This window comes from Hemicordylus capensis, chromosome 4, assembly GCF_027244095.1.
Source record: "Hemicordylus capensis ecotype Gifberg chromosome 4, rHemCap1.1.pri, whole genome shotgun sequence".
NCBI lineage: Eukaryota > Metazoa > Chordata > Lepidosauria > Squamata > Cordylidae > Hemicordylus > Hemicordylus capensis.
Window position 1 is genome coordinate 200,080,076 of NC_069660.1, and position 144,179 is coordinate 200,224,254.

General features: G+C 44.4%; 4 long non-coding RNA genes across 7 annotated transcripts; 2 read left to right on the plus strand and 2 right to left on the minus strand.

The window, feature by feature from the left end:
* Window positions 1–41,203: 41,203 nt before the first annotated feature.
* On the minus strand, window positions 41,204–50,193 carry LOC128324843 (uncharacterized). Its single transcript, XR_008307129.1, has 3 exons — window positions 49,894–50,193; window positions 46,583–46,671; window positions 41,204–42,084 (listed from the first exon to the last, which is right to left on the minus strand). It is a non-coding gene; the product is annotated as an uncharacterized LOC128324843 (long non-coding RNA).
* Window positions 50,194–68,747: 18,554 nt separating this feature from the next.
* LOC128324841 (uncharacterized) lies at window positions 68,748–70,350 on the minus strand. The gene is made up of 2 exons (XR_008307127.1): window positions 69,357–70,350; window positions 68,748–68,956 (listed from the first exon to the last, which is right to left on the minus strand). It is a non-coding gene; the product is annotated as an uncharacterized LOC128324841 (long non-coding RNA).
* A 2,880-nt stretch (window positions 70,351–73,230) lies between these two features.
* Window positions 73,231–90,052, plus strand: LOC128324842 (uncharacterized). The gene is made up of 5 exons (XR_008307128.1): window positions 73,231–73,342; window positions 75,881–75,986; window positions 86,431–86,504; window positions 89,606–89,694; window positions 90,018–90,052. It is a non-coding gene; the product is annotated as an uncharacterized LOC128324842 (long non-coding RNA).
* A 1,704-nt stretch (window positions 90,053–91,756) lies between these two features.
* On the plus strand, window positions 91,757–101,783 carry LOC128324840 (uncharacterized). 4 transcript variants are annotated; one of them, XR_008307124.1, is made up of 11 exons: window positions 91,757–94,621; window positions 95,356–95,431; window positions 96,032–96,123; window positions 96,655–96,724; window positions 96,880–97,023; window positions 97,828–97,950; window positions 98,274–98,411; window positions 98,818–99,361; window positions 100,013–100,166; window positions 100,436–100,498; window positions 100,766–101,783. It is a non-coding gene; the product is annotated as an uncharacterized LOC128324840 (long non-coding RNA). The 4 variants fall into 4 exon arrangements; XR_008307123.1 differs by having other exon boundaries at window positions 100,013–100,498; XR_008307125.1 differs by having other exon boundaries at window positions 99,212–99,361; window positions 100,013–100,498.
* Window positions 101,784–144,179: the final 42,396 nt, after the last annotated feature.

Genomic DNA, 144,179 nt, shown 5'->3' on the forward strand with positions numbered 1-144,179 from the left:
AACAAGTGTGCCCTCCATGGTGTTAAAAATATTATAATAACCCAAGCAGGGTTTTGTTGCTCTTCAATGGCATTTCACCTCCTTTTCCTGCTTTGATTTCCCTTTTTCTCCCTCTAATAACAAGACTGGATGAAAGATCACAAGAAAGAGCTCTGGAGGAGGAGAAACAGATAAAATGTTGCTCCCAAGCACTGTAATTACAAATGCAGTCTCGTAGGAGGAACGTGCCTGAGCTGAGATTTCATGGATGGTGAGATTTTCCCATAGGAGGTGATGGGAATGAATGTGCTGGCATGTCCTGAAAGGTCTCTTCAGCAGAACATGGACTTTGTCCCAGAATGTGCCAAAGGGACTGGGTGGGAGGGGGACCACCTCACCCCTTTGAAGATTCTCTTGGTTTCTATTTTGAACCACTAAAGATTGTTTGTCTTGCAGGATATAACACAATCATGATTATATGTGAAAGCCGACTGAAAAAGGCTAACCACAGGGAAGCATAAAGGGCCATCCATCCTTTGGTGTCTCTCAAATTTGTATTTTCATTCTTAATTCAAAGACTTTTACTAAATTTCTTTACTCTAATGGAGAAGATCCTGATTCACAGATATTAAAGTCTTCAGCTGGGGGGACCCTTCCCTTGACTTATATTGGCTGTATATCAAAACTAATGTTTTGGAAAAATAGAATGGCTCCTTCAAAATGTGGTAATTAATTCTTCTTGGGTTTTTCTGCCTAGGCTTTCAGTGGGAAGATTTTCTATAATTCCAATAAGTTATGCCAGCCCCTGTAAAGAAGATTGGGTTCTGAGGTTCAGCACTGCATACAAGCCAAATTGCTATGAATGCTGTGTACTGAAAAATATATGTCAAAATTCTACGCCATCCTATCTCAAAGACTCTGACAAGAAAAGCTGGATCCTGAAACCTGTGTATATTATGCTAATTGAGCAAATGTATATAATGTGTTAGATTAAGCAAATGTGTATTTTAACTCTTTTTGCATAATTCTGCCTCTTCTAGTAATGGAGCGGACAAAAGACTTCTATAGGACCCTTGAAGCTCTGCCTTCTGAGCACTGGAGTCCTAATTTAGCAACTCTTCAGGATCTTATTATCAGGCATTGCTTGTACACTTTCAAGCATATCTTCACAAAGATAAGGACTGGAACTTTGTCCCCACACCCCAGCCCCAAGAAGACACAGGCAACATTATAATGGGTATAAGGGCCACAACTTTATTAATCAAATTGACTCAAATTAGCAGACTGTAGGAGGGTAAGCACTCCATTCCACCCCCACCCCCGCCCGACAGTGCAGACCTAACAAAGACCAGGTTCAGACTTCATAGTCCTTCCCCGCGCCTTAAGAACATAACATAAGAACAACCCTGCTGGATCAGGCCCAAGGCCCATCTAGTCCAGCATCCTGTTTCGCACAGTGGCCCACCAGATACCGCTGGAAGCCACAGGCAGGAGTTGAGGGTATGCCCTCTCTCCTGCTGTTACTCCCCTGCAACTGGTACTTAGAGGCATCCTGCCTTTGAGGCTGGAGGTGGCCCACAGCTCTCCGAATAGTAGCCATTGATAGACCTCTCCTCCATGAAGTTATCCAAACCCTTCTTAAAGCCATCCAGGTTGTTGGCTGTCACCACATCTTGTGGCAGAGAATTCCACAAGTGGATTATGCATTGTGTGAAAGATTTCCTGGCAATCAATTTCATGGGATGACCCCTGGTTCTAGTCAGTCACCGACAGCTCGGATCCCATCAGCTTATACTTGAAGTTGGGGTTTTTCATCCCAATGTGCATCACTTTACATTTGCCAACATTGAACTGCATTTGCCATTTTGTCGCCCACTCCCCCAGTTTGGAGAGCTCCCTTTGTAGCTCCTCACAATCCGTTTTGGATTTCACTAGCCTTGCGTGGGCGACACCCTGACTCCAGAAAGAAGTAGGTAAAACCAGCTCCTTTCCATTCGTAGTCAATCTGGAGAGACCACCTTACTCCTTTACTGATGGAGCTACAATGGCTGCCAAAAGGTTACCGGACAAAATACAAAGTGCTAGTTATAACTTATAAAGCCCTAAATGGTTTAGGCCCTGGGTATTTAAGAGAGCGTCTTCTTCTCTATGAGCCCCACCGCCCATTGAGGTCATCTGAGTAGGTCCGTCTCCAGTTACCGCCAACTTGTTTGATGGCTACATAGAGACGGGACTTCTCGGTCGTTGCACCGAGACTGTGAAATGCGCTCCCTTCTGAGATATGATCCTCCCCATCTCTGGCAATTTTCAAAAAACACTTGAAAACCCATCTTCTCGCCCAAGCTTTCTCAGCTTCCCAAACTTTTTAGGTTTTAATTTCTGGTTTATTTTTAAATTGTTAAATTGTTTTTAGTTTTTGTATATGTTTTTAACTTGTTCTATGCTATTGTTAACTGCCCAAGGTTTGGGGCGGTTTACAAATTTGATATAATAATAATAATAATAATAATAATAATAATAATAATAATAATAATATAAGAATAATAAAAAAATAGGGGCCACAGAAATCACCATCAGCCAATTACAAAAAGCAACTTTACTGGGAACAGACTATATTCTGCGACGATGTATATAATAACAGCAACAACATTGATAATAAAATTCAGCCATCCCAGGTCCTTGGGAAGGATTCGATGTCTGGATAAAACAAACCAGTCAATAACACCTGTCTGACTGTGTAAACAAGAAATAATAATATAACCCCCGAAGGGGCCTGGACAACTTCTAAGTTTTCACACACCCCAGGCCATGCAGACCTAAGATTTGTGAAGCCCTGAAGCAGGTTTCATGGCAAATCAGCATCCCTTGGCCACAAAAACCAGAAGGGACTGACTGACCAATCTATCCTTTTAACTGTCCAAGGGTGCTCACCGATGTTACATCCCTACTCACTTACCACCCAGCCTGCACTGTCCCTGCCACCCAGGGAGGTTAGCTGAGCTTGACCTTCCTGCCCCACTGCTCTCCAAGACCGCAGCAAGCCCCCACCTCATGTTTTTCAGATATAGACCACACCCTTCCACAGACAGATGAACCCCATCAGGCCGAAATAAGAGAGGCTGGGCATGGGTTAAACCTGGCTGAGCTATCACTGCCCCCCCCCCCCGAGGTGATCACAATCTTCCCAATTGAAGCCACACCTACTCTACACCCCTTAAACTTTGCAACCCTTGCTACACTCGGCGCTGCAGCCGTTCGGCCCAGACTATGCACACACCTGGCATCCAACACTGCAAAAAAGGAAAATCGGAGGAGGCCTGCTGAATAATTGCGAGCCCCATCCTCTTTCCTAAATCATTTCCCCCCAAATGACTAACTAGGATGTTGGGGAGGGCCCTTCTAACTAAATAATCCCCAACGGCCGGGAGCAACTGACTCCACAGCATCCCACGCATCCCCAGCCCGTACACACTGGCACACTTCCCCATACCAAGTTGGGTACTGAACTGGACAGTGCTGGCACGCTTGGAAGCCCAGAAGACCAGGGAACGGCCACAGGTTAAGATTTGTACAGTAGCTGCTGCTCTGCCAGCACCTGCCAAGAAAACAACACAGATGAAACTCCCAGCAACGGCTGGTAAGAACAATGCTTAGTGCATGTAGCGCAAAAACACTTTGGACCTCCAGCATTCAATCCTCTTGACTTCGTCGTCCTGTAAACCCAGGTGACTGGCAGATGTTGCAGCACCTATACGAAAGGAAGGTAAAATAAATCGCTGTGCTGATTCCCCTAACAAGCAAGCACCTTCCTCAGGACTGACCAAAGCTGATACTGGATCAACGGGTCCCTGTCTTCGTGTACAGACAGGCAATCACTAGCAATAGGCTGCAGTGCTACATACTGCCACAGCACAGTAACAGGCCATGCTCGGGATTCTTTGGCCGAAGCCAAGTGGATGAGATGCCCCTTCCCCTTCTGGTCATTCTTGGAGGAATGTAAAAACAACTGTGCCCCCCACCCACAAAAGAAAGATCAGTAAATTGTAGACACTGGTACCTAGGTGCTTGCCTACTACGGAGAAGAATCTCACTCGTCCAAAAGGCCCCAAAGAAGGAAACCAAGGATGCTGCTTGGAACAAAACCACCTTTCACTGGGAACTGCTTGATGACTGAAATTACCCTCCTAAGGCAGTGACGAGCTGTAAAGTCATTGGCCACCTCTGATCCTGACACCTCAGAAGTTTCCTGGGCCAACACTCCAGCATCTGCCACACCCGGCAATCCCCAGTAGTGTCCCCGAAGCTTGTGCTTCAAAAGACAGTGCAGCCACATATCCACTCAGAGTAGTTACAGCCCTACCAGCGGTATGCAAGGACACCAAGAATTGCATCAGGTTGCGACAGGGACTGGCTGATTCCCAGGAAGGCCCTCACCCCTCCTAAAAGCAGCAAAGGCGGCTACCTTAGCAAAATAGCTAGCCCTGGTACTGGGCTCCAGTGAAGCCTCAATGGCCCTCGGGGCCTCTACTTGCCAAGCTGCCACAGGACCTCCGGCATGGTCTCTGGATCCAATATGGCCTCGGGTGCTAACTCCCTGAATCTGTCCATCTGAAAGTGAGATAGGGCATCATCAATGTCATTCTGCAGCCCCGGAACATGCCAGGTCACTAACAGGAGGTTAGAGCTCAGGCATCGAAGAACGAGAGCCTGAGGGTCAAGCCCATGACCCGTGGAGAGCGAGACATCTGGGAGTTGACCACCTGGACATGGTTAACACATGTCACACCAAAATTGGACTGTGAAGTCAGCAAACTCCCCAGCCTAGCAATGCACCGCCATCACGATGGGAAATATTTCCAGGAAGGTAAGATCCCCAGTGATACCCTTGCCCTTTACCTGCATGCCCTAAAGACCTGATAAGTCCCAGTAACACTGCCAATTTCTCTCATGGCAAGTGAGAACAGCCCGCTGCCATGTACAATTCAGCCCTAAAAATGAGAACTTGGTGGTGGGCCCTTCTGTCTTCCCTTGTGCTAGTGGTATGCCCAGCTCACTGATCAACCCGATAAAACACTGCAACAACTGGTGGCATTCAGGGGAATTCCTTGATATGGCAAAAAGAAAATCATCTAAGAAATGTGCTGTGGAAACCTGCCCTCCTCCTCAAAGCCCATTCCAAAAACATGCTAAAGGCCTCAAATGCCACACAAGAGACAGAACAACCCATAGGGAAAGCTCTGTCAAAGTAAAATTTGATACCAGTCCCTCGTCTGCAAGGGGCACTCCCTGCCCACCCCAGGGGACTCAAGCAGGCCCTCTCCCAGCTGGGCAGACACCCACCCAACAAAACACTGCCACCTCGGGCCTCCCAGGCCCATGTGCAACCGGGCTGAAGCTTGCCAAACCGGAGCGCCGATGCACTGCTACTCATGCTGGCCGACCCTCCAGCCAAAGTTCCCTGCCACCGCTTCACCCTGATGGGCCACTCCTCCCGTAGGCCCCCCAAACCCCCCAAACGCTGAGCCAAAGGCAGCACCGGTGTTGGAGGAGCTGCAAGAGCAAGCTCCTCCTTCGTCAAACCAAAACGCCACACTGAAGTTTGGGGTGGGGAGCTGCCTGAGCATCCGTCTTAACCCCACCCCCGTTAAGCCCCTGCCCAATCCCTATCTTGGGGCTGCATGCGAGGGCTGAGCTGGGCCAAATCACCCTCTCTGCAGTACAAGGCCTTGGGAGGGGCATTTTTTAAAAAATGAAAGTTGCATATTTTGGGAAGCTGTATTATGTGGCTTTTCTGTGTCTTGTGGAATCACTCTCTACCCTCAGACCAACATTTATGGAGCATTAATTTCATGCAAAGTCTGTATCCCAAAGAGCTTTAAAATGCATGTATGTCCTACCTATGGCCCACATCAGTTCTAACTATACTGTGAATTCTATGGACCAAGGAATTAACAAGGTGCAGATAAATCAGTGAGTCTGAAGCAATCAAGTGGTCATCTACTCACCAACCTTGCACAGAGCATCTCTGTTCAGTCCTGAAAACAGTTTTCTTATAGAGCAATAACTTCAGATAGCTCATGTGAGTGAGCCCAAGCACATGCTGTAGGGGATGGCAAATCCCCCATCCCCACTACTAGTCTGTCAAACCAGGCCAAAAGAATTCTTTTCCACCCTAAACATATTGCTTTGAATGATGTGTTACAGGGGCAGCTCAAGACTTCTAAGCACATAAGACAGAGCACCAAATGCTTCCCCTCTTATGTGCATCCTCCTCCTCTTCTTACCCCCATTTTTTAAAAAGCAGGAGGCAGAAGGTCCTCTTGCCACCTTGCTGGTGCCCCAATAATCTGCTGCCTGAGGCGACTGCCTCATGGATGGGCCACCCTGTTAAATACAGTGGAGGTAAATCTCATGCAATAGCAGCAATACTAGTGCCATAACTGTCACAACGGTGAACTGTCATTGCTACAGCTCCTAGTAGGTGTAGTAGACAGGTGTAGTAACTGTCATTACTACACCACCTAGAGATGTATATATCAGGTGGTATAAAATATGATACATACATACTTATATACATTCATGTAGATTCCAGATACACAGCCAAAGAATGCCAGTCCAGATTCATATGCTCTGGGATGCCAAGGCGCGATGTTGAACTGTCAAATTCTTCTCATTGAAATGGTACAAAATTTTGAACATTTTTCTGGGAACAAGACTGACAGCAGTGAAACATGATGCATCTGGAAAGACACATAGCCGTGAAGGAGGTATCACTGATATGAAAGATTATAATTGTATAAGAGATGGCTTCCACAGTTTTATTTAATTCTGCTCTTCCCCTTGCCAAAGTCTACTGGCCCCAAACAGGAACCTAGAAAACGATCAGTTATGCAGTTGTCTTTGATTGAAAGCCTGTGTACGGTCTTCTACCATGTCCCATCACAAGTCTATCAATCACAGCCTGCAGCATAAAGCAAAGTTGTAAAGAAAGGAGTGAGAGGTCTCATGCAATACCCCAGGACTGCTCTTTAAAATCTCCCTTAAAATCTTTACTGCAAGGTTTAGAGCTCTATAAGAGAAGGGCAGCGACAGATCACTAGATGAGATATAAGTAGTTGAACCACTGTGGCCTTGTGCCAGGGGATGGCTGCAGTTACCATTGGTGTTACTGAGATGATGCTTCTTCCATTTTCCTTCTGTGACACAAAAGCATTTGTATTACCTTACATAAGAACATAAGAACAGCCCTGCTGGATCAGACCCAAGGCCCATCTAGTCCAACATCCTGTTTCACACAATGGCCCAGCAAATGCTGCTGGAAGCCACAGGCAGGAGTTGAGGGCATGCCCTCTCTCCTGCTGTTAATCCCCTGCAACTGGTACTCAGAGGCATCCTGCCTTTGAGGCTGGAGGTGGCCTATAGCCCTCCCACTAGTAGCCCTTGATAGACCTCTCCTCCATGAAGTTATCCAAACCCCTCTTAAAGTCATCCAGGTTGTTGGCTGTCACCACATCCTGTGGTAGAGAATTCCACAAGCTGATTATGCATTGTGTGAAAAAGTTCTTCCATTTATTGGTCCTAGATTTCCTGGCAATCAATTTCATGGGATGACCCCTGGTTCTAGTTTTATGTGAGAGGGAGAAGAATTTCTCTCTATCCACTTTCTCCACACCGTGCATGATTTTATAGACCTCTATCATGTCTCCCTGCAGTTGTCTTTTACTCTTTTTTCTAAACTAAAAAGCCCCAGATGTTGTAGCCTTGCCTCATAAGAAAGGTGCTCTAGGCCCCTGATCATCTTGGTTGCCCTCTTCTGCACCTTTTCCAGTTCTACAATGTCCTTTTTTAGATGTGGTGACCTGAATTGTACGCAGTACTCCAGGTGTGGCCGCAGCATCGTTTTGTATAAGGGTATTATGATATTAGCAGTTTTATTATCAATCACATTCCTAATGATCCCTAGCATGGAATTGGCTCTATTCACAGCTGCCACACATTGAGTTGACACTTTCAATGAGCTGTCCACCACGACACCAAGTTCCCTCTCCTTGTCAGTCACCGACAGCTCAGATCCCATCAGCATATAGTTGAAGTTGGGGGTTTTCGTCCAAATGTGCATTACTTTACACTTGCCAACACTGAACCATATTTGCCATTTTGTCACCCACTCACCCAGTTCAGAGAGATGCTTTTGGAGCTCCTCACAATCCATTTTGGATTTCACTACCCGAAAGAGTTTGGTATCATCTGAAAATCTGGCCACCTCACTGCTAACCCCAACTTCTAGATCATTTATGAATAAATTAAAAAGCACCAGTCCCAGTACAGATCCGTAGGGGGCCTCACTTCTTGCTTCCCTCCATTGTGAAAACTCTCCATTTATACCTACCCTCTGTTTCCTGTCCTTCAACTAGTTAGCAATCCACACATGTACTTGTCCCCTTATCCCATGACTGCTAAATTTCCTCAGGAGTCTTTGATGAGGAACTTTGTCAAAAGCTTTTTGGAAGTCCAGGTATACTATGTCAACTGGATCACCTTGATCCACATACTTGTTGACACTCTCAAAGAACTCCAAAAGGTTTGTGAGGCAAGATTTACCCTTGCAGAAGCCATGCTGGTTCTCTCCCAGCAGGGCCTGTTCTTCTATGTGCTTTACAATTTTATCCTTGAGGATGCTTTCCATCAATTTGCCTGGAACAGATGTTAAGCTAACCGGCCTGTAATTTCCTTGATCGCCCCTGGATCCCTTTTTGAAAAATGGTGTTATGTTTGTTACTTTCCAGTCCTCTAGTACAGAGCCTGATTGCAGGGATAAGTTATATATTTTAGCAAGGAAGTTGGCAATTCCACATTTGAGTTATTTGAGGACTCTTGGATGGATGCCATCCGGCCCTGGAGATTTGCTAATTTTCAGTTTTTCCAGACAGTTTAGACCATCATCTCTTGTCACTTCTATCTGACTCAGTTCTTTAGCCTCCATCCCTGAAAAGCCTGGTTCAGGGACAGGTATATGCTCAGTATCCTCTGCCATGAAGATGGACACAAAGAACCCATTTAGCTTCTCTGCAACCTCCATTTCCTCCTTAATAATCCCTTTCACTCCCTGATTGTCTAATGGTCCAACTGCCTCCCTGGAGCTTTCTCGCTTCTGATGTATTTAAATAAGTTTTTGTCATTCCCCTTGATGCTTTTAGCTAAATGTTCCTCAAACTCTCTTTTCACCTCTCTTATTGTCACCTTGCATTTCTTTTGGCATAGTTTGTGTCCATGTCTGTTCTCTTTATTTTTATACAGGCCCTCCAGTTTTGGAAGGAAGTTTTCTTCCCTTTTATGGCTTCCTTGACATTACCTGCTAGCCATGTTGGCATCCTCCTGGACTCCTTGGAAGGAATGAAGCAAGCAGAGTTCTCCCAAGTTTCCATGTGTATCATCTTTGGGTCTACTGGGGCACGAGAGGCTGTTGTGACCTTGTGGCAACTTCTGTGGCAGCTCCATACAATGACCAGGTGGGGTAGTTGCTGGGATCCAAGACAGGAAAATAATCCATATCCCCAGCAGCCTTACCAATTAAGTATGTTGCCCAGAGCACCCAAGAAGTTTAGAAGTTGTCTATGTCTATAAATATCCTAACTGACACACAGAGAAAAATATGTGCAGATCTTTTCCTGGACCCTTTAGAAGTAGTGATAGAAGCAGGAAAATAGAATAGTGCCCTTTTCTATGAAGTGAATGGCCAGCTCATATGTTGTTAAGAGCTCTGAATATGCATCAGGGTCCCAGGCATCCGAGCCCAAGCCTAGGGCTGTCTGTCTGAAATAGATTGCCAAGGTACTGAATGACACTACACAGACTTCTCCTTGTGCTTTACACATAGGCCAGAACACATGCCATTGTGTCTGAATAAATCAGGAAGAATGATGTACCAGACATGTGTTTTGAAATTGGCAGTCACCGCCTAAAAGCTTTAAAAGCAAGGTTTTAAACATGAAAGTGAGGGCTGAAAATGGAAATGCAGCTTGTGGTATTACTAGGATTAAAATAACGATTAGCTCTTGATTTTTCCATGTGTGTAAAAGGTGCATAGCAATGTGGGCTATGTTACCAATATTCCAAATAGCTGAAAAATCATGAGAATCACTCATATCTGGTAAGAGATTCTGTTTAGTCTCCAAGAAGCATTTTTCACATTAAATGCTCAGATATTTGACATGAATAAGTGTGTCTTGTGGAAAATGTATTAATATTATTATTTTAGGAACACTGAAAGTGAAATGCTCACGTATTCCAAAACACTTGCCAATGTCATGTCTAGGATGAAGGGATGTTGGATCTTGCGGAAGAGATGTGGGGATTGCTTGTCATGTTCACCACTAATTTTTCCAGCCTTTAAACACAATTATCCAAGCTAAGGCAAGTACATCAGACTGCACCTGTCTTTATCTGTGAGTCTGTGCATCCAGCTAAAGACAAACTTTTTCCAGCCAGTGCATGACATCCTGATGAATGAAGTGTGTGCACTTCAAAGGACTGTGGGGACACACAACTTCCTCTCACACTGTTGACTAGGGCGCTTACAGCAGGGTTGCACAATTCTGGTCCTCCAGCTGTTTTTGGACTACAGCTCCCATCATCCCTAGCCATAGTGGCCAATAGTTAGGGATTATAGGAGTTGTAGACCAACATCAGCAGGAGGGCAAAGTTATGCAGCCCTGCCTTAGAGTCTAGAGCACTCTCTGCTCCATGAAGGGCAATGAAAGATTGAAAAGATGTTTCTAACCCTTAGCAAAATGTTTCCAGTCTTACAGAACCCTTCCTGAATATGGACAGCACTCTGGACTCTAAGAGCTCTGGCACAACAGAGTGCCATCGGGGGAAAGGGGGAGGAGTGTGTGTGTGAGAGAGCGAGAGCTCCCAGCATGCCCCTGCGGTCCCTTGCAGTGGGCATACTTCATTATTCAGGATGTCAGCCAGTGCTGTTTATAGAATTTGCACAGGGACTAGATAATGTGCAGTTGTCTCTGAACTTTTCTGGGCCAATGGCTAGACGTCCAAACTCTTGTGCAAGCAAAGAGAATAAGGGGAAAGGGTTTTCAGGAGGTAAAATGCACACATGCATTCAGAAACTTTGTGGATATTTTCAGAACTCTAGTTTTTCCACAGATATCAACCATGGGGTGGGACAGAAGGAAACTCCAGGGAAATGAGGGGCCAGGTTCAGCACTTCCCTACTGTCAAATAAGTGTGCACTGGATTTCAAATTTTATCCCTGCTGTTGCTGAATACATCTTCTTATGCATGACTGCACAATATTTATATTGGAAAAGATCCTATGAGCCTCAAGCTCTATTGATACAGGAACTAAGCACGCTTTAACCATTTATTTCTTTGAGTTTTTGCGTTTGCTAAATGAATAAAAATTGATTTCTACCAGGCTTGCTCATGAATGTACACATTTGACACTGTGGTCTTAATCTGACTTTTAGAAGGGGGAAATAGACATAAGAGCCCGGAAGGCCTTTTATGTTTTTTTGTAGATTTATTTACACTGAACATTAGCTAAATACTTTTAAAATGACAGACAGTGGATAGTCCCCCCACTCCAAGGGCACTTTAATTCCAAAGAGACTATAATGGGTCTAAAGAGGTCTGGGTAATCCATTACTGTGCTAAAATGAGCCTAAAGGATAATGCTCATCTGGAACAAAGCAAACAAATCACTCCATTAATCTTAGCCACTATTAATTACTATTATTTCATTATTGATTTCCCCATAAGACTACATCTTAAAGATATGCATTATTAAAGCAATAGAGATCAGCCTGTTTAGATTCTTTTGAATCCCTATGAGGATTCATTATATGCCTTTGTTTGTTCTGTTCATTTTGACTAACATTGGACAGGGCCAACTGTCAACTGCCATGTGTCAACTATACCCCCCACACACACACACTGGGGTACTCAGGGTTTTTTTTAAGGTATTTTTGAAGTGTTTAGATTCTTTGGTGTCTTTATTACACACCTTCATTTCTTCTGTTCATTTTGACCCCTCTGCTTTGCAGGTGGGGGTGGAGAATTAGTGGCATCCCATGTTCCAATTACCCCGCAACCAACAAGCCACTGGGTACTCAGTTTATATTTTAGGAATTTTTGAGGTGATTAGACTCTTTGGTGTGTAATGAATCCTCATAAGGATTCATTATGAGGAAAGGTTATTAAACACCAAAGAGCCTAAACACTTGAAAAAAATCCTAGAACATAAACTGTGTAGTACTCCACTGCCTTGCGGGTGGGATTGTAGTGTAGTGTAGATAGCACATGGCAGTTGACAGCTGGCACTGTCAATAAGACAGTCAAAATGAATAGAAGAAATGAAGGTGTGTAATGAATCCTCATAGGGATTCATTGAGGGAAAGTTATTATACACCAAAGAATCCAAACACTTGAAAAATAGTGACCACACATTTTGCTCCATAACTCCACTTCTACAATAACTAGAGCTTAGCTCCCCCCCCCTTTTTTTAAATGAAAGCTGGGGAACTGGGGGAATTAATAGGAGGTATCTGAATCTCAAATCAAGCACGATTCTATTTTTACCCGAATCTAGCCAATGGACCACAGGGGTGATTTGTTTTGTCTCTAAATCACCCAAATCAGCTAGATTCAGGTACAAATGAATTTATACCCAAATCAGTTTGCACATCCCTGTTTTGTATACATTGCTTAGACTGTGCTAGAATCTTATCCACATTCATAATAACCATGAGATTAGATGAAAGAAAGTACCCAAGGCAGCTGGGCAAAGGCAAGATCACAGCTAGGCAGGGATTTGAACTGGGCCTTCCCGGGGCCAAATTCCACTCCGTGTACAAAGCTACATATTATCTTAATTCTCTAGGAGGCCTTCTAGCTCACAGCACTGAGCTTGTACCACCAGGCCTTTCAGACCAAGGCAACAGATTGCTGGAAAATAGTGAGTTGGCTGTCTATTCCTCCTACAGCAAATGCTGTGTCAGTAGTGCTGAAGTCTTTGTTTCCTTCCACTTGTTAGATAACTTAAGCTGCCTTGTAAAGGAAAACAAGAAAATGCAATCTATTTATACTTGCCATTGATAAATCTTCCAAGCATAATAGATTATTCAATTACTAATGGGCCTGCTTTAGACATCTTAGTGAGATAATTAAAGCACGCTGACACATAATCAATTCATTGATTAATCATCACACCCCTTTTTTCTGAAGGTAATAATTTAATTTACATCCTTCTAGAGATTCTTAAATGCAATTTCCTTTTCTTTCTGCCCCTCCTCTCCTTCTCTGACTTCCTGCCTCTTCCTACCTGGCAAACAAACAGGAAGAAAAGATTATATTTTCAAATGGAATTGGCTAAGCTTCCAGAATGTAGAAGGTGCAAGCAGTATAGAAATAGAATGAACTGGCGAGCCTATTTAGAGTAGTAGAAGGAAATGACAATGAAATTGACAAGCTTTTCTTTCTTCTTTGAGGTATTCATTGAACAATACTGTAATATATGGGTAGGCTGAGCATGGGCAGCAAGCTGACTTTGTACTTATTTCAAGTTGACTGCAACATTCATGGGTTTGTAGTGACCCGTATATGCCTTAGTTTAAAAAGTAAAATAAAGCTTGGAATTCTGAAGTATGTAAAGGCTGTGGAGGGGCTGTACTGGATATTTGTCCACTTAATTTTTTTGATATATTCACCAGTAAAAATCTTGCTTAGTGTTCCCTTATTTTCTTGAGCTTTTGCTGCTGCTGCTTTGGCATATCCCCCCACCGCCCCTTAGTTACTGATTTGTTCTCTTTCCTGGCTGGGAGCAATAGTAAATGTGTAAATCCTAGCCAAACAGGGATCACATAGAGGAATATTATGATGTTGTGACACTACATAGCCAATCAATTTTCATTGAAGCAAACAGTCAATTCAGAATGAGTGCAGTGCTTTCTGTCATACTGCGACATACGCAATCAGATATGACAGTCTGCAAACATGAATGAGGGTAAATAAAATCAATCTGAGAGCATGTAAAAGCAATGAAAGTGAACAGAACATTTTCAAAACAATAGCTAAGTAATAATCCATAGAAGGGATTATTTTTGCCACCACTGAAAATGATCCCCACAATAGTGTAATATGTAATTTTACATATGTAAAAGATATGTAATATTTTTTATAATAATATATCATTATTATCCTATATCATAAAGGGCTAGAGTGTGCGGCCGTGCTGCCCGTGTCTTTTTCGGCAGTTCTGAGCATGCGCTCTGCGCATGCTCAGAACTGCCAAAAAAGATACAGCTGCCCAGACACAGGTGGCCATGTTGCCCAAAACCGCCCCAAACCACCATTCCCGCTCCCCCCCATTATTAAGGGCCAAATTGGCCCATGAAATTGCCTCCGCGGCTGCCGCCGCCGCCCGCCCGCCCTCCCAGATGCTCCCCCCCCACATTATTAAGGGCAAAAATGGCCCATGAAATTGCCTCCACGGCTGCCACTGCCGCCCGCCCGCCCACCCATCCTCCCAGATGCCCGAGTCCTCCTCCATTCCCACTCCCCCCCACTGCCACCGCCAACCACCCACCCGCCCTCCCAGATGCTCCTCCCCCCACATTATTAAGGGCCAAATAGGCCCATGAAAATGCCTCTGCAGCTGCCGCCGCCGCCCACCCACCTGCCCTCCCAGATCCCCGAGTCCTCCTAACCCGGAAAAATGCAGAATCAGAGAAGAAGAGAGGAGCTCGCGAACAGAGCTCCTCTCTGTGCAAAGCCTCTGCCCATACTGCCGCTATGGACGCAAAGGACGCAATAGGCGTCCTTTGCGCCCAAAGCGCCAGTTTGGGAAGAGGCTTTGCAGAGAGAGGAGCTCTGCTACCGAGCTCCTCTCTCCTGCTCTGAATCAGCATTATCCCGGCGAAAAGAGGACTCGGGGATCTGGGAGGTCGGGCGGGTGGTTGGTGGCGGCGGCAGCCGCAGAGGCACTTTCATGGGTCTATTTGGCCCTTAATAATGTGGGGGGGGGGACAGGAATCGAGGAGGACTCGGGCATCTGGGAGGGCAGTCGGTCGGCGGGGTCTGTCACCCGTGTCTGGGCCAAAACAAACAAACAAAAAAACCAGTTACACAAGCACTTTATTAATCCCCTGTCAGCACAACCCATGCAGCAGAAAGCAGCCACCATCCCTTCTCCCTCTCCCCAGACAACCAATCACTGTGTCGGAAAGAACGCATAAAGGGGGGGGGAAAGGCTAGCGCCCGTTATTATAACGGGCTTAAACATACTAGTTGTATAATAATATACAATAATGTAATATAACATACTACAACAGCTCCAGGGGCCATAGAAACCACTTCATATATTATCCTATATTGCGTTTTCTATATTTGTTTAAGATTAATTTCCCCTCTATTGGAAAACCTCCTTGGATGTCCTGATGACTTTTATTTAAATTTGCAGAATGGCTAGTTTAGTTTAGTTATAAGTTTATTCGGTCATTGATCAGCAAACATTTACAATAAACCAGTACGTATTTTACAAATAATATAACAAAACCTGGCCATAACAGAAATAATATAAGTGTCCTCATTAGTTAAAAGATAATTTAAATAAAATTCATCAGACCGGCCAGGCAAATTGTCTAACAAAGGAGATAAAAGTCTTAAACAGGGTTCCCTATAAAAATCACAATAAAGAATAACGTGCGAAGTGGATTCTATAACCCCTTTGCCACATGGGCAAAGTCGTAAAAATAGCGGAACTCCCTTAAACCTGCCATCCAATACTGCTGTAGGAAGAACATTTAAACGTGCTAAAGTGAGGGCTCATCTAAATTTAGGGACAAGCACCACATCAAAGTATTTAGCTGGTTTAAGATTAATAGCTTGACTCCCTAAGCCAGAATGGCTAAGTTTTGTTATTTTGTCTGTAAAATCCATTCTAAGTCTGTGTAACTGTACTCTTTTACTGGTCAATGACTGAAATAAAATGTATCTATCTACTATAAAAGTAGTAAGTAATTTTGATTCTTTGCTAATATGTATGCAATACAGCATTCTGAAGTGTAATTATCTTTATTTTTCCTTTGTTCTGCTATTAACAGAGATAACGTTTGTGACATTTGTTTTTGTTCTGCCTCAAAGAAAGTTTCTACTATATGCTTGAAAAAAATAAGTTTAATGGGTTACTCAGATATGGATTAGATTAATTTTGAATTGTTTATCAGCTGCTGAAATGGTAGTTGCAGAGTATTGGAAATGACCTAAGTTCCCAGAAGTCCACCAGTAGATTTTGAAACTCTGGGATTTGGCCAGGAAGTATCAATTAATTACACTAATTAATTTAATGGCAAGTATTAGAGAAGAAAGAGGAAATGCAGTTAATAAATGAAGTGTCTGCAGGAAATGTTGACATTTTTGTAAGGATAATTCTGTTATTGGAACAAGAAATTATATAAAGCATAGATGGTTGCTTGCTCCTAGATGAAAGGTTTGGCATCCTGAGCCTATACAGTGATGATTTCACCACACATTCTGCCACAAATCTATATTTGATCTGTGATAAAATCTTACTTACCATTTGTCAGGGTGATATTTATTAGGGTTCTGCGTTTTCTTTTATTTTCTGTTTTGTTTTTGGCCCGAATCTGAAACACCCCCATTTTGTTCTTTGTTCAAAATCGGCCAATCTGAAACACCCCAATTTTGTTCTTTGTTCAAAATTGCAAAATCTGAATCCGAAACATTTTGGATTTTAAAAAATGGCCCCAGGGAAAAACTAGTGGGTGGGGTTGGTAGTGCCCAATGGGTGGAAGCTACCACCCAAATTTCAGAGGAATTGGGCAAAGGGCTGATTTTTGGTGAATTTTTGAAGTTTAAGATTTTAACCATAGGGAATAATGGAGGTTTCGGCAAAAGTATAGCTTCACGTCAGGGGGAAAGGGCGTAGCCCAGAGCAGAGTAGGGTGGGTGGTAGTGCCCAGTGGAGGCAAGGAAGCTGCCAAAATTATTTCAAAGGAATTGGGCAAAGGGCTGATCTTAAAAATTTTAATGGAGTTTACGCATCTTTAAGTTTCTTCCCCATACGGAATGGTGGAGGTTTCAGCAGCTCCATAACTGCACTTGCAGGGGCACCAGGATGGCCCAGAGCAAGTGGTGGTGTAGAGCACATAGGGTGCCAACCACCCCCATGGGTTGCTAACCCATGGGGTACTGGGTTCTGTTGTTTCTGAGATGTTTTGAGTGGAGATTCTCTGGTAGCATATGAGAGTGGATTCATGGTTTGTCGTTGAAAATCTCATATGCTATCAGAGAATCTACAGGCTGGGCTCAGGCTGGCAACAAGGCAAGCATAGGAAATGGCATGACATCTCTCAGGGAGATGAAAAAAATTCTTCTGGAACAAAAAAGCAATGCAGCAGATAAATCCATTCCCAGGCTGGCATGCAGTAGCCATAGCAGGCTGGCCGGACTCAGGCTGGCAACAAGGCAGGCAGGCATAGGCAATGGCATGGCATCATCATGGCAACTTGAGGCATGCCATGCAATGCAAACTAGTTCTCTCTCTCTCTCTCAATTCAATGAGACAGAAATGAGTAACTAACTTCTTGAATGAATTGAAAATCCCTCCTTGAACTCCCCCCACCCTTGCCCCTTCTTCGACCCTTCCCCTGGCCAATATGGGGTCCGTAAAGAGTGGAAAGAGGCAAAAGAGCCAATGGGGAATAAGGAGGGAATTGTCAGCAGGTCAGCCCATGCTTTAGGTCACTGATCAGAAGGCTGGAAGGGTGGAAAATTCAAAGAGATGTCAAACACAAAATGGAGACTGACTCAGAGATCACCACAAAATGGAGGTCCGAAGCAACAAAACATTTTCTGGCCGAAACAGGGATGTTTTGTTTTGTGTACAAAACTTTTGGATTTGGAAAATGGGTGTTTTGTTTTGTCTACAAAACATCCAAAACAGCCCGTTTCGAGTACAAAACATATTGTACCCCCAGCATAGTACCTCCAGTGACTGTTGCTGGTGTCTATCTTATGTTTCTTTTAGACTGTGAGCCCTTTGGGGACAGGGAGCCATCTTATTTATTTGTTATTTCTCTGTGTAAACCGCCCTGAGCCATTTTTGGAAGGGTAGTATAGAAATCGAATAAATAATGATAATAAATAAACACCTGAAACATTTCGCACATCCCTAATATTTATGAATATCTTTAAGAGAGGTTCTGTTTTGTCTGGTCACACCTGGTAAGGCACAGCTCATGATCATGCTGAACAGGGCTTTCTCCATGGTGGCCTTCACACTGTGGAACATCTTTCACAGTAAAATGTGTGTTATCACTTCTCTCCACTTATTTTTGCATTAGATTGGGGGAATCAGGAAATGAGGATTCGAAAGGTGAAACTTCTGCAGATTGGATAGCTCTTTATTTTGCATAGATTGTTATATGACCCTCATAAAGGTACTTGAAAAAATTGGTCTCTCTTCTTTGTGTAGTTGTTAATTTGTATTATGTTAAGGAAATATTTGTTTACTTTTGTAAAGGATTGTATATACCTTGGTACTACTAAGAAACAATGATATGGATCTCCCAAGCCAGCTCAACCACCAATAACCAACCAATGGAATCCATTAAAAACCTTCAGCAAAATCTTTGTGAAGAGATGGCCAATGGACAATTATTAACTGGGGGTGGGTATATGAATAACAAAAAGAGCCCTCCAAAATCTGATTATTTTTATTAGTCTGTTTCCTATTAATGGAAGGATTCTAAATTTAATCATGCCTCTGCTTAGCTGATGATTTATTCTATCCACTATGATCCAAGTGAAACATCTACAAGGGAGTGTAGGGGACTTTAAATGGCTTTGAAATCTATGTATATAGCTGTCAGGACCATTAATGTCAGTTGAATGTGATCACCAAGAACAGACACTTAGGTACGCAATTTTGTAGTCTCATTGTAGTTGCAAATGTAATTAACATGAAATGGGCACTCTGGGTGTTGAGATACTGCTGTGGTTTAATGCATTTTTCTTTCACTCCAGGAGCCCAGCTGAGTTCAGTCTGCATTACTTTACTTTTTTCAGTAAACAAAATTAGTGCACTGACATTAATTCTCCATTTATTCACACAGAAGGCTTGTTTACTAGGGACTGGGATATATTATGAGGTGGTCTTTGTCGTTAATCCAGAAGCTTTAACCCAGAAAGCCCAGTATGTGTTCATCATATTCTTTTGCTCACTGTTTTGGGGTTTTTTCCTCTGGCATAGTTGGAATGAAAGTACACAAAATTTCAGAATCTGGTGGCTTACATACAACACAGTACCCTGCCAATCCAAGAGCAGGGTATACACACTTATTCTGTGTCTCTGCACATCATGCCATGCAGCTAACAAGCAAGAAGGCGGCTTCTTAAAGATGGTGCCATTGCTCTAGCAAAAAGCATCCCATTGGGGAAAATGGGAGGCTTGTCACTGCAGTGATGATGTAATTCTCAGTTGCTACAGAGTTGCTCTGAGCTCATTAACAACATGGGTGTGGTTTTTGAGAGGCATGGAATTAACATGTGCACCCTGCTTTTTGATTGGTGGGGCACTAAACTCTATGTAAGCTTGCATACAATTGGCTTTTCCAATTCTGGAAACTAAATTTGGCATTTAGAACCTGAAAGGTGATTGTTTTTATTCTTCTTCTTTTTTTTTTTGGCGGGGGGGGGGCATTGTTTGAATGAATGAATGAGGGTGACAGAAAATCTAAGACAAATATTCCCTGCTACGTGTTTGATACTGCCCAATGCTGACTGCTTCAGTGTGCCAACTGCCAGAAACTGTCAGATACTGATTGATTTCTGTATGTCAGATCCTGCAAATAGCTGACTGCTGTTGCATGTCAGACTTGAAATAACAACAAATGTTGATTCAGATCTCTTCAAAATCTTCAGATATCAAATGGCGATGTCCAACAGCAAATGTGCTCACTGGCCCTGAACATTTAGGCTTCAGCTATTTTTTCAAGTCATTGAAGTCATTCACACAATCAAAAACTGTTTTCTACCCAGGTTTGAGAGCTGTGTGTGCTCACAATTTTTGGTTGTGTGGAAGCAAGGCAGGAGGAAAACATGGGTAGCTTTTCCTCCTACCTTGCTTCCACACAATCACTTCTACCCAGGTTTTCCTCTTACTTTGCTTTCACACAACCAAAAATTGGGATCACTCACAGATCCCAAACCCAGGAAGAACACAATTTTTGACTGTGTGAATGACCTCATTGTGTGGTTGCAGAAAATTCAGATTCAAAACACAGAAAATTCAAACACATCCAGGAATGACCATTCTTCTGCTTATACCATCGTTCACTCCATGATGAAATACAGCAAATTCAACACTGCTAAATATCAAAAGCTAATTTCAGGAAGAGAGCACTCTTGAACTGAAACAGAATCCTTAATCTGGAGCAAGCACTCCTATTTTCAGATTCGAGACTTCTGTTCCAGGATGGCTGTGGATGCTCCCCAATGATGACTAGGAAATCAGAAGGTTCCCTGGGGTAGCAAATTCCTCATTTACTTGGTTTTTGTCATGCTCACCCAGCAGTGAATTCTCTTCACATGGCAGAAAGAGGATTCTCAGATGGATGTATTTGGCTACATTGGATACAAATGAAGAAAAGGATCAAGAACAAATGTAACTCACTAGAAGTGCATAAACAGGGCAGCTCCAATTAAATCAAACAGTAATGGAAACAAGTTAGAATTACCAATCCCTGAAGCTATCCTGTATCCTGTCTATGTATTTGTCCATAAACCAGTCCCTTGAGACTAGGAATGGGAAGATTGTCCCTAGTCTGAAATAGTTCTGAAACAGGAATTGACATATGCTCGGTATGCTTTGCCATTGTGGAGCTTTGCTGCTTCATTAAACAGATGTAGGATGCAGGGCTGAAGTGCTCACTTTGCTGGGGATTGCATTGGAAAGGGGAATTAGGCAAAAACACTTGAATTCTTCAGTTAAACAATTCTTCAGTTAAACAATGTTATTCCCTACAGGCAAGAAGGGCAAGGATGAAGGTTGCATGTAGAAGGATACAAGAGAGTAGGGATGTGCAAAAAATTTCGGGCACAGAACGATCTGTGCCCAAAACGAACAATTTCGGGTGATTCGGGGCCAAACCGAATCACCCCCGATGTCCCCCGAATTTTTTCGGGCACGAGCCGAATCACCCGAATTTCGGGCACAAAAAATTCGGGTGATTTGGTTCATGGTTGATTTTTGGTGATTTTTTTAAAGTTTTAGTGACTTTGGGGCAGTTCGGGGGCATAGCATGGGATCTGGGCAAAAGGAGTGGGGTGGGGTGGTAGTGCCTAATGGGTGCAGGCTACTACCCCAATTTCAGGGGGTTTGGACAAAGGGGTGATTTTTTGAGAATTTTTGAAGTTTGGGTGTCTTTGGGGCAGATTGGGGGCAGAAAGTGGATCTGCCCCAAAGGAGTGGGGTGGGCTGGTAGATAGTGTCTAATGGGTGGAGGCTACCACCCATCCCCAATTTAAGAGTGATTGGGCAGGGGGTGAATTTTGGTGAATTTATTTTTATGAGGTTTGTCTTCATAAGGTGAAGTGTGCTAAATTGATTACTTCCTCATATTATTCATAGTAAAGGAAAGTGTGAAAAAGTGAAAGTGGGGTCATGAGAGTTGTTTAATTGAAAAAAATCTCATTTGCTATGATAGAATGAGAATTCACACCTCAGAAGTTTTTTCACCCATTAGGCACTACCACCCCACCCCACTCCTTTTGCCCAAATCCCATGCTATGCCCCCGAACTGCCCCAAAGTCACTAAAACTTTAAAAATTCACAAAAAATCAGGACTTTGCCCAATCCCCCTGAAATTGGGGTGGTAGACTCTACCCATTGGGCACTACCACCCCACCCCAAAATTTTGCCCCTGGGCCCCTTTTTACCCCCCAAATCAATTCGGATTCAGATTCAGATTAAATCCAAATCCGAACCGAATCAAGGGTGATTCGGGTGACCCAGATTCGGGCACAAAACAGAACGGGGGTGATTCGGCTCGGGTCCAAACCGAATCACCCGAAAACCCGAATTGCACACCCCTACAAGAGAGCAAGAACAGAGGTGTGAACTTTTCTTGTGGTGCTCTCCTCTACGAGATGAAAGGGTTGCTCCACTATTTCTTTTGGTTTCTCATAACAGGTGCCCACTGATCTGACATATCCCTGCAAAACTCTGGGAGTACGTAAATACAAGCTCCCAATTCTCCAGCCTGGCTGCTTCAATCACCTTCTGACCTTCTCACTATGTGTGCACGCAGACATACAAAAGGGAGCTGTAGCTTCACAGCCAAAAAGAAGATAACTTCACTGTATCATGGAATGTATTCCTTCTTAAGTCCAAAAGTGGGTGGAAATGGTTTACCTCCAGCCCCGCTGCCCCACACACTCCCCAGATGATCAAAATCCCAGTCTGGGAACTGGCAACAGGGGCAGGACTGGCTTTGTGGGCTTCCTCCATGCCTGGAAGGACAGCCCACACAATCCAATAGGCCACAGTCCAGGGGAGGAGCTTCCTCCCTTAATTATGTTAATTCAGAATCCAGATGTCACAATGGTCAGAACGGACCCTCGATTTGGGTGAGTGAAGCTGACTATAAGCTGAGGGTTCATTCCCAGGTTTCAGGGCAAAATCAGAACCGCAGTTGGGTCCAGGAACCATGGTTCTGATAATTCAGATGACAGGGGGGCTGAACCAGAGGTGAGAAGGTGGCCTCTGTCCCATGGCCAAACCAGTTCTAACAATAAGGTAGCCTGGCACCTTTCTGGGTGGCTGGCACCAAAACTGTGGTGTCACCACTAAAGAAGCCCCATCACATATATATGGTGGAAACAAGCAACCTACAATCTCCCAGCATATCTTAGTGATAAGGAGGTTCATACAATGTCTCCAAAACTCTCGAAGACAATAATTATGTATTTACTACATTTATGTCCTGCCTTATAACTATGGTGGAACCGAAGATGGCCATTTTGGCCCAGCTGGACACTTATAATTAATGTGGATGTTCCCATTTACAGCATTATTTCTCTCCATTACTATTCTTCATCTGTGTCCATCTTTATCCCATTTTTAATACTATCATGACCTCTAATTGATTCTCTACCCCTTCCAATTCTCTACACCATTTCTGTTTCATTAGTTTTCATTTTGTCAATATGTCCTTGGCTGAATATATCAGTGCTGATAATGGGGTCTGCTTTTATTCAATATATCCTCTTTTCAGGGATCATTTCTTGACTGTCCTTCTCATTTGGGCCTCATGGATTATATGAGTTTCTTAAACTCTGTAAAACTAAAACTGTAGCTTGACAAAGAAGAAAGATTTGGCAGGGGCTTATTTTTAGCATACCAGTGATACACACCTTTATAAATAGCTTAATAATGAGCTGTATGTTCTTGACAAACAAAAAGTTCAAGAAAAAAAGATACTAAGGATTTCTATGCATTACTTCTTTTCAACATGATAAGAACTTCTGAAAAGTTAGATTATTTCCTTTTAATGTGGACTTATCTGCAGGAAACAGAACAAGCAAGGCACTAGAGATAGGAAGTAAAAAATATTTAACATACAAATAATGCCTGACATCCGACATGCCAGGGTTTTTTTTTTTTGTTTTTTTTTTTTTTTGCATGAGGGGAATGTGTCATGCCCTCATCCATAGAGAGTGAAGAGGAGGGGGAAGCTGACAACCCTCCAGCAGATGAAGAGGCACCCGAAGGGGAGAGCTTGACGGTAGGGCTGCAGGAGGCAGCTGAGACAGGCCAAGACGAAGCTTCACCTCCAGAAGCACCATAAATGATCCAGAAGACAACGTCCAAGCTGCTGGAAAGCAACGCGTAGCTTGGGCTTGTTGCAGACCAGTCTTCAGCTGCTCGGATTTCCCAACTCCTTGTTCGGACCCTTGAGACCCTGACTCCTGCTGCTTTAGACCTGGTTCCTGAGCCAGACATCAGGCTGCTTCACCTCACCTTGAGACCTCACTTGGTGACGTCGTGGACTTGTTCTCTGGACTCTTGGAATCTGGTGAGCGACTTAGGTATGGGGGAGACAGGGTGAACTTGATACTTGATAGTGATCTGTTTCTCTTGTGCTTTCTTTCAGACATAGGAGGATCCCTGAGCTACCGGCTTCTCCAATGGTGACCTTGGACCAAGCCTCGGATGGACGACCTCGTGACAGAGTGTTCAATTCTTGGTGATCCCTGCTTACTTCTGTAGCCACATGTTCCTTCCCAAACATATCAGGGATATCATTTGGGAAGGCAAAGGCAAAGGGTGGCCAAATATCACACACATACACCCTTTTGCAACAGAACACCATGACATTCTATCTATCTATCTCATTTATTACATTTATAAACTGCACCATCCAGAGGCTCTTGGCGGTGTACAACAACTTTTAAAAAGACATAAAAACACACAATTCAAAACACAGTGCTAAAAACAATAAAAAATATTCAAAACACAGTGCTAAAAACAATATTAAAACAATTCAAAAACGATTAAAACCATTTAAAACCAATTAAAATAGTTTTAAAAAACAACCACACTTTACAAGCCTTGGAAGGCCAGGCCAAACAAGTAAGTTTTTAGGGCTCTCTAAAAGGCCAACAGTGAGCCTAAACTGTGGATATCTGCCAGGAGTGCATTCCATAGACCAGGAGCAGCTAAAGAAAAGGCCCGGTTCCGAGTCACCACCAGACGGTAACTGGAGACAGACCTCTCCAGATGACCTCAATGAGCAATGGGGATCATACCGAAGAAGGCGCTCTCTAAGGTAGCCTGGACCCAAGTGTCGTGAACTGCTATCCCGGCTATCCCTACAGGATTTACAACCCCCGGAGAGAGAGTAAACAGAAAGCAGCAACGAAACTGGATGAGGGAAAATAAAAGGCTCGCAAAGAAAACAATAAATGAATTAAGTCCCCTGAACTGAAACTAGGTACCCCACTCTAACAATAACTGAGTAATAAGTGGAAGAAAAGACAAAACAAGGAATGAAACAAGCGAAGGACACAGAACAAGGAATTAAGGGAACAATACAGGGAAGTACAGACAAGACAAACTGGAACACGGAAAAGATATAATTCCAAGAGCACAATATCTTCTGCCAGTGAAGTTGCAAACAGCAACTCAGCCATGAGAGACTGTTGAATATATATGGCTCAACAGAACCAGGAACCAATCAGGCTTCCCTGAGTCAGCAGTTTGGCTTTCTTCCCTGTTATCTCCTGCACCTGCGTGAGTCCCTCTGAGCCTGCCTCTTGATACGTGGTCTCACTATAAGTGGAATCCCAGGCTCTTCCACATCAGAATTCAAGTCTGACAGCTGCTGAGAATCCTCAGGTCCCAAGTCTGGTTTCTCTGCCAAATATTGCTGCTGTGGCTCACTAGCAGGCGAGTCTTCCTGCTCTGTGTCTTCTGATTCTGAAGTCTGAGCCATGACACCAAGCCGTTCAGAGCTTTAAAGGTAATAAGAAGCACTTTGTATTTCATCCGGAAGCATATCAGCAGCCAGTGCAGCTGTTTTAAGACATGCATAATATGTCTTATAATAGACTGTTGCTCTTCAAAATCTGAGCTTAAGTATGGTATTCCTCAAGGCTCCGTACTTTCTCCAATGCTTTTTAACATCTACATGAAACCGCTGGGAGAAATCATCAGGGGATTTGGAGCTGGGTGTTACCAGTATGCTGATGACACCCAGATCTACTCTTGCATGTCAGCTTCTTTAGGAGCTGGCATATCCTCCCTAAATGCCTGCCTGGAAGCAGTAATGGGCTGGATGAGGGAGAATAAACTGAAGCTGAATCCAGATAAGATGGAAATACTTATTGTGCGGGGTCAGAACTCTAGAGACAATTTTGATCTGCCTGTTCTAGATGGGGTCACACTTCCCCAAAAGGAACAGGTTTGCAGTCTGGGAGTACTTCTGGATTCACACCTCTCCCTGGTTACTCAGGCTGAGGCGGTAGCCGGGGTGCTTTCTATCAGCTTCGGCTGATACGCCAGCTACGCCAGCTGCGCCTGTTTCTCAAGATCAATGACCTAAAAACTGTGGTACATCTGTTGGTAACCTCCAGACTTGACTTTTGTAATGGGCTCTATGTGGGGCTACCTTTGTACGTAGTCCAGAAACTTCAGTTGGTTCAGAACGTGGCAGCCAGTTTGGTCTCTGGGTCATCTTGGAGAGACCATGTTACTCCTTTACTGATGGAGTTAAACTGGCTGCCAATAGGTTTCCGGAAAAAATACAAAGTGCTAGTTATAACTTATAAAGCCCTAAACGGCTTAGGCCCTGGGTATCTAAGAGAGCATCTTCTTCATTATGAGCCCCACCGCCCATTGAGGTCATCTGAAGGGGTCTGTCTCCAGTTACCGCTGACCTGTTTGGTGGCTACACAGAGATGGGCCTTCTCGGTCACTGCCCCAAAATTGTGGAATGCGCTCCCTGCTGAGATACAATCCTCTGCATCTGTGGCAATTTTCAAAAAACACCTGAAAACCCATCATTTCACCCAAGCTTTCTCAGCTTACTAAATTATGGGGTTTTTAATATCTGGTCTATTTTAAAATTCAAAACCCGATTTCGGGGTTTTTAATCACTTTAATTGTTTAATTGTTGTTTTTAAATGTTTTTAAATTGTTAATTGTTGTATTTTTAAAAAATTTGTTTTAGCTCTTTACTGTTTTAGTGGTTTGTTTTAATTGTAAACCGCCCTGAGCCTTTTTGGAAATGCAGTATATAAATCAAATAAATAAATAAATAAATAAATAAATAACACATGGACGATCTGAAGTTGTATGGAAAGTCCCAGTTAGAAATCGAATCACTGCTAAACACTGTCCATATATTCAGTAGCGATATAGCAATGGAGTTTGGACCAGACAGGTGTGCTGCATTAATAATGAACAGAGGGAAAATAACAAAAACAGAAGGAATAGAACTGCCCAATGGAAGCAACATCAAGAACCTGGAAGAGAAAGAACATTACAAATACTTGGGCATTCTCCAGGCTGATAACATCGCACACACTGAAGTTAAAAGAAAAATTGGAAGTGAATACATCAGGAGAGTTAGAAAAATCCTCAAGTCCAAACTCAATGGCGGTAACACCATACAAGCCATAAACAGCTGGGCTATACCTGTTATCAGATACACTGCAGGAATAATAGACTGGACTCAGGCAGAGCTAGAGACGCTAGATCGTAAGACCAGGAAAATCATGACCATCAATCATGCTCTGCACCCCCGCAGTGATGTCGATAGGCTATTTCTCCCTCGCAGCTCAGGTGGAAGAGGAATGCTGCAAGTCCATCAAACAGCAGAGGAGGAGAAAAGAGGCCTTGAAGAATATATCAAGGACAGTGAAGAAGATGCACTTCAAATGGTCAATAATGAGAAACTATTCAACACCAATGAAACAAAGCAGGCCTACAAGAAAGAACAAGTCAAGAACCAAGCAGAAAAATGGAAAAATAAGCCACTGCATGGTCAATATTGGCACAATATAAGTGGAAAATCAGACATCACCAAGACCTGGCAATGGCTTAAGAATGGCAACTTGAAGAAAGAAACAGAGGGTTTCATACTGGCTGCATAAGAACAGGCACTAAGAACAAATGCAATAAGAGCAAAAATCAAAAAATCAACCACAAACAGCAAGTGCCGCCTTTGTAAAGAAGCAGATGAAACTGTGGACCACCTAATCAGCTGTTGTAAAAAGATCGCACAGACTGACTACAAACAAAGGCATGACAAAGTAGCAGAGATGATACACTGGAACATCTGCAAAAAATACTAGCTACCTGTAGCCAAAAATTGGTGGGACAATTAAATTGAAAAAGTTGAAGACAATGAAGATGTAAAAATATTATGGGACTTCCGACTACAAACAGACAAACATCTGCCACACAATACACCAGATATAACTGTAGTCGAGAAGAAAGAAAAACAAGTTAAAATAATCGACATAGCAATACCAGGGGATAGCAGAATAGAAGAAAAAGAAATAGAAAAAATCACCAAAGACAAAGATCTACAAATTGAAAGGCTGTGGCAGAAGAAGACCAAAATAATCCCAGTGGTAACTGGCGCCCTGGGTGCAGTTCCAAAAGACCTTGAAGAGCACCTCAACACCATAGGGGCCACAGAAATCACCATCAGCCAATTACAAAAAGCAGCTTTACTGGGAACAGCCTATATTCTGCGACGATATCTATAACAACAGCAACAACATTGACAATAAGATTCAGCCATCCCAGGTGCTTGGAAAGGACTCGATGTCTGGATAAAACAAACCAGTAAATAACACCTGTCTGACTGTTTAAATAAATAAATAAATAAATAAATAAATAAATAAAGTCTCTCAGGGTTACCCCAGAGACCAATCTGGCTGCCACATTTTGAACTAACTGAAGGCAACCCAACGTAGAGCGTATTACTGTAGTGGAGCCTGGAGGTTACCAGCTGATGCACCACTGTTTTGAGGTCATTCTCTTCAAGGAATGGACACTGCTGTCAAATCAGCTGAAGCTGATAGAAAGCACTCCTGGCCATGGCCTCCACCTGAGATACCATGGTGAGGCTTGGATCCAAGAGCACTCCCATGCTGCTTACCTGTTCCTTCTGGGGGAGTATAACCCCATGCAACACAGGAAGATCTAACTCATCCCTTAACTTCCGATCCCCCACAATGAGCACCTCCGTCTTGCTTGGATTTAGCTTCAATTTGTTATCCCTCATCCAGCCAATTACTTCCTGTAGGCAGGCATTTAGGGAGTGAATGCCATTTTCTGATGATGATGAGGAGGAGGAGGAGAAGGAGGAGGAGGAGGAGGAAGAGGATGAGGAGGAGAAACAGATTTGGGTGTCATCAGCATACTGATAACACCCTGCCCCAAATCTCCTGATGACCTCACCCAGCGGTTTCATTTATATAATAAAAAGCATTGATTACAGAATGGAGCCCTGAGGGACTCCATATAATAGCTCCCATTTTTAAAAGGAACTGTCACCAAGCTCCACCATCTGGAATCTGCCTGAGATATAGGAGCAGAACCATTGCAAAGCTGTGCTTTCTATCCCTAATTCCCCCAGGTGATCCAGAAGGATACCATGGTCGATGATAACGAACGCGGCCGAGAGATCCAAAAGAACCAACAGAGTTACACTCCCTCTGTCGATTCCCCGGTAAAGGTCATCCATCAGGCCAACCAAGGCAGATTCAACCCCATAGCCTGCTCTAAAGCCATTTTGAAATGGGTCTAGATAACTGGTTTCCTCCAAAACCTCCTGGAGCTGGTTAGCCTCCACTCTCTCAATCACCTTGCCCAACCATGGGAGATTGGCAACCGGCCTATAACTGTCTATCACTGAGGGATCTAGGGAAGGCTTCTTAAGAAGTGGTCTAATCATTGCTTCCTTCAAACAAGGAGGCATCCTAACCTCCCTCAGTGATGAGTTAATGATATTAACTAATCCATCCCCAACAATCTTCCTGCTAGATAGAAGCAGCCAAGTCAGGCAAGGATCCAGAGAACAAGTGGTAGGCCGCACCACCCCATGTAGCTTGTCCACGTCATCAGGCATCACAGATGGAAACTGATCCAATTTAATACTGCAAGAGGGATTGCTGGACACCGCTTTTCTAGACTCTGCAGAAACAGTGGAGTCCAAGTCAGCCCAAATACAGGAGATTTTATCTGCAAAGAACTCATTAAAAGCATCACAGCAGAACACATAAACCTTCAAATGGGCTCTATGGTGTGTCCTGTCACATTCAAGCTGAGTTCTCCTCCACTTGCACTCCAGTCTCCTACCTTGCTGCTTCAGACCCCATAGCACCTCTGTATACCAAGGGGCCACTTTTAAAGCAGACTGGAAGGGACGCTTAGGAGCAATCGTGTCTACTGCCCTGGTGAGTTCCCTATTCCAGGTTCCCACCAGGGCATCAACAGAATCACTGGCAGGACCAACATCAACACCCTCCAAGGCTTTTTGGAATCCTACTGGATCCAACAGCCACCTTGGGCGGACCATCTTTGGTAGGTCTGAATGTCGGCCAATGTTTTTAAAATACATTTCAAATAGCCACAAAATAATACTGGATGCAATGCAATGCTGTGTTAACAAGGCTGGTGCAAGAGCTCCATCCTTGCAAGGAGTCAGTAAACTAGTCAGTAAACTACTAGCAAGGAGCCAGTAAACTTCTCCCCCTTCCCCACAAAAACCCTTTACTTTGACAGGAATGTATCTCTGAGGTTGCACAGACCTCAGGGACATATTCCTGGCAGAGAAAAGGACACTGCCCCCACACCCACTGCTGCAAGTAAGACACAGGACACAAATAGCTTGGGTAAAAGGGCCACAACCTATAATCAAATTGGCAAACTGAGAGTGTTAACAACCCCACGCCCGAACACTGTGGGTTTGAGAGACCTTACCCGAGCCTGGCATGGATCAGATACTGCAGGGATGCCTGCAGTATCACTTTTATTTGGGAACCCTACCTTCCAATACTTCAAAAAGGCCCCACCACAGGTTGGCCAAATAAATGTCTCACCCCTCCTCAGACAGGTAAAAACCATCAGCCTGATAAAGGCTGGGCAAGGAGTGAAGGATCCCTAGCTGTGAAAGGACCTTTCCGCACATCACAACCACTTGCTTACCCATAGACGCATTAACCTTCTTCCTGGCTTTTTCTACTCCCCACAAATTGTGCACCCCCCGTCCATACTCACCTAGGAAGCCAATCTGCCCACATAATGACTACCCTGGGGATCCAGGAGCGAATTGTTGCAAAATCAGCAACGGCCTGTTGAAGCAGAGAAACCCCAGTTTGCCTACCCAAGTTGTTTTTGCCCAAATGAACAATCAAAATATCGGGTGCGGGACCAGAAGCTAAATAACCCTGTAAAGCTGGAAGCATCTGGCTCCACAGCATACCCCGTCTACCCAATCAACGGACTCTGGCAAGCCACCACAATCCAAGTTGGGTGCCCATCTGCAAGGTGCTGGCTCTCTTGAAGGCCCAAAACATAATGGAGGGGCCACATATCAGCACATGCAGTGGAGCTGCTGCTCTGCCAGCACCTGCCAAAAGAACAAGAAAAGTTGAACACCTAGCAACAGGCCAGGGGAAATAGAACCAATCAATGCACATAACGCCGAAACACCTCGGACTTCCATCATCCTATGCACTTAGTCAGCATCGGAAAGATGTTAGAGGTTGTTGATTTTTACCCACAATAAGTAAAACAGCAGAGCACTAAGGAATGAGCACACACTCCAGTTACAGAGTAGGTAGCAGAGGATGGTTTGGATATTGCCGCTATTTAGAGAAAACACATGGAGATCCTTGTATGACTAAACACTAAACATTTATTGGTTAAATACACTTAGACAGGAAAGACCTATATCTAATCTAAAGGACTACATAGTGGATAGGTAAGGAGAGAGAGATATGTTTCCATCTGCTCTCTAGGAGGAAAGGAAGGATTGTGACTCAGCACAGGAAGTGCTGCAGAGTCAGTTCAGGGGTCATAGAGTAGGGACACGTAAAGGAGACCCTGACTGACTGTCTCTACTCCCAATGCCCCTAGTGGTCATTAGGACAGTTGGTGCAAAAGGTCGATGCACTGGAAGTTCATCTCCAACCAAAGACCCATATACTAGGCAGCAGTCACAGCTCCTATGTGAAAGGAGTGTAAGCTAAGCAGGTGGACAGGCTCGCCAAGTCTCACAAGCGCCTTGCACAGCACAGCCCGATGCTGATACTGCATCAGTGGTGTGCCGTAAAAAGAGGCACCACCCAGCAGCAGGCTGCAACCCCTCATAATGCCACAAGGCCTGAACTGCGCACAACTCACTGCCACCTGCTGCTGATAGAGAGATCTCCTGACCCTTACCCCTCTGGACTTGAGAATGATCAGCTGGAACCCCAACTCTGTGAAGGAGAGGTCATTCAACTATAAACACCCTACCTGGGAGGCCTGGCCACTACGGGGAAGGACCTCAGCTGGTCTAAAGGCCCCAAAGAAGGAAACTGTCACTGATTCCTGAAAGAGAGCTATTTCCTAGGGCAAGCTACACAGGGCTTGGAACTGGGAGCCAAGGATGCATCAGTGGCCTGCCAAAACTCTATACGCCAAGCCTCCATAAGGCCTCCAGTATTGCTTCCAGCTTGAGAGTGGCCTCTGGGGCTAACTCCCTGAACCTCACTATCTGGAAACGAGACAAGGCATCTGCTATGTGATTCTGAAGCCTGGGACACGATGTGCTATAAAAAGGATGTTGAATTGTAGGCAGCAAAGGATAAAGGGGTGCAAAAGCCCCATGACCCTGCTGGAACGGGAGGTCTGAGAATTCAGCACCTGCACCACTGCCTGACTGTCACACCAGAAGTGGACCGAGGAGTCATGAAACTCGTCAGCCCACGGGTGATGGCACCACAGGAATAGGTTCTGCCGGGATTTGTGCAGGCTCGTCCCTATTCTTCTAAAGTGATGCTAACCTGTCAGATACAGATTTTATTAACTTGGCTTTGGCAGCCCCCCCGCCCCATGTCTGTTTCCTGTCTTTGGGCAGGACCCCAGACAGACCTGCACCCTTCTGCGGTTCGGCCTTCTTTGCTGTCTCGAGGGCCTCCATCCTCTGGAGCAAAGCTTGAATCATGCTCATGTTGTCATCGTCACTGGAAGATGACTGAGGGCCAGGCCTCCTTGAATTTTTGATGGGGCAACCTTCTTTCTTGCCAGTGGCTTTTTTTAGGAGGCATGGTTACAGTCTTAAGCCACACAGAGACACAGACACACACTCCAAGGCCCCAGCAGGATCACCCAATGAGCATGTATGCAAGGCCATGCCAGGCTGCCCTATGCCCCCCAACCGTGTGAACACCCAAGGGCCCTCAGAAAAAAGGGGCCTCAGGCAGTAAGTCCACGCCACCCTATTAGAGATGCTGCCAGCAATTAAACATTAGACCTGCCGCACTCACAAGCGCTTCTCTGCCACCCAACATAAAAGCCTTGGCCAGAAGGAGTCCCCTCAAGGGAAAACCAAGGGATAAGGCCAGAATGTGTGTGTGAGGAGGCCTAGGGCCCCGTCGCCAACCCCTCCCTCTGATAAGGGCAACGTGCTATTGAACCTGTAGCCACAGGAAATGAGAGAAGGCTGCTCCTGGCCACCAAGAAACACAAGCACAAACCCCGACAAGACATGAGGCAACAGCCTCTGGGATCCCGGCCACCCCCACCCAGCTGGCACCGATAAACCCCCACTACCCTCTGGGCCCAATGCCCGCCAAACCAAGCAGCGATGTTGCTTGCCGCTCCCAGCCTGAATTCTGTCCGTGCCATGCGTCGCTGCTCTGCCACTCTGAGCCTGACAATGCCATGGCCTCTGCTCTGCACCCAACAGTCCTCCACAAGCTTTGGCCTCACCCATGAGGCAGGGAAGGAGCTGACCAACAGAGCTCCTTCCATGAAGCAAAAAGAGAAAAATTGAGGAGGGGAGGCAAGGCAGAAGCAAACAGCCATGGCCTCAGCCCCCGAAAGCCCTGCCCAATCAGGGCAAACCTGCAGCAGTGGTGAGAGGGTGGGACAAATTCACACAACTTGCAAGCATTTAAAGTTACTGGGCTCATGTACCCTTGTGAGGTATGTCAGCCAATAGGGCTAATATTTCCTCCATCCCCCAGCACGAGGCTGCTGGATAGGGCATTTGTGAAGACGGAAGGGAAGCAAAAACTACTTTATCCTGTACTGGGCTGCAATCCAAGTCTCATGCACAACTCATTTACTGGCACCTTGTGGGGACAGAACTCTTGCACCAACCTCGTAATGTTGCATAAACACTGATTAAATACAATTCAAACTATTTATATAGAGTTTCAAAATCTCAAGCTGGCTGAACAAGAGCCAATGGAGTTACCAGGCTCGATGGACAGCTAATCACTTGATCCATTTCTTCAAGAGCCTACTGGCATGACAAGCTTCAGCAATTTGTAACATAATTGAACATTAGAGGTACTGCAGTTTCCCAGGACTGGCTGAACTGAATGACATTTCAGAGGTTAACAAAAGGCATTCTGTAATATTGAAAAATATTAGCCTTATTGGCTGACATACCTCACAAGGGTACATGAGCCCAGTAACTTTAAACGCTTGCAAGTTGTGTGAATTGCACAGATGCCATTACACAGAGTACACCTCTTGGAAATAATGGGCTTACTGCTGTGTAACATCAGCTGCACAATCTGTACTACTTGCATGCATGCAAAATTACTGGGCTGAGCTACCTTGGTGTAGTATGTCAGCCATTATGCTCAACACATGTACAATCTGTGCAGGCGCGTAACAATGATAGGGCAAGGGGAGACAGTTGTCTGGGGGCCCCACTGCCTGGAGGGGCACCCCAGAGGCACCTCATGTGACTCCCCATTGTCCCCTGCCCAGCCCCATAGCCTCTCAGCCACTTGCCCTCTTCGCCGTCTCTCCTGCTTGTTCTGCTGGCCCGCAATCGAAGCAGCAGGCAAGCTGCAAAGAGCTCCTTTTCTCCCGCCTCTCAGCTGATCGGCGGGTGGGCGGGGCTTCCACGGAGGCCTCCGTGTAGGCCGCAGTGAAGCCTGAACTCGAGTAGGGCCCAAGCCAGCCAGGAAGGAGGAGGCAGCCAGAGTGTTCTCTGCAGCAGAAGACCCCTTGCTGCCCTGCTTAACCCAGACCAGCATTTGCCAGGTAGAGTGTGAACTCCTTTTTGTGGTTACCTTTCCCGCCCCCCCCCCATATATAGGGATCTGCTTGCCATAGGGCTTGGATATGGTGGGGGGGGGAGGGACCGAGAAGTCTCTGAATATTTATTTTGAAACAGCTTGGAAAATTTGCTGACTTAAAAAAAACTATCTAAAAAGTCCTATAAGTGGCTTGTTTCATGGCAGAAAATTGCAAAAACTTCTGGAACAGTATTTTATTAATTTTATTTATTCATTCATTCATTTATAAATGCACTTATGTTCAAGTTGTTTTGCAACCCAGAAGGTCTGAGTGAGAACTGTGACGCATGTGTGGTGCTTTTATTTTATTTTTCTTGTGTGTGAACTGCTCCCCAATAACTTGCAGGGACTTCAGGGTCAATCTGGCCAACATGTGAATGCAGCACCTCCATTCCAGAGGAGATGTGTCTTAAAGGGCTTTAAAAGCCTCCTGTGAAAAACCTCCTGCAATCAAACTTGACTGAATTTGTTCAGAATTCTGAGAAAACAAACATAGGTTCACCCTGCATGGTTGAAAGTCTCCTTTGCTAATCTGCAGCGAGGGGCCCATTTTAATAATTCATCTTTCTAGTGTGTTCTAGGCATTAAAAGTAATACAAATGTATAGTACTCAATGTATATCACTATATATTGTGACGTGTGTGTGTGTATTCAGTGAAATGTATTTGCAGGCAGCATACTTATTTTGGAATATCAGACTTAAATCCTTGGGGGCCTGGGGTGTGCGGAGGCCCTGGACTTTGGGGGAGGGGGGCATTTTAAAATCTTGTCTCTGGGCCCACTCCAACCTTGCTACGCCCCTGAATCTGTGTATAGTGTACACATACAATTCTGTATATACAGACAGTTATTTAAACATCATGTTCAACACACTATGTTATTCTTCATTTGAGGCAGTCTGCACACTCAGTTCTAGTTTTAAAATGAATTCATATTCAGCCATCCACACAAAAACAAGTACATTATATACATGTACAACTAATCTGAATAGGGATAGAATGTAAAGCCAATCCAGAAGTTAGAAAAGCTCATTGTGCCTACATACATATAGATATATAATTTTAGAAAACTATGATTAAAAGTTTTTTAAAACCTCTAAGCCATATAATGAAAAGCTTCCCCAGGAGGCACTCTACACACATTCACATGTAAATGCTTCTGTAATATTATAAAGCCAGAATACGAATGGGCACAAAGCCCTTCTAAAAAGGGATTTACATTTAAATACAATATATGGGTTATCAGTGATTGAGAAGTTGTACAAAACCTTGAGAACCACAGTGCTTGGTTTCTGCACTCTAGCTGCAGGTGATCGACAGTACATTTAAAATAGCATAAGGGATGGGCTTTAGGAATACAAAAAGATCTACTGAAGAAGAATCTACTTATTCACATTTATAGTGCATCTTGATGAATACTAGAATACTCTTCATTGTTGGGGGGGGGACTGCTGAGTTCTACTTCACCTGCCCTTTCTCCAGGTGCTCCCATCATCTGAGGTGGCGGGAGGGTCTCTTCAGTGGTGGACAGCTCTGGTTGCAGATGCCAAGGTACTACCAGATACTTAAGGTTACTATCTCCCCCAATTTCTGGGTATTTACCAGATTTTAAGCATGTCCCCTGGTTATCCCATTAGCTTGCCCGGCTTTCCAGGTTGATTTTTTTTAAAATAAAAAGCTAAGCTCTAGCCCTTGTAGAAGCAGAGTTAAGGAAAAAAATGTGAGGTCACTGTTCTGCTCAACTGCTGAAGTTAGAGAAAAGCAGGTGAAGCACAGGAGGCTGTCAAGAGACTTTACACATATGGCTTTTACTTCGAATCTCCTCTGGAATGGCGTTTGCCAGTCCACATATTAGCTGTATTTCCCCCAAAGTCCCTGTGGGCTATCAGGGACCAGTACAGACATGACTCTGTTTGCCCCCGAATCAAGCCTGCACATTCTGGTTTAGCGTGAATTACGTCCGGCTTTTAAAAATCCTCTATTTTGGTGGCGTTCTAAAAAAAACCCCGAGGCTTCTGTTTTGCCCCGCTGCTTCTCCCTTGATGTGTGTAGTGGCCATTGGCAGTAATTCAGAGTTTTAAAAAACTCAATGGAGGGTAGTTTGACAGCTATGTTTGGTATAGTCTGCTCTGAGAATCTGTAATTGCAAGCTCTGGGAGGGGGAAGGGATTTAGCAGATTGGTGAAATTCTGTGGAGGAAGTCCAGAAGGGGAGGTGGAGGATAAATTCCTGAGTTAAAACACAAGCACAAACTGCAAAATGTGGGTCTTAACATAGGCTTTCGATATGCAGAATGAGGACTACAACTTGATGGAACCTAAGACTTTTTTGTCTGAGCTGATTCGTCTGCATTTTTCTTCATGACAAAGAAAGCAATGATGTCTACTTTGAACTTCCCCGCCTCAGATAGTCTGGGGTGGGGTGGGGGAACATGAACTGATGAAAGCATTCACTCACAAAGGCAAGTTCATTATAAAAATTGGCAAAGATTTCGGTCAGATTCGGCAGGCTGGGGTTAAGCATTCTGCTGTTTGATCTTACTGCTTCGCAACTTATCATGCCGTTCTTCCATTCTTAGCTTTCAAGCTAACAACAAAAAAGCTCTCTTGCCTCCTCTACCTCTCTTATATGATTTGTGATTGGTTGGAGGAAAAACCCGGAGCAAGCTGGTGGGAACACATGGGGAAAAGATCAGCCAGGGATTGCAGAGCGGCGCCGACCCTATGTGAACTGTCCATTTAATCCCCCGAATTTAACATCTTGTGAATCTGCTGCTAAACAGATTTGTTCTTCAGACACCCCGCGGCATGAAGGCATGTGTGAAAAGCCTCCTGGGAGAGGTTCACTGTAAGTAATCCCCCTAAGGAATGTTGCCTTTGGTTTTTGTCAGCCGGGGATCTCTATTAGGGCAGTTGAGAGGATAGCTTGATTTTGATGTAGAATAGCTTGATTTTGATGCCTACCTGTGTATTGTAATGTTTAAGGTTTTTGGCTTTATAGTGCAATCCATTCTATGCATGCTTACTTGGAACAAAGTATCATTGGTTTCAATCAGATTTTCTCCTGAGTAAGTGTGCATAGGATTGCAGCCTTAACTGAAAAGTTCTGTGTATTTTTTGTTCTAGTGCTGCTATTAATATCACAAACTTAGTGTATACTTCATTTATTTTCTATAGATATTTGTTTGTGTGTGTTCTTAAATTTTGCTTTAAGCTACCATGAATTATCTTTGCCCCCTGCTCTTTTTCAGCCTATAATCATTTTGGTGTTACATTTTATGTACTTATCTCAGGATGTAAATGGTGACCATTACAAGGCTCAAGCATGAAAGCCTTAATCCCTAGTTCCAATTTTTGTAGAGGCAATTGTAGAATTTAGTGGTGATGAAAATGCACTGAGGCTGCTCCTTTTGATTTGGTATCTTCACCAATCTTATCTGGTATCTTCACCTTCACCAATAAACAGCAGATTTTAATTAGCATATTTAAACCAATAAATAGCATATTTACCAATAAACAGCTTATTCGGGTATTGGGAAATTGGGTGGGGAACTGAAAAAGTCTGCAGTTGGTGAGGAATCCATGAGAGCACTACACACAGCTAATTATAAAAGGTTAAAAACTGAGCTTGTATATTAGAAAGTGTTAGGACATAAACATGTCCTAAAACTAGGAAGCTGCCATATACTGAGTCAGACCATTGGTCCATCTAGCTCAGTATTGTCTGCACAGACTGGCAGAGGCTTCCCAAGGTTGCAGGAAGGAATCTCTCTCAGCCCTATCTTGGAGATGCTAGGGGGGGAACTTGGAACCTTCTGTTCAACCCAGAGTGGCTCCATCCCCTGAGGGGAATATGTTACAGTGCTCACACAACATATCTCCCATTCATATACAACCAGGGCAGACCCTGCTTAGCTAAGGAGACAAGTCATGCTTGCTACCACAGGACCAGCTCTCCTCTCCTCCTAAAGTCTGGGTGTGTGATGCTCAGGTAAATGGTTAAGTAAAGAGAGCCTCCCCAACTATTGCTGGTAGACATCCAGAGCAAATGCAAATCAATTGGATATCTACTGACAACAGATCTCAGTTAATTTGCATGATATGAAAATGATTTGCATATTTGCCTAATATGCACATTATTTGCAGGCTAATTTGCAAATTAGGGTGCCCAGATTTGGAGAGCTTGAATATGGCAACCTAGATACCCTGAGGAGGAGACCCGATAAGCAAGCAAATTAGTAAGCAGATGACAGCAGCTCATCCTCCTTTTCATCCACTCACTGCCACCCCCTGGGTCAAAGAGCAAACTAGCAGGTGACAATAGTCTTTGGTCCTGGGCCCCCTGGAGGCTGAGGGCCTCAATTGGTGTCCAACCATACCAAACCTTGATACCAACTCTGGTAGTGGAGTGCCACTTGTGGAATTCTCTCCTCAAAGGAGAGAAATTGTTGCATAGTAGTAGTGCACATGCTTTGCATGAAGAAGGTCCCCAGGTTCAATCTCTGGCAGGAACAATGTTCCGTACCCTAAAAATTCAGTGAGTATCCGCATACTGCAGCTGGGGAGCTGAGCAAGAGCAAGAGCCACTTGCCTAAGGCCACCAAAGTAATGCATGGCACGGCAGAGCAGAGAGTTGAACTGGGAGGTCCTGCTTCACAACTCAGTCCCTTTGCCAGTACACTACACCAGCTGTCTGGCAGGGTTGGGGAAAACCTTTATCTAAAACTTTGGAGAGCTGCTGCCACCTTCATATGTCTATTCATCTTTGAGCTTTTTTATTTACCATGGTCATTTCACCTTTTTAATCTGTTGATTTTGATTAGCTTACATATGGCACGGTGTGCCAGCCATGGAAAAGTGGGACACATGTGCTGGCTCTGTGTGAGACCATCTGCATCCTCACTTCTCCTGAGCTCTCATAGCCTCTGTGGCTCCTAAGGATTGTGTCATCACCGCAGCAAAAAGTCTCCCATTGGGAATAATGGAGCACTCATCTCTTCAATGATGGTGCACTTGTTAATAGAGATGTTAATAGGGAAATGATTTGTGCACCTCCCAGGGAGAGGGGAGCAGTGCTTTTAAAAGGAGGCAGGCAGGTCCTACCTGCTCCTTTGGTGAGCTGCTGCTGCACCCGCCACCCCATCGCAGCACTCTCATGCTTAAAACTGAACTGAAACGCAGCAGCTGTGCTGCTCTCCTCTTTAAAATGCCGTGCTGATGGGATGGTGCTCCCAGCAGCCCGTGTGTGGAGTCGGCATGCAAATGGCATGTGACAACACTATGTGCATAAGCAGCAACACCACGCTGACCATGCAAATGGCATTGGCGTATGCATAAATGCCTTTTGCATGACGCCGCCATGTGAGGGCCGCTGGGAGCAGCATCCCATCGGCACAACGTGGCACTTTTTAAAAAAGGACAGCAGCATGGCTGCTGTTTTTAAGATAATTTTTGAGCACGACAGCACCGCGAGGGGGCAGTGGGGGCAAGTGGGGGCTCACCGGAGGAGCAGGTAGGTCCTGCCTGCCTCCTTTTAAAGGTACCCCTCATCCCACGCCAAAACATTTAGGCTGCAGGAACCCAAATAGTTTCAGCGCTACTCCAAAGAAGCATCAAAATGATTCGTGCACATCCTTACTTGTTAATAGAGACTGAGCCTTTCCAAGTTTGGTAGGACATGTTCACACGGAGCCAATGTGCATGCCCTGCTCTTCCATGGGTAGTGTGCTGCTCTGTATTTAAGCCAGTAAAAGCTGATGTGATTCCTCTCAATCTTCCCCCTTATTCTGCTGCTGCTTTTAGGTTGCATTGTCATTTGTTTTATTTTTGTTTTGCTTTGCTTTCATTCCAAAATTATAAGCCACCCTGGGAGTTTTAACTGTATTGAAAAGTGGGATCTGAAATTTGTAAATAAAATAAGTGACCATATTCAGTCTTTTCATTCAACCTCTATGGATGATTGGTTTTCACTGTATCGGTCCTCTCTGTGTAACAATATATGTTCCAATTAAACTGCTTTCTCCAGTGAACAGAATATGGAAAGGTTTGGATCCAAATAAGTCACCAATTATGGCTGGATTAAGGTGAAATGCTACCCTGAACTAGCCACACAAAACATATGACTTTGAGCATCCTTTAATGTCTTTATAACCATATTTCACTGGTACAAGTAAACATGGTTGATAAAATAAGATAAAATTGCAAATATGTCACCAAACTCAATTCTCTTACCCTGCCCCTCAAAGGAACAAGAGCAGAAAGGAACATATGTTGTTGTTGTTTTCCACTAACATTAAGCAGTTTTTTAAAGAAAAGGTTTGGGTGCAAGTGACAATGTCAGCAGCAAATAAAGAAGAAATCTTTGACTCGGCTGACATCCAATTTATTTAACATTAGATCAACTTGGAAAGTGTTCAAAGACTTAAAAAAAAAATCCTAACCATGCAACAATATGTAAGTGTCAAAGTATATTATCCTATTCCCAGGGTACTTGTTAACAGAACTCTAATGTCAGAATGCCAACAAGGCAGTGCTTAACAACTGGAATTACATAATATGAGAACTCAGAGTATTTTGGAAGTTAGATTGTTCTAAAATAGACGATGCCTCACTGTTGTCATTCTCTCATCGCCATGTTCTGTAGGGATACCAGTTCCCAAAAGCTTTATAATTGGTTTGGAATTCAGACAGATGAAGTCAATTTGCTGTACACAGCTTTATTGGAATAATCATTAAAATTCATTATTTGTTTTCCCCACCGAGTAAGGCCATTATTTATTTAAGAACCATCTTATGGAATAGCTCAAATTGCCTGCTATCCACTGTAATTCAGTGTTCAGTGAGACCCTGGTTATTTTTTTCCTTCCAAAAAGCAGATTCATTGAAGAATTAACCATGATCGCTAACATCCACCTGTAGGAAGATCAATATCATATATATGACTGCATATAATGGAGATAATAATGCAGCCACACTTTTTGGTCAATTCTTAATGCACTAAGGCTGCAATCCTATGTACATTCAAGGGTAACTCCCATTGAACACACTGGAAATTAATTCCAATTAAACAGACGTATGATCAAGCTGAACATGTAACAAGGGAAAGATACATGCTATTTTTCAGTTTTCATTCGTGGGCAAGCTGCCTCGCTTCTTCTTGGGGGAAAAACATGCTGGTTTAAAAACTAGTTCAGTCTGTCAGGTTGTGTGTACGTCTGAGTCTGCTTATTCCTTCACCACCTGCACTTCTGCAAATAAACATACATTATAAAAAAAATGAAAATCATAGGTCTCTCTTTTCTCAAGGAAACTAGGCTGCTAAAAAAATTATCTATAAAACTGCCTATCACACAAGAAAATGGAGAGTATGCAAATACACAGAAACACACACACAATATCTTTGGGGCAATTTCCTGCATGGTCATTTTGAACCACCCTAATAATAAGGTTAAATAACACTGAATAGAAAAATAGAACAAATTGACAGTGCATATATGTCGGATGTTGTAGACAGATCTGTGCAGGATATTCTCCAGTTCTGACTTTTTCGAGTAAAAAAAGCACAGCTGCCCACCTACAGAGGAATCAACAAAGGGTTCTGTTTTTACTTTGTCCCGCTCTGTGAACATCTACTGCCATATTCCAGGCCATTACCACTACCAGGAGGCCAGTGTCTGTCATGGCCCAGTCTCAACCAGCCCTGTGTACTTAAGTTTCACTGCTGCCAATGAATGTATTATTTATTCGATTTTTATACTGCCCTTCCAAAATGGCTCAGGGCAGTTTACAATTAAAACAAAACCATTAAAATCAGTTAACAATTAAAACAAAAATTATAAAACAGTATAAAACAATTAACAAAACATCATAAAACTGTAATTAAACAATCATAACATTAAAAAACCCCTGAAAAACCAGTTACAACATTAAAACCAGTTACAACTATTTAAAAACCCTGGAAGGCCAGGCCAAACAGATAGGTTTTAAGGGCTCTCCTGAAGGCCAGTAAAGAATTAAAATTGCGGATTTCTGCTGGGAGTGCATTTCTGCTGGGAGTCCACAGCCCAGGAGCAGCTACAGAGAAGGCCCGCCTCTGTCACCACCAGACGAACCGGTGGTAACTGGAGACGGACCTCCTCAGGTGACCTTAATGTGCAGTGGGGGTCATGCAGAATGTTTTTCTGGCTGTGTCTATTAAAACAGCCTTCCAAACTTCTGTTTCCTTCAAAGCTAGGGTGGAAAGGCTTCTATTGGGGGGTGGGGGGTGGGGGGACAGACAGAGGCTACAGTTTGTTAAATTAAAAAGAGAGAGAAAAACCTTACTTTAAAATAGTTCAATTCTAAACAGGTGTTCTTTGGGAAGTTTTAATACAAAGAAACAGCAGCCAAACAAGCATAAGGAGCAAATAAAATAGAAGAAAAATGCATCCCAACTAACCTGCACCTAATACTGGGCCCTCACTCAGAGTGCTTAGCAAGAATCCTCTTGCAATCCCTCCTGGTCAGCTTCTGCAGCAAGTGAGGCTCATCCCTTGCTCAGCCTAAGGTCCTGCTCTTCCTTCCCAGTTCTGGGGGTTCAATCGCAGACTATTCCTTCAGCTGCTCTGGGAGTGATTCAGTCCTCCAGAGAATTACAACTCTACCAGTGATTTCTCAGCTCTCTTTCCAGCAGCTCTTCTCAGTTCTTCTTTCAAACTCCAGCTCTGATTCTCTCTGACTCTGCTTCTAACTCTGACAGCAACTTGCCTTAAAACTCTGCTGAAAGCAGCCTCCTTAAATGCTACCTTTCCCTTCCCAACTTTTTTCAGACAAACCAATCAAAACAACTCAAGTCACCTCCATTATTTTAAAACATACCCAGTCAAAACATACCCAGTCAAAAACAAACCTTCTCCCTCCCAAACCAACTGTGAACTTTTGACCCCATGCACAGCTTTTTAAACACAGAACATAGGGAGAAAGGAAATACATATGCAAGACAGAATTCTTTAACACGAATAGAGGAGGTTAAGACCTCTTTCCTGCATAGCTTCTCATACCCCCAACTAGACTGCTTTCTTTTCTGGGGGAAGGGGAAGCAGGACTCTGGTAAGCCATGCTGAATCCATATGCCTTTAGTTTGTGCAAGCATTCACCTTTTAAACAATCCTCTTCGGCACTATTTTTACACGTACACACAGCTATTGCAGCTTTGGCACCATATTTCTTCCTTCTGGATGAACCCCATGGGGATGACACACAATGATCACACAATGAGGCTATTCAGCCTGGTCTCGGCTGCCATATGCACCACTGGGATCAAGCCCAATCCTGACACTGCCTCGGCCCCAAGCCCAGGAATTTACTCCAGGCTTTAACCTGGGTTTAAGGTTCAGGTTTGTGTGTGTGTAGGGGCTGCAGGTGGCCCACACACACAGAGGTGGGCAGCAAGATTGCCCAGTTGAGGGTGGATCCCTCAATGCCCCACACTCCTGGCACTCCGTCCTCCTCCGGCTCCCTGCTCTGCTGCTTGCTGTGGCACTGATAGTGTGTCGGGCAAGCAGCGGAGCCTCTAAGCAAAGCACAATTGTGTGCAGGGAGGCAGCCCTTCACATCACGAGTTATGTTGGTCATGTGTGTGACCTTAATGAATGGGATGACATCACACTGGCACACAGCTAAGCAGATTTGGTTTTGTGTTGACATCACTGTAGGCAAGCGAGAGCAATGAATAAGCATTTTTCAGGGAGTGCTGAAAAACTGGGAGGCATTTTGCAATACTGATGGATTTTTTCCTGAAGAACTCTGAGCAGTTTCAACCCTGATATGGTTGTAGATACCGTACTTCATAGAAAAATAGAGGTTAGGAAGAAAGGGAGTTACTTGAAAATGAATATGATCCATGTTATCCTTTTAATGGAAGCTAAAGTAATGAAATATTGCCTTTTTATTCTTAATGCTATGTGAGATGTTGTTTAGTGAATTTTGGATTAAGAAAAAGGGGGAAAGAGTCGACAAGGAAATGGCACAGACCTACTCTACCATAGTACAAAGAATCAATTCATGAGTCTTGCTCAGTTTGGGTAGCCATTTTTAAATGAGCCATTTTCCTGACCCCACATTTTGTGTGAAAAATTAACCTTGAGTACTAGTTTCTTAGCAAATGACCCTCTTCTCCACATTCATACATTACTGTCTCTATACATCAACAGGGCACTCATGAAATGGCAAAATTGTAGTGAAGAGAATTGCATAATGAAATTGAAACACTGGGCAGTATCCAGACTAGTTAGTCATGACTAAGCATCATTGGTCAAAACGCATGACATAGTCACGTTAGTGAAAGTAAGTCCCATTAATTTCAATGGCCAACATCCTAACTAACAAAGTGCAATTGCAACAGGGGAAGCACCAGCGCTTCTGGAGAATTCCAGACTAATACTGTGTGTGTGCACGCGGGCGGGGAGACTTCAGTTATCTTTCCTTCCCCTGGAAGCCCACGGTGTCACCCAGAAATATGTCCCTGAGGGCTGAGCAACACTTAGGGACATATTTTTTAGTAGCAGAGTGCTTCCTGGGAGTTTACTCCCACTGCTGAGGCAACAGTGGAACTGAGTTAGTGAACTTTTCAGAGGCACTGGTGCTTTATTGGTCAGGATGTCAACCATTGGGACTTAGTCATGACTGACTTAATCTAAATGAGCCCGCTGGCAGGAGCTGAGTGTCCTGATCCAGCTGTAGTCCACTGAGGTAAAATATGCTTTCCTTCTCTATTTTTGGAGGAGATGATAGTTGTTATAATCTCTATTATTATCTGTTAATGGGTGCAGAAAGAGGGAAAGCTTGAGGAGCAACTCGTTTCATTTTTTTTCAGAGAGGAAGGAAATATACTTTTGTGGGGGAGAAAAATATGCTTTGGAAATAGAAGATATATTAGATTTGGTGGAAGGAGTTCAGTAAAATGAGATGGGGAACTCCTCAAATGCTTAGTGAAGGGGGTCTGTACCTCTGGTCTGTAAAGTGCATATGTTTGATTAATATGACACAGGCATTCTAATCATTACCAGACATGGTCATACAGGGGGGGGAAGGAAATGTTATCTTTTTCTGTTCTTAATATAGTGTTTATGTTATATTTTTAGTGTATTTTATGAACTTTTACTATATTTATGGATTTGTTGTTAGTTGCCTTGTATCATTTTGGTGGGATACATATCCATTAAATAGATGAAAATTCATAAATAAAAATCATATGGAAGATGGATTCTTCTTCCACATGCATATCTAGTACCTGGTGACTAGCAGGAAGACACAGAATTGCCATAAAAGACATATTTTTATCTAGACTTTTCACCTTTACAGTTCTGTCTTACATTAAAATTTAAGTGTTTGGATGATTTTTAACTGGTATAGAAAGCTAGTGAGTGGGTAGCATTATCCCAAGCAACATTTTACCTTGGAAAAGTCAGCATCTGGATGGAAACTCTCATTAGTGGTACTGGAGTCCCCACCTTGTATTTTTATTATACAGGAAGAAATGATAAGTAGGCTGTAATTACAACCTGCTCATAGGAAGGAAGTCAAATAGTAAGGTCAAAATCCTCATTTTCTCCTGCTGAGGACATCCTCAGGGTAAACAACAGACGGAATTCTGATCACTGTCAGTTTTCTTGCTGCTGAATTACCAATAACCCAGCACTTGGTGTGTCACTACAGTCTGCTGCTTTTGAAGCACACATCATAACAACAAATTAAAATAACACTTACCGCCTCCTCTGTTTTGCTATAGCCCAGGTATTTTTCAGTACAGTACTGTTCAAGTCAATCTCCTCCTCTCTGATAGCAGGAGTTTCTTCCTAGTTTAGGGGACAGATATTGGCCTTGAGAATAAGAGCCAGCGCATACATTAGAGCAGTGAAAGATTGGGGCTATCAGGTCATAAGTCTCCACAACATTTCATTGGCACCACTCTGAGGTATTGGGACTCTCAAACTGACAGCCAAACCTAAGTGTCTTGCTTGTTAATGCTATGCCATCACAGAAGCCTGCAAGAAAAGGGAGCTGTTCCACTTGTACCTGGGCACCACCAATGTAGCTGTTCAGAAGGAAGTATTGTGGCTAACTCCAGTGTAAGTTAATATAAGGGGTGAATGAGGTTTCCCTGGCTCTATAAAACCTCACTCTGGATTGGGCCTTCAATTAAAGTAGCTGTCTCTTGTCTTGACCAAGCTAACAGACCTGTCTGAGTTGCTTAATGCCTGCTTTGATTTGTCTCTCTCCTGACATGTCTATTTAGTTTAAAATGGCCTTCTGTCTGACTTGGGTGCAACATTCCCTGCCCTGACAGTGATGTTGAGTATTCTGACCCACCTCTTCAGTTAATAAGGGGCTGGTTCATAGGATACCGGCTCCAGCTCATGTGAAGGAGGGGTGTGCCAAGAGTGTGCCTGGTGGGACTGGTATCATTGGAACTGGCCCAAGGTCAACTGTTGTTTGATCAAAAAGAGGATCTAATGACACAGTTCTCTCATCACTCTGCACTAACTTAGAATGCACATATGGAGGAGAGGGTTACACTGAAGCATCCCCATGCCATAATCTCCTCCAATGAAGAAAGCTAGAATATCAGAGGGATGGTTTCTCCTCATGAAACAGTTCTTAGCAGTTATGGAGTGGTGGCGGTGCAATACTATTCTTCTTTACTTGCCTCTTTGTTTAAGAATTATAGAGGCATCTGGAAGGTGTTGCACATCATCTTTTTGTTCTACAGTTTGCAAATGTTCTGCATAATAGATCTTTGGAAGGTGACATTGAACCATGGTTGACTGCGCAGTATACCACTAAATGCTAATTTAAAAACAAATTTTGGAAAGGGGGATTTAAAAAAAAGGAGAACAAATAGCAGTAGTGACAGGAAGATAAAATGATGAAGACAGGCCCATGTATTAAACTGCAAAGAATCAAGTGTGTGTGTGTGTGTGTGTGTGTGTGTGTGTGTGTATGTCATGGACAAGGATCAAGTTTCCATAAGAAGTACAGTAAATAGCATGCAGCATCACCCTGTTAGTTCTTTCATTCCAGAGCTCAGTCAAGGCCTTCCGTTAATGTTAAATGGCTAAGAACGTAAGGACAGCCCTGCTGGATCAGGCCCAAGGCCCATCTAGTCCAGCATCCTGTTTCACACAGTGGTCCACCAGGTGCTGCTGAAAGCCTATAGGCAGGAGTTGAGGGCATGACCTCTCTTCTGCTATTACTCCCCTGCAACTGGTACTCAGAGGCATCCTGCTTTGAGGCTGAAGGTGGCCTATAACCCTCCGACTAGTAGCTGATGATAGACCTCTCCTCCATGAAGTTATCCAAAGCCCTCTTAAAGCCATCCAGGTTGTTGGCTGTCACCCCATCTTGTGGCAGAGAATTCCACAAGTTGATAATGCGTTTTGTGAAAAAGTACTTCCATTTGTTGGTCCTAGATTTCCTGACAATCAATTTCATGGGATGACCTCTGGTTCTAGTGTTATGTGAGAAGGAGAAGGCTCAGGGGGCCGCATAACTAGGACAGGATCCCCTCTGGAACCAAGGCCAATAATGATCCAGAAATGCCATTCCCAAGGCCAATAATGATCCAGAAATGCCATTCTCAAGGCCAATAATGATCCAGAAATGCCATTTTTAATTGTAAACTGCCCTGAGCCATTTTGGAAGGGCAGTATACAAATCAAATCAAATCAAATCAAATCAGTAAATAAATTCCAATATCATAGAACAGAATGCCATTCCAATATCATCCTGATACTCAATCAGGCTGTTCTCATGAGCAGCCTAACTCAAGCTAAGGCAGCCCAGAATGGGTTAGGCTCCTCATGTGGAGCACTGGGATCAACACTGACTTTTAAACCAGGACTTTAGCAAGGGTTAAGGGCATGAGCACGCCTTTTACCCTGGCTGCAGGCAGCCCATGCACACACAAAGCTGGGTGACAAGATTGCATGGCTGAGGGAGGATCCTTCAATGCACTATGCTCCTGGTGTGGTGCCCTGAGGGATGCCAGAGGACTTCCTCCTTCCTATTCTGCCGCTCACTGCAGCTTACCAATTGCATGTTAAGTAATAGCAGAGCCTGGAAGGGTAAGGAAACTGTGTGCCGGGAAGCAGGCAGCAGCCCTCTGCCCTGCCAGCATTTTTGATCATGTGTATGATCTTACTATGTTGCATTGATGTTGCTAGTATTTGCCTGCAATACTAGCATAGCATTGCTGCAAATAGAGTTCCAGAATACATTCTGGAATGCCTGAATCGAGAGTGTAGATCTGGGTGGTTTGTTCTTTGGACTCTTTTTGGAGCCTGGGTAAAGTGAGTGAATTCCCTAATGCTCAAAATGGATTGGGTCTTGTTGAAGCCTCTGCATCCCTGTGTGCACTACATGGTGCCATTGGACATGCAATAGGTCCTAGAAGATAATTTATAATTAATTCAATAAAAGATGGATTTATTTATGGATGTCCAGACAATTCATCCAGTTTGAAAAAAATGTTATATATCAGACTACAAAGTGGGTGGTCTAGTTGTCACTAGATGGAATGATGATATTTCCAATTGTTGAAAACCAGTGTATTGCAGTGGTTAGAATGTTGAACTAGAATAGGGCAACCCAAGTTCAAATTCCTGTTCAGCCATACAACTCACTGGGTGACTCTGGGTCAATCACCTTTCTCTCATCCTAACCCATCTTACTCCTTGGAGGATAAAAATGTAAAAATAAAGTTTTTGTTTTGTGGTTCTTTTATGACATAGCATTCTATACTCCTATACCTTGTATACTAGTATAAGAAGTCCCTAAGGCAGACCATGAGTTTAACCACCAGTGTGGGTGCCAGAATTTGCTGAAGATGTGAAGTTTGGACTAAATAAGAGACATAAGTTTGGGGCAGCATATCAATCAATCAATCAATCAATCAGGGACCAAGCCAACACTATTGCTAAACTGAAATATACCTGCTCTCTGATTTCACTGACCGATTTGCAGATAGTGAAGTTGGGTGATCATTTCAGGGATTTTAGGGAGCAAAATCTGGAACTTACCTAGTACTCCTCCCAGCAGGTGCTAGTGGCTTCCATTTATTTATTTTTACCCATGAGTCCTTCATGACCATATGTAGTGATAATAAGGCTTTAGGGGTGGGCTAGGCCTCACTTAGAGTAACTGCTTGGAAGTTGGTCATTTCCTAATAAGGAAGAAAGGCCAGGAAAATCAAAATTAAATGACCAATTGAAGGGGCAGGGTTTACTGGACAATAGCCTATATATAAAGAAGTTGGAAGAGTTTCTGTTCTGGATGGAGTCAGTTCTTCCCTGGAGGCCTCTCAGAGAGCAGCAGATTCAGAAGCTGTTGAGGGGAAAGGGAGTCCAACAGCCTTGGCTGGGAATCAGTTGGGAGTTCCTTACCTAGGAGTAAGTAGGAAGGATAGGAACCAGTTTGGCCAGATGCGTCAGGGATTATGTTATGCTTGGATCTGTGTTGTAGCTTTATTGTAACCAGAAGGAGGCCGGGTTTGCTGAAGCCTTCTGTATTTTTCGTTACCATTTATTTCTTTAATAAATCATTATTGTTGTTGTTGCCACTCCTCATTGCGTCCTACCTACTCACATGTCCTTGAAGGCATAAGACTACTCAGTCTTGCTTGTAAAGGAGGAATTTTCCACTTTACTCTCCTATGATATCCCCTTAGAAGGGTGAATCTTCCAGCCTGTAAAAGTGGATGGTGGCAGCATACCTGAGAACTCTCTGCAGCTAAGGGAGAGATTTGCCCCTTGTTCACCACACCATGTTATGTCATCATAGTGGCAGTAGCATTGAAAAAAAGGTATTACTCCTTGACTTTTAAATTGCAAGCCAAACACTATTCAGAACTCATATGCAAAATAATGCCAACTATAATTTGATTAATCAGTCAACAACAAAAAAATCACATGATGAATTTGCTAAGATTTTTGTTTAATTGGGTGAGAGGTCTATTTGCTAGATATAGGACCATAAGATCTTACTTGCATCATATATTTTATTTATTCATTTGCAATGGAGTGCTCAAGGTGATACACATAAAATACAAACATGCTGATTTACTTCTATAATCTTAGTCACACATTTATAGCCCATCTTTCCTGACAATCAAGCTCAAGAAAGGATTGATCATGACAGAATTATGACCTTAATAACAAGGGGGTTGGGGTACAAAAATATGTTTAAGAGCAGCAACAGCAAACTAATTATAATCCAATTTTTATGTTTAAAAATCAGCAATTTTCTTTGAGAAAGTACTAGAATATGAAACCAAAAAGATCTTCACTCTCCATCGCAAAACAAATAGTAAAAGAGACCAGGAAGATTTACTGGAGTGGACACATGGTCAAACAGGTACCCTTAGAGGATATGGGGAGAGTTTTTAAAAAAATAGAAAGTAGTGAAATCAGAACTGGAGAAAAAAGTGGTTTTTAAAAGAGACAGAAGAATAAAATAAAATGTTTTTTAAAGGACAAAACTGGTTGGTGAGGGGAGGAAATTTTGAGTGAAAAAAAGATGGCAATGAGATCAAACTTGAAAATTTGGAAATGTTGGAATCCTTTCTGTTAATATAATTCAAATACAATAGAAATGCACCTGAAAATAGGCAAAATGATTTATTCAGTCCCTTTGTTAGGAAACACACAGAAATAATAATAATTTTTCCTTGTATGCATATTTTATGGCACAGTATAAGATGATATGCAGTGCAACGAGCTAAAAAGACATTTTGAAAACTTGTTCAGAAAGTGCCTTCCAGGATGAAATACCATATGTTATATTCCTGTTCAGTGTACTTTCAGATGAGTTATAATTATAATTCCCTGAAAAACAGGGTTCATCATGAAAATGCTGACAGTTAACATAATGAAATGACACTTGCAATGAAATAATGAAAATGCTGCTGCAGAAACACGTAAAAATAAGACAGGTGGATGAAAATCCATCACTGCCTGCATCTCATGATAAAAAATGAGCACAGTCCAAGATATGGCCACCTGAAGCAAGCAAATAATACATTACTCAGTTCTCCACATCAGGTGGCCAGAAGGAAAACAGAAGTGGCAGGGAAGCTGCAAACTATTCTTTTAAATATGCATAGTCCACAGTATTTTTAATAGATATTCATTCCAGTGAGGAAAAACATACGGTTTAGTCCCCCCATTTTTAAGTTACTCCTAATGTTAAAATATACTGGCACTGAGAAGGAACTTTAATAGTTGTCCAGTGTCCACCAGAAAACTGAGCTGTTTAATCAGCAAAGTCATGAGATGCAGTCATGAGATCTTTGGACTATACCACTTCAGAATGTAGGTGGAGAAATGTCATGTTTGAATGCCGCTCTGTACCTCAGAGCAAACAAACAAACAAACGTCTCCCTGCTACCAGAAACTAGTCTTTCCTGTTATGGCCTTGGCTAGGATGGCTCACCACAGGGAAGCCATTTGAAGCAAAATCCTCATTACAGCATAGTGTATATTCTACTTCTAAAGTGTCTGAGAATAGCAATCACCTTCTGCTTGGGAGGAGGGAAAGGTATGGGGTAGATGCTGGTGTTCCAGCCAGCACTGGTTTTGTGAAATGTAGTGTTGCTTAGGAGTCTTCCCTCTAGACTGTTAGTAGTCTAACTTACTTGGATTGTTGAGCATGCCCAGTGGGCATGTCTGGTGGGCTGAGCATGCTCCGTGTGTTTCTCTCTTCAGTACAGTTTGTGAGCCACAAGATGGATGCTGCCTGAAGTGTACTTGTGAACTCCTTTTTAAATAAAAGACAACACAGTTTGGACCAGACGCGGTTCCTGTATATTACACTACACAGTTGACTGTTCATCCAGAGCAGCAGTTTCACTTAGGAAGGCAGCACTAAGAACACTACTACCCCCACCCCAATGCTCTGGTGCTTGGTCAAGGTTTTTGACGCCTTGCAGCAATGGTTGCACCCTCACAGCAGCAGAAAGAAACAAATTTCCACACACTGGTCAGTGTAACTGATGGGGACAATTCCTTCTCTCTTCCCTTTTAGAAAAGTCCTCATGAACAGTGGCTGACATTTTCCTCAGCCCTCCATTGATGGGAGGAGAGCTGCAGGCCCCTGAGCTGAAAGCTTCTTATGCAGCTGACCAGGCATAGAAGGGGTGGAAGGAGTGATTTTTGAGTCTCTTCCCTCCCTCCAAAAATCCTGTCCACTTGTATAAATACATTCGGGGGGGAGGGGGACGGGCGCCCCAGGAACATATTTATAAAAGTGTGAAAGGCTTTTGGAGGAAGAGAAGAGACTCAAAAATCATTCCCTCTCCACATCCACTTCTCATTTTGGGTGATGGATCAGTGGTAACACATTCACACATGCAAATGTACACAGGAAGCTGCCTTTTACTAGGTCAGACCATTGATCTATCTGGCCCTGTTGTCTACTAGCAGCAGTTCTCCGTGGTTTCAGGCAGGAGTCTTTCCCAGCTCTACCTAGATTTGCCAGGCATTGAAACTGGGACCTTCTGCATGCAAAGCAGGTCGGTGCTCTACCACTGAGCAATGGCCCCTTAATGATGGGTCAATAATACATTATAACCCACTCGAGTAGCATATTAATTTCAGTTCTACAAATTACTCCTTCCCCATGTCTTTCCTTTGCCTACCAGCATGTTTTTACAGTATCATATACTCAGGGGAAATGTGGGCCTGAGCAGTTTTAACATAAGTTTGCTGACCTGTGTGATGAACTGGAAACTGTTTTTAAATTATTATTTTTTAAAAAAATTCAGCTAACATGGATACCTGAGCAATCTCCAGGAAAATGCAGCATATGAGCTATATGCCTTTGCAATGCTGAGATGCACCTGCCAAGCAATACCTGCAGCTGAACTGGATGCTTATGATTAATGGAAGCAACTTGGAGTGCTTTCAGTAGGCTGGTCCTGCAGGGCTATGTGACCATTTGGAATTTATTTACTCTCAGTGTTGTGACAGTACAGTGTAAACTAGAATTATTACTAAAATGCCAGTGCTTTAGAACAGATATTAAAGCATCCCCCTTCTCACTTCTTCCCTGTTCTTCAAAGTACCAAAATAGTTAAGAAATTTAGGATTATATTATGGCACTCTAAAAAAAATCCCATGTTGAAATGATTTCTAAAACCTCTGCGAAAATATATCCCATTGCTGGTTACCCCCGCCGCCCCATCATTTTTGAGTGGAACTGTTGGGATGGATATCTCCATATGGGCACAGTGAGAGATTAAAATTTTAAATTAATCCCTTTTGGGTTGACAAGTCAATTTAATTTCTCATTAAATAACGATGAATTCTTGTTTCCTTGCATGCAATTTCTACAGCTTTTTGTTAATCATTACTCCAGTCCTTGAACCTTTTTGAATCTTAAATCTTGTGTGTCTGTAGGGAATACCTTGTTCTGCAAGATAAGTACTATTGATTAATATAGTTATTCGAGGGGTGGGGAGAAGAGATGTTGTCTTGAAAAGAAGAATTTAGTAGAAAAATAATGGCCAAAGCCTAAAATGTATCTTGCATACCAATAGACACTGAATGTTGGTCTGAGGAGGCCATAGTAAGCTATTAAGAACACCATGCGGCTAAATCCATGTTAACCTCTCTGCTTGAGCAGCTTTGTCATTCTCGTGTGTTCTGTATTTAGGGTTTGCCACATGTCCAGAATTGATCTGGACAGCTTAGGAGTCGGATGTCCTGTCCAGAATGTAGTAAAAGTGTCATCTGGGATATGAAATATCCAGGAATTTGCTCTAAGGGTCAGCAATAAATTCCAGGTCTTACAGAGTACTTCCAGAGTTCAAGCAGCGCTTCAAACTCAAGGCTCTGGTACAACAGCATGTGTGCAGGAGAACTGAGGGAGTTGTGAAAAGGCTTCTGGCACATCCCTGCAGCCCCTCAAAGTGTGTGCTCCATTACTAAGGATATCAGCCACTATTTATATCCTGCCAGGGGTGTATCTGGGTGAGAGGGGGCCCGTGTTCGCCCCCTCTCACCATCAAGGGTTGTCATCATTGGACAACTGCTCAGAGCCTTCAGAAAGGCCGACTGTTGATCCCTGAGATGACCTCTGTGCCCATATCCAGGCCCTCTTAGAGTCCAAAGAGGCACAGGTGACTTCCAGCTTTTGAGGGCCCCAGCCATAATAACAATTAAAAATGACACGAGATGCACCAAGAACAAACAAACAACAACAAAGTGTCTAAATTCAAGGCTCCCTTTGAGCTTGAGGCTCAGGCCAAATGGTGCTGCTGGACCCCCTCTGATAGCCCCTGCTCATATCCTTCTTGTAGCAGAGTGACTTCTTCGGGCTCACTGAGGTGGGGTGTGTGTGGAAGGCAGTTTGCTGAGGGCCACCTGGAACCTGGAGTCAGCCCTGCTCTTTATCCTCTCAACAGCCCTGTGATGTAGGTTAGACTGAGAGAGATTGACTGGCCTAAGGCCACCCATTCATTGAGCAGAGATCTGAATGCAGGTCTCTCTGATCCATGTCAAAAACCAGTAACCAGTTACTTAGCGCATGCCAGCTCTAAGTAACTCAGCAGGAGGTTTGCCCAAAGAACCATAAAATGGGCTATAAATCCGCTTTTTATTATCCCTCTCATGTTCATGCAAACACATTCAGAGTTTCAGGCTACACAAGCAACAGTGAATGGTCATTAATACTACAAAGGCAGAGGTTCCTTCCAGTATGTATAAGATGACAGAGTCTCCCACATGCATATTCTAAACTGTTCTTGACATTTCAGTTTAGATGTTTTATTAGGTAGACAGCACGAGTCATATCCGTCAGGTTTTCAGCAGAGCTCTACAAATTCTTGCCACAGCCTTTTGTGACTGATCTAGAGATTTGCCCTTCAGGGAACGAAAGATCTGTCTCAGCATTTTGATTTTTTAAGATAAATTTGTATCATAAATCTCATCATGCTTGGGGATAAAAGGCAAACTCTTATTTGAAAGCTTTAAACAAAAGAGACACCAAGATATGACAAATGACCCACTGAAGTTATGCCAGTTTACACCCTTCCTATAACTTGCAAATTAGAAATTAAAGAAAGCTGAACACCTGTCTGTAAACCTGGATTGCATCCAAATTCTAATGGCTGGACTGAATACACTGTATTTTGGAAACATTTTCATCAGTGTGAAGAAGTGTTTTGTCCCAAAGACGTTTTCCTTGGGGAAATATTTGCTTTTTCATTTACATTGCTCTCTCTTGTTCTCATTGCTTTCTCTCTAGCTTTGACTATTCTCAGTGACATCATCACAGAAACAAATCTGATTGGCTATGAGGCCTCATTACACCATTATGTGTTCCTCAGTTAGCTGGAATCACCCATTTGACTGATTCAGGAAGCAATCTCTCTCCATTGGTTTCATTTGCCAAATCTAGTTATTTACACAGGGATCAAATAACCAGATTACTATGTGTTCCCTGATTGGCACAAATTCCCTATGTGAATAAGCCAAGAGGTGGGGAGGGGAGAGGGATAAAATAAAAGAACAGGAAAAGAAAGGAAAAAGAAAAAGGCAATGAAGCAGCAGGAGATTGCGGGGGGGGGGGGACAATGAGCAAGGCTGTAAAAATATTCTCACTATTATAGGATTTGTTTAACTTTTTGACATAATTAGAAGGAATTTTCTGTGATCCACCGTCATTTCCTTTTTTTGTTAGTTTTTCCTTGTGATGGCCAGCAACCTGCATACCTTAAAAAAAAACACAAAAAAACACACACACATACCAAAAGGCTTGATTCTTACATCATAGAGATTGGGCTGTATCATATGCACTCTTCCTCCTTCTGTATCAGAGAAAAACTGTTGAAAAATATCTTCTTCCTCCCATTCAGTTAAAAGGACATTGTTGGAATCCTGAAGCTTGAAAAACTGTGTAGGGGGCTCCCTTTTTCATATCAAACGACTTATTGAAGGGTAAGCCCTGTTGTCCAATACACCATCTTCAAGAAAAGCCTAGAAACCTGGAAAGAAACTAGGGCCAAACTAAAAAGGCCTCCTGTCTTTTCACAGGTGAAAATTGGAGAGAAGATTTCAACAGTTTTTGAGGGGGGCAAGGAATACAAAACTGGGGATGAGAACTCATTAGCAGTATTCTGCCTAACAGCCACTGGCTTGTGACCACCATTTCCCCTCTAACCCAGAATGATGCTACACCATAACATAATGTCCCAGGAGCATTCTGGGATAAAAATGGCAACTGCCAACCATAGGGAAAGCACTACAATGCAGATAGTAAGTCAGGGTTACTGGCCATCCTTTCACCCCTGACCTCCCCAAATTTGGAGCCAAATGTTCCAGTCTGAAAATGCTGCCTCGGTCCTAAAGGCTACCCACAAGAGCAAAATTCAAATTCTGAATAATAATAATAATAATAATAATAATAATAATAATTCAATTTCTATACCGCCCTTCCAAAAATGGCTCAGGGTGGTTTACAAAGAGAAATAACAAATAAGATGGCTCCCTGTCCCCAAAGGGCTCACATTCTAAAAAGAAACATAAGACAGACACCAGCAACAGTCACTGGAAGTACTGTGCTGGGGGTGGATAGGGCCAGTTACTCTCCCCCTGCTAAATAAAGAGAATCACCACGGTAAAAGGTGCCTTTTTGCCCAGTTAGCAGGGGTACTGTATGAAAGAAGAATTCACGAAAGGTGCTGAAAACATGAGAAATTTCATATTAATCCAAGACCATCATATTTGGTTTAGATTTAAGAGGTTAGAAAACCCAAGGGTTCTTAAAAATATTTCATCCAGGCTCTGTACTATTTCAGTAATGAAGCATCTCTTTTGGATGCTTATTAAAAAACAATTTTGCTAAATGGAGATGTGCTGTTGTGAATGGCACCTTGATGAAAATCTGTGGTTTAAAACATGAGACTTGCTAGGCATATATACACATTTGAAGACAAAAATCAAGACAAAATATTATATGAATATATTCATGTTCATTGATCCATTACTCACTGTCAATGAATGGAATTTTCCTTAACCAGAGATGCTTTAGTCTTTTATCTTAATGGCTGCCATCAACACATGGATGTCTCCTCCCTTTCCTGAGAGCAACCCTTTTAATGAAACATTGTTCCCAATTAACAACTTAACCACATCGGTCATGCCTTCCTTTGGCAGATGTGAGATAGATGATGTATTTATTTATTGCATTGATATCCTTCTTTTACTTCAGGAAGGTCAGGGCACTATATAGGGAGCTCCTTCATTTTATCCTCACAACCACCCTGTGAGGTAGGTGAGGTTGAAAAATAATGATTGGACTAAAAATCACCAAGTAGCTTCATTGATTCCAGGCCTTGTCAGTTGTCTTTATCAACTATGCCCAACCAGTGACGGCATAGTATATATGAGTTGAATTGCATGCTGGATGATGTTTAAAAAAAAAAAAAAAAAAATCACATGACTTTTGTACTATGTGTGAGCTGGAAGGTTCATCCCACCGAGCTGCAACTGGTGGAGTACATTAAACATCCACATGTTCTGCCATGCATGAGCTGAAAGGTCCCCCTAAGAATACTACCCCACTAGGCTGCAGTGTTGAGGGGCATTTTCTCTCTTTGAGAGGGAAATGCAAATCGGATAAAATTTGCACACCAAGTACTCCCTCCACTGTTCTTGACTTTTTTTTTAAAGTCATTTCTCTTCCTCTTCAGATAAGATGCATTGCTTCCTATCTGCCATCTATCTTGTGTTTATCTTCATTCCAATGAGAGTAAGGGCATTATTAGGAAGCAATGCTTCCTAGCTGAAGAAGATAGAGAACTGGCAAGATCTTCAAAAAATTACAGCCAGAAGTCTACAAATTGGCAGTGGCAGCACTAAAAAATATGAGTGGAGATGGCATAAATTTATGAAATCTTTCATCCCCTCCCGGCCATCCAGATTCAAGCCAAAGGAGTTTTGATAACTTTTAGCTCACATTCAATATGCAATCCTTTGCATAGACTTTCAACCCATATTTTCAGCACATCTATTTGATCATAAGGTGGCCCTTGCTACAGCTTGAACTTATTAATGGCATGTAAACTTCTTTAAATTTGGCAACTAGCTGTTTGGAAAGTTGCCCTACCACACTCTTGTATAAGTAGTTGAAGGATGTTTTTTGTAAAAATAAAACTGATGCAACATACAATTAAAAAGCTTATTAAGGTAATGATCCAGAGACAGAGCTACTTTAGGCTCATTTAGGAGGTGCATGCACACGTTATGTTCAGCACTTATACAACAAGTTTTCAGTGTACACAGATACAGTCATTCACATATTATGCTGAACGCAGATACAGAAGTATGCTTCCCATCTGTACCATGCATTTGAAGGGCTTGTATCCAGGTTCACTTTTAAAATGAACACAAGAATAGTCATTCACACAAACATGTGTACAAGTGTACAGACATCTGTACACTTATACAGTATAATGTCTGAATCAGGCTAGGGTGTTCTACAGATCCATTGTGGCTTTTCACTTTTTTTCCTTAGCAGGGGTGGGGATCAGCCAGGTCCATCTAAGAGCTCACCTGGCTAACTATTGAAGAAGGAGGTGGACCATCCACTGCTTCCACTGTTGCTCAGTCGCTGCAATCCATCACCACCTAGTAAGCCTCCTTCAACACATAGCAGCATTTTGATTGCTCAGATGCCTTGGTTCCCTGACACAATAAACAGGGGGTAGAAGAATCTGAAGAATCAAAAGGGCCTCTCAGACTGAAGGAGGCAGGCATTCTCTGCTGCCATTGCTGCCCATCATTGCTCAGTAAATTTGCCAGTAGGCAGAATCCAAATGGAGAGAGTTACCAAGTGGCAGTGAGTAGCAGCAGCAGCAGATGTCCTTCTCCTTCAGTACTGTCACTCTGGCAGTGGTACTGATGGAAGCAGACTTCCATCTGCCCTGGCACTGGATGCCATGGGGCAGGGGACATGTCTGCTAGTTTCTTGCTCAGTCAAAGATTTTTGCTTAGCAAAAATGTCTTTTGATATTCTCCTTCAGGATTTTGTTTTGCTTTTTATGTTAGAAGTAACATCAGTTAACACCTGTGCTGCCAATTTATTTTTTCCCTGCACTTGCTAGAACTGAAATGAATCTTCCTTTTCTTTATGCAAACTTTCAAGTTGTGAAAATATGGTTTTAAAACTGAAAGAACCCATCAAGAGCCAAAAGGAAAGGTGCAGTATTTGGAATAATAATACACCTCCCTCCCCCCCCCTCTCTCTCTCATAGATTGACTAGTTCCCAACTTGACAGCATCCCTTTAAATATATTTCATTGTCTGGATATTTGCTGCCTCAGGTCTCAGATGCTCCAGAAGCCGTTGCAATGTGACACTATAACATGTCTCTTTTGAATGCTAATAGCTTCCTTCCAGCTGTTCCGAGATCATCTGCCACACGCAACACACACAAAGTAACACCAAGGGCACAGCCCTTCTCATTACCTTCTGCTTGAGGATCCATCTCCCTCCAGGGCAAAGAAGATTCATTCTTTAGGCCCCTACAGAGTCTAAGCGTGAACAGGAGATATTTAGTTAGCATTAAAATGTACACTTCAGAAACAACATGGTGACATATGCCACACACTAGATGATCCTTGCAGCAATGAGGAAAGGGGAGACATAATTTGATTTATTTAGATTAATACAGTGAAGGCAAAGGTGCTATGCAGTCCTGTCATGTACTGTGGAGAAGCTGCACGATTACAAAAGTACACGTAATTGCAACAGCCTCCACAATAATTTAATTCAAGGCCTATTCAAGCCAATGGGAGTAGCTTCTTCAGACCATGTCTGTAACTCAAGAGAGCTCATGTGAGCCGGATAACAAAACAGCATAGCATGCCCTCAAATAGAAGAATTCTGGAAAATTATGTTTATGATAATCAATGAAATGACAGTCTATTTGACACCACAACACTCCAAATTAGTATTGTTATATGCCATTGGAGCTCATCTGGAGCTAGTGATAAACCTATTCATAGCTGCTAAGATGTGCATAGCAACTAAATGGGGAGGGGGGAACCCAAACCAATGGCTCCTTCCGTCTAAGAGTGGAACTTTAGAAACTGCACTATTGTCTTTATGACAAAACTGTACTTCTTATCAAAGAAATCTCAAGACATGAGCACAAACAATTAAGTGTATAGGAATGTGGACCTCTATTTGTCTTGTTCAGAAATAGAAAGCTGCAGAACAATATCTGTCCATATATCTTTTTCTCTTTGCTGTAGATATTCTATGATTGTATAATTCCTGATATGTATGGGGTTTTTTTCATGTTTCTAACACTGCAGCGATCACACAATAAGAGAAAAATCATTGTACCACCTGCAATCATGTCAACGCAAAAGAAATGTCCACACTAATCAGAGTAATTTAACTGATTTATTTTGGTGTATGTTTCACCTATTCCAAAGGCTCCGGATCACTTTATAATATTTTAACATTGTCCCTCCTCAGAATATGCTCAGTCATTCTTAGCCATTCCTCACCTACTGTATCTCTTCAAGTCCCTTGATAGTTTTTTTTTAAAGCACTAAAAACAAATGACCAGTCAACCTCACCTCCGAGCTCTTCCCAAGACCATCCCTTCCTTGCTGGTGTTAAATTGGTGTTAAATTGGGGGTATGGGGAGCTCCTTCCCAGCTGTCTGGCTCCTTTCCCAACATGATCCCTAAAACCAATTCAAGAATACAAGGCAATGGGTAACGGCAATAGTCCCATGCTTCACCAGTGACATGGCAGCCTCTTGAATCATTGTTCTGTTAGCACAGTGTGTGCAGCCATAAAGAGGCAGAGTGAAAGCATGCCTGGCAGTCACATCTTCTCCCTCTGTGGGCCTTCCCCTGAACATCACATCAAAACAACATTTCAATACTTCACAGAGATATGGGGAATACTTACTAGATGTAATTCAAGGGAAGTAAAGCTCATAATGTTCATCTGACTAATTTTGACATGAGATTTCATGGAAGCATTGTCAACAGAACCAGGCTAATCAGGCACCAGGAATTTGGGGATGAACATCTAAACCTAACCCTCCTCCCTATAAAAATCTACCACGCCCTGAGGAATGGGCATTCACACAAGGCTCTCTGTGCATTTTAGTCAATATTTAATGCATCATAGCTTTCTTCAGCCCAGGTTGTTTTGAGGGTCAGCATGAAAGCCGTGTAATTCCATCCAAATGATATTGTTCTTTTCAATAACAAACCCCTGCTAACTATGTAAAAAGACAATGGTGGCTATCTCATATTAAGCAGAGGGAGAGTAACTGTCCCTATTTGACAGGAGCATAATATAGCTTCAGTGGGAACCATCAGCTGCTTATTATCCTTTGTTCTACGTACACTGCTTTGGGAACATTTTTGTTAAAAAGTGGCATAATACCTAGTCAGCTCATTATCACCACTAGCAACTGGAGGACATCATGTACATGCGGAACAGCAGTGCCCATGCATCTCCCATAATGCATAGTTTGGACATGACATCACCACTGCATTGGCCACAGATGTGTGGCAGAAACTTAGGTACTAGTGAATATTACTTTCCTCCATTTCTTTCCTCTCTTCTTCCTGGGCAGTACAACATATAAATTGAGATTCTTTCTGTACCTAGCACCAAGTCATAAACCTCTAGTGAATCTGAGTATGTTTTTATTGTTGCCTTCTCTTTTAAGTTTTTATATTCAGATTTATCTATATAACCATATGGGATAGAAAAAATTCATTTTGGGGAGGGAAAAAACTTGGATTCCTTGGTTTTAATTAGCATTTGTACATCTCATAGTAATTCATGCACTCTTCAGGCTAGAGCATTAATCCAACAAAGGTCCATGAGCTGTGACACACACACAGTGACCTAACTCTCCAAAGGTTTCCTGAATTATTTAAACTAAGACAGCAGATCTATATTATCAGGTTTGGGGGTCCAGAGGTGAACCAGGAAGCAGCGAGTCCATCAGAGACTGGCAGCATAAGGTGCTCAGACAGACTGAGGAACCAGACTAGCACTGTATAGGACAAGGTGGAACCCTATTGGTCCCTTTTGTCACCTGACCCCATTGAGCAGGTACTGGTTGACAACTGTGCATGTTGTTGGCAGAACCATAGGAGCTGCTGTGTGCTCTTAACAGCAGCATCAAGAGCAGCATTCAAGAGCACTGTTGCACAAATTTTATTTTATTTTTATTATTATCTATCTATCTATCTATCTATCTATCTATCTATCTATCTATCTATCTATCTATTTCTATTAAAACATCTTTATACCAGAACTGCCAGAACATTTTATACCAGAATGCCAGAACTGTGCAAATGCAGTTGTGTGATGGTAAAGTTGTGCCATGGAGTCGGTATCAAAACCTAGCAACCACAGAGCCATGTGGTTTTCTTTGGTAGAATACAGGAGGGGTTATAGCAATTATTTCCAGTGACCATAGTGTCGTGCAACCACACCTATGCAATTCCAGCATTTGCACAACAGCACTCTGGTACAACTGTATAAATGCTTTTGTTAAATGCATGCAACAGTTCCCACAGTGCTGACAGCTCCCCGAGTAGTCTCTGCAGTATGTCAGCCAATGGTAATACCATTCTCTGGCTGTCTGCAAAGATGGCACTGAAGTACAGCAGAAACCAAATCAGCAGCAGAAACCTCCACTATTAAGCCACTACAGCAGCACAGAAAGAAAATGTGGGTCCTGCTGCTAGAGCCCTTGTTTCTGACACATATATACTTATTTGCATATACAGCTCTATTACTCCATCACAAACTCACTGACTAGCCTGCTTGCACAAGTATTTCCTGTGCTTATGGAAATGCATGTGGAGTTCTGGATGGGGGTGGGTGGGCAATGTATCCCACTTACTGTCCAATAAGTGCATCATTCATAGGACCTGATCCTACCCAGGGGGCAGTAGATCTAAAAGAATTTAGGCTTTCCCCCGACTAAAGCATAAGGCAACTGTACAAGAAACAATATCACTTTAAGATGCCTCTGCCTCTTACCTCGAAACATTTAAATGTATTATAGATTTATTTATACAGGGTAGCAGCTCAGGTCAAGTTGGCTGAGCTTTTTTGTTCTGTTTTAATTAGAGTATAGGATTCTTTCAGGGTATAGTTTTACTAATGCTCTCAGCTCCATCTTATGTAGGATGAGGTGTTGCTTATTGTACATAACTGTCAAGATGTCAAATTGTTATCTTCTGAAATTAGTGACCACCAATTTCTTCTCCTGAGTGTTAGCATTTATACTAATTAAACTAAAATGTTTAACCACTTCCTCCTAACTATAACGAGACCTACATTCATCCCTTGCCACCCTTTCCTCTTCTTCCAGTCTATAGTTTTAAAGTTTAAAGTTTTAGAGTTTTTATCTGTATTTTAAACTATTTTAATTGTGTTAATGTTTCAATTGTGTTTTTAGATTGTGAACTGCCCAGGGACTTGTGTATGGGGTGGTATAGAAATGTGTTAAAATCATCATCATCATCATCATCATCATCATCATCATCATATGTTGTTTCCCAAACTATCTATCTATCTATCTATCTATCTATCTATCTATCTATCTATCTATCTGATTTGATTTTTATACCACCCTTCCGAAATGTCTCAGGGCGGTTTACAATTTGCTTAGGTTTCCAGCAATGCTCTTCAAAATGTTTGGATATTTGCCAAAGAATTGCATTTATACTTTAAGCTCATTGGGGATGTGGACCTCCTAGGGAACAGAGAATGTTCCCTAGGAGAAATTCCCCCCGCCCCCCTAAACAATTTTATCATGTTTCTGTGGCCTTGCTAGGTCAGGGAAGAACAATGCTTTGTGTGGATGGGGGGTAGTCATTCACCTCAGCACTGGCCCAGATTGCGGGTCCCATGACAGCATTTTGTTTGGAGAGAGAGCTGGCTGATACTAGGCCTGTGCAAATTTGGATTTGAAAATTCAGATTTTATCTGAAATTGTCCAAAATCTGTAAAATCCTAATCCAGTTGTTGTTGTTGTTGTTTAACTGGATCAGTAAAGTTGGAATTAATTCCAAAATATCAAAATTAACTTTGGAAATTCTTCAGAATTTTAGAATTAGCAAAATGGAAGAGGTCTTGTGACAGCAAGCATGACTTGTCCCCTTTGCTAAGCAGAGTCCACCCTGGTTGCATATGAATGGGAGACTATGAAGCTCTTCTCACGATTGGTGAGAAGAGCTTCCGGTGGGTCTGCGGGGAGAGCTCCTCACAGAGCAACGCTGAGCCATCCCCGGGTGGCCAATTGGCTGCCCACACAATTAACTGCTCTGTCATGGAGCTAGTTGGGGCAATGGGGATTGGGTGGCACCTGGCCCCCAGAAGTCACAGGATGCCCTGTGCGAGTGTGTGGGACATCTTGGGGAGACCCCCAGTACTGGGAGGCTTGTTTGAGCCTCCTGATGGGGGGTCTCGTGTTGCCGTGGCACGGAGCCATGCCACAGTGGCACACAATCAGAAAACCCAGGTTAGCTGAGTGCTCGCTCCGCTAACCTGGATTAAGGGGAGGGCTACTTTGGTGGGCTAGCCACCAGAGAACCACCGGGAAAATGGGCACACCTCTTTTGTTCCCCCTTTTATATCTCCTGTGGATGGGTGGCATCTTTCAAGCCAGAACTTTACATAAAGCTCAGGATCTGAGCCCTCTCCTTCGACCATCATTCTACCCCCATGAGGAGGAAAACAGGACATTCCGTTGATTTTTAAAATTAATTTTTGTCTTTCCTATTGCAGAAGTACACAGTCAGTAAGTGAAAGTACTTTGAATGTTTCTGTTTTTTGAGGTTAGAAAGAATTTATCACCTTCCCTTCTAGCCATTAAGGGATTAAAAGATGTGAAGTCTTTTCAATCCCTTTTAGTCTGCCTGTTCCTACAATGAAGAACAAAAATTTAATATAAAATCAAAGGGATGTCCTTTTTCCTCCACATAGGGGTGGAATCGTAATCCAAGGAGGGGCTTCAGATCCAAAATCCTCTGTAAAGTTCTAGCTTGAAACAAGCCAGATTTCACCATTTTTAGCCTTTTTAAAAATATCACTAAATCATAGCTTTGAAAAAAAGTACACAGAGTTCTTCCAATGTGGATGCATGCTTTTACCCCTTTTCATGATGGAAAAGGTCAGCCCCCCCCCCCACATGCTGGTGGAATGATGCTCCTAGGAGGGTTTCCAGTTTCAGAGGTTTTTGTCAATTTCTGGCTTGAAACAAGCCAGATTTCACCTTTATTTTTTTAAACAAATATTTCAGAAAATCACCAAAACTCACAACAGGGGCCTTTGTCATCCTTTCCCACATGTGTGGCAAGTTTCAAGGCTCTAGGACCAACCAGTGATTTTTACTGATTTAAATTTCCCCTATGGGGAGAAATCAAATTTAAGACAGATTCAGATTCCGAATCTGATCTGATATCTGACATCAGCAGAACCCATAGAATCTAAATCTGATATTGTCAAATTCAGATCTGGTTGAATCTGAATCTGAGTTTTCTGAATGCACGCAGTCCTAGCTGTTACTAGGGAAGTTCACAAAATGAGATCTGTGCACAGATTTAAAGCTGAACCAGTCTGTGGGGCTGCCAAACTGATTTGTCTGGTGGAGGGTGGTGCTGGGGGAGGGGGCAAGTGGCACTTGTAAAAGTGAGGACAGCAGGTCCTTACCTGCTCCTCTGCCACCCCACACAGTGTCCTGCTGTGTCGACCGACCCCCCCATGCACTGATGGCACTCCCCACAGCAGTCCTCATGTGGCGGCGCAGTGGTGGGATGCACATGGCCTCCATGCATGCATGCTTCTGGGGGCCATGGCAGTGGCATATGTGGGGCTGCCTTTGTACCTAGTCTGGAAACTACAGTTGGTCCAGAATGCGGCAGCCAGGCTGGCCTCTGGGTCTTCTCGGGGAGACCATATAACTCCTGTATTGAAAGAGCTACACTAGCTGCTGATATGTTTCTGGGCAAAATACAAGGTGTTGGTTATAACCTATAAAGACCTAAACAGCTTGGGCCCTGGGTATTTAAGAGAACGTCTTCTTCGTTATGAACCCCACCGCCCATTGAGATCATCAGGAGAGGTCGGTCTGCATTTGCCACCGGCTCGTCTCCGTTGCTGCCCCGAGGCTTTGGAATGTACTCCCTAGTGAAATAAGAGCCTCCCCATCTCTGACCATTTTTAAAAAGTCTTTAAAGACACATCGGTTCACCCAGGCTTTTAACTGATATTGTTTTGATTGTTTTAATGTTCTTAGAATATTGTTTTTAAAAAATTTAAATTGTGGTTTTTTGAATTTCTTGTTTTGTTTTTAACTAATGTTTTACCTTTGTTTTTATCTTCTTGTAAACTGCCCAGAGACGAAAGGTTTGGGCGGTATTAAAATATGTCAAATAAATAAATAAATAAATTACAGGAAGCTGCGTGGAGTGGTAGAGGAGCAGGTAAGGACCTGCTGTTATCACTTTTTAAAGTGCCACTAGCTGCCCCCCCCCCCGCCACCAGTCAAATTGATTCAGCAGCCCCACAAACCAGTTTTGGCTTCAAATCTGGGCATGAGTCTCGATTTGTGCACATATCTAGCTGTTACTAAGCATGCTGTGTTAAAACATATATAACATAACATGTCACTTGGCCCTAAGAGTTACAACTGGGAACTCTTAGATGCGTGCTCTGCTTCCTCTGTGGTGAGACACTCAGAACTGTAGAGTAAATGGTTTCCAGGACTATGCTGTCCTCCCGTATTATTATCCACACCCGCACCCAGGCATTCCATTGGTCTTCCCTGACCTGGCAAGGCCAAAGAAACTTCCAGGTCAGGTACGGGCTTTACGTGGGAACCAGTCATCTTTGCTTGCCTGCCTGCTATCCCACTTCTTGGCCCTCATCTGTTCCCCTGAATGCTGGACTTATGCCTCTTCCTCACTCACCCACCCACCCACACTCTAGGCCTTCAGCTCAGAAGCATGACACATGAGGCAGTTCACTCATTCAGCTTTGCCCGGCCTTGGCCTGCCCTACCTGGGTAGAGCTGTTCGTGTGAAGCACCAGGATCAAAGCCAGTCCCTGCACTGCCTCCCTGGGTAGTCTGGGATTTGTACTCGCCCTTTTACGCAGGTACAGGGTCATGTGTATGCAAGCAGCCTGAGCAGACACAGAGCCAGGTACCTAGAGGGAAACCCTGGAGGCCAGGTTTCATACCTGCTTTCATACCTGCAGGTCAGGTTTCATTTTCCTGGCCTCAAGATATCTGTGCTGTTCAGAGCAGCACAGATCATGTGGGCGTGCAAGGTGTACACCACAAAAGATGACAATCATCTAAGGCGAAGATATGTTCAACCCTACCTTCCCCTGCGCCGCTCTCCCTCCCTGCTCCAGTAACAATCATGAGAACAACCAAGATCGTCCAAAGGCATACAACAGTGCAAACAAACAATGAAACAGTTTAGAAAAAACAAACCCAAACTGTTCATTATGTAAGCACACACCTATCCTTAGTCCTCTTTCCACATGCATTCCATTCATTTGAAGAGAATCTCTCTAGCACTTTTAATAAACAATGGCCCAGCCTGTCAAAACCTAGGCTGTCAGGTGAAGGAGCTAAATTACTTCTGGATTTTCAAAAGCTGGCTGGTAGATTCTGTTTGTGTACTATCCTTTTTTCAGCGGTGGTCAGGACTAGTAGCTTTACAGAAATGTACAAGAAGGCCATTGGGTGTCTGGTGGAGTCATCCATCTCCTGTCATTTTGTTCCCAGCTTCTGGCAGTGTGAAGGGCACCTTGAAAACCAAGTTGCATGTGGAGCCAGTGAACAAAGTTGGAAAAGTGCACGCAAATCAGAGAAGCAAAAATGTAATACTAAATGAATGTGTAAACCAATCTTCCAGGAGAGAATCTACATAAGATTTTCAGAGAAAGTCATGCAAAGGTAGAAAAACAGGGAGAGGTAAAATGACCCCAGAAGGCTTCTTTCTTTTTAATGACGTGCAGAATTCAAACTCATTATTCAAATGGTCTGGATATGAAGAAGCTGCAATATCCTGGACTGGAGAAAAAAAAAATCCAAATCAATATATTCTAATATGACAGCTTTCTGCCCTCACCTTGGCTTCAAACAGCTAGATCAACAACAATAATAGGATGCAGTTAGAATATATTTTATTTAATTAAAATGTATCCATGCTTTTATGTTGAGGATTCTTGTGTCAAGGACTATAGCAATAAAGAAAGATTTTAATAGACTTATGAAATTTACTGTTGAATAGAAAGATAATCCTGAATAGATACACCACTCTGACATTAAAATGTTAACGTAGCATTGAATGAGATTACGATGAGGTTTGAAAAGTGAAAGGCTTGTCTATGGATTATAGCATTAATGATCATAGGGACTTTTTTGTGTGTGTAGTTCAACTTCCTTTTGCATATTTGACAGAAATACCTACCATTTTCCATGTCGTGCAGCTGTAGATTCTTGAAAAGGTCATGCATTCCCGCTCCTCATCGGGCAAATTATTCAGCATAAATTTTGGACAATCTCCAATATAAAGAAGCCAATATATTTGACATTCTGATTTCTAAAGTTGCTGCTATATGAAGACCAGGATCATATAAATATTTGAGTTAGTGTATCCTTCAGATACCCATTAAATGAAAAGGTGAGAGTAGTAAATTTCCTTTCGTTAATATAAGTAGTAGATGAGAATTGTATAGTGGAAGTTTAGGGGCAGAATAAGATGTTGAATTTAGGAGTTTTAGGGGGGAAATGTGCTAAAACTAGGGCTGAGCTGAAAACATTTACCCAATTGTGTGCTCTTTGTTCATAAGTGTTGAAAAGTACAGAGGTGACTTTCAGCCCCTGTTGAATACAGATTCCCATTGTTTTGATGCTCTATCTCTTAGCAACCTTTTCCTTCTTTTTAATACTCACAGTCCTTGACCTCACTTGCATATAATGCACCATTGGCTGTGGTGAGTCACATGTTTTTGACTATGATGTCACAACACTGTGTCTGATGTAATAGCCTCATGGACATTCATAAACAAGTAATGTGGTTCGCTTTAGCCAATCAGACCAAATAGTGGCAAAGAAGAAGGAAAATGATAGATGGAACAGAAGGCAGCCAATTAAACAAACAGGTAATTAATTTAAATTATTCATTTGGCAAGTTGATTACTTATCATTGTTGCCTTAAAACTATTGAGTAGATTTAAGATTTGATTTATTAAAAGTAAACTTCAAATTCAAATGTAAATTACCTTTAATATGTTAAGACAACGTTTGAGAACCCTTCTCTTTTAATTAGCTAGATGTTGGCTGCATTTGCACGTAACTTGAAACCACAGTTAAAAGGGGCAGAGGTTGGAACACTGTTACATCTGAATGTGTGCAGCCACAGTTTTGTGGCAAAAATTATCTGAGGTTTGCCTCGACAAACTTCAATTTGAACCTTAAGTTTGCAGTGAGTTTTGATGCTGTAAGCTGAGGCTTTTTGGTGGCAGTGTTATGTCAGAATGTGGGTGGTGCCATAACTGTGATTTGGTTTGGAGCCACAATCATAGAGACGGTGGCACAGACCCACCTGGGGTCGTGCCTGATCCATGCCTGCAGTGCTTCTCTCTGGCCACCTCTCTGAGCACTGTCCCACCCCGCTTTCTCCGATCCTAGAAAGCAATTGCCTGGCAACAGGGGTTCTGCCATACCACATCCCAAGCTTGTCAGCCTGTCAAATGGCAGAGTCACAGAAGGGCACATCCTCTTCTCACTCTGTCCATTGCTCACCCCTCCGGGCAATCAGGAAAGAAAGAGGATGGGATGGCAAGACAGGAACAACGTTCTTAGCTCTCCAAAAATGAAGCAACCAAGATGTTTGTTCACAAGCACACGCAATCCAAATGGCAACATAAGCAGGGCACCCCAGTAGAGCATTAGGACTGCAACATATGGGAGGGCAGGGATAACCAGGTTCAGGTTTAAAAGCCAGCCCCCGGCAGGATTTCTTGAAAAGCTAAAGTCTATTTTTTGTACAATTATGTTGGGGAGAAGGCAGCTCTTTCCCCTTTGGGGTACCTGTACAGTCCATGGGCTTACTTACAGAAGGACCAGGCAGCAGGAACAGCACTTCCTCAGTGAAAGGAGCGATTCCTCATATGTGCTGATGATGGATGCTGTTCCTCTGCAGACCACTCACTCATGAGAGTGTGAGGCCATGGGGTGAGAGTGTAAGGCCCTTTCACAACACATAAGAAAAACTGTCTGTGGTCACAAGGGTGCCGGGCAAAATCTCTAATAATGTGTGATGACAATACCCCTTCTCCCATGGATGGCTCTCTCCTGAGAGTGTCAGGCCATGGGAGCCAGATGGCAGATGCTACCCAGCCTGATTGCTCTTTATAAGCAAACCATGGGGATGGGTACCCCAGCAACAGCTCCCCCTGTCTTGGCAACTGCCTTGAAGAAGCTGTCAAAGCATGCCCTCTGCCTGCGCATCTGCCCATTTGAACATGTCCACCCTTGATTTTGCCCACAATGGTGACCCCACTCTCCTGGGGTTGCTGGAAATCAGGGTTCCACTTTCCCGAATTTCCCTGCAGCAGCAGATCTGCATTCAGCAGAACACATGTACAAATCTGGGAATGTTGAATGAGAGAGAAGATCTGTTCCTGCTATCAGTGTTTCCCCTGTCTGCCTACCCAGCTGTAACCAGACACATGGAGCGTCAAAATCCCCACTGGGTGTGTGAAAGGCTTCCCTTGGGACGAGGGAATAACTGTGCAAAAGTTCTATCAAATAACCAGGGAGAGCGGTGGGGAGGGCACGCAAGCAGGGGGCCCTTTGTTGGGTTAGCTTAACTCATGAGCACGCAGTCCAGTGGAAGACCACAGGTTTTAATGAGCCTAAAGACCTACCCAGTAGAATGGCTCTCTCAGAGTGCTAGTCTACTGGTGGCAAACCTCTACGGGGCAGGAGTGTGGAGTTTGGTCTCCACTGATTGCTTTGTTTGACTGACCCCTCACAAGAGCATCCTTGGTCACAGAAGGCCAGACCCGAGGATCCTTTCTTCTCCCTCATATACATATCCCCTCCTAGGAAGTCATCATGTGCCCTTCCAGTTCCTGAGTAACAGGAAAACAGTGCTTCCTGAGTAACAGGAAAACAGAGAGAACCTCTCCCCCCTCCAGAAATTGTGCTTGTGTGGGACAGGTTTGTTGTGCGGCTCTTAAGAGGGTGGCAGTGCTATTGCTGTCAGAAGAAGGGCTTGCATGGCATGGGATTTAAATGTCCTTTCCCTGCTGAGGGTGATCAGAGCATTCTGAAAAGGCACAGTCATGCTCGGCACACCCCCTTGAAAATCGTGACCAATGGCTGCCGCCCTAGAGATGTGCTGATGCCTTGCCCACAGTCTGGCAATACGAGCACTACGGAGCTTGCTGGGATGCAACCTAGGAGGGGCTCTAGAGCGCCCTAGGAGGGGCTAAGAGATGGAGGGGCTCCCCTGCCCTGAAAACGGAGGTTGCACGAACGCCTGTGATGCATTTCACAATTAGAAAAATTAACTGTGGGTTCAGCGACCTCCAGTTCCATGTTCTGTGCAAATGCAGCCAATATGTAATCACCTGGAGGTTTCCTCTTTGACACTGGCTGACATCCAGACTAGCACTGTACTAGTACAACAAACAAAGATGGCATACACAAGAAGGCTGCATCGCTGAATAAATATTCAAAGCTGCAAATCAATTGCAGTCGCAGTTCGTTTGCACAAGGTTAGCAGATAGCTTTGTATCATTCCCTGCAATGTCTATGAAGTAAGGAAGAGGGTTCACAGCAGAAGGTACACCACATCATTGCAACAGTAGTCTACAATGCAAGCTCGCAACTTAACAGAACTAGCTAACACAACATCCTGGCATTAGAGCAACATGTTTACACTTGGATGGCATTCGTCTGGGTATCAGTCACTGAATATAGTAAGAGTACTTGATAAACTTATAGGAAATGTGGTCAATATTATCAGTATAAAATGTAAATTCCCAAATAATAAAATATGCAGAATACCAAGGGCATGAGCGGAACTGGGGGGTGCAGCCAGGGCACGTGCCCTAGGTGCCACTGAGGAGGGGGTGCCACACCAGTTCCTGCCACCCCCACCCCTTTGCCCACCTGCCCAGCCCCAGGGCCCCTCAGCCACTTGCCATCCTGCTTGCCTTGCCCTCCGGCTCTGGCCTAGGATCGGAGAGGCCTGCAAACTGCAGAGAGCTCTTCTCTCCCTGCCTCTCAGCTGATCGGCGGGTGGGCGGGGCTTCCAGAGAGGCCTCCGAGTAGGCCTCCCTGAAGCCTGAACTTGGCAGGCCCCAAGCAAGCCAGGAAGGAAGCAGGAAGAGTCTCTGCAGCAGACTCTCTGCCCAGACCATCCAGCCCAGCTTTTGCAAGGTAGACTGTGAATTCCTTTTTGTGGTTACCCCCCACACCACCCCGGGTATATAGGGATCTGCTTGCCATAGGGCTTTGATATGGGGGGGGGAGAGACTGAGAAGTCTCTGAATATTTAATTTAAAACAGATTGGAAAATTTCTGGCTTTAAATTTCTGGCTTCTTACTATCTAAAAAAGCCTATAAGTGGCTTGTTTCATGGCAGAAAATTGCAAAAACTTCTGGAACAAACAATATTATATCCATTCATTCATGTATAAATGCACTTATGTTCAAGTTGTTTTGCAACCCAGAAGGTCTGAGTGAGAACTGTGAAGCATGTCTTGTGCTTTTATTTTATTTTATTTTTCTTGTGTGTGAACTGCTCTCCAATAACTTGCAGGGACTTCAGGGCAAATCTGGCCAACATGTGAATGCAGCACCTCCATCCCAGAGGAGATGTGTGTTAAAGGGCTTTAAAAGCCTCGTGTGAAAAATCTCCTGCAATCAAACTTGACTGAATTTGTTCAGAATTCTGAGAAAACACACATAGGCTCACCCTGCATGGTTGAAAGTCTCCTTTGCTAATCTGCAGTGAGGGGGCCATTTTAATAAGTAGTGTTTCTAGTGTGTTCTAGGCCTTAAAAGTCGCACAGATATATAGTACTCAATGTATATCCTCTCTAATAAAACGCTTGGTGTCCGTCCGTGGACGGGCACCAAGCGTGTGTTCGTGCCTCCCTGCCCTGTTCTGCGCCTGCGCAAAGCGCAGGCGCAGAACAGGGCAAGGGAGACATGAGGGCCGGCACCCGGTGGCCATCTTGGGCGGCCAGAAGCGGCCGCCCCGAAGAAGCCGGGAATGCGGGGAAGGAGGAGACTGGCCGAGGCGGCGGCAAAGCCGCCGCCTCGGCCAGAGGACGCAGCGCGGCCAAGGCGGCGGTGGAGCCGCGCCGCCGAAGCCGGGCGGGGGGAGGAGGTGACGGGGTAAGCCGGCCGAGGTGGCGGCAGAGCCGCCGCCGAGGCCTGGCACCGCCGCCGCAGCCAGGCGGCTGCGAGTCCTTGGGGCCCTTGCCCGTCCGGGGAGACCGGCCGGGAATGTGAGGCGGGGGCGGACCGGACCGGCAGCGGCGCCCCCAGAGTCTGCCCGGCCACCACCACCGCCACCGCCCACTCTCCCGCCCTCCCAGCTGCCCAAATACTCCTTCCCCGCTCCCCCCCCGCAAATGATTAAGGGCCAAAACGGCCCAGAAGAATGCCTCCGCGGCCGCCGCCATGGCCGCCAACCGCCCTCCCAGCTGGCCGAGACTTCCTTACCCAGAGCAGCCCGCGACAGTCGGGCGATCAAAAATCCATTTTTTGCGAAGAAGAGAGGAGCTCCGGAACAGAGCTCCTCTCTGTGCTAAGCCAATGCCCAAACTGCTGCTATGGATGCAAAGGACGCCTATTTTTAAAAAGTGTGAGATGAGACAGAGAAAATGCCACTTGGAATCCTCTCATAACTCCTGACTGTTGTTCTAAGTCTTTTACAGAGATGGCTCATGTTTTCAGGTTTCGATCAACAGCTATGTCTAGATGGTACAGTGTTCCTTTTAACCGGAATTTCTAGATATTGTTGACTACAAGTCCCATCATTCCTGTTTGGACAGGGGCGTAATTTCAGTGCTTGCCCTAGGCGCTATTTTCCCTAGATACGCCACTGACCAAGGGCTGTGCACAAGTTACCATCACCACAGAGATGCTGCCTAAAAGAACCTCCATGTGTAGAGTTCCATCTGTACACAAAAGAAGAAATCCTGTTGAGATTGGAGTCTCCATGCCATGTGCCACAAGTCACCAGGATCTCATGTGAAATTTGTACCCCAGTGTCACTTTCCCTCAGGGCTGTATAGCACCAGTATAGGAACTTCCCATGCAATCAGCCCATCCTGTTTCCTGGGTCAACACTGCAGTATGGGAGTGGGCCATGCATAAGAATCAACTAAGCCACACAAATAACTGTGTATCCACTGGCCAGCATTATTCAAGTAGGCTCTCAATGAGAACTTGTATTCATATACTATGTAACTCTAAGTATATTAATTGCACTGACCTGTGGCTTTTAATGCACACAGTAATTCATGTGCTATGTCAAACATGTGCCTGTTTCTCCCAGCAATCTTAATCTCTGTGTGTACATTTTCCCTCAAGATGAATTCCGCTAATGCTTGTCCTATATCTGCAGGGGAAGGCGCGGGGGTGGGGGACCTCTCAGTAACGCATGGCTTGCTGATTCAGTGACCTTGCCTATATTATCCAGTTCTGCAAATTTAATTTCAAGTCTAGTCCAGTGATAATTTCTGTTTTATCTGGTTAACTTTTTCTTCCCAGTGTGACCAATTATGAGCTCAGACGTTCATGGGATCAGGTATCTTTTTGATAATGGATCTAATACACAATCAGATGAAATGATTCATCAGCTCTGGCTCAATGTGGTTGTGACAATGTGCTTAAATCAACATTTTATGGATAATGTAAAATGTCCTGACATTACAGAGAGGTGCTTTTGCTTTTGTTTGGTAGCAGTGGAACTGAAAAATTTGCTAGGAAGACATTCAAATCAGCAAAAGAAAATCCTCTGGGACAACCCTGACCAGAAGCCAGGAAGAATGCCAGGATCGCTCCACAGGTAAGAGCTGAAATAAGGTGGAAGTGTATGAGAGTTGTTGGCTTTTATAAATAGAACCATTTACGTACTGTGAACAAACACCATAATCAATAACCTTTAAGCCTCTCAAAGCTGCACTGGCCTGCAGAAGGCCCTAGAAAACTTGGGGCACGCCCAGCTAAAGTTAAGGATTTTTGAGTCCCATAGATTTCATTTGGAGAGAGTTCAGCAGTTACTGAACTTTCCTCTTGAAATAAATGAAGGGTAGAGTGCCTAAATAAAAATATTCTGTTTGTCTTTTTTATGGTGGTGGTGGTGTATGAGAGTTTTTAATGTTTAACTGATTTTAAGGTTTTTAATTGGATTTTTAAAAATGTTTTATTGTATTTTAAGTTTTGTAAACTGCCATGGGATGCCTTATGAAAGGCAGCATAAAAATGGAACAATAACTAAACAAACAAACAAATAAACTTGTTCCAGCTCAGGTCCTCCCTCCCCCACCATGTGACCAGGGACATTGTTGTTCTCTGGGGGTAAGAGAAGAGAGAGAGAGACAGGGTGGGGAACTGCCACCATCCAGCACCTGTGTCCCAGTGGAGGTGGCCCCTCCCTCCTGCAACTGCCACCACAGAATGACCCTAACAACCATCTTGCTCTAAGGGAAGGAGAGAAAATAGAAATGATTCGAAAGAGCTCAGCATGTAAAGATCTAAACTTTGTGTTGCTTGATGTGCATGGTTCCTAACTGAAGTTGTTCTGTAAACTGCTTTGGGAGGGGTGTCGGGAGCCCCCAGTGTCCCAAGGAGGGTGAGGACACACCTGGCCCCAAGGGCGAGCAAGAAGAACTGGCAATTAGGCCCCTGGTGACCACTTTGGTTACCAAGAAACATCATGAAGAAGCTTTTCTGTGGCTTCCTCCTGTCTCTGGTAGTCTTATCTGGCCAGGCTAAGGGTCCCCTCCTCAACTGCTTTGCATTGTGTGCCTATTAAGCTATCCAAGCAGCCTAAGAATATTTGCTTCCTGAAGTGTGAAACTCCGTCTGTGAGAGAGAGAAAATCTAAAGTGGGAGAAAAGTTACAGAGGAACTTAAAATGCTGTGTGTAGTCTAGTGGAAAGAAACACCTATGCAGCAATATTTTAAAATAAAATTATTTTTGATTAGACTAGGGCTATGGAGTGCATCTCATGCACTTTTCTAGGGAGCCAGCAAAACCATAAGCTCAAAAGAAAAGGCTTTTGAAAGTTAATACCCTCAGCTCGGCATGCCTATAGTTTGGTTTTCTTAATAATTGCCTGGGGAAATGTTCATAGTTAATTGAGAGTTGGGGTCCCCAAAACAGCATAATTTGAAACTTAAATCCTTTACATTGGCTTCTAACTCCCACTTTTTGCTGCTTAATCTTTGAACCTCAGGAGCTACCATATAGTGAGTCAAACCATTGGTCCATCTAGCCCAGTATTACCTACACTGACTGCCAGAAGCACTCCAGGGTTTCAGACAGGGGTTTTTCCCAGCCTGACACAGATGCCAGGGACTGAGGCTGGGACTTTCTGCATGCAAAGCAGGTGCATTTTCCATGAGCTACAGCCTCATCCCTATCTGTGTCACTAAATCAGGCCACAGTACATGGTTAATGGATTGTGTTCAGCTTGGTGGGCAGCAACTTGTGAAGATTTGCCTCATGTCACTATTCCAGTGCAAGGCATGTATCACGGTAGGAACAATGGACACAATCAGACATTATGCACATGATCAGGCACAATGCACATGATCAGACAGTTCTACAGATCCTGTCCCACTGACACCTGTTATGTGCCTGGCCACAAAAAGCTGTAAGGCAGCTTGCAAGTGAAAATGAAATATATGTAAATGGCAAAGAGCTCCACCAGTGATATTTATCTTTATATAGAATGCCAACTAGATTTCACTGGTGCAAGTCCTGGAGCAGGAATAGTGTAAGTGGGACAGCCGAAGTGCTTCACATGACATGCATAAGCAGCAAGCAATAGGCGTGTGCACGAACCTAAAATTGCAGTTCGGTTGAATTCAGACCAAATTTGAACTGAACCATCTCTCTCTGAACTGGTTCAGACAAACCGACCTGCCAGTCCGATCCGTTTGACCGAACTGGTTCAGCGGTTTGAAGGGCTACACTTGTAAAGGGAATCCAGTGAGGATCCCCCCTTACAAGCAAAGGGGTAGGGGAATCCTCTGATCGGTAGCCAGGGGCGCTGCGGTGAAAGAAGTGGTTTAAAGTGCTTACCGGCACCATTTGATTGGCCGCCATTCATCCACGGAGGTCAGAACTGTGCCTCCACTATGCAGGCTGTTTGCTGAAGGGGGATCACTTCACGCTTGGGCAGCACAAGGGGGGCAGCCACCTTGGGCCAGTAAGCACTCTAAACTACTTCTTTCACCACCAACTCCCACTGCCCCTTTGATGCCAAGCTGGTCCACCTGAACCGGGCTTGGTTCAGTTTGATAGCAGACTGAACCACCTCTGGTTTGGTTCATGATCGAGCCACTGAACTGGCCCAGTTCAATATGAACTGGTTCTGCATCGAATAGTTTGTGTACACACCAAATCCACTCTGTGGATTTGCAGCAAGATATAACTTGAAACTCTGTAGTAGGCATACCTATATGGTTAAACTTTTTTAAAACATTTTTTGAACATTTAGGCTGCCAACTCTGACTGAAGCTATTCTAGGGCACTTCCCAGACTAGCTGCTTATCATAAAATGCCTCCGTTTGGGCAAGTCGCATTCAAAACATAAACAGTAGGGGGAGCAATCTCACAGTAACTAACAACCCAAAAAACCAGCAACCTTTTCATGCTGGATATACGACGTCCTAGCTCTATATCGCAGCGATTAAATTTGAAAGAAGGCATTGGAAATGTGAACGGTACCCTGCTGTCCGCATAGGGATTGCAGTGTCACGATGCAGGAAGTGTGGAAGCACACTTCTGAGATACGTCCTGACCCTGTTGTAGGGTCTAGTCTGGAAAGCACCTTTGAGATTTTTGCCTCCAATATTTTTCACAATATTGCATAAATTCATAAGCCATTAAAGTTTCCAATATTTCTTTCAGCTGCCACCTAGAGATTGATACCGATTCCTGGAGATTCCAGGCCATCCTGGAGGGTTGGCAACCCTCCTTCTCCTCCTCATCTACTGAGTGACTTTTTACCAATAGATGTAAAGTTGCAATCTATTGGAATAGTAGAGGTGGTGGTGGTGGAGAGTTAGGGCAAGTAGCTGGACTGCAACCCTATGCAAACTATCTTGGGAACAGGTCCCATTGAACACTTCCCCGCCCCAGTGGTTTGTGTGTTGTAGTTAGGGAGTCTTCTTGGTCAGAATAGGAGAGAAATCAAACCCTGAATATTTATTGGTAGCATTGATCTTGTGCTACTGAGAACTCAAACCATCTGAAAAACGAAGCCTCTTTTACTTGGTTATCTCAGTAGGGATTTAGAGTTACCTCCAGGCTGCATGTTTTGAGAATATTGGCCTTAGGCTTTCTTTTGTGGGGAGGGACAACAGAGAGAATCATTTGAACAAGCTCTTTCTGGAAAGTACTAGCTGTTCCTTGACAACCACCTTGTATTCTCTTCAATAATACCAGTGAGTGAAACAAACGGAAGAGTGCAGAAAGCAAAATACTTTTGCTTATAAATAAAGGTGAGAGTAGCATGAGAGAATAAAGGTGAGAGTAGCATGAGGGAAAGCACAGTGACAACTCCTGTACAATTAATGTCCTTGTGAGGAGGGCACCAGATGCCCCTTAGAAGGTAGCCTTGATATTCCCTAATATTTCATCAAACCTGTTGCACAAGCAGACTGCTTATTATGCCTGCCTCAGATCAGGGATGGGCAGATCCTTATTATTTTTTTCATTTCAGGATTCCATTTATTTTTATTATTTCAAACGTCAGTTTAGTTATTGGTTTATTTAAAAGCTGATTGGTTTCAGATGAATCCCCTGCATTTTCCTTATCCCTATTTATTTTTGTAAGAGCAACAAGAAATTACTGTGTAACACAACAGAGTGAAGGGCTTTCTCTCTCTTTTTAAAACTTTCCTCAAAGTAGAAAAGGAGTCTCAGAGCACTCCCACTGCAGCTGCCATGTTTTTCCCACAATGCCCCAGTTGACACAACATCTGAGCCACTGTGGGGGAAATACAGTGGCCACCAGGAAGCAGCTGTTGGAAGTAGCTCTGATGCTGCTTTTCAACTCTGATTTTATTTTATTTTTTAAATCCCCATAATTGCAAAGCAAGAGGGGTAACGGATGAACTAAATGACTCATATGCCATTCATTCAGGCCCCAATAGGCTCTTGTTTACTAACAAATGAAAGTTAAACTTAGTGGCTAAATTGATGCACAGTCTAATAGGGGCTGATGCAAAGCTGCAAGATAAATCCCAAAACTTTAAAACCCTGATATCAGCAGAAGCAGCATTACTATATTTGTCCCCATTGTTGCGGATAAATGAAGCAACACTGCTGTCAAAGATGCCGAGTTTTAAAAACATCAGGACTAATCTTGCAGCTTCACAGCAGCCCTGCACAAAGCCTTATGGTTCCATTAGACCGTAGGGATGTGCGAAATGGCTTGAGATCAAGCTGGTTCACTATCAAGCTGGTCTGGCTTGAGGGCTCACCCTCGAGCTGGACTGGGCCCAGTTCGGCTGGACCTCGAGCTGAATGCTCCTGGCCAGCTTGGGGCCAGTTTGGAGGTTCTAAACCTTTAAATAATAATAATAATAACTCCCCACTGGGGGTGCTGGCTGGAATGCTCCCTGGCCATTTGCTTGGCCTGGGTCATGACCCAGCCACACAAATGGCCTGGGAGCATGTACAGCCTCCAAAATAACCAGCGCCACTGGGAAAAGGACCAGAACAGCCTGAAAATGGGCTGAAATGGCCCTTGCAGGACCAGGGGAGGCCAGCGAGGGGAGATGGAGACTAAGGAGACCCCGCTGTGGCCGTGCCAGAAGTGAGGCTACTGGACCCATGGCAATGAGTAAAAATTAAAAATAAAAATATTTTTTCTTTAAAGGCAGCATTTTCAGTCTTCAGGCACTTTGTACTGCACCCTGTGCTGCATCTTCTCTACAGGCTCAAATTTGAATTAATTTGAGTCTGGATTCCAGGTGGTTTGGAGTCCAGCTGGAAATGGGGAGTGGACTCATCAAATCTGGATGCAAAATCTGGGAATGCCAGAGTTCCTGCACAACATACAGCCCAAGGCTATCTATGCAATTTTCCTCCGAAGTATGTCCTACTAAACTCAGTGTAACTATGAATTCAAAGTATTTATGTATAGGATTGCAGCCTTAACCACTGTTATTAAAAAATGCAAATTGGATATACATGCCATTTTGTGAAAAGAACAATTATTATACCATTTGTGCATGAACCCACAAACTACAAATTTTTCTAAACAAGCTGTAAGCTGTTGGTTAGAGCCTCTAGCTTTTAACAAGACAATAATAACTTAACCATATGCTTGTCTATAAATGCCTACAATCTGGTAAATAATGAGCCTTAAAGACTGCAATTTTCAACTTAAACAGCCAATTGCTATGCCTGTGAGAAGGTATTTATATTTTATTGTCTCTGTTTTTCCACACAATATGATTTCTTGTAAGTACAATTATTAAAAAAAAAAGAAGAATTTCAAGTGACACCAACAGCCACTTTTATTAAACCAATAAAAGCTAGGAAATTTATAGCAAAGCATGAAAATCTAGACTGGCATTCCAGCACTGACAAACACCTTAATGCTGTTTTTCCTCATCTTCCAACAAAGGAGTAAGATAAAGTTGGAATATTTGATATCAGACCACATTTTCAACTTCCACTGTGAAGAAAAAAGAGAAGATGTGCAGTTTTGGTCAATCAAATTCTAAAAACCATAGTGAAATAACTCATGTCTTTGGTGAATTCACTACATGTTCCTGATGAATGTGCAAGAAAAAAAGTGCTGGTTCGGAGAACACTATCCAATACTCCACCTGCCATATGATTAAAAGCAAGGGCACATACATCCCACTCCTCCACCTGATTCTCTGTTCTGCTCTACATATTCATGTGGGAGTGGAATAACTGGACCTCTCCTAATCATGAGGTTTAAATACTAATTTAGACTTAGGGTTAATAGTGGACATTTCCCCCATCACATAATTATGCACAGCAGAAATCTACAGAAATCTCACAACCTACATAAAATCTGAGGAGCGATCCTGGCAATCCTCAGCCAGGTAGCCCAGGTTTTTTTTACCTAGGCTAAGAATGAGATAGAACTGCTCAGTAGGGATGTGCACAAATAATTTTTTTTATTTGATTTGTGCCCAAAATAAATCACCCCTGATTTGTTTTGTATCCAAATCTACCCCCTCCAAATCACCCCAGATTCTATTTGTATTTGCTTTGATTCGATTTGGATTCGGGCCATTTAACAAGGTCGTAGGGGCATCAAATTTGGGTGGTGGGTAGGTCCCCATGGGTGCCACCTACCCAAATTTCAAGGCAGTGGGACACTTGGTTGATTTTTAATTATTTGTTTTTATTTTTTACTGATTTTGAACATTTCCGCCATAGGAAACAATGCAGATTTGAACTTGCCATATCCTAACCCTAACATGCATCCCCAGCTTTCATTTTTTAAAAAGCTAAGCTCTAGCCCTTGTAGAAGTAGAGTTATGGAGCAAAATGTGCAATCACTATTTTTCAAGTGTTTGGATTCTCTGGTGCATAATAACTTTTCCTCATAATGAATCCCTGTGAGGATTCATTGCACACCTTCATTTCTTCTGTTCATTTTGACTATCAACTGCCATGTGCCAACTACACCCCCCACCTGAAAGGCAGTGGGGTACTCAATTTAATTTTTAGGAATATTGAAATGTTTAGATTCTTTGGTGTCTAATAACTTTTCCTCATAATGAATCTCTATGGGGATTCATTTATATGACTTCGTTTCTTCTGTTCATTTTGACTATCATTGGACAGTGCCAACTGTCTCCTGCCATGTCAACTACACACACATCCCCACACACTACACACATACACTGGGGTACTCAGTTTATTTTTTAGGTTGTCCTCATTGTGCACGGGGCATTCTGGAGAGATCCCCAGGGCCGGGAGGATTCTCCTCGTGTGTTGCCATGGTACGGAGCTGCGGCACGGCAATACAAATAGATGAGGTTAGCTGAATGCTTGCTCTGCTAACCTCATCTAAGGGGTGGACTGATTAAGCAGGTCACCCGCTTTCTAGAAACTGGCTGATCGTGAGAATCGCCTCATAGAATGCTGAAATGTGGAGGAAATCCCCACTGCGCAAGTCTTCCGAGGAAGCTGCAGTGTACGGGAAGTAAGGGGAGTGATTTTTGCTTCTCTCCCTTCCCTGGAAAAGCCCTGTTTGTGCGTAGCCCTCACAGACATATTCCCAGATGGAAAGGGGGCTTTTGCAGGCACCAAACGTGGCTTCCCCTTCTGGAGGTGCTGCAGCTATGGGAGAGCTACAAGACCAGCTCTCCTCTCCTGGACCCAACAGAGGGTGCCCAGCAGTGCCAGAAATGCTCCCCTAGACTCAGGCCCTTGCCACTCAGGATGGCCAAGTCACTAACAGGCAGCAGATCACCTTGTGGCAGGTTCAAGCCTGAGACACACACACACAACGCACCATGCAGAAGATGGGGAAATCTTCCCCAGTCGAATTTCTATATGACAGGTATCTTCTAAAGGCATAGGAGCAGGAGCAGGTAGAGAGTTGGCAACCCTGCCGGCCAGTGCCACTTCTCAGAGGCATCTGGGGGACCGCTGTGTGACACAGGATTCTGGACTCGATGGGCCTTGGGCCTGATCCTTGAGGGCTGTTCTTATGTTCTTATTGTTTTTTAAAATTAAAAGTAGGATTCAAATGAAATGAAATGTTGAGGGGGGTGGAATGGGTGGAGGATAGAAACCCCAAGTGGGAATTGCAAGTTATGGAGGATTGCCTTGTGGTAGCTGGTCTTGTAGTAAGCATGACTTGTCCCCCTAGCTAAGCAGGGTCTGCCCTGGTTGCATATGAATGGGAGACTAGAAGTGTGGGCACTGAAAGATATTCCCCTCAGGGGATGGAGCTGTTCTGGGAAGAGCAGAAGGTTTCAAGTTCCCTCCCTGGCTTCTCCAAGATAGGGATGAGAGAGATTCCTGCCTGCAACCTTGGAGAAGCCGCTGCCAGTCTGTGAAGACAATACTGAGCTAGATAGACCAATGGTTTGACTCAGTATATGGCAGCTTCCTGTGTTCCTCTTTACCTGGAATTGCCCCTTCTTGATGTGGCCGGGTTCCTCTGCTTTGAAGAAAAGGTCAACAAAACTGATGTGAAGCCATTTTTAGTCTAAAGAGATGGGAAACTGCTCCACTAGCTTAAGATCTGCACGTCAGGTTTCCTCTAAAAGCATAGGAGCAGGAGCAGGTAAAGAGTTGGCAACTCTGCCTGCTGGTGCCTCATGACTACCACTGGGTCTGGGAGTCCCACCATCCTTGTATACATTCAAATATGGCAGTTGCGGGGGGGGGGGGGTCCCAGGCCGGGAGTGTTTACCTGGTTGCCATGGTGCCGAGGTTCCAACAGAACCTGATGAGGCTGGAGGTTCTACTGCTGCCTTCAGACTCTCTGGACTCGACAGTTGGCAGGTGGGCTTTCTGGTCTCTCCTGCTACTCACAGCAAAGTTTGTCCAATTTTGGCCATGAGGGGGCGCGGAACATGGCCTCAGGCAAGGAGTTCAGAGTGCGTGTCCACTGCCCTGCCACAAATAGGTTTAATGGGGGGGAAAGACCACCAGGGGTTGGAACTGGGTCAAGGTAGATTTGGGTCAAAGTTTCCTCAGAGAGCGCTGCCTTCTGTATGATCCGCACCGCACATTAAGGTCATCTGAGGAGGACCGTCTCCAGTTATCACCGGTACCTCTGGTGGCGACTCAAAGGCGGGCCTTCTCTGTAGCCACTCCTGGGCTGTGGAATGCGCTCCCTGCAGAAATCCGTAATTTGAACTATTTATTGTCCTTCAGGAGAGCCCTTAAAACTTATCTGTTTGGCCTGGCCTTCCAGGTTTTTTAAATTGTTGTAAGGGTTTTTTAATGTACTGGGTTTTTTTTTAGTGTTTTTAAATTGTTTTTTAACTGATTGTTTTATGGTATTTTAAATTTTTTGTTTTTATTGTTGACTGATTTTAACTGTTTTTGTTTTGCTTGTAAACCGCCCTGAGCCAAATTAGGAATGGCAGTATAAAAAATTCAATAAATAAAATTCAATAAAAATAAAAAGGTGGAGACATTTAGGAAGGTGACCTTGTTTTGGAAGGCTTCTTCCTCTGTAGCTTGCAAAAACTTAACTTTGACTGAGATAATATGAGTTCTATTGTTTGTAAGCCTCTTTGATATTTCTATATTAAAAATAGGATATAAAAGAAATGAAAGGGGGGATGGAGGGAGGATAGAAATGGCCAGTTCTTCCAAGTGGGAGTTGCCGGTCTGTGGAGGATGGGGATTTCTCCCTCTTGATGTGGCCTGGCTTCTCTGCTCTGACCAAAATCTTGACCAGATTGAGCAGGTGAAGCCATTCCTAGCCATAAGAGATGGGAAACTCTTCACCAGCTTGAGAACTGCATGCCAGGATTCTGCTGATGTCACAGGAGCAGGATTAGTTAGAGAGTTGACAATCCTGCCTGCTGGGGCCCCATGCCCACCACTGGGCCCTGGGAGTCCTGCTAACTGAGCCAAGAAACACCTTTCAAAGTGGTGACACTTCTATTTAGCAGGGGAAGAGCAACTGGCCCTATCAAGCCCCAGCACAGCATCCCTCCAGTGGTTGTTGCTGGCATCCGCTTTATGTTTCTTTTTAGATTGTGAGCCCTTTGGGGACAGGGGACCACCTTAATCATGAATTATTTATTTATTTTTCTATGTAAACAGCATTGAGAACTTTGGTTGGAGAGTGGTATATAAATATCCATAGTAGCAGAAGTACTTGTTTAGATTCAAAAAATGGCAGTTGCTGTGCTGCATCCCAGGGCTGGGTGTGTTTACCTGGTCGCCATGGTGCTGGGGTTCCGATGAATCGTGATGGAGCTGGAGGTTCCGCTGCTGCCCTTGAACCCTGTGGACTCTACTGGTGACAGGAGGTCTTTGTGGTCTCTCCTGCTGCTCACGCCAAATTTTGTCCATATTGGGCCATGAGGGAGCACTGAACATGGCCCCCAGCAAGGAGTTCAGAGTGAGGGTTCACCACCCTGCCCCAACTAGGTTCAATGAGGGGGAAAGACCACCAAAGTTCTCAAAGCGGTTTGGGTCACGGTGAGAAATCTAGGATGGGAGTCCCCACCAGCTGCCTAGGAAGGTCCCAGGTGGGTATGAACTGGCCCAGCCCATCTTCACTCCTGCTCTCCTCTCTCCTTGACAGGACATGGGAAAAGGATGCCCCTTACTCTGCAGCGTGGTCAGCCTTGATGAGGAAACTCCTGTGGCTCCTGTCAGGTACGTTCTCCTGCTCCTCCTGAGTTATCCAGGCCCATTGTTGATTTATGGCACCATGGATTTTAATACAACTTCTGACCCTCTCAAGAAACAAGGCCCTTGCCAGGGTATCATTGTTGGAGATCCAGCTCCAGATGGCATCAATCTTTGGCAACAGTAACCCTGATGACCACTACAGGTCTCTCTCTGGCCAATACACAGGCAGAAGTTAGATGTAGGTCTTTTCCTATCAGCATGTACTTCTGAATAGAGCAGATTAGTTTAACCTTACATGAGTCTCTCCCAACATTCCTAAGCCCAACCCCCAAAGTGGTCCCTGTTTGCCAGGAGCACCCAGTCTAAGTTCTGAATATTGGAAAGCCGGAAAGACAGAAAGGAATGACAGCAAGGATAAGCATAGGGAGTTCCAAAGGAGAGGAGCTGATCAGTCTGAGCTACCTGGGCTGTGGGGGAGGACCCAGGGATTAAGGCACTGGAGGCGAGGGAGGGTTCTCATGCATATTTCACTCCCTAGGGTTTCAAATGAGGCTGAGTGGGATGGGGAGATTGGTCCCCTAGTCTGTTCTGTGAGGACTGGGTGGCTGGGAGGCTCCATGGGCTGGTATGCCTGGCCCACCATTTGTCAGTCCCTGGGTTCCAGGTGAGCCCTGCCGCCACCCAGAACGTGACACTGGAGCCAGCGGGTGGGTAGCTGCTTCTTCAGGACTGGATCCCATGGTGCCTCCTTCTGTGGTAGCAGGAGAAAGAGAGCATCTGGGATGGGGAGCAGTGGAAGCCCCTCTCGGGGGCAGAGGAGGGGGTGGTGGCAGCTCCTGGCAACATGTGATGCCGAGTCAGACCATTGCTCTACTCTGTTTACGGTGGTCTACTCTGACCGGCAGCCGCTCTCCAAGTCCCAACCAAGGAAGCTGAGATGTTTTAGAGATTTTAGTAGTAGGCAGTATATGAATTCAATAAATAAGTAAGTAAATAAGTAAAGAAAGAAAGAAAGACCCTTAATGTTGTGGGGAGGGGGAGAGTTATTCCCTTCACGCCCTGCCATGAGGCATCCGGCTGTCCACTGTTGGAAACTGGGTACTCCAGGTTCCTTTGATACACTCATGCACGGGTGTCTTTTGTCTTTTTATTCCTCTCAGTGACTTCCAGCCGCAGGAGACTTTTGAGCAGTGCTCCATGACCAAAACCAGCAAATGGTCACTGGTAAGGGATGAAAATCCAGTCTGTACATGGCAGAACTGGGAGTGGGCAGGAGAGACCCCATCTGAAGCTAGAATAGAGGGAGTATGGGAGAGACCCAGTCTCAGCAGGTTGAAGGGATATTTTGAGAACTTGTACTGAAAAGCCATATGTATAGATATTTGCAGTGGTAGGAGCAGTGATTTTGGTGAGTGGGATGAGTGACAATCAGGGCTCAACTACCAGTTAATCATGCAAAGGTGGAAGGTCCTCCCTATGGAGGAAGCAGCATGGGAACTTTTGGGATGGGAAGTGCTGAGAGGGAAGAGGTATGTGTCTACCTGTCTTCCACCGCTTGCTTCTTCATTCCACTTTTCTTCCGCAAACCGCTTCCTTCCACCAGGGTTCCAGACTTCTATTTTGTTCCGAACTACCAAGCACAAAACACTTCCAGGAAGGGAGCAGTCTGGAGGGGAACTAGAGTGGGAAAGTGTTCTTTGCTAACGATTGTGCACTCCTTCCCCTCTGCCACTTCTCAGCTCCACTTAACCCCCTTTCTGGCTTTGCTTAGCATGTAGTTGATCCCCAGAAGGGCCCTCAAAACATGTTTCTGCATCAAGTGGCCAGTAGCTCTTCCCAGCAAAGAGAAGGACTTAGCTAGACTTTTCTTATTTAAAAGCACCATCCTTGACTGAAACCACAGTGTCCCATACAGCAGGAGGACTGACTCTTATTTGGCATCCTGGAACTCCAAATGTTGTCTAATACCTATGATCTCACCCAACTCCCCAGGAATGGGGGGAAAGCTGGTTTCTGAGGTTACGTAGATTTTTGGGTTTGGTTCCTCTCTGAGCCTAGTTACACGTTGATAGACACATGCATTTATTTTCTGAATGAATGAAAAGTTTCCACTTTTGGAAACTTTTGTTGAAAAGCAGTATATAAATATTAGTTGTTGTTGTTGAAATGGATACTAGTCATATTTGTTTCCATTTGCTCTATCACAATAGCATCAATGAAATAAATGGCCATGAAAGTATGTTCGTATTAGGGGTTCCATTCACTGACATTTGTTTTAGGAATGGCTTCTTGTGATGTACCTGGGGTCCCACTCAAGGCCAGTAGATCTCTACCGGAGACCTAAGGTGCAGCCATCTCTTTCCAAAAGCCATTGTCCTCCATTCTGTGACCCATGACCTTCTGCCATTGCAGTGCCTTGGTTTTAAAGAAAGGTCCTGTGCCATGGTGGCCATCTTGGAAGCGAACATGCAGCAAGATGGTGGCACATGGTGGGTCACGTGATTGAGTGAGATGGCCATGGGGGGCCCCTACACCCTGGAGCTTCCCTCCATACGTGGCAGTTCAGGAAGGAAGCACTCTTTTTGTTGTGGGGAAAGAGAAACAAAAGCCAATACGAGTAAAAATAGACTTATCATGAAAGTAGGCCCTCATTATGACAATGAACGAAAAGGTATAGGGAATAAAGAAATATATATCTAAATTAAACAAAAATCAGCTAAATGAAAAGAAAAAAATGAAGAAAAAAAATTAAAAATCAAGTTTAAATAATTTTTGTAAGACCCCAAATAGTAGCTTAAATGCATCATCAACAAAAAGCATTATGGGAACAGGAAGTGTCCTTTTTAATCAGCAATGCAGCTGCAGAGGCCCATTTCTGTGTGGGAGCATGGTGCGCAGTGCCCCCCCCCGAACATTTCCGCCCAGGGTGATTTGCCTCTGAAGTGGCCACGTTCCTTTTCCAAAGTCTCCCTCCCAACACTGTTTTAAGGTACAAAGAAGCCACTTCCTGCTTGACGCACATCAACAGGACCCCTTGAAGGAGGTTTGAAGTTTGGCCCCCAGATGCCCTGGAAAGATCAAATGGGCACCAGAGCACCCATTCTTCTCTTCTCTCTCATTCACAGAAGTCATTCACGGACAGATCCAGGATTCAGAGTGTCAACAGTGGGAACGAGAACCTGGATGAAGAAGGTGCCACCAGTTCCCCGAGGAGGTAGAGTTTCTTCTTGAAATTTTGTGTAGGGAAGTTTTTCTGTCCCCCTGCCAGCCTGGATCTGGAATGGATCCAGTGCAGCTGACTGGCAAGAGGTGCAGGACAGACAAAAGCAACATCTTCATACATTTTGTAGAACAATTCACTTCTACAAGATGTGGTGGTGATGTCCACTAGCTTTAAGGTCACAAAGGATAGCTTCCTGGAGGCATCCGGCTGTCCCCGATTTGAAGCAGATTGCTGGGCTAGATGCATCTTTGGTCTGATCCAGCAAGGCTCTTCTGAGGTACTCAAGCTATTGTATTTCTTGTTTCTTACTGCAGTGTCTTTGCAGCTGAAGATGATGGGTGGTTTCTGGAGACCATTGCCACCGAATGGTCTTGTGAGGTAAGGTCAAGATTCTAGTCACTTACGTGGATGGGGTGGTTGAGGGGTAAGGGGAAATTGCATCTCCACCTGCAGTAGACAAAAGGTGGGATGGATCCAGAAAGGGAACCGAGACCCTAATACGGGTTAGGTGATGAGAAGGTGTTTTTGGCATGGATCCTCAATGTCTCCTGACTGAAGAGGCATTTCTGTAGAGACAATAATCATCCCCTCAGTAAAAACTACCCAGAGTCTCCACAGGAGAAGGGATGGCCCTCGCTCCTGAGTCTGGGGCCCACCTTGTCTCTCCCTTTGGAAAGGGTGAGCTAACCCTGCTCCCTGGGGATAGGAGAGAAGAGGACATGATGGGGTTGGATAAAGAAGACTCTCAGAGCCAAACTATAGATTCCAGTGGATCTCATTTGTATTTGTCTCCATTCCCTATGAAAGGAATGCAGAAGAAATGGCAAAAAATGACAGCTAGGAATTAGCATTCAATTCTGGAGCTCTGATGCACTGGTGTTTCTGAATGACATTTCTTCTTTTGGTAAAGAAAGAGATATTGGAGACCTATTTGACATTATGTCTTTGGACCAGAACTCCAGAGTGCAGCCAACAGATGCGGATGGCCATTTTGAGGGATGGTGCCCATTTTGAAGATGGCGGCCATTTTGTTGACCACAGTAGATTATATCACAATGGAGGTTCATTGTTGGACATACCATGAAACAAAATGGCTGCAGGCATGTGTTGGCTGTGCCCTGGCACTCCCAGCCACAGTTAAAGTTAGAACACACTGTTTATTTTTTATAAGATTTCATAATTTAAAAAAAAAATCAAAATAACTTAAAGAAATAAAAATGAACTAAAAGAAAATGAAAGGGGAAACCCCACTAAAAATCCAAGGCCCTAGGAAAATCAGAGTGAGCATAAGTTTATGCATTGCTCTCCTTTGCCTCATTTGCAGGGTTCTGACATCCAAGAGGCCAAGATCCCAGTGGTCAGCACTAGGGATCAGGAGCTGGATGTGGAGAACATCATCAGTTCCCCGGAGTACTCTTTTCTCAGCTGGAGGGGCAGCTCCAGAGCTCATGGAAGCAGAAGACCTTCCTTAGGAGCCCATGCGGGGGTGAGGGAGAGGTGGTTAGTTTAGCAAGAAGCCGGGGTAGGGGGCAGAAGCTCTGAGCAGCATGGAGGGTTGTTTTTCTCCTCCTTCCACAATACTGGAAGTGAAGTTCATCTGTTGGACTTGATAGGCAGCAGGGAGAGGACAGAGGAGAGCAGACCCTCATTATGACAAGCCATAACAAAGTCTAGGAAATTAATTGCCAGAAGATGTGCTGATGGCCACTAGCTTCAAAAAAAGATTTTGAAGGGATCCTCTTGGAGAAGAGGGCCATTAAAGGGTTTTAGCCATGATATCAGTGCAACCACCAAATCTTTGAGATGCCTAGAGAAATGCTACAGATGGGGTAAGTGTCTCCATGCCCAGCCTGTGGGCTTCCTGCAGCTATCTGGCTGTCCACTCCTGGAAACAGGGTTCTGGGCTGCATGTATCATTCATCTAATCAAGCACAGCTCTTTCTAAACACCAATGTTCTGATCCCATGTGTCTTCTTTCTTTCTTTTCTTAGCACCCAGAGGCCAAGCACCATTCAGAAGAGGCTACAAAACACCAATGCTGACGAAGCACCATTCCTTGGAGAGGTCAGGAATCATCAACATCCAGTCCCTCCCTCCTGTGGGTTAGGCATGTGGGTCCCCCATGTTGCCCAGGAGTAGAGAGAATGTGGAATGGCTCTAGTTTTAGAAGCTGCAGGGTGGGTTACCACCTTCTGACAGTCATTTGCTTAAACCTATGGTAAGGTACTGTGGCAGTGCATTTTGATTAAAAGAATGGCCACCATGGGGACAGACATGTCCTTAACAACACTGCATCACAATGGTGGCACTGTGGAGGTGATAGGATTAAAGAAGACGGCCGCAAAGAGATGGCAGCTATGGCCTTGACCTCCTGTCCAGATCTAACAGTGAAAGTTCCCTGCTAACTTGGCAAAGGGGCACCTTTTAACATGGTGATTCTCTTTTATTTAGCAGGGGAGAGTAACTGGCCCTACCCACCCCCAGCACAGTACTTTCCAGTGACTGTTGCTGGTGTCTATCTTATGTTTCTTTTTAGATTGTGAGCCCTTTGGGGACAGGGATCCTCCTTATCTATTTGTTATTTTTCTGTGTTAAACCACCCTGAGCCATTTTTGGAAGGGCGGTATAGAAATCAAATGAATGAATGAAAGTTGGAGCATCCAATTGCTTTAATTGCAGCAATAGAAAAACAGTAACAAATAGATGAAGACTGAATTAAAATAAAATAAAATAAGCAAACTAAGCTAAACAAATGAGAAATGAACTAACTGGAAATGGGAAAGAAAAATGAAATGAAAACAAATTTTTGCATGCTTTTACACATCTCTTTAAAGTCCTCACTAAGGAGCCGACTTAAAGCATGAAGTTAACCAGAACTGGTCTTTTCCAGAAAAGAGCCACCGGGGCCCCAATTTAGTGTGGGAGCACAGCATGTCTTGGTGGTGGGGTCAACACCTTTCCCCTCTGCCATTTTCATGCTGAATATTGCCTCCATAGACCCCCATGTCTATGGGAGAGCTAATGCCCACTTCCAGCTTGAAGCCCATTTGTTAATAACAGGGGTGAAAGTAGCATGTAGTCTGGCCCTTAGAAGCCTGGGGAAGTTTGGAGTGAGTGCCAAATCCTTGCAGAGGTCATAAATGAAGTATCTAGTCCCCCTTGTGGACGGACTCTGGGAGTGGGGCGAGCATGTCGTGTTCCTCAAGGACAGGCAGGATGGGCATCCAACCACAGATGCAGCAGGACGGGAGGGATTTTGCTTGGTGGGGTGGGCTTGAATTCAGGGCTCAGCTACACAGTGCACATGCCAGGTCCTCCATCTGAAGGAAGCTGCACCTGAACTTTCCAGAGGTGATTGCAGACTCAGGAGTGTTAAGAGAGAAGAGCCACGCAATGGTCTCCCACTCCCCACTATTCCTTTCTGCTGCCCTTCACGGCCCCCTAAGAGTCTTTTGTCCTTAGAGGCATTTCTTGAACAAAAGGGTCCTAGTCTAAAAGTGAAGAGTGCCACAAAACTGGCAGAAGGACCCTTCCTTACTTTGGAAGCCAAGCAATCTCCATTTGGAAAGAGTGGACTGAGCTTCCTCTGCAGGGATGGGACAGAAGAGGACTTGTGGGTGTGGAGGATTTCTGGGGTGGCTTCCTCTCAGGGCCAAGTTGCATGTTAGGAGGCTTGTGTGTTTCTTTTCTGACAGAATGAAAATCTTAGGAATCCCAACCTTATTCATTCATTTCCATTCATTGGGCAGTGGGGGAGGAAATAATGGCAATCAAAGTTTCACTTCCAATAAGTGCCTGGAAATAATGGCAATCAAAGGCAAGGAAAGGGGGGCTGCTTTGAATCTTGCTCTCCTCTTGGTTCAAAAAGGTGACTGTTTACAGTTTATCTGCTTTGACTGATTGCTGTGCATCAAATTACAAAAGCTCAGCCAATACTTCCTGGCAGCCATTTTGTTTCAACAACAGTTGATCTACACCAGGGATTCTCAACGTTGGGCCCCCAGATGTTCTTGGACTTCAACTCCCATAAACCCCAACAAAGGCCACTGGTGCTGGGGATTATGGGAGTTGAAGTCCAGCAATATCTGGGGACCCAACGTTGAGAATCCCTGATCTGCACCACACTGCTGGTGTGCTGCATCTTGGGTACAATAATCTCTACCCTCTGGGCGGCCATCTTCCTTCGTTCCTTCCTTCCTTCCTCTTAACAACAATGCATCGTGGTGGTGGCCCACTGCAGATCATATGGCTCAACAAAATGGCCTCAGGGAAGTGAGGGTCTGCCTGGGAGCTGCAGGGCAGACTGAGCTGCTAAATTAAGCATACTTTCTTTCTTGGTTGGTAATCAAAGCAAAACAAAAAGCAATAAAAAGGAAACCTAAAAGAAAATGAACATGAAAATAAATTAAGCTCATAAGAAATGAACTGAATGCCAAAGGAGAATAAACATGAAAAGAAAAATCTAGTGTAAATGGGGGGAAATGGCAGGCCTGTCTTTCCACAGTAGTTCAAACACATCATTAAGAAAAGGAGTTGAAGACTTAAGAGACTGGAAGCATTTGCTTTAAGTCCCTAAACAGCCCCAGGTGGGTGAACCCCAAGCAACGTGGAAGCAGAGGGTCTGCAGGAGTGGGGGGCTGTACACTTGCCCCCTCTCTGCTTTTCCTGCCCAATATCGCCTCTGGAGCAGCTCTCCCCTGTGGCTCTTCTGGGATGCAAAATTTCCACCTCCGCCCCCCTTTCTGCATTCAGCTCACCTGGTGATGACCGCAGCCTGGAAAGCTCAATGCGAGGGCCAGAGCAGCCATTTCTCCCCAGTCTCTCCTTCACAGAGTTCTTCCATCCCAGGGGCCAAGACTCCGTACGCCAGCATCGTGGACGAGGGGTCGGAAGGGGACTGTGCCACCAGTTCACTCAGGTACCTTTCTCAGCTGAAGGGCAGCTCCAGGGATCACAGAGGTGGTTCACCTTCTCTGGGAGCCTGCTTGGGGGGGTGGGGGGTGGCAGGGTTGGGGGCTTCTTCGTTTAGCCAAAAGAAGCCTGCAGGGGAACATGAGCATTTCTGAAAAGGCTGCGCACCTTTGAGAGATATTTTTCTGCCCTCACTGCACGAGGACAGGAGTTCAACATAAGGTGTTGATTGGCACTAGGGGAAGGGCAGAAGCCAGAAAATGCATTTCTTATCCCCACACTCCACATATTTAAAGCTACGGAATACACCGCCACAGGATGCAGTGATGGCCACTAGGTTCAGCAAATTATTAAACATGTTCATGGAGGAAAAGCCACTTGAAGACTATTAGCCATGATAGCCAAGGAACCTCCATATCTCCAGATTTATTATATATATATATGGGAACATATTTATGAATAAACACATTTTGATGCCACCTAAAGTGGTTTTTCACAACCAACTAAATGTTTAGAATCTTCAAAATCCAGAGTTAAGAGATATTGAAGATGTACTAAGAAGCCAGAACAGAGACCAGGGAAAGGTGGTTTTCTCCATGAGCAGCTTGTGGGCTTCCAGGAGGCATCTGGCTGTCCACTGTGGGAAGCAGGGTGCTGGGCTACACATATCTTTCACCTGATCCACAGGACTCTTTGCGTGCATTGATGTTCTAATGCCACGCCTCTTGTTTTTCCTTTCAGAGTCCGGAAGCCACAGACGTGGCTCATAAAGAAGCTGCTGAACACCTATACGGTGGAAGACTCGTCATCTGCAGAGGTCAGAAATGAACATCCATTTTTTCACGTGGATGGGCTCTGGGTTGTGTGTGTGTCCCCTGTTCCCCAGTAGGAGACAGAACATGGAACGGTTCCAGCTCTAGATGCCTCAGGATGGGAGGGATTTGGATGGGTGGAGTGGGAGGAAATGCAGGGCTCCAGTTGAGGCATTGGAAACGGGGTGAAAATGTAGTGCAAGGCTCTTCTGGGTAGAGATGCCAAATGCCTTTGTTCTAAGAGATATTTCTTATTTTAGAGCAGGACTGCACAGCCTTCGTCCTCCCGCAGATATTGGCCTTCAACGCCCATAATCTCTGTCTTTGGGCCACTGAGGCTGGGGCTGATGGGAATTGTAGTCCAACAGCGGCTGGAGGGCCAAAGTTGTGTAGCCCGTTTTAGAGGGTCATTCATTAATTTGAAACTTCAACACCCCTTATAGCATAATGGGTGACCCCAAACTATCTGTTTCTCAAGCCCTACTCACTAGGAATAATGTGCTATCTTGACTCAAGCCATCCCTTGGGCTTGGTTCCTCTCAGAAGCCTTACAAGGTCAATGCAAGCACTGGAACGCTCCCGTTTCTCTTCTCTCTCCTCCTCAGTGCTCCTCTACGGATGAGGATGACACGATGTATGATGTCAGCAGCATCAAAGATGAGGTGTGGGACTCTCCACTGACCCCCAATTCGGCCAGGTACCCTCTTCTCAGCGGAAGGGCTACAGAAGTAGCCTTAGGTGCCAGTAGGGAGCTGGGGGGCATTTAGCATAGCAAGCAGAAGGTTGCAGGGGACAGGAGCAGTTCCCCCATGTCTGAGCACCATAGAAGGATGTTTCCTCCCTCGCTGCTCTCTGAGAACTCTGGAGGGGGAGTTCACCCAAGGAAGCCGATTGGCAGCAAGTACAAGACAGACAATGGCTATTTGCCAAGGGAGCTATGAGACCCCCATGTTGTTAGCATGACCAGGTCTTGGGGAGAAAGAGCACGGGAGAGCTCTTTCTTGATGCCCCCTTTGAACACTTCCCAGGGCCTCTCAATGGCCGCAGTTGGGAAAGAAAGGCTGGACTTGGGAGATCTTTGGCCTGATGATCCCCTGCCATCCACCTTCCAAGGGAGGCTAGATTCTTGCTTAGCATCTCTTTGGGTGCTCGTGTTCTTCTTCAGCTGGCTGCCATCTCCAACAGGACAGTTCTTTGAGCAGCCTTTCTCTCTCCTCTCTTCTCACAGGAACATCGGTGAAGAAGAAAGAAGAGGAGAGCTGGCCCCAGATTGGTTCTCCTCGGTCCATCTGGGAGATGTAAGAGAGGGAAACCAAGGGTGACTTCCCTTGGGCCCTCTGCCCCTCGTATCCCACACTACACAGGATGGCAGTTTTGATGGTAGTCACTGTACCATCACAGTTTTGATGGTAGTCACTGGAACGCTCCCGTTTCTCTTCTCTCTCCTCCCCAGTGCTCCTCTACGGATGAGGATGACACGATGTGTCCAGGGAGCCCCTGGTGGCGCAGTGGTAAAACTGCTGCCCTGTAACCAGAAGGTTACAAGTTCGATCCTGACCAGGAGCTCAAGGTTGACTCAGCCTTCCATCATTCCGAGGTCAGTAAAATGAGTACCCAGAATGTTGGGGGGCAATATGCTAAATCATTGTAAACCGCTTAGAGAGCTTCCAGCTATAGAGCGGTATATAAATGTAAGTGCTATTGCTTTTGCTATTGTTCACACGGGAGGCTGGGACTTGCCATTTCTCCTTGTGGGTGTCTTTCCCTTGCAGTTGATCTTATGTACCCTGAGCCATAGGCAGCACCCTCCAGGCCCAGATATGTGTGCAGACACCCATAGCACTGACCTGGGAATTCTCCTGACCCATAACAGTCCCTTGGATTATGTCCTGAGGCCTGACCCTCCTCTTCTCCTCAGGGGAGAGTAGCAAACAAAATTGGGGATGTCATCCCGTGAGCCTGTAGAACACCACTGAGGGAGTCAGGCACCAGGAGAGCCAAGACTTGCCTCCCGAGTAAGTCATGGCATTGGGGAAAGCGAGGGCATAAAGTCCTCCTTCCAGCACTTTGGGAGGGCAGGCTAGGGCCACTTGGCCCATGTCACACTCTGATGGGTGAGGAGCATTTCTGGCCTGTTGGGGTGACTCTGGCACAGTGGTCCCCTCCCTTGGTGATGCAGGGGAGACCCCAGAGTGAACAGTCCACTCTGCTCTACAGAGAGTCTTAAAATATGTCTGCAGTGTTAAAAAAAAAAAGCTGTGGGGAAAGTAACTTCACCCCTGTGGTCTCTTTCCCATGGTCCAACTCAGTCCCTCCCTTGTCCACTGCCTCCACCTTTGACACTATGCCACTGCACAAGGAGACACACACTTTGGTGACAGCAGCCTTGTCTTCTCTGAAGGGAGACTTCACAGATTGTCCAGACTCTACTGGAGAGGGTGGCCCAGGTGACCCCAGAGAAGACCTGCTGGGAATCCTTGTGCTCTCTGCACAGCTGCCTCCAGGGTGTGGCCCTCTTGGTGAGGTAAGTATGAGTGAATAGAAGATTTCTCAGGAGGGCTGGGGGAAGATTCAGGTCAGGTGTGTTCTGTCCGGGCCTCCCTCTCAGGACTCAGCAGGGGCCTCTGGTTGTTTCAGGGCTCTCCACCAGACACCCTCCTCCACAGTGCCCAGGCTGAAGGAATACCTGGCTTCCATCTTTAGCCAAGTGGAAATCCAGTGGAACATTCCCTCACAGAGGTGGCCTTCTTTGTTGAGATGAGAAGCATGTTTGTCAGCGTAGGCTCCCCTTAGAGGAGGGTCTGACCCCAGAGGCTTAAGGGTGTTCTGCTCCTTTCTTTCTTTTAGCTGCTCCTGAAAGACGAACACTTTGCCTCCTTGGAGAAGACCTGGACACTCCTGGTAGCTTGGTTTGTCCATCTCAGCCAGACCATCTGCTACATGAGCGAAAGGGGCCTTCTTCATATTTATGGCAACCTGAAGGCGGTGAGTGACAGACACACAACACAGGGAACATCTCTGGGCACAGAGACTCCTCTCTTTGGGGAGCCTTTCCTGAGGCTTTGCTCCTAGACATCCCCAGGTGTCATGGGAGATTTCTCCAGGTGGGTGGATTCAGCCTGTGGAGCTCTTTCTACAGGATGAAGGAGATATCCTTAAGGGAAGACACAGGAATGCATCTCTCAGTGGGAGCCCTGGAATACCCATTTGCTCCAATGTCACTTTCTCCCCCCACTTTCTGCCTCTGGGGTGGCTTAAGTGATCTCCTCCCCAAGGCAGTAGATGGTGGCCAAGCAGATTCAGCCCCCGAAGAGGCCTGTGGTCTCTTTAGCAGGGGGTGGATTAGCATGTGTTTGCAAGAACTGCAAGGATCCACCTTTTTCCTCCCTAGGCGAAGAAACAACAGGATTTTAGTGCCAGGATCCTGGGAGGGCTCAGGACCTCCAGTCTGGAAGCCACTTTGGGGGTCCTGGAATTCATGGAGCGGCTAAGGCACTGTGATTCTGAAGATCAGGCCACAGTGAATGCTGTCCTGGTTGCCCTGTGCCGCCCTCTCTTCCACCACATGAGTACTTGCACTCCAGCCCTCTGCCCCAGGACCAGCCAATGACAAAAAGAGACTGGCCAGCTCTATGAGGACCGGCCATCCTCCAGATTCCGACTGGGTTGGAGAAGGGAAACCAGACACCCCCTAGAAGACCTGTTGCAAGAGACCCATGCAAGCTCTTCTTCATGTTGATGGAGGTGAGGAATTCCTCCGTACCAACGACCCCTGTTCTCTGAAGGAGGAGGCTAAGATCCGTGCAGCAGCCATGAGGACACATCTGGATCTTCTACAGCACCACCACCACCACCAAGAGAGTACAGAACAGAACATCATGGCCCCCATCATGGTGCTGATGCATGTGGAGGATGAAGACCTGGAGGTAGCACAGGTGAGGGTCTACCTGTCTCTGCCATCCCTACAAAGATGTTTAGGCTTCCCCAAGTCAAGGCATCCAGTTCCAGGCCTCAAGTTATCCTCATGGGGTGGTGAATCAACTTGCTGTCCCGCTGTGTCTTGGCCCATTCAGGCATCTCAGAAACCTTTCAGGGATTGGACCTCTCTGCCCCATTCCACTTTCTCTTCCAAGATTTCATCCAAGACCCTTCTTTCCTGGGATGGGGCAAAGCTTTCCCTCTTGAATCTGGCTTTCCTCATCTTTGCTTCAGCCAAAGAAAGGCAACTCCAGTCAAGAATCTTCCCAACAATTTGGACCCCCCCCCCTTAGAGGTTGCTTTGAATCCCTGGGCCCAGTTGCATCAACTCCATAAGTGCTCAGAGGAGGGAGGCCTTTTTCACTCCCATTCTATTCTCTCCTTTTAAAGGCTGCGAAAGACAATCTGAGCCTCCTGGCAGAAGCCCTCCAATGACACCTGGAGGGCAGGCTGCTAGTGCAGGAGTCTTACAGCCTGCAGGAGCTGCTCCACAAGACCTCCAAGCATCTGATAGGGGCAGCCCCTCCCTGTCCACCCCTTGGCTCTGACTCAAGGACACTTTGGCGATTCTTTATTCATTCAGGATTTTTCTTTGCTTGTGATCCCAGATTTGGCAGCTCGGCTCAGAGAACGTCGTGGAGATGAAGGTCTCCAGCATCCTGGGCTTCTTCCTCAGCGAGCAGCCTTCAGTGAGGATAATGGCTGCCATGCTGATTGATAAGTGAAACAAGACTTTTGGGTCTCCCTTAATGGGTCATCTTGGTGGGCAAAAGTTCACTCTCTTTGAGGGCACTGGCAGAAGGGTGTGGAGGTGCAGGAGCTGTTCCCTCCCCTGGAGGACTGGCCCACTGAGTGTTAGCTAGGTCTCTTGGCTTAATTTCCTCCCAAGGTGACTCAGAGTCCCTGGAGGAATCGCTCAGTCCCAGAGGGATTAGAGAGGGGAGGACTTCCTCTCTTGAAAGATGGGATGCAGATTGTTCATGTGCAGGGTCCTGAAAAGTGTTCCCATTTCCTTCCATTTCCTTTTTTAGGTCACCTGGTCCACAAAAAAGGCAGCATCCTCACTGAAGGGAACATAGAGACCTGTTATGCTGGTAAGTGAGGGTTTCTGGGTGGGAAATGACAGTTTCTGTGATGGGAGAGGCCTGGGTTTAGGGACCTCTGACCTTGAATGGGCCACCTGTTCCCTCAAATGGAAGGTCCCGGTTGCATCCTCAGGGATGCTCAGAAGCAGGGTTTCCCATGGTGAAGGGGAGAAACAGTCAGGACTTGCTTCCTGTTGGTGTGGAAATGGTGGGGCTTGATGAAGGATGGGGTGATATCTTCATGCGATTTCTGAACCTTCTCCTTCATCCCTCCAGCGCTGGAGAGCTTGCTTGGCGACCATGACCCCGAAGTTGAGAGAGTTGCCTGCAAGACAGAGAAGATCTTGAAGAAGGCCTTTTCCCTCCACTCACGGCACAGGCTGCAGGCTGCCATTTGGCACTTGTGGGTGGGCTGTAAGAGGAAGAGATACCCTCCAGAGTACCACGCCAACTGTGTCCTTACATGCAACTTCCCAGAGGTTATGTTGGGAAGCCCCACCCCCAGCGTAAGAGAACAGCTTTTGGGCCAGGAGGCAGCAGGTGCCCCAAGTCTCCTCCTGAGATGGGCCACCCCTCGGACTGCACCCCAGCTAGGCTCCCTCTGCATTTGCAGGCCTTGCAGAGGATGCCTCTACCTCCCACTTCCTCGCTCACCCCTGCACCCTCCCAGCTGCTCCTTTTGCTCCAGCAGGCAGGAAAGGGTGAGCAGAAGACCCCCTGATGAGAATTGGGGTGGGAGGTATTGCAACACCCTCCCTTGCTGCTCAGGGGGCAGGCCAAGGTAAAGCAGAATTCTCTGGCCCGCCCTCTGTGAACCCCCACACCGCTGCCCAATCCCTGAGTGAATGCATCTGAGCACTTGCTTGGCTGCTGGAGTGGAAACAGAGGAGTAGCAGGGCAACCCCACTGACGCTGCTTTGTCCTTCTTGCTGGCATGTGCTGCTGCTGGGCAGCTAGAGGAGCTGATTCACCAAGAAGAAGAGAACATGTCAACATGCCTGCAAGGATGGGTGGGATTTGGGGCTGGCTGGGACTCCCCTAAATTTTGTTGCCTTTAACATCCCCTCGTTCTGTGTGACCCCAGGCTTCCCTCCCTCCCTCCCAGGGACAGAATGGGCTTTGCTGGTAGTCTTGTTGGGGGCCGAGTAGGAATTTTGGGCTTTCCAACAGATTGGCTGTGATGGAAAGTTTTTTTGCCTATCCCATTCTGTCTTGTTTTGTTTCCTTTAGTTGAAAAGGTATGTAATGACTTGAAATCTAGTGAAATGTATAATAAGGTTGCCGCTTTTGTTCACGTACAGTTTGAGTTCCTCTTTTCGTCCAGTCTCTTGGCGTGTTTCTGCCATATCTGGTCAGTGATGGTTATCGATCGACATCGTTGTTGCTTCTTCTATGATGCTGCTCTCAGCCTTTTGTTTCACTGGAGAGGGCGGTAGAGAGAGAGTTCCTCAGCCCCCCTCCAGTCGCCCCCTTCCCAGATCAGAGCTGCCCCTGAACTGTACACCAAAGGGTGGCAGTATCAGAGAAAGAGAGTGCCCCAGTTCCCCACCCCAGCAGAATCCCACCCAAATTAGAGCTGCAACCTCCTCATTAGCTGGTAGCAAAGTTGAATGAACCCCACACCTCCCCTCCAACCTACTTTCTCTCCTTAATAATTGAGGGCCCTGTTTGTATGCATGCACAATCATGAGCCAGAGAGTGGCACGCTGTCATCTACAGCGGCATTAAAAACAGAACTTCCATCCCTACCAAATAAACACTCATGTGCACACACTTCCAGCCCCCTCAACAATATGGACCAAGCTGAAGATCATGTTCCTGTCCTGGCAGATGTGCTCCATTCCCACCCCCTCCAAGAAGCAGGCTGGGATGATCCACCAATTCCAGGTGCCGTTTCAAATTGCCAGGCCCCATCTCACCCACCTCCCACACTCTCGCTCACTTGCTGGGCTGCCTGCCTGGGTTCTTGCCTGTAGCCCCCAGACTCCAAAGCTCATTTCTTGGCTGTGGGAGATGCTGCTACACTGCTACATGTCCATGTAAAAGACTCTTGCCTTGAACCACCCACTCAAACAATTGGCTTGGATCACTCGAGAGAAGCCCAGTTGAGGTTTGCTACCAATGAGGTTTGCTCAGCACAGGATCCGGGGAGCAAGCTGCACCTTCCAACTGAGTGCCCAGAAAGCACAACCTTCTTCCAAATGCCTCAAATTTCAAGGATCATTCCATCACCAGATTGGCATTAAGATGCACAACTAGGCTTTCCTCGAGTGGCAGTGGAATGGGCTCTTAGGTTTTGCTGGAATTCTCATCATGCTTTACTGGATCATGCTCCCCTCCCACCACCACTTAAAAGCCATCAAGTTCTGTTGGCATTCCATACCCTCTGTGGCGGGCCACAGGCTAGCCAAGATCAGATAGTTACAAGGTCAGGTGCTGCTGACACGGACGCTGTGAAGCTTGGGTCCTTGGCAAGCAGGCATGGGCTGTCCAAAGACCCCCCAGTGAGAATCAAAGCCAAGGACTGAATTCAAAATGAGTAGGATACAAAGGTTGGGGTCATGGGCACAAAGCATGTGTGTGTGATTCCTGGGGATTCCGGGGGGGGGGGGGCGGGAAGGTTGGCACAGCCAGCTACCAGGAAGACTCCAGAGGAGCTTCCAGAGCTCCTGCTGCCTGCATGTCAAACCGTTCACAGAAAAAGAGGACTCTCATCCTTGACACCCACCAGCAGGATCCCCTCAAGCCTCATGTGAATGGTGTGCCCGTCCCCAACATGACCCTCTTTCTGCTTCAATAGCCTTCTAGGAGACGCTCCATATGGGAGGTACCCCCATGCTCTCCTCAGGAGACATCTGAAGTGGAAGGGAAGCAAACTGCCACGTTGGCCACTTACCCTCCCTCTACCAGCAGCGCCACCCAGAAGCTGATTCCACTCCCCTCTCTCTGGCCAAGGGAAAGGTTGTTGCTCAGTGGAAGAGCTCTTGCTTTGCATGCAGAAGGTATCAGGTTCAGTCCCAGGTAGCATCTCCAGGGATGGCTGGGAAAGCACACCACTTGAGGCCCGGGAGAGCTGCTGCCAGTCAGTGCAGACAATACTGAGCCAGATGGTCCAATGTCGGACTCAGTAGAAGGAGGCTTCCAATCAGGTATGCCCTTCTACCCAGGCACATAACGATGATCAGGCAAGGGGAGACAGTCATCTGGGGGCCCCACAGCTTAGGGGGCACCCAAGAGACATGCCACATGCCTCCCCTACCCAGTGCTGGCCCCAGCTTCCTTGATTAACTGCACTTTTTTTCAAATGTAAAAAAAAATTCCACCTTTGTTCAGAGGCATAACTGCAATCACACACTGTAACAGACCATTATCTTCCACCAAGGAGACATGCCTGGAAAGCTCATGGCAGGTTTTCCCCACTGCTACCCAGGAAATGGTGGCCCTGGCACTGCACCATTCGCCAGCTTCAGGGGGCATCGTGGCCATGCGGCCACCCTCCAAACTGGCTGGCTGAGATCCAGCTGCCCTCCAAGCCCTGAGCTGTACCCCGTTTTCTGCTCCCACAATGCTCTGGGGTGCTCTCATTTGCATGCCTGCCTGCCACAGCTTCCTGCTCACACAGTCCCACCCCCGGCATCTGCTTAGCAAGGCTTTCCAAGGAGTCGAGGGATTCCTTGATCGCGTTAGGCAAAAGTTTCAAAAATTTTCAGAGGCTGATCCAAATTTGCAGCCCCTCAGGGGTGAAGACAGAGAGAAAACTTCAATCCCTCACTTCCATTTCTTTTGGAGGGAAGAGGAATGACACTTCTGCGGGTAGTAAAATTGAAGGTGTGGGTTATGGGTTTAGCCGGGGAGCAGAGTTCAGCAGAATAAGAGCGGAATCCTTAAATGCTAAACGGGGCTCTCCACCCCTATCTCCCCCGCAAACCTGAGCTCCACTTTTAGATTTCATAAAGTGCAGGCAGTTGGGGCTCCTAAAACAAGCCCCGCCCTTCCTCCTCTGGCTTTTTGCTTACCTCTGCCTGAGAAATTGTTCTGTAGGATTAGAAAGAAAACTTACTGTTTGACACTCGTTTACTTTGGGTTGGTCCTAAATAAACCTCATTTTGGTTTGCAGATTTTCCTTCTGCTCCTACACCAGCTCCTAAGATTTTGGAAAAGACCCCCCCCATTCCCCCCCCCCCTTTTTTTAAAGTGAAGATTGGCAATATACAGACATGCCCCGTTGCCACAGAAGATTGTTTTAACAGGAATTGTAACGCAGGCAGGACTATGTGGAGACAACCCAAAGTAATTGAGTGACATCCATAAAGCTATAAAAAAGGAAAGGAAAGGTTGTGGTTGAGTTGGTGTCCACTCCTGGCAACACAGAGCCATGTGGTTTCCTTGGTAGAATGCAGGAGGGGTTTACCATTGCCTCCCCCATGCAGTATGAGATGATGCCTTTCAGCATCTTCCTATATCGCTGCTGCCCGATGGTGGTGGTGGTGGGGGGCATTTAAGAATCTTGTCTCAGGGCCCACTCCAACCTAGTTACGCCCCTGCTTCTACCCTACTCTCCGGTCATGTGAATGCTCGGGCTGCCTGCAGCACTGAGTGCTAGCCATGGAATCCTGCCTTGCGCGTCTCTGAACTTACTAAAATCAGCTTTCCTGAAATCCAAGTTAGCTGTTTGACTACACTTGCCTTTAACTTTTTATAAGGTTAAAGTTATCACTACTACAGTCTAATTGATCAGCTCTCCTGTGTCGGTTGGTGTCAAGCCTTGGACAGCCTATTCCTTGTTTCTTCCTCCACCTTCTCAAAGAGGAAATTGACAGAAATTTGTAAGAGATCCCATGTTGATTAGAGTTTGTCTTCCAGAAGACAAGAGAATAGAAGTCCCACATTATGACTAATTCTTACTAGGGGTGTGTATGAATCGATTTTTTCATTTCAAATCACTCCCAATTTGTTTTGGGTCCAAATATCCCTCCCCCCGCAAATCACCCCAGTTTCGATTTGTACCCACCATAGAAGGTCATTATTGGTGATAAGCAGGGGCAGCCCTTTCATGAGGTGAGGGGAGACATTCACCTCAGGTGGCAGATTACTGCCCCCCTTTCCTATCAGAGTATTTCTTTGGGACCAATCTGATCCTTGCAAACCGGTCATGAAATGCCTCTCTCCGCACTCCTTGTGACGCGTGCAAGAAGGCCAAGCAGAAAGGAGGAGGCTGCTGGCAGTTTTCCTTTCTTGTCCCCTGTGCCAGTTTCCAAGCTTGCTTAGTTTCAAAAGGGGATTGGCCTGCATCAGGGTTGTGGTCAAAGGCAACATTTAGTACCTTGGGCACAGCAATATGTTGGGCTGCCCCTAGTGACAAGCGTTCATATGCTATTTTCAATCAGCTTGCAAATACAGCAAAGCTTTAGGTGTTAAATTTAAGCTGCATTCTTGAAAGCATTTCAGCAAAACAACTCAGGGATCTCTGAGTGTAAATTATGCTTTGGGGATCAGATTCCCCATGCCTACTTATGCTTTTTGCCACATAAAACAGAGACTACCATCTGCTACTATCCCACACTTAGTCAGACCACCCCCCGCCCAATACTAGTAATTCAGCCTTTCAACAAAGTATTTCTCTGAGATATTTGGCTCTTCATTGAAAGGAGAAGGAGGTTGATAAGATACAGTACAAATGACCCAGGAGTTCTTTTTTTGATATGAAAATAAGCCATGTGTTTTACTTATCAAAACACCAGACTTAAATAACAGACGCTTCCCTGTCTCCCTGCTCACCAAGAGATGAGCTAATACCTGGAACCATGTTTCATTTTGACGTTCAAAGCAAGGGGGAGTTTACAGTAAAAGAACTATGGGGAGACAAGATTTGTTTTAACTTGGCAGGACCCACAGCAAAGGGGGGAGGCCTTTAACCTCAATTTTCTTTTGAAGAGCTTCAGGAGTTGTTCAGAAGGCTGTGACTCTAACAGGCCCAAACAGGGAAAGGAATGCTTAGTTAATAGCGACAGTGCACGGCATTTCTTCTCTTGAATGCTCTTTTGTTTTCCAATCAATGCATGTCTGTTATGCATGGCAGGGGGTGGTGTGTGTTTTAGTTGTGCTTTTTGAACCTCTGAAGCTCATGTAGTTTTGGGGAGCTAGGGATGTGCACAAAGCGAGGTTCGTGCACAGGTTCGGCACTGTGGGGCAGGGGGGAGCAGCGAGCAAGATCTTTTAACAGGAGGGGAGCAGGTCCTTAGCTGCCCTCCTCAGCCCCATGCAGCTTCCTCCTCCAGCAGTGCTCCCCACAAAAAAATCCTGTACCATGGCATCAGAATGCACATGGATGGCATCCAGGTTCTTGCAGGGAGGTTCTTGCAGGGAGCACTGTCGTAGCAGAAAGCAGCATGAGGCAGTGGAGAGCAGAAAAGGACCTGATCTTTGCCTTTTAAAGATCCTGCTTACCACTCTCCCCCTCCTGGCAGCACTAAACCAGTTCAGACCTTGCCCAAACCAGCTCGGTGCCAAATCTGCGCATGAACCTCACTTTGTGCATATCTCTACTGGGAGCTCTAGCTGTCATCTGCACATTCTGATTGTAACAATAAAGTGTAGTTGTATTTGTAGGCCTGATCCCTTGCTAACTGAACAAAAGAGGCACCTTTTAAATGGTCATTCTCTTTATTGAGCAGGGGGAGAGCAACTGGCACTATCCACCCCCAGCACAGCATCCCTCCAGTGACTGTTGGTGATATCTCTCTTATGCTTCTTTTTTTAAGATTGTGAGCCCTTTGGGGACAGGGAGCCCTTTAATTTATTTATTCATATCTATGTAAACCACTTTGGGAACTTTTGTTGAAAAGCGGTATATAAAATATTCCTCGTATTCATGTCTGTTCCATCCATTTTTTCTGCTACTAACACAGCAATGTCCTTAAGGACTCATGTCAAAGATCACCATAATTTCAGTTCCGCCCAACTAGCCATAAACTATTTTATATGTTTTCATTTCCACCCTTTTCTCACTCAGCTCAGGGTGGTGATTGGATAAAGGGTGGAAATGAATTTTCTCTTCACAACAATTCTATGAGGTAGGTTAAGTTGAGAGATGGTAGCAACTTTCAGATTTATTTGAATAGGTAAACAGGGTGGGGGAATTAGGCATCTCTCAGGAAGTACATTCTATAGTGCAGGTACCAGCCAGGAAAGAACTAGCCAGGTGTTGCACCTGATTGGCTCTGGAAAAAAGGTGGGACACACAAGAGAGCATCTCCTTCCAATCTAAGGGCATGGTACAGATTTACCCTATTTGTGGAGGACTCTCTGCATGTGACCAGGAACTCTGATAAAGCAGGGCTACTAATGATGTGAACAGAACTCTCTGTGCATTCAGCTGTATACACTGGGTCTCTTGCAGACTTTAACACAAATGCATGGTGATCAGGTATACACAACCCCACTTTCTCCTGCTGAATAACTTTCAGAAGCCATCCAGTGAAATTTATGGCTGAGTAGGGATTCAAACCCAGGATCCTTGGCTGAAGTCGAACATGAACCACTACAGCACACTGAGAGCTCATTCGCACAACCACGAAACTGTGTTCTGCCTGGATTTTGGAGTTATGTGTGCTCTCAATTTTTGTTTGTGTGGAAGCAAGGTTGGAGGAAGACCTGAAAAGAAGTAATTGTGTGGAAGCAAGGTGGGAGGAAATGTTACCCAGGTTTTCCTCCTACTTTGCTTCCACACAACCGCTTGGGAACACACACAGCTCCCAAACCTGTGTAGAACACAGTTTTTGACTATGTGAATGTCTGTCTTTAACCCAAAATGCACTCTGCGTTATGCATGGGAGACCTTCACCAATGAGCAAAGAAGTTTTTGTTGAGTGCGTTGTTCTAATAGCTACTTTTTCTCCTGTGCTCTTGTTATTTTAGAGGTGATTGTTTTATTGTACTGTGTTGTATTGCTTTTTATTGTGCTTTTAAAAATGAATTCTTTTGTAAGCTGCGCTGGATTCATTTATGAAGAATGGTGGCATATAAATCATTAAAATAAATGCCTCCTTCTTATCTATCTATATTCTCCTCCACATTCTCTCTGAATTTCTTTGATATCTTCATGATCTTGAAAAAAATCACCGTCATCTTATTAAATCTGCCTTTCCTAGTGCTATTTCTCATCTTGGTGCTTTCTCTCTTGTGATCCCTTATATGTAGAACTCTATTCCTTTAAATATTTGGCTGGCCTCTTCTCTGTTTCAGCTTAAAAAATTATTTGGCTTCTTTGTTTCTTATTCTGTGTATTTTTTTTAACCTTTGTATGATACTTAATAGAGATGTGCTCAAAACCGGTTTGCCCAGTTTGATTTGAATACGAACCGGATGTTTGGTTTTACCACCCACGTACAGGGCCCCTGGTTCAGTTTGAATTTGAACCAGTTTGGGCCCAGTTCGGGGGTGCTGGGTGCCATTAAATTTTGTTTTTTTAAAAGTTTGACTTACTGCTGCTGAGGGTTTCTGCAGCCTGGGGCATGCTGCTGCGACCAGCAGTGGGCCTCCGGCAGCTCACTTCCCCCCACTGGCCTCCACCCAAGCCTCCATGGGCTGGCTTGGCCCTGTTTGCATGAGCGGTGGCCATTTTTTGCACACAGGCCATTTGTGTGACCGGGCCAAGCTGGCCCATGGGGACTTGGGTGGGAGCTGGGGGGGGGAGAGCCGCTGCAGACCCTCCCACGGCTGCAGCAGCACTGCTGAGGCCACCAAAGCAGCAGTAACTCAAACTCCCCCCCCCCAAAAAAAATTCAACGGCACCTGGCACCCCCGAACTGGGCCTGAACCAGCCCAGGGGGGTTCAGCTCAACCTCAAACCCTCAAACCGAACTGGTTCAAGCTCAAACTGGTTCAAAATCAAGCTGGTTCACACATCCCTAACACTTAGCCCATATCAAGTGCCTTATAAATAAGATGATGATGATAATGATTTGGCTCATTAAGGTTTTCAATTGGTGCAAGTATCTGTCCAGTACCTGAATTATTGCTGGTCTCAGCTCCAAACATCCAGTCCCCTGACAGTGTCCAGAGGCAAGCAAGTCCACAGACAGGCAATCCTTTGTGACTTCATTTCTCCTCTTGGCCCAGAGGTCCTAGGAAAGCATCTCCCTGAGTCACTAAAAATAATTGGATTGGGTCATAAGAACTGAAGAAGTGGCACTTGATATATGAAAGTGACATCCGTTAAACATACGTGGAAGGCTCAAACCTGTCAGCTGTTTTCCACATCATTGTACACTATGTCATATAAAAATGGATATATGTTTCGCTGTACAAAAACTCTATAAATAACATTTAAGACACAAAAACCGATCAATGCTAAGAAATGCAGGGGCTATTGTGTTTCATAGAACAGACTGTTCTGCCCCTTAGTAGAATTATTTTGTGCCAGAAATTGGAGTGGAATTATTTCTCGAATGTAACAGTACAATTTTTCCCCAGCTGACATTTTCTTCCCTGACTTCTTCCCTCTCCCCATATTCACTATCTGTATATGAATTAGAACTGTCTTCTGAATCATTCACATGAGTGATTTTGGCAAAGCTCATGGCTTTTTGTGGGGGACAAACAAAATGGGGGGATGGGGGACAGTGGAGATGGACAAAAGTCACAATTTCAAGAATGTCTCAAACTTCACCAAAGGTTTTGGCATGGGTGGGAGGGCGGGTGGATTTTTATTGCTGGAGCAGTAAAAATCAGTACCCATCTTCTTTATTTTAACTGGAAATGCCATGCGGTGGTGGGTGATAGTGCTAACTGAAAAAAGAGGCATCTTTTATAGTGGTGATTCTCTTTATTTAGCAGGGGGAGAGCAACTGGCTCTATCCATCCCCAGCACAGCGTCCCTCCAGTGGCTGTTGTTGGTGTCTATCTTTTTGTTGCTTTTCTATTATTATTGTGAGCCCTTTGAGGACAGGGAGCCATCTGATTTATTTATTTATTTATATATATCTATGTAAACCGCTTTGAGAACTTTTGTTGAAAAGTAGTATATAAATATTTGTTGTATTAGTATAATAGTGGCATCAACAGCGCTTAAAGTGTTTTTTCGTGGAAGCTGGCTCCTGCCAACTGCCATTCCCACTGCACCAGGTTGCACTGGGGAACCAGGATGTAGCATCATTCCAGATACATTCTGGGCAGAAACACGTGTCCCCCATGGGTTGACAGGACGCTCCTATTTAACCGCTCAAAATATACAGAGAACGATGCTACATCATTGGGGCTGTAGTTTAGGAGACATACCAGCTGTCAAAATCCATGTGCTTTTGTTTACAAACAGAAGCATGTGGCTTTGGAATGACATCATGGCAACTATATGGGTAATTATGTTATGGGAGCAGTCAAAATGTCCTTACATCACAGGAAGTTGTCATAGGAGGGGTTTACATCACAGGAAATGGTCAGAGATGGGGCTTTTGTGGCCAGAACAGCCAGAACCAGGGGTATGCCCTTGACCCAGAAATTCGGCCCCCCAACCTTCCACCCCACCCTACAGTATGCCCAGGCATGCCCCTGAAGGTGGGCATATGAGTCCTCTATGAACATGTCACACCACCCTAAACCAATAGGGACAGGCTTCAGAGTCCGGAAAGGTCCAATGGTAGGGATGTGCATGGAACCGGCTGGCCCAGTTCAGTTTGAGTCCAAATTAGACTCGAATCCTCTGGGCCAGTTCGGTCTGGCACTTCCTTGAATCCCCTGGCTCAGTTCAGTCCAGGGGTGGGTTTGTGAACATATCCCCCTCGGGGGAGTTCCTGGAGGTGGTGGGGGTGGGGGTTCTGTGGAGGTCCCCCCTCCCCCCACCGGCCTTCCTTATGCGCCCCTCCAGCCAGTTCAGCCAGCTCTTCAGCCAGTTTTTAGCCTTCTCCTGGTGGCCATTTTAGAGGCCAATTGCACAGACACGTGGCCTCCAAAATGGCCATCAGGAGAAGGATGAAAACTGGCTGAAGAGCCAGCCAAACCTGCTGGAGGGGCACATAAGGAAGGCTGGCAGGGGGAGGGGGAACCTCCGCAGACACACACCTCCCGCCGCCTCCAGGAACTCCCCTGAGGGGGATAACGTTAAAAAAAATTCTGTCAAAAAAACAACCAACCAACCATAAAAGGTCTGCGAACCCCCGAACAGTCAGGGGGTGTTCTGTCCGGGGTCGGACCAACCAGGGGATGGTTCAATTCAACCCCGAATGGTCAAACCAAACAGGTTCAATGTCGAACCTGTTTGCACATCCCTATCCAACGGTGCCGGCATGATAAAGGGCCGATGGCCATTTTGCATAACATTATTGTCCAGCGCAGGGTCAAGTGACCCCTCTAAGTACAAGCCCTGCCAAGCTGGACCAATAGGAATCAGATATAGAGCTCAGAAATGTTTTAATTGAGCAGCTGCAATTTGGTGTAACTTTATTGCCTGAAACGTGGTCAAGAGACCCTTCTATGAACAAGCCTCACCAGCATGGGCCTACGAACAAGCCCTACCACTTGCCAGCATGGCTAACAAGTAAATTCAAGGAAGCTATAAAGGGGAAGAAGATTTCCTTCATAAATTGGAAGGCCTGCCCAAATGAACAGAAAGGAACACAAACTCTGGCAAAATAAATCAAGGTGCAGGTGAATAGACCTATTCTGAGCCATCTTGTTTTTGTAAACTCACCATTTGTGTGATCATGGGGTCTTCTGAGAGATCCTTGAGATTCAACTGTGCCGTGGTCAACTGTGCCATGGACACAAATTCCACCAGAGCCCACTAATTTCCTTTCTTACAAATACACACATGCACACTTTTTCTTTTTAAAAGCAAGTCTTTTCCCTTCTCTGTCTCACAAAAGAAACATTCTGGGATATATCCTTAGGTTGTAATCCTATGCACATGACAATTACTTGGGAGTAAGCCTCCATGAGTTAATTAAGGCTTTACTTAAGTTGGAAAGTGTATAGAATGCTTGCAATCAGGGCTGCTGTGATTTAAATCACTTCACAGAAGGACTCAATTTTAATGATTTAAATCACTAGTCAAAAAGATTCTACTTAATCATCATTTTCTAGTAAAAGTACATTCTTTTTGTCTAATATAACCTTAATACATACTGAGAGGTGTAGATTTCATTTTAGAAGGTAGGTACACACTTCTCATAATGCTGTTTCATTCGGGCAACCAGGCCTTGCATTTCTTTGTTGCACAGTTTGCATTTTTGCACACATGCCTGTCTTACTGACAGGTACAGGAACTTCATTAAAATATTCCCAAGTGAAGTTTCTTTTAAGTGTGCTGCCATGATAGATGTTGCCCTGCTAAAATGGAGGATACACTTGGAAAAACTTTCCTCCATGTTTCTGCTCCTTGCCCAGATCTATTCTATCCCTACCAAATCCTATAGTCATTCCTTAGCATCCTTTTGCCTGATTCAGACATTATGCTGTGCAAGTGTACACATGTTGGTGTGAATTACTGTACCTGGGTTCATTTTAAAATTGAACCTGGATGCAGGCCCTTCAAATGCATGGTACAGACAGGAAGTGTACAGCAGTACCTCTATTCAACATAACGTGAAGTACCTCTATTCAACATACCTGTGCACAGATTTGAACCTGCATGTACACCCATTATAGGAGTGTTGAACATAATGTGTGAATGGGCCTAATGTCATTGCACTTAGAGGAGGGGGGCTGACTGTGTATGTGTGTATGCACTGTATGTACATACCCTGCAGAACAGGATTGATCAGGCTTGTTATCTCTCATCCCCATATACTGCTGTTAACAAGTTCACGTAATGTAATTAGGAGTTATGATTAATGTTCATGATGATGATTATATCTTTGACCTATGTTCTTTTAAAAAATTGGTTTAAGAAAAAAATAAAATCCAATTAAATTTTTAAACATCTGACTTTTTAAATTTAAAAACAATCATCAGTTTCTATCGACCCTAGCTGCAATTCTATGCAACATTTGCTTTATCAGATATGAGAATTAATCCCTATAGTTCACAGACCTATAGAAATTTATGCTGAAAATCTCTCTTTTCAATACTACTACCAGTCACCAAAGTTAAAAAATAAAACAACCAACAGCAAACAAAAACAAAAACCCTGGTATAAGGACTATAGAGAGGGGTGCAGCTACTTGGGTATTCTGGACTTGCCTGGTTTCCAAGCTGTGCCTGTTAGGTTGCTTGTAAATAGAAGGCAAGAATCTCAGAATTCTTAAAAATTATTAAACACAAGTATTTCTGTCTTAAAGACACATTTCAGACAGGATAAGTTTGAAATTGTCCAATTAGTAATTGCAGTCAAAACACCATGAAGCTATTCTCATGACCAGCAAAAACAGGGCTTGAGGTCTGAAGGCGGGGTTAGCACTACCGTGTGGAACCTCAGTAAGCTTTCAAACAGGGCTCTGTCAAAAGAGGGTCACCCAGTTCCCAGCCCCTCCTCTAAAACCAGGTTCAGCAAGCAGGGGAAGTTGCCTACCCCCCCCCCCTCCAGTGCCCGTGTAGAGCCATGGGACACTGTGGGACCCTGCTTGAGGCCCTCTCCCCCGGGATACCATAGAGCCTGGATAACAGAGTGGGCTGCAAAGCACAGCAGAAGTTTGCTTGGGGAAAGCCTGTCCAGCAAACAGCACTGAGCTTCCTTAAAGTGGCAGGCACCTTGCAAATGAGCCCAAGGGAAAATATGAACATAGGAAGCTGCCTTCCACTGAGTCAGACCATTAGTCCATCCAGCTCAGTACTGTCCCAAGGCTCTCAGGCAGGATTCCCGCTCAGCCCGACCTGGAGATGCCAGGCAGGGAGCTCAACTCCTTCTTCCTATAGCAGCCCTATCCCCTAAGGGGAATAGTTGCACAGACACATGTCATACTATTCATGCACTTCACATTTTACTAGCTGACCCTGCACAGAGCATCTGTGTGGTCTTGCACTGAGCCTGTGGCATTGCACCCCCACAACGCTCTTGCTTGCTCTCGCCACCCCCACTCTCCCCCCGCAAGTCTCTCACCACTCCCGCAACACTCTCTCTCTCTCTCGCCACCCCCGCTCTCCCCCCCGCAAGTCTCTCTCCCCCCCCCACAAGTCTTGTGCTCATGCTCTCTGTCCTCCATCTTTCTATCTCTGTCTCACAGTCCTTGCTTCCCCCTGCCACTGCCAGTGACTGTCGCCTGGCTCGCCTGACAGCCTCCGAGCTCCCTGCCACTTCACGGCACAGCTCAGACAACCATCTGCCTCCCGCAGCCCTCAGAGCCAACTGTCCAGATCCTGAAGCTGCCCCCAGCATCTGAGCTCCCTGCTGCTTCACAGCACCCCCAATCCAACCGTCAAACTGCTTTCCAGCCGCCCCACAGGGCGCATGGCCCATCTAGAAGAATTAATAATATAGAATATCCCACTCTTCCTCCAAGGAGCCCAGAGCAGTGTACTACATACTCAAGTTCCTCCTCACAACAACCCAGTGAAGTAGGCTAGGCTGAGAGTGAAGTGCCTGGCCCAGAGTCACCCAGCAAGTCTCATGGCTGAATGGGGATTTTTGTGCTCCTTCCTGTCCCCTGGAAGACACTGAGCAGTGTCCCTGCCCTTGCCTGCAGCTGCCCCTGCCTGCAGCGTGATGTAGTGGTGAAAGTGCTGGACTAGGACCAGGGAGACCCGAGTTCAAATCCCCATTCAGCCATGAGACTTGCTGGGTGACTCTGGGCCAGTCACTTCTCTCTCAGCCTAGCCACAAGGTTGTTGTGAGGAGGAACTTGAGTATGTAGTACACTGCTCTGGGCTCCACCGGTTCCTCCTTCCATCTGCTGGTGGAGTGGGAGCGACCGCTGGAATGAATATCCATGCAAGGGTCACTTGTTCGGCCTCATGGTGGCAATGGCAGTGAGGGGAGGCTCGCGGTGGCAGCAGGGGGCTCACAGCAGTGGCCGAGGGCCTCACGGCGGGGGCAGTCCAGGTGCCCAAATTGCCTGGGTGTGACACTGTCATCAAGATGCAGAGCGTAGCAGTGCCAATGAGGGTGTGCAGGTGTGGGCAACACTTTGCCACTCACTCTCCCACCCTGCTGGCACTCCAAGAGTGGCAAGTGGCAGCATCAGGGCAGGTGGGATATGGGGACATCCTCCCCCACATGCCCACCCTCCTATGCCCAGAGAGGCTAGCAAGGGGTGGCAGTGGCGGATTGATGGAGAGGCAGAGTCACCACTTGGCTACGGCGGCAGTGGGGGGGTGGGGTTCTCCTTTTTATCTTCTACACACACTATACAGTGGGGTGGGGTGTGTGCCACGGAGGCCACAGCCACAGCTGCGGGGAGGGTGAGCGTGCGAGGGGAAGGTTCCCCCTTCTGCCTTCCCAAACCATGCTACAGTGGACAGAGTGTGCCTTGTGCCTTGGCTACTTATGGGGGCATCTTGCAATTGCTCTCATCGGCATCTGGCAATTGCTCCAGGGTGCATCTGCTGTGTCCCTCCTGGATCTGAGGAGTGCGTGGGGGGTGGGGGGGTGACCCTTTGGGGCTGGTTGGCAGCTGCAGCTGCTCTAGTCTTCTCTCTCCTTTTGGGCATCAGGACGGAGTTCAGTTCCTTTGACAGTGCTGAAATTGCCAGGAAAGGGTTCACTGAGGCTACCAATCAGGGAGCAGCAAAGAGGGACTGCAGCTTGGAGCCCTCTGAGTGGTCTCCTTGGGTCACGTGCTTGCTCTGTCCACTCACGGACTGCTGTTGCCATGGGCGGGGCTGGAGTACCAACAGTGCTAGCAATGGCTGGAGAGAACCTTAAAATGTTAATCGTGTGTCGCTCACACTCCCTGCCGGGTTTGCAGCATGTACCCGTCTGTTTGCTATGAGGTAAAAATAGGGTTCTGTCTGCTTTCAGAATGTAACCCTATTTTCTGCTCGTCTGAATAGCTTCCTTGTTTTATTTGGAAGCAAACCCCCCCCCCCAATAAACCCCTTCCTCCCTCTGGAGAGGAGAGTGAGTAAGAGAAAGCTGAGGGAGCTAGCAACAGGCTTTCCTTAAAGTCCCCAGAATGAAACAGGGATGCAGTCTCCCCACCGGAAGTAGCAGTCAGGAGTTTCTAGCGTGTGCCTAAGCTACTTCCATATGCCCATCCAGTGGGGGCAGATTTCTCCTTAACGTTGCATGCCCTTATGTCACATCCAGTGCTGTTCAATAGGGCTCCCTGACATTGAAGCCTAGCTCCAGAAGGGGAGTGGGAGGCCTGAAAAGCCCCCATGTGCTTGCAAAACATATGCTTGACTCATGGGGTTCTGGCCACCACATCTACTTATAACATGCATATCCCACTTTTCTTCCATAATGGAACTCAAAGTGGCATGCATGGGGTTCCCAGGCTTCTGCCTATCCAGGCACTGACTAGACCTAGACCAATTCAATTTCAGCATGTGGCTGTATCATGTGCCATCAGACCAAGCCCTGGGACTCACATTGTGAGTGTCCTTGGCCTCCCAGTGGGAATATGGTATGTGATAGCAACAGCAATAGCAATAGCACTTACATTTATATACCGCTCTATAGCCGGAGCTCTCTAAGCGGTTTACAATGATTTTAGCATATTGCCCCCAACATTCTGGGTACTCAGAATGACCCCCATCCACCTGGCAGAAAGTAAATGTTTTACATACAAAACAAATATGTATTTCAAACTTGAGAGAGGGAGGGAATGTATCACACGGGGACACAATCTTTAGTGTCATCACTGTGGCAAACATAATGTATGCTCCAGCCCCAACCTGCTGACAATACCACCCAATTGCATTGTAGTGTGGTATGATTTCTTCATTTATTACAAGTAGCTCCACTTCCTCCATTTTGCTCATCATGTCCTTAGTGAATGCTGATGGCGGGGGGGAGGAAGCACACAATATTTTGAGGGGGGAAATGCAGACACAGGCAATCTCAATCTGTTTTATTTATTTTGTGTATATGCCATATATGTGTGTACACACACACACACACACACACACACACACTTACTTAGCTTTAAGATATTTGGTTCAGCTTTTGTTTCCACACTGCTATATCAAACAAATTATTGTTTCCACACTGCTATATCTAACAAATATCTAACAAATCACAGCTAAGGGAAACAAATACAGAAGCATTACCAGGTTTTGAATATAGAATCTGTTCCCCTGATTCTAACCTATTTTCCCCTTAGCAAGTTTGTTTCATTTTCTCAATGCATTGAATTATAATGGGTGCAAGCATTCAAAAACTCCAAAGGGCTGGTTCACACATTCATGTGTATCACTTAAACTCTATGGGGTGGGCCATAGCCTAGTGGTAGAGCATCTGCTTTGCATGCAGAAGATTCCAGGTTCAGTACCTGGAATCTCCAAGTCCTATTTATTTATTTTATTTATTTATTTATTTACATTTCTATTCCGCTCTTCCTCCAAGGAGCCCAGAGCATTGTACTACATACTTGAGTTGCTCTTCACAACAACCCTGTGAAGTGGGTTAGGCTGAGAGAGGAGTGACTGGCCCAGAGTCACCCAGCTGGTATCACGGCTGAATGGGGATTTGAACTCGGGTCTCCCCGGTCCTAGTCCAGCACTCTAACCACTACACCATGCTGGCTCTTACTTGAAACCTTGGAGCAGCTTTTGCCAGTCAGTGTAGACAACACAACTAGATGGACCAATGGTCTGACTTGGTATGTGTGAATGAGTTATCATAGATCCATCACCCAAAATACAACTGACGCTCACATGAATCAGCTCCCGCATTCCGCTGTGATTCATAGCCTGTGAACCATGAAATCAACTGTAGCAAAATCAAGTGACATACATGACGGTATGTACCAGCCCATAGAAATACTTTTTCTTCACAGAAATAAAATTGCACTGTATATCCTTGCCCACAAGTTGATGGTCAAAATTGTCACTTTTAGGTGCCTTGAGTTACACTCTCCATGAAAATGGCAATATTTTTCAACCATCTTGATAAATATGTTGCTATTGCAAGTTGTTAGCCCTCAAACACTATAATATCAGTTGTGTGTGGTTTGCTTAGTAATGTCCAGGATCCTGTACTAACATTTTTTCCTTTGTCACCCACTATCTATCAAGATAGATCCAATATTGTCTGTATATCTATGAAGTACTTTCAACTAATAGACCAATGTCTTCCTTCATTTGGAACTGGGACGACCTGTTCCATTACTGAAAATACTCAACAACTTACATATAATAGCCCTTTCCTGTGTGGCTTTGTTTGCCCCTTGCATTTCAGTGAAATGTCACAAGCTTGCTGCAAAAGAGATTGCCTTCACACATGAAATGTCACTTTTGCCTTGAGAAAAAGGGGGAACTGCACAAACCAACCTGCCTTTCAGTTTTGCAAACACTAAGAGTTGTGTGTGTTTTTAAAAGAAAAGTCTGAGGTGAGACTCTTATGTAGTTCTCAATCCTTTGCAGAAATAAAACACTGAAGGGGAAAAAATGTATTTGAAAGTTCTTTTTTAAACCTTGCTTTTATTTCATTCCATACATATAACAAAACCATTAGCCACACATCAATGAGCAGGTGCTATCCCAGGCTTAACTGCTATGAAATTGCTATGGAAACCTGAAATGTGTATCTTGGGGTCAGGCTTTGGATATTTGCATGAGGGGCGAGGAAAGCTGCTTTGGGCTACATTCCCAGTGCCCATCAACAATTCCTTTGACTCACCCCACCACCCACCTGTTTATTATTTCATCTGCCATGTGTGGCCCGTTGCCCATTGCAGGGCAATAAGAGACAACATCTGGCAGTCATTGTCAGTGTAATTCCTGCCCCTTCTCCTGTGGCTGCTCCTCTGCAACTGGCATTTGGTGGCATCCTGCCTCTGAACCTCGAGGGAACCTCGAGGGAAGCTTTTTCACCAAAATAGCAAGGTGAAAAAGCAGCGTGAGCCCCTCCCATTCACCATGAAGATGACATTTACCCCATGTTCAGGGGTTGTGTGAATGCTCAGGGTAAACAGAGCCATCCACATAAGCATCCAGTTGCATGGAGGTGGAAGATCTGCTTTGTGTGGTCTTTTTTGAATGGAAATAATTCCGTGAAACTCATGTTCTCATTCTCACGTTCTCATGTGAGGGGGTCTATTCACAATGAAAGCCGTCAGTGTGATGCAAAGGAGGGGCTTGCTTCACTCTTTCACCACATTATTCCAGCACTGTTTGAATGTGTGAACCAGGGTTTTGCTTTGTTAACCAGTTTGGGATTTTGGATCTCTGATCTCAGTTTGCTTGGTTCAGGAGGCCTATTTAGGTTTTCTCCAAAGTCAAACGCATGGCCCTAATGTAAACTAGCACTGTAGCAGATTACCAGCCTTTGTCTCAGAGCAAGCCCATGTGAGAGGAAGAAAAATGCTGAATTATCTCCTCTATGCTTTCCAAATAAGGCTTTCCCTTAATTTCCTGTATTTCTGGTAGTTTCAAAAATGGCTGCCATCACCACCCCTCTTTATCACAGAGTTTGACCCTCCCTGGGCTTGGGGTGGAAATCCCAGGGGAAAACTCCCCTTACATTGCTTTAAGCAAAATGCAAAAACCTTCCACATGCAAGCCCACACGTGGTGAGAAAACTGGTAGATGGCTGAACGATTGAAGCATGTGTCCCCCAGAATGAGACCCCCTTCCCCTTTCCTGAGTTAAAACATACTCTGAGAGGTTTGTAAAATGCAAACAACAAAAAGAAAACAATTTTATTCTAAGGCTACAGACCGCTGCCATCGGAGGCTCTCTCAGTTTTTTGTTACAAGTAAAAATACTCCATGACTACAAGAATACTTCAAAAAGTACCCCAGTTGTAGGGAATAGGGATGTAGGAAGATACAAAAGCACCTTTAAAAAGCTTTTTGAGTCTTTTACAATGCTCTGGGCTGGATGGGCAAAGGCTAGTGTTTCTTAGTTTAGTTACATTACAGGTAAACAATCTTAGAATGGTTTCAGGGATATACGGAGCAGACAAGAGTCTAATGCCAAGTCTGACTAAATGAACCTTTCCCTTTCCCATTCCTGAAGCCAAAAGCTCTGGCTTCCTTTTCTTCTTGAACTCACCAAACCATGGTAGAGGATTCAAGTTTCCTTCCCTCCTGGCTTCCCCAGACTCTGCAGAGGTCATTCCAAGAGAGAAATCTCAAGGCTAGCTTTTGACCATGAAGGAGCAAAACTCCATTGCTCCTCACTAAGCCTTTCTACCCATACTTCTCTCACCTCCAGCCTAGCTTCTAAAAAAGGAACCTTTTCTTTCTCCCAATGTCTCTCCAAGTCTTACCCACCTGGTGTGCTGATTGGCTGATCCCTGGAGTCCACCAGCCTGTCAGTCAGGACAGGGTTCCCTTCTGGTTCACTTTTTAGGGGAGGGGTGGCTGATCACTACAAGCACATTTCATACCATTGTCCTAGCTAATACGTGCCCTAATGGAAAGACAGTTAGGTATTATGGGCAGTAATGATGATTTCACTGTTTCTTAGAGTCTAACTAGATTTTCATCTATTCACATTGTTAAGGCAGCCTGATCCTTGCCAAAACTATGATGTACAGGGATGGGGAGGTTAACTCATTGCCCTAAAGGTATTGGCTTCCAAAGTGGCTAATTTCAGCAAATAGGAGGGAGGGAGGCAGCATGGCACATTCTTGTCATGACCGGTTCCCTCTCTTTCAGAGCTCAGGATCCCTTCCACTAGCCCAGTTCTTCACATGGATGCCCTTTGGTCTGCTGAGGAGGCTTGGCCCTGGTGGACTGCAGCTCTAATGCTCTGCCCTATCTCTCTTCTGACCAATTCCTCTGGCACCAGAGGTCTAAAGAGATGTGGTAAATGGCCATTTTCCCCCAGCTGCCCCACATTCCTGCTTCTCTGACCAGGTGTGCTGCTGCTCAGTCAGCCCTATAGAGGCTTCTGCTGGGTCCCAGGGCCAGTTCACCGTGATGGATACAGAAAATGACCCACCATGCCCACAGCTGCCTTCCATGGTGAGACCCAGCTTACAGGACAGGAAGATCCAAGGGGCAATTTGTTTTGGAAGTTATTTAATCTGTTTGTTTCCAAGAATAAATTCATGTTATTTATTTAGTTATTACATTTTAATACCACCCCATCTGGGCAGTATAGAACCAATAAAACAACAATTTAAAAAATCAGTCAAAATAACAATGCAGTTAAAACAATTTAAAACAAAGGGTAAGTCAGGAATATGGAACTGCAATGGAAAATAATAGCAAAATAACAGCTGTTTTGTTCTGCCTGGTTTAGTTGGGATGACAAACAGTGACATTAATCCAACGTTCACAAACCATGATGGATTTGAAGCACAAACCATATTATGTTCTGTCACCATGTCCTTCAGAACAATTTCTTAACATAAAGGCCAAATTCAGACGTAACAAGAAACCAGAGGTCTCTTCACCTCCAGTGTCCTCACCTGCAAATCCAAATTTGGGAAAGTGGAGTTTGCAGTGGAAAGGGAAAAGGTTTCCCTACTCAAACTCCACTCTGAACCTTCAGTCAGAGTGGAGTTTTCCTCCACAAACTCAATTTCTGCGGTGCAAGAATTCCATCCGAACACTGGCACTGCAGTTTCGGCCCCATGGAACCAGAGTTGAGGGAGGAAGCTCCTCCCTCACTCCAGTCCTATTGGCTGCCTCTCTGCAGTCTCTGAAGCTGGCCAAATTCTCTGAATGTGGACAACTGAAGGTGGCCAAATTCTCTCACAACAAATGAACAAGAAATGAACTAGATTTGGGGTTAAATGGAGAACATACTAAGGCTATTGACATGCGCAGCCCTACTCAGGATTGGGCAGCCCTAAACAGATGAAGTGCCGGGATCAGGGCCGATTCCGGTGCTGCACCCCCAGGTAGGCTGTGTTTTTTACCTGGACTTTTACCTGGGTTAAAGGGCATGGGTGCACCCTTTACCCAATGTCCAGGGTTGTGTGAATGGTTAGGCTGCAGGCAGCCTGAGCAGTCACAGAACCAGGTGCCTAGAGTGCCTAGCTAGAAGGGGAATCACTCAATATACCACACTGTGGGATTCCTGGAAGCTGGGACTCATTTTCCCGGCCTCCACAGATCCGTGCTGCTCAGAGCAGTGCAGATGGTGGGGGCACATGACTCTCGTGCCCAATGGAACTCCCAATGATCATCTGGGGGCAAGGTAGGTTCAGCCCTGCCTTCCTCCCGGTCACCCACCCAGCCCCAGTAATGGTCATGAGAATGACCTAATTATATTTGTTTCTCCTACTTTAAACAGTTTCTTCAAGAATGTCAGTTGACTTAGGAAATCAACTTTTCTTGAAAGACAGGAAGGTGAATCATAAATTACACACACTCTCTCTCTTTCTAGAAAATGTCTAATGTGTGCAATATTTCTTAAAGCACTCTTTCTCAAGGTTCCTTCATGTTTTACCTTTGTCCGGCAGAGAATACCCATGACAAAAGCTTGCATTTTCTTTGTATTAGAATGACAGTCTAAGTGCTTAAATGACTGGTGAGGATATATGGACTCACCTTTTGCTTCTCTCAACAATCTTCTGATATGCCTCCTGAGGAAGAATTCCAAATTTGTTTTTCATTTATCTTAGGCAAAGTCTGATGACTGATTTAGGAATATGCAATATCTATTAATTTTTTGGGTGCCTGAACTCCAAATTGTATTAAGAGAGCACCATTGATATAAGTTATGCTAATAAGAAATTATTTGGCAGCTTGGGATATCTCTGTTGAGCAGATCAAGCAATACTGAGACCATAGAGCAAATATTTGGAATGTTCCAAAACAGTTTTTCAAAATTTCATTAGTCTTAGTTTCCAATCTAGTAGCAATTCAGCAGTGAATACAAGAAGAAAGTACTAGCAGGTTCAGCCAATTCATGGAACAAAGGGTGAGCTTTTAACATTTCTATTTTCAGCTGTCTTAATCTGATTTTAATGGAATCTTTTTAATTTGCTTTTAAAAACGAATGCCTCCCATTATGAATTCTTGGAAAGGGGTGGGACACAGATTAATAAAAATAGATGTGAATTGGCCCACATTGTTAAAAGACTGGCAGCAAAATCCCTGAAAACCAGCCTAAACTATTTCAGGTAAAGAACTTTAAATCTCTATAGCAACTCAGTATTTGTATCTTCAGTTTCTGCTGCAAGAGATACATTGAATGATAAACAGAGGCCTACCCATTGTATAGTTAAATTAAAATCATATGAGGTGTTCATAGAAGTGGGTAATGTAGCAGTTATACATATGTGTCCCTTATTAACAGGGCAGCTTATGTCCTGCCACCACTATGACATTTACCATTCATAGAATCAAAGAGTTGGAAAGGGCCTTGTCTAGCATGACCCCATTTAGCATGACCCCCTTCTCGGTGCAGGAGATCGAGCACTAGAGCATCTCTAACAGTTGGCCATCTGGCCACTCAGTCCACTCTTATCATTAAACAGCATACATTCAATTAACAGGCGTGACTTTGGCTCTGATCTTCCAATCATGTATAAGTCAGCACTGTGCTTTTTCTGTTGTCATTGTAATATGGCAACAATTTGGCCCGCTGTGGCTCATGTCAATGACATCCCTCTAGCAGAAAAACCCAACGTGCTAATGCTTGATTAGATTGCCTTGTGACAATGCTGCACGGCTCCCCTTAAAACATTTTAATTGTCCTGGTGCTCAAAGGAACAGAGGCCTCGGGAGGATTTATTGTTTGCCTGAAGCTTGGAAGATTGGGGTGAAGACAGCAATTTTGAAGAGGAAAGCTTATGGGTGGTATTTTTCATTTTGTTTTTCTTCCTCATCTACAGAAATCAGTCCAGCAGCTTTCCAGAGGCTTGTTCAAACCTGATGCTTTCTATGCTGCCTGGTATCCCTTAGGTATGAACAGTGGCTGATGTCCTAGCAAAGTGTCCATATTAGGAGGGTCTGCAGGGATGCACCGGGAGCCCTTGTGCAGTTATCCTAGCCCACCTGCACTGTTACAGAAGAGGGCTTCAGAGACATGTTTCAACTCTTTCAGAGCACTTCGAGAGAATGAGTTGCACTCTGAAGTATAAGCCTTCTTGCGCAACAGTGTACACACAGAGGAGGATTTGTGTATCTGCGGTCCGGTAAAAGACACTCAACCTCGGCATATGTGGGGGGAGGGGGAAAACACACTGAGCTCGCATATCCGTGAGTTGGGGGTGGCCAGAAATGACTGTGGAGGTCATTTCCAGCCACCATTTTGTGTTTCAGAGCTTCAAAATAGCTCTGTTTTTAAGAATGGGGGGAAACCAGCAATTTGGGGGTGATTTTTGGTTTATTTGGAAGCATTCAGGGGCACAGCACAATTCAGGGGAAGCAGCTAAGATGGTAGGCAGCTTCCCTGCTTTGCCCCTGAAATCCACTGTTTTTTAACCATTTTCTTCAAACCGGGAACCTCTCCCAATTCCCCATTGGCCAAATGCCTCAATATTTGCAGTGTCTGTATCCGCTGTTGCACCATGGAACGGAACCCCAATGCATATCATTGTCCTCCTGTATCTTTGACACACAACAAACTACTTGTTGATCCAAGCACTCTGGTACTGAAATCTAAAATTAGTATGGAGATCCAGTGCATACACATTGCCCCATCCATTTGGTGGTAGTGAGTACTACATACGTTCAAAGAGAGGTGCATATTAAGCTAAATTCTCCACTGAAGTGAATAGGTAGCATTTGGGGGAGGGGTTGTAGCTCAGTGCTAAAGCACTTGCTTTTCATGCAGAAGGTCTCAGGTTTAATCCCTTGCATCTCCAGGGTAATGCAGGGGAAAAGCTGCTGTCTGAAACCCAGGAGAACCACTGTTAGTTGTAGAGGATACTGAGCTATGGACCAATGGCCTCACTCAGTATATGACAGCTTCCTATGTAGAGATGTGTAGATTGATTCTACCTTGAATCAACCTGAGTCAAATCGGGGTGGTTTGAATTATTTGACCTCAAATCGAATCACCTGTAAAATAAAGGCCCAATTCGAGGTAAAATAGAATAACCCCAGATTTGACTCAAATAGATTTGAGTGCCATTTTGAGGACCATTTTTTCCAAGGAGAGCTGGGAAAATGGGCCTCAAAATGGCTCTATTTTTCTGGGGAGAGCTCATCTCTCCATTCCAGACATAGCACATCTGCCTGCCTCAGAGGACTGGTCTAATTGGTAGACCAGTCCTCCAAGGGCTGACATGCTAAGTCTGGAGTGGGAGCTGGTCTACCTTCCGACTACGTGCTGCCAATTGGTATACCAGCTCTCCCTGGAAAAACAGCACCATCTTGAGGCCTGTGTTTCCAGCTCTCCCCAATAAAATGGTCCTTGTAATGGTGCTCGAATCACGCAACTCAATTTGAGTGGATCAAGGTTGATGCATCGAGTCAGCCAGCCAAGCTCACTGTTTTGACAAATCAGTTTGAGGATTTTGCAATTCAATTTGACCTCAAATCAAATAGCAAAATCTGATTTGTGCTCACCTCCATTCCTATGTCGCTTATGTGAACAGAGTTGGGGTGTGTGTGTGTGTGTGTGTGTGTGTGTGTTGGAGCTCCTGTGCTCATATGAACTATACATATAAGATGATGATGATAATTTTAGAGGTGTTTAAAGCCATAGATATAAAAACAATTAAACCAATAGGACCTCAGATGCTTTGACACATTTGAAAAATGCTTAACATAGTACATCTTCAACAAATGCAAACACAATACACTCTGTCACTTAACTTTGTTTTTAAATTGTGCAGTTGGACTGTACTGCTATTGCTGATGTATGAACAGTTCATATACCAGAGATCCTTTAAACAAATTGCTAAATCAAGGCGATAAGGAGGAAGGGAGAGGGGGAAATGAAATGTTCTTCAGATGTCTGTTAACAAACCCACTGATTGCATTTAAAGTTCCTAAATCTTAATTAAAATCTAGGGGTAAAGCACAAGTGTTTTAAGGACTCCTCTTGTGCCTGTCACCAAAATACCTCTAAAGCTCCCCTAGATGCAGATTGCAATATTGCAATTCTTCATAAACACTCAACCTTGTTTCGTTGTCTATAATGAACAGCCTCAGTGGACAGGGTGTGACTTGCCAGAGACAGCAAAACTAAATGCAGCTGAGGTGCCTAGTATGGATAGGGATATGTGCTGCATTTTAAGTTGGCAAAAATAACATGGTCTCTGTGAACCAAATGTTGAACCACCTGAAGGCTCTGATGCCAAATGCCCATATGTTCAGATCAGAACTATATAGAAACAGACAGCTGTTACATATTAGGCTGATGTGTGATGCTTTAGATGCTGGCTGTGTGAGTATTTCCTAATGATAGATCAATAGATTTTCATTATAGCACCATTCCTGAAGGTAGGCAGCATGAGCCCAAAGGCCTCAGGCAGTCTCTAGTGTTGTCTTCTTCAGTAACAAAGATAATTGCAAAAAGTGACTGCTTCAAGTCATATGAAGAAATCAAGTCGGAATATAAGTTGCCTAAATCTACCTTCTGGCAGTACCTGTGACTGCAGCATGACCAGAGGTCCAAACTTGGCCCAGAAACTTTAGTAGTTTCAGAAGTCACTTTAGTAGTATCAGACATCTCCTCGACTGTTGGAAGCTACTGATCTGGAAGTTGCCAGATGGTATAACTTTTACCATCATGGAAACCCTATTGACCGAGAGGCTATAGGGGAAATTCTGGGTCCTCTGCACTGTACATTGATACATTTTTTTTAGTGCAGATCCTTTATATCCACCCCAGAAATAACAGAACAAGCCAACAGACAATTAACAAAATTCAAAGTTCTGGTTTTGGAAGCCCCAGACTCCCTCAAAGGTGTGGTTTCAAAATTATATGAGCTATTAATAAACCACACATTTAATCCATTACCTGGCCTTAAAGCATCTTGGGGAAATGATTTCTTATAGGAAATAAAAGGCCAGGAATAGTTGAACATCTTTGGTGGACTTGCCCCAGGGTCTCACACTTTTGAACAGAGGTATTCACAGAGATGAGTAAGATCACAAATCAGACTCTAGGATTCTGCCCCCAGCTGGCATTTACAAATACATTTTCTGGGGTCAATACAGATATGTATGTCATCAAAAAAAATTACTAGTGTTTATGGTAACTGCTGCCAGGTTAGTTATAGCCAATTACTGGAAAGCTCAAAACATGACGATTGAGATCTAGTACAAGAACTTATGGCACGATTTCAGAAAAGCTAACCCATATTATACGGTCCCATGCAAACCAGATGGATTTGCACATATAACTCTTTGAATGTAATTTGTTCAGATTTCATTCTTTACACCAATTGGGAAAATTATGATTGTTTTCTTACCCCAGACATTATTAGAGTGTGGATGAACTGATGAATCAAGGTTTGCTATAAGATGTTCTGCTGTTTGTGTTTGAATTTTGGTCTGCACTGTAAATTTTGTTCTGAAGGTCATTCTAGGTGGTGACCTACCATTTTTGTACACAGCAGATAGCAGTAGGGTCATGCACACAACCTTCTACTGCTGCTGCGAGGGTAGGTGGGGGAAGGCAGGGTTGAACCTTTCTTTTATATTCAGAATCTTGTGAGTTAGGCTAGGCTGAAAAATGTGAGTGGGTCACTGACTGGGCTTCATGGCTAAGCAAGAATTTGAAACTGGTTCTTCCTGGCCCTAGTCTGTCACTCTAAGCACTACACTACACAGGCTTTGGGAGAAACAGTCTAGCCATTGTGATCTCATGTTGTTCAATGGTAGAAACGTTTGCAAATTGGAAGGGTATCTCTGGAGGAAATTGTACACCCCAGTCATAGGTGTAGATGCATAAGAGGAAAGGGTTGTATTTGTGTGTTATTCCAGGAACATAAATCACTTCCAGGCAACATCCAGTCCCTAGAAATGTTTACATGCAACATTGCCCCCTGGATATTTCAGACACAGGTGAGAGTTAAGGATGGAGTCTTACTTTCATGTACTAACAGCACGTTCCTCTTCCGTCACTAAAACAAGGAACTGCAAGCTTTAATTTATTGGTTCCACATGATATTCTGGCACTCTTCTAGCAATGGAGTGGAAGCAGAGAAAAAGATCATTTAGTAGGTGTTAAGTCTAGCTTGAGATGTTTAATTTCAGTTTCATTAACTTTGCCATCTGTTTTATCTCAGGAGCACAGAGTAGTGGCAGATGGAGATCTTGCACTTTAGTCTATGCTGTTAAAGGCAGAGCCATTAGCTAATAAAGTTAACACTATTCATGATTTAATTAAGGATGAGGCCCTTGACTTTGTGGATCTCATTGGGAATCTGGTGACCTTCACCACTGACAGGCTTCCCATGCAGTTTAAAGGATCAGTAAAGTAAATTTTTAAACAGATTTATATATTTGGGTAGGGTGGGGGAAATGCTGTTGTGTTGGTTGGCTTTGAGGATTCTGTTTTCATTTGCATTTGGTCCACCTTGAAGGAATAGACATACATGTTAAGTGGCAAGCATTTTCCTTCTTTGGAACAAAATTTGATCGTCAAAGAACATCTCTTTGGCAGATGATCTCCCCTGCTCCTTTCAAAGGTATGATGCCCTACTTTTGTCAATTCTTCCATATTTTTATGCAGTTTTGCCAAACAGCTATGAGTAAATCACATTAGCCCTAATGTAACTACCTGTAGTCCATAATTAAGGATCTATCTAAGGTACTTATGAAGCTGAATGAAATAAGTTGTCCTATTCATATGAATGAAATAAGTTGTCCTTTTCATATGAATGAATAGGACTACAGTCTACATAAACTCTCTTGGGAATAAGCCATATAACATTCAATGGCCAACATGATCCACAGCTTTACTAAGATGGAGGGAGATGCGAGAATGTTGCTGTGGACTCCTAAGTAGTGAGAATGCTGCTGCCAGTGCCAAAACATGGGTGTGAAAGCAGCATCCTCACTGTGTTTTCCCTATTGTGCTGCTAGACAGAAGCATTCACTCTGCTTAGGATTCCACAGCAGCATCCCCATCTCCCTCTGTCTTGGTTATGGCCATGGATTATGTCAGCCATTGAATATAATGTGGCTTATTCCCAACTGACTTTTTATTTTTTTAGACTCTAGTCCTGTTCATTTAAATGAATCCCTGCAACTCCCTCCATATCCATAAAAGATGTGGATCATGTTGTTTAATAGGACTTATCTTGGGGTGGGGGAGGGAATCATAGGTTTAGTTTGGGTATATTAATGATTATGATGATAATGAAGACAAAATAATAACAATAGTAGCAAAACATAGTGACGTTTTTCATCATTTCTCCTACAGATCTCTTAGTGTTTTGTTCTCCTATCATTATAACTTTCAATTCTATTCATAGCAAATAACAGTTTTGATACTATTCATACATATCATGGGCTATACCCATAATGCAGTCCTTTTTGAAATGACTTTTTAAAAAGAAAAGTATGTTCCAAAGTGGGAAACTTTCCAAATATCAGAGCATGTACTAGGATGAGCTCCAAGAGGATTTTTAACATATAAATAGATTCTTCAAGGCCTTATAGGATCCTTTAACATATCATTTAAAGAAAATTTTCATTGAGTTTTGATTGAAAAAAAACACGAGAGCGAGATTGTCTTGCTCCCAGAGTGAGACAGCCACAGGGGTTTGTTATATAGTCTTTACTGTATTTCCCAACAGCAGCCACAGTTGGAAATTGGAACTGGAGAACTAGCGAACATGTTTCTGATTTTAAATCCTCTGATGATATCACTCACTGGGATTTTATACTTTTGTTTCAGTTGGCCCATTCTTTGTTTAGGAAAGCTCATGAGAACATTTCTTATTGTGCTTGAAAGATACAATAAGAAGTATCTGATTGTATAAGTATCTGATTGTATCGTACTGATACAATATAAGGACTTTCTGAATGACAGAGGTAGACAAACTCCCCCAAATCTACCTCAGATTAATTCTGAGATGTCATGAGTTCTCCCCCTCATTCCCCCACCCCATTAGGAATAACTAAAGAGCAGTAGGGATGTTCACAAATCGATTTTTTAAAATTTGATTTGTGCCTAAAACAAATCACCCCTGATTTGTTTTGTGTCTAAATCTACCCCCCATCACACCAGATTCTATTTGATTTGATTTGATTCAGACTGATTCAGACCACTTAACAAGTTCCTAGGGGTACCTAGGGGTGGTGGGTAGGTCCCCATGGGTGCCATCTACCCAGATTTCAAGGCGGTTGGATACTTGGTTGATTTTAAATGATTTTTTTTTTAAATTTTTACTTATTCTGAACATTTCCACCATAGGAAACATTACGGATTCAAACTTGCCATACAGTAACTCTAATACGGACCCCCAGCTTTCATTTTTTTTTTAAAAAAAAAGCTAAGCTCTAGCCCTTGTAGAAGTGGAGTTATGGAGCAAAATGTGCAGTCATTTTTTCAAGTGTTTGGATTCTTTGGTGTATAATAACTTTTCCTCATAATGAAACCCTATGAAGATTCATTGCACACCTTCATTTCTTCTGTTCATTTTGACTGTCACTGGACAGTGCCAACTGTCAACTGCCATGTACCAACTACATCCCACCCACCCACCCACCTGCAAGGCAGTGGGGTACTCATCTTATTTTTTTTAGGAATATTTAAATGTTTAGATTCTTTGGTGTCTAATAACTTTTCCTCATAACAAATCCCTATGAGGATTCATCATAATCCTTCGTTTCTTCTGTTCATTTTGACTATCATTGGACAGTGCCAACTGTCACCTGCCATGTGTCAACTACACCCCCCCCACACACACACACACAAACACACACTGGAGTACTCAGTTTATTTTTTAGATAATTTGAAGTGTTTAGATACTTTAGAATCTTTGGTGTCTCCATTACACACCTTCATTTCTTCTGTTCATTTTGACCCCACTGCTTTGCAGATGGGGGTTGGAAATTAGTGGCATCCCATGTTCCAACTACCCCACAAGCCACTGGGTACTCAGTTTATATTGTAGAATTTTTTGAGGTGTTTAGATTCTTTGGTGTGTAATGAATCCTAGATAGATAGACTGGTGAGATTACTCAGTATAAACCACGTGCCTATGGATTCTCTCTGCAAGTCTCATAGATTCTTAAAGCTGCCAGTGCCACCAAATCTTATATAGTAGTTTTAATAGGGATCAGGGAGTAAAAAAATGACCTGCTGTGGTTCATATATCGCAAAAATTCACATTTGGCTCCCACTTTTGTACCCATGTTCACTTTAAAAATAAATGCAGGCACAGCCTCGTAAACAGAAACACACCCAGTACTTCCAGGAAACCTGAATACAACTGGGTGCATATGGAACACACACGAAGGTCCTCAAATATCACTTATTTACTTTAGGGGTGTGTGGTTCATTTCAGATACAAAATGTTTTCTGCCCAAAACAGGCCATTTTGACTGTTTTGTAGCCAAAACAAAACACCCAATGCTCAAAACAGAAAATTTTGCAGCCGAAACAAAACATCCCTGTTTCGGATAAAAAAACATTTTGTTGTTTTGGAACTCCAGTTTGCAAACATGAAAAAACTTTCTCCTTCAATCTCCATTTTGAGTTATGACATCTGTTTGAATTTCCGGCCCTTTCAGCCTGCAGATTGGCCAGCGAAAGCATGGGCTGCACTGCTGGCAATTGCCTCCTTATCCCTTTTAAGGAAATTTAAGGGTTAAATTTACCCTCATTGGCCAGTAGGGCAGTGTGCACACTGCATAGGGCAGTGTGCATTTCATTGTTGTTGTTTCAGACTGTTCTGTGTAGATTAATTGCATTTCTGGTGGGGATGTGGATGTGCATGACCTTTGGAAATCTGCCTGGTTCTTTGCAAAGCTCTGCTGTTGTTGTTGATGTATGATGTTGATGTTATTTGGGGTGGATTCGGAGCAGAAAGGGGGCTTTGGGGACAGAAGAGTGGATCAGGTGGTAGTGCCCCAACGGGTGCCTGCTGCTACCCAGATTCCAAAGGAAATGGGGAAAGAGCTGATTTTAAAAAAATTTCTGAGGTTTACATTACTTTGGGGCAGATTCGGGGCAGACAGGGGGGACAAAACCATAGGCTGGGTGGCAGTGCCCCAAGGTGTGGCTGCCACAACCCAGATTCCAAAGGAATAGGGCAAAAGGCTGATTTCCTAGGAATTATTGATGTTTATGTGTCTTTAAGGTTGTTCCCCATAGGGAATAATGGTTTCAGCAGACCCATGACTCCACCTGGGGGGCACTGGGGTGGCCAGGAGTGAGTGGTGGTGTAGTGCACATTGGGTGCCAACCAGCCCCATGGGTTGCTAGGTTCCGCTGTTTCTGAGGAGTTCTGAGTGTAGATTCTCTGGTAGCATATAAGATTTTCAGTGACAAACCATAAATCCACTCTCATGAAGAGCCTTGCGAATTTACACTGAGCGAACTAGACCCTTTCGGAAGTCAGATTCTCTTTTTGTTTCTTTCCATCCAAGTTCTCTGGGGGCCAAAGCCGCCAGATTGTCCTTGGGTCACTGGATTTGGTCTACTATTGCCCTGGCCTATGAGATGTTGCTTTTGCCGGTCCCAAAGGGTATCATGGCACATTCCACAAGGAGTGCAGCTGCTTCGGCTGCTTTTTCTGCAAGACCTCCCTTAGAGGAAATCTGTAACACGGCCACTTGGAGTTCTGCTTCCCTCTTTTGAAACGTTATAAAATTCCATCTTTCTATGACTCGTAGTCTGTGGTTGGAAGGACGATCCTGCAGCGGGTGGTATAGGCATCCACTTCCCACCCTAGTGGTTTCAGCTTGGGTACGTCCCATCACGTGGGGATGCCCTCCCCATGCCTCAGGAAAAGAAACACTGGTAGATTTACCGTGTACTGTTCTTTTTTGAGATATGGGGAGGGCATCCGGCCCTCCCGCGGATGCAGAAACAGGGAGTTTGGAGTGTGGCTCTTATTGGTTGGTGGGGCAGGTCCCAGGGTTCCTAGTTTTTGTATCCCTTTACCTTTTCTGTAAATCATCTGATTATGCTTCTCGGACTTACCTTTTCCTTTGAGCTTACTCTTGACAAGTAGTGTATGCAATCCAGATTTGGGCTACAGGCAATTCGCTAACAGTCCCGGAACTGGGTTGAGGCATGGCTGGGCAACAGAGTATATTCAGAGCTAAAATCTGATTGGCCCTGTCTCGAAGCATGAGGAGGCTGATGAGGTTCTTTAGCTTCTTCAGCTTTTTATAATTTTCAGTTTTAATTTGAATTTAATAATTGTTTTTAATCTGACTTTAAAAATTATATATATTACTTGTATCTGTGTCTATCTTATTGTAAGCCCCCCCCCCAGCAGTATTGCACTGGAGGGGTGGGGTATAAATATTTTAAATAAATAAATACAATACAATACAAATAAAGCATATCTCTAGCCCAGTCAGCAATCCCTCCTTGCTGATTTGAACTCCACTGGCAAAGAGTTATGGGTGGAGCACAACCAGGAAGCAAATAGCAGCACAGAGCCAATTGGCTTCTCTCTGCTATCTCTTTTTGCAGTGCTACATCAACTGAGGAGAGCAGGCAGGAGCGAGGGGAGGCTGAGCTGGGAGAGGCTAGGTTTCTTTACTCTTCTCTCTTCAGCTTGTTCAGAGCCCTTCCCTTCTCCTCCCTATCAACTCTGCATGTGCTTCATGCACTGTCGCTCATTTACAGTTATGGGTCTGGTTAGGGTTCTTTCAAAGCAGGATTTTTCCTCCTTCAAGTATGACCGATCTTGCGTTTCCCTCCTTTGAACAAAGCTGGGTTGCAGCACACGGTCTGAATCTGTGCCTGATGTCCCTCAGACTTCCAGTTCAAGAACTTCTGCTGGTTCAAGTTGAGATATTTAGTTTTAACCTATGCCTAGATTATGATGGCTGGGAGCTGTAACTAGACCCTCTTCCTTGAACAGTTTGCTTTCATGCCAGAGCCATATTGTGCTGCGAACTAAGAGAATGGATGCATTGTGTTCCCAAAATAAGGGATGTGATCATTTGTAAAATATAAACATCATTTTATGCAAAAGATTAACAAAATCAGTGTGTGTGTGTGTGTGTATGTGTGTGTAATGCAAGTCCTGTTGAGATTACAAGAATGTAATCTGTGTATACCACAGGAACTTTCAGAATGAAGAACATCTCATCAGTCAACAAAAGGTTGCCTTGAAATGTATCATTTCAGATTGTATCCAAAATAAGAAAGAAGGAGTTTAATTCCATTTTGGTTTTGGGTGAAAAAATCCTTTCTTTTGATTCTCCTGGATCTGTCTGCTGCCTTTGATACCATTAATCATGGGGTATTTCTGGATAGACTATCCAGGTTGGGGAGGGGGGAGAATCACTTCAATGATTCTGGTCCTCTGTGAACAGCCAATCCCAGAAGGTGTTGCTGAGAAGCTACTGCTTGGCTCCAAGAGATTTATGTTTTGGAGTTCCTCTGGGATCCAGATGAAAAAAGGGAATTAAGGATAGCTGTCAACTCACCACAAATCCATAGAAAAGTCAGCTACTGGGATTGGTGTTCCCAGTGCATTTTGTATGGATCCTTATCATATTGAAGAGTTCGTTTTATTTGAAATTATTGCAGTGTTGATTTGTTGAGCTGATTTGTTCAGATGATTGAGCTGAAGGATTTTAATATTTCCTTGTTAAAAATTCTGTTGAAATGCATTGAGAACACCAATCTGGTCCAGGCACTCTGTTTCAACTCCCATGCTGTTTAACATGTAGAAGGCCCTGCATGTGGTCATTCAAGGGATCTAGAGTGCTGTATCTTCAGTATGCTGGTGATACCCTGCTCTATTCTTCCTTCACATCTAAGCAGTGGAAGTGTTCAAGCAGGGTCTCAGTAATGTTCTGGATGAGATCCGCTCAGTCCAGACAAGAGGTGTTGTTGATTGGCGGTATGAACTGTTACCGAAACAAAAGGGGATGCTCCTTCCACTGTCAATTTGGCAGAGCATACCTTATAAATGCTATTAATGGTTCACTAGAAGGCATTTATTAATTTATGCAAACATGTCCTTACATTTAGCAGCTAGTGGAGTCCAGCTCTCCAGCTATATGATAAACAGCTAAAGTCATTGTAGCACAAGCAGACACTGTGTCTAGGGTGCATTTTGTTTTTGTTTTGCCATTATTTGTGGAACTAAATGTGTGGCAAATGCCTCTTCTGTGACTTCCTGTTTGCATTAACCACAGGAATGCTTTCTCATCAGTGCATTTCTCAGTTGGACACATGCAAACTTTACATGCCGTCCACAGGGTGCAGTAAATAAACGCATCCTGCATTCATCTACGTGGCATATTGAATCACTCTGTTATAATATTAGCCATCTCTGAATACATTTCATTTGGGGAGTTTAAATGCTCATAAACAGCATCATTCTAGATGATGAACTCTGACATATTCTAAAAACAAGCTTCCCGATAAGAAATTAAAATCTTCTGAACGTGCACTGCAGCCTCATGTGTAAAGTTAAATTGCCCAAGTTCACATATTTCCATCCTGATTATAGAAATATCTTATCTATAGAATGGAAAATACAGGACCTTCCTTAGCATGTCTCCAGGGCTGACCTTGGGGGTGGGAGAACCAGGCGGTTTCTCCGGTTGGTTGCCTGCCTGAAGCAGGTGCAGAGCTGAGCTTGGCGACTTGCTATTTGATGGATGTAAGCTGCAGAAAGCCTGTGAAGCATCAGATCCGGAAGCAGAACTGGAGCAGGAGAGCTTTGAAAAGCTCTCCATTTGAAAACATTTGAAAAGCAGCAAATGACTGAGAAGTAACTCGGAGCTCTTTTCATGGGCATCGCTGGGGAAGCCTGGGAGCACTAGGGGCCTGTTATACTATGAGGTTTGGCAATCTTTCAGAGGCCACACAGCCAGGCAACCCAGATGCATTAACTCAGTGGGTGGGGGAGTGATTGTGGTCTCGCTCCAAAAGCACTTCTCTCCAAGGACACTATTTAGCCTTGGGATGGCCATGTTTGTGGGAAATGCTGTTGTCTGATTCTTGTCAGGTCCTGCTACCAACTCAGCCACAAAGTACTTATGCAGAAGCTTCCATGCCCCTCTTCTGGAACTGCATATGTTCCCATCACCACCTTCCCCCACCCCATGCAGGGAAGCATGTGGCTCAGATAGACAGATAGGTAAGAAAGTGGTAGAAAAGGACTTCACGTTTCAGTTTCTGCTGATTCCTCTTCATGGTCTCTGTGACACACATCTACTGTGTCCAGATGACCTCAAATAAAAGGTATGTGCATATGGACACATTCATATTAGTTCAAGCTTTTCTGGGGTTTTGTGATTATGGTCCTTCTATCTTCTATATCAATTTGTTTCTTCAGAGACTGTTGTCCTTCAAACACAGCTGGTCATGTCCCTTCACAAATGTCTCTCTGGAGATTTCTCAAACAGAAGGAAGAGTCAGATGATCTCATGTACCAGGCACCCAAATATGACCCCAGAGATAACTCTGTCCATTTCCTGCATTGCTGATATCGGGAGGGAGGGGGTGGAGCTGAAGATGCAGGATGATTTTCTTATGCCTGGCTGGAAAGAATTAAAAAAACCATCCAGCTAACATGAGCAGGTAGCAGTAAGCTATCTATTAACATATGAGAAGATCGCTCTCTCCCACACATACTTTGCACTGAATAAACCCTGAGGTTTCCCAAACTAGGGGAACTATGACAGACTAGGCATTTTACTATGGTGTAAAGTGGTGTAAATTTCGATGAGTTAGGACAAGAGTATATAAAGCACATATCAATAAGCATTATTAATACCACGTAAGCACCAATAAGCATTAATATGCATAAATATTATATATAACATGATATAATATAATATGATGATAATCTATATATTTAATTCTCCTGGTTGAGCCTTGGAATATGCGTCCCAGTGCCCAGCTGATTGGCTGGGCAGCAGAGGCACCTGATTGGCTGAGGTGCACCCAGGAGAATTGGTCACCATGGAGGGCCCGGCCGGGGTGGTGAGGAGGTGGCGGGCCCGGCTGTGGAGGCAAGGTAGCGGTGGGCCCAGCCCCGCTGGTGGCATTCGGCCCAGCCGTGGTACTCAGCCCGGCCGCAGCAGCGGCACTCGGCCCGGCAACCTCAGCCTGGCACGGTCTGGTGGAGACTGGGGCAGAAGATGGGGGGGGGAGAGGTAGCTGACCCCAGTTGCTCTGTGTGGGATCAGCTAGTATGATATAATATAAATCGAGGCTGTTCACAAAGCTATTTTCTATTAGAGTTGATTACACTTTGTTACATTTGTTTCAAATATTGGTTTGCTCACATGGCAGGCTTTCTCCTGATCCATCCTGCCTATTTCTGGCCAATAGGGTTGAAGAGGAGAGGAGGAGAGGTGTCCTTTCTTCCGCTTCCAATTGGTGCATCCTCCTCGCACTCAGGGAAGCAAGGAGTACCTGTGTGTGCATGCATGATGCCTGTTTTTTAAAATTATTTTTTCCTGCAACCTACATCCTAGTGCATTTGTGCAAGGATATCTGCATGAGAGATCAGTGGAACCCATCTACAGTAACTGAGTACAGCAATTAATCCAAAACAAGTCTCACGGAGGGAGGGAGGGAGGGTAGTTCTCAGGGTGGTTCTCAAGTGAAGTTCTCAGGGTTTCTGGGGGGGGGGATTGTTATTTTCAGTCATCTTGTGCAAGGCCACCTGCATACAAGTTCATTCAGAAACAATCAAACCACATGGCTTAGTTAGTCAGGTTTCTATCTCTTTTACCAATGGAGGGCAATAGCACAGCACACAGACTGATATAGAAATTGTTGCAGCTAGGACCCTGACAGCATCAGCTCTCAGCCACACTGTCTCATAGTGACTACTCGGTGGGGGGTGGGGGGCAGAATAGGGTCATGGATAAAAGTGCTGCACTCCTCCCCTCTTTGTTCTTCCAGTGTTAGTCTCCATTTTGTCTCTCCAGAGATGGCTGTTGGTTTAGTCTCTCATGAGCTACAGCTGAAATAAGCTGCAGGCTTTTTCACATTCATTTGTAACCTTTTCTTTAAATACTGTAAATCCTTGTAGTTCTTCAATACTAAAGAACTTACTGGTGTCTATCTTATGTTTCGTTTTAGAATGAGAGCCCTTTGGGGACAGGGAGCCATCTTTATTATTTCTCTGTGTAAACAACTCTGAGGCATTTTGGAAGGGCGGTATATAAATAATAATAATAATAATAATAATAATAATAATAATAATTATTATTATTATTATTATTATTATTATTATTATTATTATTGGAAAAATTATGGGACAATCCAATAGATTATAATAAAAAAGCAGGCTGGATGAAAGAGGTAAAAAAATGTAACCAACAAATGCAAGATCTAATAATAACACCAGAATTAATAAGTGAAAGAGCAAAGAAAATTGAAAATTGGACTGCGCCAGGCGATGATGAACTGCATGGCTTTTGGCTTAAATGCCTAACAAGCCTGCATAAACAACTATCAAAACAGTTCAATCACATTTTGCAAGGAGGTGATATTGAACAATGGCTAACAACTGGGAAAACTCATCTCATCATGAAAGACCCAGCAAAAGGTGCAGTTCCAAGTAATTATAGACCGGTAACCTGCCTGCCTGCCAACCATGTTCAAATTATTAACTGGAATAATAGCAGATGAAGTGATGCAACACTTATTAACTAACGAACAGCTTCCAGTTGAACAGAAAGGAAATTGCCCGAACACCAGAGGCACAAAAGACCAGCTGCTGATTGACAAAATGATTTTAGAAAACTGCAAGAGGAGAAAAACAAATCTAAGTGTTGCATGGATTGACTACAAGAAAGCCTTTGATTCATTGCCTCACACATGGATACTAAAATGTTTAGAAACAACTGGTGTCAGCAAAAACATTCAGATATTTATTTAAAAAAGCAACGAGCATGTGGTGTACACAGTTAACAATCAATGGCGAGACACTTGGACAGGTTAGCATTAGAAGAGGCATTTTCCAAGGGGACTCACTATCCCCTCTGTTGTTTGTAATCGCCATGACCCCACTTTCACAAATACTAAACAAAACAGGCCTCGGATACCAAACATCTAAAACATCAAGTAAAATCAACCATCTGCTGTACATGGACGATCTGAAGTTGTATGGAAAGTCCCAGTCAGAAATCGAATCACTGCTAAACACTGTCCGTATGTTCAGTAGCGATATAGCAATGGAGTTTGGATTAGACAAGTGTGCTGCATTAATAATGAACAGAGGGAAAATAAGAAAAACAGAAGGAATAGAACTGCCCAATGGAAGCAAGATCAAGAACCTGGAAGAGAAAGAACATTACAAATACTTGGGCATTCTCCAGGCTGATAACATTGCACATGCTGAAGTTAAAAGAAAAATTGGAAGTGAATACATCAGGAGAGTTAGAAAAATCCTCAAGTCCAAACTCAATGGCGGGAACACCATACAAGCCATAAACACCTGGGCTATACCTGTTATCAGATACAGTGCAGGAATAATAGACTGGACCCAGGCAGAGCTAGAGACGCTGGATCATAAGACCAGGAAAATCATGACCATCAATCATGCTCTGCACCCCCGCAGTGATGTAGATAGGCTATACCTCCCTCGCAGCTCAGGAGGAAGAGGAATGCTGCAAGTCCATCAAACAGTAGAGGAGGAGAAAAGAGGCCTTGAAGAATATATCAAGGACAGTGAAGAAGATGCACTTCAGATCGTCAATAACACGAAACTATTCAACACCAATGAAAGAAAGCAGGCTTACAAGAAATAACAAGTCAAGAACCGAGCAGAAAAATGGAAAAATAACCCCCTGCATGGTCAATATTTGCACAATATAAGTGGAAAATCAGACATCACCAAGACCTGGCAATTGCTTAAGAATGGTTACTTGAAGAAAGAAAGAGTGGGTTTAATACTGGCTGCACAAGAACAGGCACTAAGAACAAATGCAATAAGAGCAAAAGTTGAAAAATCCACAACAAACAGCAAGTGCTGCCTTTGTAAAGAAGCAGATGAAACAGTGGACCACCTAATCAGCTACTGTAAAAAGATCACACAGATTGACTACAAACAAAGCCATGACAAGGTAGCAGGGATGATACACTGGAACATCTGCAAAAAATACAAGCTACCTGTAGCCAAGAATTGGTGGGACCATAAAATTGAGAAAGTTGTAGAAAATGAAGATGCAAAAATATTATGGGACTTCCGACTACAAACAGACAAACATCTGCCACACAATACACCAGATATCACTGTAGTCGAGAAGAAAGAAAAACAAGTAAAAAAAATCGACATAGCAATACCAGGGGATAGCAGAATAGAAGAAAAAGAAATAGAAAAAATCACCAAATACAAAGATCTACAAACTGAAATTGAAAGGCTGTGGCAGAAAAAGACCCAAATAATCCCAGTGGTAATTGGCGCCCTGGGTGCAGTCCCAAAAGACCTTGAAGAGCACCTCAACACCATAGGGGCCACAGAAATCACCACCAGCCAATTACAAAAAGCAGGTTTACTGGGAACAGCCTATATTCTGCGACGATTTCTATAACAATTGACAATAAAATTCAGCCATTCCAGGTCCTTGGGAAGGACTCAATGTCTGGATAAAACAAAGCAGTCAATAACACCTTTCTGACTGTGTAAACAAGAAATAATAATAAAATAATAATAATAATTCTTCCCCTACAGAAATCACCACCGTCCCTGACACTGTGGCTGCCATCCCCACCATATGCTTGTTTTCCAAGCTTCAGACAACTACCTTTTTCCTCCCCCCGCTTACCAGATTCCCTTTTACAAGCATACCTCTCGAACCCCTCAGGCCGGATCATCAGTAGGGGCTTTGAGCTGAGTGGTGGTGGCTTGACTTGGACTGGGTCTCCTTGTTCGATTCAAGAGAGAGCCTTCAAACTGGCTTGCACATCCCTACTGACTGTATGAACAGCACCAAACTGAAGTTGCTGTAAATAACTCCCTCATATGAACTCACCCCAATCCTAAGTGTTATGAAGCAGGAGTAAATCACCGTTTGAAAAAGCTTCCTGAGCTGTAAGAATCTCCAGTAATAATCAGGCATGCCATTTCAATGTGGAAAGGGCATGAGATCAACAAGGTACAAAAGCTTGCTCTTTCATACACTAAAGGTTAAATTGCAAGATAAAAATAAATACAAATAATTTAATATCTTGCAATGGCCACAGTCCAAAAGAGAGAGAAGTATGCTTAAGCTAATTGAAATCAATGAGTTTGCGCACACCTAATTCTGTTTTGGAGTGTAGTCAATAATTATAGCAATGTTATCAGCAGAAACAGGCATCCCTTAAAAAAATGTTTCTTTGGAATGCCCTCCCTGCATATTCTCCTCTGCACATTATGATGGTGAATATTCTCTGAATATTCTCTGGATATTAACCAATTATTTGACAGTCACTCAGCATTTGATTTCTGAATATTTTGCATAGCGGTCAACATAGGAACATAGAAACATAGGAATTAGGAAGCTGCCATATACTGAGTCAGACCATTGGTCTATCTAGCTCAGTATTGTCTTCAGAAATGGGCAGCGGCTTATAATAGTATCTAATTGTTAGAGTAAAGTAGAAATCAACATTTAACACTGACATAGAGCAGTCATTTTTTGACAATATTGACTTGCTAATATGCAGTAGATGTCATCTTTTGACAGTATCAGACATACAGCAATCAATATTTGACTTTCTCCAACAAATGACATGCAGAAGTCAATATTTGACAGTATTTGATGGCTGAGTTGCAACAGAATGTAGTAAATTTCACAATCACTTCATTCGTACAACCAACTAAAGCAGAAGAATTTGAATTTTCAGTGCCAACTTTTTATTCTAAGATTCAAGTGACCAATACCAATAACGACATCTAAATTCAAAAGTGTATATCAGGTTTTGAGCTTTTGTGCAATCTTGTTCCAGCTCTAATGCATAAAACTGGCAGATAAAACCATTTAACTGCAGACCAGTGTGCCCCTGAGGAATATACACATGAGGTGGGAGTGGTGCAGCATGTCTTCCATACTTTCCCTAAATGGCACTCCCAGCAATCACTGCAAAAAATCAGTGCATTGTAACAAATTATTCTACTACTAGATCCATATATGTCACTATTGTTTTTTTACAGTGTACAATATAGTAGGGAATGAATTTTATGTGCAACAGTCTGTTTATATAAAACTGCTTGAGTCTGTCAAGGAGTGTGTGTGTGTGTGTGTGTTTACTACCTACATGTAAACATATTGTAAAATAGCATATTTTTGTCTTATGAGGATTAATGCTGTTGGGAAATCAAATAAGCACCCAACATATGGAAGAGTGTCTAGCGGAGTTAGAAAAAGGCACTGGCAACAAATGTGACTAGATGGTTTGGGGTAGGGAGGCTCTTTAATATTCTAGTTAACTTTTAAGCCAGTACCTTGATAATGAAGATAAGCTATCTTCTTAGATAAGTCTTATTAAGGCAAATTGAGCAATTGATCTACTACTTGTGGCATGCATTGTATAGAGCATTTGCTTCTTGATTGCTTTCCACTTGTGGATAATCACTGCCTGCATTTTAGTTACTATTATGAAATGAATCAGTGCATTCATCAGTGCAAATCAGTCACCTCAGTCTAAACATTCGTTTAAAGGAAATTCTGTTGAATACATTGTAACTTATTTTGAATGAATGATGCTTAGCTTTGGTTCATGAGTGAGCCCATTTTGGAGCTTTCAAGAGAATCAGTTCAAGCTGCTGAATGCTACAGAGTTATTTCATAAATCTGTTTTCTTGGAATAAAGGATTTCTGGAGGTTTCTGCCAGCTTTTCATTTGCTATATTTGTGACAATGGCTTGCATGTTTAGGACTATCACAATCACAGTCTCCCCCTCCAAATTTCTGATATCCTGAGTTTCAAGTTGAATTCAGATCCCCCTTTCTCTTCTTCCTTATGAGTAGAGGTGTGCATTTCATTCTGGATACAAAACATTTTGTGCCAAAAACAGGCCATTTTGGCTGTTTTGTAGCCGAAAGAAAACACCCAATGCTCAAAACAGAAAATTTTGTAGCCAAAACAAAACATCCCTGTTTCAGATACAAAATGTTTTGTTGTTTCAGCTGTTTTGGAACTCCATTTTGCAATCGTGAAAAGTCTTTCTCCTTCAGTCTCCATTTTGAGTTTTAACATCTGTTTGAATTTCTGGCCCTTCTAGCCTGCAGATTGGCCAGTGAAAGCATGAGCTGATCTGCTGGTAATTGCCTTCTTATTCCTTTTAAGGAAATTTAAGAGTAACATTTATCCTCATTGGCCAGTGGGGCAGTGTGCACACTGCGTGGGGCAGTGTGCATTTCATTGTTGATGTTTCACACTGTTGTGTATAGATAAATTGCATTTCTGGGGTGGGGGTGGGGGAATGTGGATGTGCATGACCTTTGGAATTCTGCCTGGTTCTTTGCAAAGCTCTGATGTTGTTGATGATGTGTGATGTTGATGTTATTTGGGGTGGATTCAGGGCAGAAAAGGGGCTTTGGGGACAGAAGAGTGGATCAGGTGGTAGTGCCCCAATGGGTGCCTGATGCCACCCAGATTCCAAAGGAATTGGGAAAGGGGCTGATTTTTAAAGAAT